Here is a 109,871-nt window from a genome sequence, read left to right on the forward strand (position 1 = left end):
ACCTTTTCCCTACTGCTTTTTTCAACACGAGAATTGGCTTCCAGCTTCATTGTGGCCAAGGTGGAATTTAAAAAAAATCGATCAATAATTTCATAAAGAATGTTACAGAAGTTGCCATATGAAAAATATAATAGAGCAAAATGAAATTAAGTTGATTTATCTGAAATTCTAATCAGCATGGACGAAATTCAATAAAATCGTTTAAAAGGAGAGGGAAATAAAATGAAATAATGTCTCATTAAAATGCTGGAAACCCACTAAGACTCCAGTGGAGTTTTTGGGAGGAAAAGCCACGTTTAATGACTTTGTTTCATATATCCACACTCGTCCACTTTCGTAAATGTCAAACGGTTAATAAGTCTCATTTTTACGTGTTTAATAAGCGTGAAAATAAAAAAAGTCCAGTTTTTATTTTTTAGTGCTTAGGTGGGCAGACGAGCTCACAGCCCACCTGATGTTAAGTGGTTACTGGAGCCCATAGACATCTACAATGTAAATGCGCCACCCACCTTGAGATATAAGTTCTAAGGTCTCAGTATAGCTACAACGGCTGCCCCGCCCTTCAAACCGAAACGCATTACTGCTTCACGGTAGAAATAGGCAGGGCGCTGGTACCTACCCGTGCGGGCTCACACGCGGTCCTAACACCAGAAGTTCTCGCGTCCCCGCGAAAATTTTCATTCTACTTAGCATTTATCTGAAAAGACGACTTGACCGGCTTAGTGGCTATTAAACCTTTTTCATACAAAAGGTGACAGATTACCCTCCTTTCATACTTGAGGCCTGGCTAGTGTAACATTTTAATGTTAGTTCTGTTTATCTATTGTTCTTAATAACGTCTGTGTACCCTTTGGTCCTTAATAAAGCTATTTGCTTACGAACAATATTTGCAAATTATCGTGAAGGCTGGTGTATTATTTCGTTTGTTTTTGTAACAATTAGATTTCTGAAAAAAAATACCTTTAACTTAGATTAGTATGTAAATATGTACATACTTCTACGACGCCACGTCACCCAGCGACGATATTAGGTCGAAATTGTATTGTATTGTGTTATTTTCGGAAATTCGTAAACAGAAGTAATCAGTAGGTTGTAACCTCTGGAGAGGTTCGGACAAGCAGATTGTTATTTGTTTAGGTAGGTCTCGTATGTGTAATATGGCATCATACTACACTGGTTTGGATTTTTTATTATTTTTTATTGCTTATATGGGTGGACAGCCCACCTGGTGTTAAGTGGTTACTGGTGCCCATAGACATCTACAACGTAAATGCGCCACCCAGCTTGAGATATAAGTTCTAAGGTCTCAGTATAGTTACAACGGCTGCCCCGCCCTTCAGACCGAAACGCATTACTGCTTCACGGCAGAAATAGGCAGGGCGGTGGTACCTACCCGCGCGGACTCACAAGAGGTCCTACCACCAGTAGTTATTCGTTCTTATCTCATATGTAATTCCGATACTGAAAAGATGTTGACTTCGAGCCTGTTGATTCATCATCAGAAGTTCACAATCGTCCACTGCTAGACATAGGCCTCTCCTATACGCTCCACTGGGCTCAGTCTTAACCTCTTCTTTGTTCTTGCTGGTCGTCATTCCTAAGTTGTCGCCCGATTTGGTCGGAGAACGTCCCACGTTTGCCGATTTGTGGTCTTCGACTAAGAAATCCTTGGCTCTAAGTAGTCGTTGTGAGTAGACGGTCTACAGCTGTACTATTTCTGTGAGAGTGCTCTGAGGAATTATTCGAGATGATATCATCATCTCGTTTTTACCACCGCACCGCCTGCCACCGGAGTAGAATTCATACGTACTACCTGGAGCCACTGCGTTCATCCACAGTGCGTTTCCAGAGGTATTTTTTGCCACGCACCATCCGGCTATGGAATGAGCTCCCCTCCACGGTTTTTCCCGAGCGCTATGACATGTCCTTCTTCAAACGAGGCTAGTGGAGAATATTAAGCGATAGGCAGCGGCTTGGCTCTACCCCTGACATTGTTGAAGTTCATGGGCGTCCGTAACCAGTCACCATGGTGGGCCGTATGCTCGTCTGGCTATAAGAGCATTAAAAAAAACAGTTATTTGGGTCTCTGCCGAATAACCTCGTTTCAGATTTCATCCTCCATTCCAAACACAGCTTATCCCATAAGTCTACTTGGGGACTGGTTGTAACGTGAGCATCCACGGTTCGGCTGGGCTACGAGAACACTCGACATCATTAGTCGAATACCGCTCAGCCTTGCTGGATTGACCTCATGAAACATTAGATCAACTCCAAAATTCAAACAATCATTCAGTATATTTTACTATTGTTGATAGGACGTCTTGTGAGCGCGAGTGGATAGGTATCAACACCAGTTTTGATGTAAACACGTCACGACTGTTTGACTATACTATTGAGAGTTAGACCTCAATTCTCAAGGTTGTTATCGGTATTCATGTTGTCTTTTTCCCGGGCTTCATTATTCGCGTAATGACGTCTTCTATACCATTGAACACCGGGTGGGTCGTTCACCTGTCTACGAATAAAAAAAAATAGCTTTTTTAATTAAAATTGTTATCTAACGACCGTTACATCCGCAATGTTTAGTACTAAGTACTTATACTAAGCATTGAAAAGTCAGTTTCTTAAAGACTTTGATTTTTACAAAAAGCATTTTGTAGTACCGTTAGAAAGTGAATTCGATCACATTAAAATAAACTATTAATTTAAACTATTTTTTCCTAGAGATGTGGCGGTCACATTACAGTTGACAACATACTTGACAGTTGACAGCCTGAATCTCGCTAGCAACATTTTCAAGATAAGCTCACATATATACGAGTTCTCAATAACAACATCTAGACCGCTTTTCACATATCATTGCGGATCCTTCCGATCCACTAACACTATTATTAGACGCTTTCACCTCTAGCGCTAGGAGCAGGCTTAGAGATCTTGATAACTGTACTCATCGAACTCTGACAAGAGTTCGAAGTGAAAACTAACCCATACATCACCTTGCTGAGTTTCTCGCCCGACCTTCTCAGAGGGTCGCGATTTCGATTCAGTAGTAGATGCATTCACGAAGCAGCTGCCCTTGTGCTAGATCTCCTTCGGAGGCGCTCAGGTAGCTGTTAGCAAATCCCACCCCTCCTAGCTAAGCCCGTGCTCTCGCCTACCTGTCCTGGTGAAACTGGAAAGGCCTCCAGGCCACCACCAGTACTCCTTCTTTCCTAAAAGCAACATCTAGGCCGTCGGTCTACCAGACAATATCACCCGCTCGGTGGAAGATCTTTCCGATATCGTTACGCCTAAAGATATTACTAAAATTAAAACTATAAAAATGTACAGCGAAATAAAAAAAACTATATCTACTAGTTAACCCGGCAGGCTTCGTAGTGCTTAAACCTAAGCTTTTGTATAAAATAAACTTAAATCAAACAAAAGGAATCCGTTCGACGGGCACATCAAAGGAAAAAAAATGTTATTTTTATTTAATTCCGAGTATTCTCATATTTATTTACCTTTTAATCCTTCTCTGGATTTTCACAAATAATTCAAGACCAAATTTGGCCAAATCGGTCCAGCCGTTCTTGAGTTTTAGCGAGACTAATGAACAGCAATTCATTTTTATATAGTTACATGGATATAGAAGATAGAAGATTCACGAACCCATTACGTTAATTCGTTCGTTCAAGCTTAACGCAAAAATTAAATATAAAATTTTCATGATCTATTTAGATAAACATTTTATCTAAATACTTTATCAAAAATTTTCAGTTAAAAACTTAATTTTAGAATTTAAACTGGTTTTTATTTGCATAATTTATTATTCTACGATGACAGGAAAAGGGACTTGAACGTTAAAAGCCCGTATGAAATCGCTGACCAAAAAAAATTTTATTTAAAAAAAAACCTATAATTATGTCATTTCAATTCTCAAACATTTTAATCGAAATTAATGACCTATAATAATCATACAGTCCAGCCAACCAAGAAACGTAGTGAGTTTAGGAAAAAAACAAAAACAAAATAGATTTTTAATTTCACCTAAACATGTTTCGTGAGGTAGAAAGCACATTTCGTTTTAATAAAAATTCCGAGTTGTAGCAACACTGGCTCGAGTAACAGCAAAAACAGTTCCACAGCGAATACTTGATGCTTGACAAATAATTTTATTAATCTTGATACTTAAAGTAATGTACTGGCAAGCGCAGTGTGGGAGGGCCACCCACCAGATAGATCGATGACCTAGTGAAAATCGCTTGTTGAATACACGTGGCAACGGACCGGCCGCACTGGATATCGATTGGAGAGGCCTATCAGCAGTGGACAATGGACAGACTAAGACTATGATGATGAAGATGAAAGAAATGGAATTAGATGCTACTAGATCCTTCGATATTCATTCGACTATTCGGCGATAGATGGCGTTACTCTTGACGGCGTAATAGTATGTATGAGATCCTACAAAGATAATATACATTTAATACATCTTACCGTGTCAGTTTCTTGTTTGGTCTTTATAATGATTTTTTGATGTGAAACATCTATAGCCGCACGTAAAACCGATGTCTGGCGTGGCGACGCATGCCGTGGCGACGCGTCGCCACGCTATATGATGGTATATATATACTGTCTATATATTCTCTCCCACTCGATCCGGCGTTAAGCAATCTCTCTCGCTACACTGAGCTCGGATAACTATAGTGTATACTCCGTAGTGTATACAGTGTTGTTTACTACAGTATAACTTGTGTTTTACTTGAAAACAAATTATTTTTTCGTAATATTTTATTTTATCATTATGACATATTTAGTTCCTATCACAATCTGTTCTTTTCTGCATATTACTTTTACCAAATAATGTCGATATTTCACATCTGCCAGGCGTCCCGTGACGGCTCACTTTTTTTTGACACAAGCTTAAATCAGTAACCCACTTTGACTGTAAATGCGTTGATATACGGCAGAAATACTGAAGCCCCATTGCATTATTGCTGATTTTGGTTTTTTTTCCTACCTATTCTAGTAACCTCTAGGGGTTATATTATATTCGCAGAACGAGTAGGTGAGCTCACGGGTCTCTAACCTGACGACGTTGCTAACATTAGCCCTAGCAAGAGCAATGCTTCGCAGAATCTACCACCGGAGATGATTTTGGTTTGAGGTGACTATTATAGGAAATTTCAAACAATTTTATATCTCAAGTCCACACACTTCGTGGAATTTCACTTCAACAGAATGCAAAACGGTATTTGGTACAAGAAAACTCCATTTTGAGTTGAGTGATTCCCGACGTGACCACAATAGAGGGAAGCCTCTTTAACTTTAAATTTATTGATAACAAGTTATCGCAAATTGTTAATTCTGTTAAGATTCTTTCAAGTCAAGTCAAGTCAAGTCTTTTCAAGTTTAACAGGAATTATTTTAGAATTACTCTAGAGCAATTAACTGCACTTAATTTAAATTCATTATTTCGTCTTGTTTTTGATTTCTCGTTTAAAAGGGGGAAATCAATACGCTTGTTTTGTTTTTTTTTAAATTATTTAAATTTTCAAATACCATTTCTGGATTCCACAGATGTTTTCTGTTAAATAAAGTATCGACATTGCGATATATCAGGTGATATGCATTCTTAAGCCAAGCAGGACTCAAGCTGCTAGAAAATAAAAAAATACGTAAATAGTTTATTTTATAGACAACATTTTTTTTTTTCCACAGGAGAAATTCGCCGGATCCCCACCCGCGCGACAGGTGGGGTATGTGGGAGTTGAACCTCACTAAAAACTCCTGCCGCTCACAACCGGCGCCCTACCTCGGACCGGGCCGAAGCCCAGTCGGGGCTATTGAGACGGCGGGACAGGGTTGACGCAGAGCACATTACATCCATCCCGCCGTCCCACGGACGCCGGACCGGCGGCCGCCAGCGACACGACCACCGGTTCCCTCGTTCAGCGGGCCGAGAGCCCGCCTTGATGGCGCCGCGTTACACCTTCCCCCAGAGCGGTCGGGGGAACGCGGTCTACCATCACCCGGCTTCCTACTGCGGGTGAGTGTTCTTGGCACGCCACCCCACGTCTGGGTCTCTCCCCGCACAAAACGGGTGGGACCCCTAGCTCTTAGGGGGCCAGGTCACGGATACGACCCCGGTCCCGACCCCCTGCTCGGCGGCGGCGGGTTTTTGCGTAGTGAGGAGAGCTTTGCCTCACTCGCCCCGCCGCCTCCTTCTGTGAGATGGTGCACTCGCAGAAGTCGAGCATAGCCTTCCAGGACTCATCACCGCCAAGCATCGATGCCACGGCGCCAGGCAGCGACAAAGCCAACAGTGCATAAATTTTATGTTAATATTTTTAAAAAGAAGACCTATAAAAGTTACCTTTGTAATAAAAACTCCAAAGTGAAATAAAAACACGACAGCAAAATTATTTAATTTTCATTTCAAAAAAAAACACAACAGACAATGTTAAAGTTTAAAAACTTCCAAGTTTTACAAACTAAAGAACATGTTTTCTTTTTTACATCAATTCCTAAGCAATGTCCTGAAAATTTTACGACATAGGAGTGTTACTTTTCACACGCATTTCGAATAAAAACTCCCCGACAATTCATAAGAACATTCATTTTCTTGACGAACACTAAAAAGATGGCCAGTATCTGGAGGAAATGTTTTTCTAAAGAGAAAAATAAGGAAACATCTGAACAGCATGTAAGTTTTACATAAATACATATTTTTATATATTTATCTATTTATTTACTGTAAAATACTTCGAATGAACGTATACTTTTGAGCTGAGGGATTATAAATAATGCTATTACTTTGATACTGCACCGTTCAATCGATATGAGTTCGAATTCTGGAATTTCGAAGTCGTCGTGGCCTAAAGGATAAGACGTCAGATGCGTTTGTGTTGAGAAAGGCACCGATGTTTGAATCCCAGGCGGAGACCAATTTTTCTAATGAAATACGTACTAACCAAATGTTCTCGATTCACTTCCATGGTGAAAAATCAAACCCACAAATTTTAACTTGCGTAATTACTGGTGGCAGGACTTCTTGTGAGTCCGCGGGGGTAGGTACCATCACCCCGCCTCTTTCTGCCGTGAAGCAGTAATGCGTTTCGGTTTGAAGGGTGGGGTAGCCGTTTTAACTATATTTGAGACCTTAGAACTTATATCTCAAGGTGGGTGGCGCATTTACGTTGTAGATGTCTATAGGCTCGCGTAACCATTTAACACCAGAGGAACTGTGAGCTCATCCACCCAACTAAGCAATAAATACAAGGAAAATAATAATAAAAAAATATAGATAGGTATATTTTAAAAGATATTTGAGCAATATACATACTATATGAATAGCTATGCTTCATGCCATTATTCGATTATATGACGCGTTTCAGATTCAAAACCAGCGGGAGAATATGATTGTTTTTATTTTTTTCTGAAAGGAATACTTTCAGGACAGAATTTCATAATACAATCGATAAGTCGATTTCGTGTCCCAATGGTTCATAAATGTACTCATGATGAGTTCGCCTTCCAATTATCTATCTCATCTATTACTTTTATCGTTCTACGCGACAGACATTTCTTTTTATTACAACAAAACATATGTACATATTATATTAATGCGTGAAGCAGAAACTTTATACCCCTTTTTACGAAAATTGCGCGGACGGAGGAGAATGAAATTTCTCACACTTATAGAGAATATAGAGAAGGAGTGCAGAATGTTAATTTTTTTTTTTAATTATGCATAAAAATACATAAAATCAATAAAGAAAACATTACACACACTACCATGTATTTGACACAACACATACACACACATATAATCTCTATTTATTGTCAAACTTTTGTTAATGTTGAAAGCATAGACCTATATAGTAACTTCAGTGGTTGAAAGTCTGTGACCAAATTGAGAATAGATTAATATTATTTGTCGGTAGTGTAGTCTTGGCGAAATCTGTGATTATAGAAGTACAATCGTATTTGCCAATAGCACCTTAACGATGACCAAACTTATAATTTCAATTAATTATAGTCGAATTTCGACTGCAGAGGGACCACTAGTATATATAAATGTTTAAATGAATTTATTGGGATCAGGTGTACAAAGTGGAAGATTACAATGCAACATTCACAATTCCGATGGCCGTGCTCAAATTGGTTGGACTGCGAGTTACGAAAAACGACTCGAAGTACACGAGGTGCGTTCGCGGTCTTCAATAAAAAATTGCTCGCGTCTTTCTTGGTTTCATTTTTCACATACACATATCTAGAATATTAACTTCGTCTGAGGTACGTATCTTATACCTTTAAACGAGCAAATCTTGTATATTAATATATATTATGTAGGTATATAATCTGAATCTCGAAAACGGCTCCAACGATTTTCATAAAATTTAGTATACAGGGGACTTCGGGGGCGATAAATCGATCTAGCTACGATTTATTTTCAAAAAATGTTGTTTTATTTGAGTTTTCAATAATCAACTCTTCCCGGCATCTATTGGCGAATAATAATACTATTTTTCTTAATTGAAGGCAACTAACCGCTTTAAGGACACAACAAGATGGCGTTATAAAAAAATCATCTAGTATTTATTATGACAGGTTTTTTGTTGCCTTCTTCACGGTAGAGCGTTATGTGCCAAAAACTCGAAGTAGCTGGGTTTCAGCTGGTTCGCGGTCTTCAACAAAAAAATCGCTCGCGTTTTTCTTATTTTCATTTTTCACATACACATATCTATAGGCCTATGTCCAGCAGTGGGCAGATAAAGGCTGATGATGATGATGATGATTATGATATCTAGAATGTTAACTTCGTCTGAGGTACGTATATTTATTATGACAAGATTTTTTGTTGTCTACTTCACGGTAGAACGTTATGTGCCAAAAATTCGAAGTTGCTGGGTTTCTCGAACCTGCGCTCATAAGACTCACTTCAACATTCTATTCATTAATATAGTTTTATCTGAGGCTATGAACTTAATAATGAACACTGTATTTTTATTGTTTGCAACAATAAATTAACATCGGAACATTGTTTTTCACAACTGCAGATTTAGCTATTACGTATAAACGATAGTATACTAGTGGCTCTACTATACTATGCTATACTTCGTCTCTTAGAAGCAAAATACCTTTTTTTTTGTTGCTTAGATATGTGGACGAGCTCACAGCCCACCTGGTGTTAAGTGGTTACTAGAGCCCATAGACATCTACAACGTAAATGCGCCACCCACCTTAAGATATAAGTTCTAAGGTCTCAGTATAGTTACAACGGCTGCCCCACCCTTCAAACCGAAACGAATTACTGCTTCACGGCAGAACTAGGCAGGGTGGTGGTACCTACCCGCGCGGACTCACAAGAGGTCCTACCGCCAGTGTTATCTGAGGCTATCAACTTATTAATGAGTGATGATATTGTATGTTATGTATTTTTTTATTGTTTGCAACAATAAATGAACATCGGAACATAGTTTTCATAACTGCAGATTTATTTATTACGTATAAACTAATAAATATAAATAACTAATTAAATATCTCCTAAAACCGATACGATTTTCTTTTCGATATTCATTTCGCGTTTTCCGTATTGAAACAGATTGTTCTGGAACATATTCTATTGGTTCGAATTCGGAAATCTCTTTATTGTGACCTGGCTGGAGCTGATCAACATGGTACAAACGGCTAGTGGGGGCTCCTTTCAGGACGCCGTCGAAATATTTAGGATGATGCCGTGCGTGGGATATCTGCTGCTCGGTAAGAACACATAGTTTGTAAAGAGAATGAACCCAAAGCCGCAATGGAAATAAAACGTTAAAAGCATATGCTGATTTTTTTAATTACTAGTTTTATATTTTACTATTAAATATTTCGTGAACCTGATGTCGTCGTGTCCTATTAGATATTGCTCGGCATACACCTAGCCGCGTTAAAAAGAGAGGTGTCTTATATAATTTTTCAATGTTACATTTTTTTCAGTCTAGCTTGAAACCGCCTTTCAAGAATCGTGTAACTAATTCAACCCCGCAAAATAATTTTCGCAATCACTGATGACAATGATTATTAAAATCCCGCATGGCTAGAGGTTACCATCCTGCCTATTTTTGTCACTAAGGAGAAATGCCTTCAAGTTAGAGGAGTAGGGCATTACACGAAATATCTAAAGATTTAGATCCCATGGCTTACGGTGGGTAGCGACATTTACATTGTGATGCCCATAGGCTCCAATAGTCGTTTCCCATCAGGTGGGCGATGAGCTTGTCCATCTCTCTATTGCCATGAAAAAAAATCATACTGTGCAAGACTTCGCGGATACATAAGACAAATAACCACAAAATCGATCTAGCGCCATCATAATTCAAAGTTTTATTTGACACAACTTAATCACGAACGCATACAGTGCGCACACATACATAGTAAAACGACACACAGCTTCAAGTATCCAAATCGTAATCCCTTCGCAAAAGCGCTGCACTACGACGATAGGAGGAAACATTAGAGGTGACCCGAATTCCGCATTATTATGTATAATGTGGCACTCTGTGACCTGTTGTGACCTCATACGATTTCATTTTTATGCACGTGCTCTCGATTTTGTAACATTTAAAAAGTTATCTAAAAATACACTGCAAAAATAATAATAAATAAATAAAAAGCCCTTTATTCCATGCAATTACATTTTTTTTTTTTAGGATAATTATTTTATATGCGTGCACACTTCTCAGCTAAAGGCCTCCTCCAAAGATTTTCATTTTGTTTTGTCTCTGGCGACATAAATCCAGTGTGGTCCAGCAACTTTTCTAATGTCGTCCTCCCAACGCATGTACGGTCTGCCGACGCGCCGCTTGCCCCGTGGACCGTCCCATGCAGTTACATTAGATGTCCATCTCCCAGCCCCGAGTCGTGCTACGTGGCCAGCCCACTTAAACTTCAATCTTCGAGGATATTTGAGAGCGTCCACTGTTTTGGTTATGCTTCATATCTTTGTATGACGGACGGAAAAATAATAATGAAACTGTAAATAGATCTTAATTTTGACACGATAACCCAAATAAAGAGTGTACCTAATATTTGAGTTAACAAAATATGTATGTGACGGCGTTAACAATATTTCTAATAAACATCACGTGCAACAGGCGTGACTCACACAAGCCGGGTGCGCCGGCCGTGTCGTTCCACTCGTGCAACAGAAGTGACTCATAAGCCAGCTGCGCCGGCTAGTATAAAAAGGCGGTGCGTGCCTTGCGAAAAATCACGTCATCTCGGATCCTCCTGATCCACTAACGGTGCTTTTAGGTACTTCAAGCACCGGTCACCGTTCTCGTCGAACCCGTCGCTTGCGACGAAGGGCTCGACGAGTAAATTAACTCTCAGACACAGCCCACTGAGTTTCTCGCCGGATCTTCTCAGTGGGTCGCGTTTCCGATCCGGTGGTAGATTCTGCGAAGCACGACTCTTGCTAGGGTTCGTGTTAGCAACATCGTCAGGTTTGAGCCCCGTGAGCTCACCTACTAAAGTTAAGGCTACGCTGAAATAGCCGCTAGGGCTATCAGCTTAGGTAGGAAAAAAAAAAAAAAAAAAAAAAATGCGAAAAACATTCGTTGGACTGCGCTTGCCTGGTGCACTTACTATATCCTTGTTACGTTGTGTGATTCAGTGACTGTTGTACGTACTGGTTAAAGTTGGACAAGTGTTAAAGTGAATTGTTAAGATAACATATTGTTGATTAAATCAGGAACCAAAAAGTGACATCGTTTTACTTGGTGTTCAACAAGATAATGTCTACCCTCAAGCTTACATCAGAAGTGAGATCAGGACTCTACTCTCACTGGCGTGACGTGTTTGAACATGTTCGAAGTACAGCAAAAAAAAACATGATGCAGATCAGAATACTAGTAGTGGTACGCCACAAGAGCGTGAATGCAGCATACGTAAGTCGTGTAATAACGTCTCTGTTACCTCGATGGAAGATCTGAGCCACGAAGAAATCGTCACATCTTACGTTCTGGCTCATGTTGCCCAGTTTGACTGTCGACTTCATCACATGGAATTTACTAACGGAAATACAACACGTAACAAACTATTGCAAGAAATTAAGGCAAGTGCAAATCTAAAGTGAAACTTCGATCGCAACGATCGCAATAATGGATCTGTCATGACGAGTGGGTAGTTCCGACACGAATCGTTTTTAAGCCAATGACTACTGCTAGAGTTACATGGCACTAGTACAGTAAACCAGGACATGAGACTGTGAATTGTCGCTGAAATTTTAGAATCTACTCGATTCAATACCAATAACACTACACGTTCGATGACTTCGGGCTCCAGCAAGCAAGCAAACAAGAAAGCAAGCAAGTTTCCGTGGGGAAGAAAAATTGACACATCTGAAGTCGTCGTGACCTGTAAGATAAGACGTCCGGTGCGTTCGTGTCTGGCGATGCGGCGGTGTTCGGGTTCCGCTGGCGGATGCAGGTTTTTCCGGTGAAGTGCGTGCTTGTGCGTGCTTGACAAGTGTTCGCGGTTGGCTTCCTCAGTGTGGGAGTAACATCGTGTAGCCGGAGGTGAGACTTCCGCGGTCGCGGCCCACCCAGTCCCCGAGAACCGGGCAGATCGCCTCGACGGTACGGAGGCCGGCCGACGGGTCCGCCACACGACGAGACCACGCCTCCAGCACGGACTGCCGATATTGGAGCCCCCGCGCTCCGGCTGCACTTGCGCTAGGGCGCGCCGCCTCGTAGGAGACTGTGAGCCTGCAAAACCTGAACAACCTCCTCATCCGTGGGCGCCCGGCTCTCGCCTGCAAGTCGGCTGTTACGTGTGCGGTGATGCGAGCCATGTAGCTTCTGGGTGTTCCATGCGCTACAAGAAGAAAAACGACACTGCTCCAGGTGCTGTGGCAGGTCCAACCAGAGACGTCAACGTGTGTTCCAGAGCTTCAGTGTGTTACAGATAAGTGGTTTTGGCTCCCCCTTTATGTTCCATTCAGGGTCAGAATGTAGTCTTATAAAACAAAGCCATAGTAATTTATTCAATGGTAAGCGGTTTCATGAACAAGTCACCGTAGTCACCCTAGACACGTCCTTACGGATCCATCAGATCCAATAACTCTTGCATTAGATACCTTCATCTCTAACACTAGGAGCAGGCTGAGGAACCCCAGTAATCGTACTCGTCGAACTCGACAAAGAGGTCGACGTGCAACCTAACCCATGCATCAGCCCACTGAGTTTCTCGCCGGATCTTCTCAGTGGGTCGCGATTCCGATCCGGTAGTAGATTCATTCGCGAAGCAATTGCTCTTGAGTTGTTAGGTCTCCTGCGGAGGCGCTCGGGTAGTTGTTAGCAAATCCCACCCCTCTTGGCTGAGCCTTTGCTCGCCCACCCGTCCTGGTGAAGCGGGAAAGGCCTCCGGACCACCAGTAATCTTTCAATCACCTGCAGTTTTGGAAAACGATAGGTATAAGTTGAGACATGTAAATGGTTCTAGTGTACAAAGTTTCCCATGAAAACTTACGCGAAGTACCTCGAGGCCCGTCAGGCCTACTAGAAATTTCTGAAAATTATAGTGACGATGACGTGACGGCGTACACAGATGGGTTAATTAATCTTGTTCATGAAACTGATCTTAATGATGACGACTCTATCACTGACAATAGAAGCGACATTTTTGTCCGCAAATAGCGATACAGCAAACATAGTCTGTGGGTAGTGATACAATGTCTGTAAGCTCAGGCACCTCAGGTGCAGGTGTTGGAAATGTAGAAAACGATGGTCGGTCTCGCACTATTTCTGAAGAAATTCCGTATAAATGTTCTGGTTTAAGAAATGTTTTAACAAACGCTACCGTACACGCAGATTAAAAAAAAAAAAGAAAAAAAAAAAGAGAATTGTATGTGGCTAGAGAGATGTTAATCCGGACTAGCAAAAAAAAAAGAGAAAAAAAAGTGTGAAGTCATTGAAGGGTCTGTCCGGTCCAATGGCTTGGCTATAGGGATTTTCATCCAGATTAGCCACAACAATTAGCTACAGGGATTGCGATCCGGTCTAGCATTATCCGGTCCAGTTCGAAAAACTGAAGGGATAACAATTCCGATTTAAGTTAAAAGGGACATACTTACATACCTGAAGAGATTTAAATGAACTGGCCCAGGTATGTAAGCAGTCAGTATTTATAGCCAGTATAGGATTTTCTGAAGAATTATGCGAACCGAACCGTATTAGATTGTTAATATCATAGACCACGTTTTAAGTTGCATCCGTTAATGTCAGGATGAACGAATACGCTTATTGTCTACAGAACAACCATAAAAAGGCGCACGAGGACGAGCGCATGTCAGTATGGCCGTGACGGCGTTAACAATATTTCTAATAAACATCACGTGCAACAGGCGTGACTCACACAAGCCGGGTGCGCCGGCCGTGTCGTTCCACTCGTGCAACAGAAGTGACTCATAAGCCAGCTGCGCCGGCTAGTATAAAAAGGCGGTGCGTGCCTTGCGAAAAACATTCGTTGGACTGCGCTTGCCTGGTGCACTTACTATATCCTTGTTACGTTGTGTGATTCAGTGACTGTTGTACGTACTGGTTAAAGTTGGACAAGTGTTAAAGTGAATTGTTAAGATAACATATTGTTGATTAAATCAGGAACCAAAAAGTGACATCGTTTTACTTGGTGTTCAACAAGATAATGTCTACCCTCAAGCTTACATATGTATTTCTTCGTTTTCAAATCATAAATGTTTGAAACGGTTTTCATGTTTTGCGTACGATTATAATCCTTACATTTCAATTGAAACTGGGTCTACTTTACATTCCTTTTTTTTTGCCAGCCAAAAAGGCTTTTCATCATTACGTTTGTTATTAAAACTTGTATTATCTAATCAATATTCTTTACGAAACCGACTTGAGTATAATTTTTCAGCTATGGCCAAATCCTACAAGATAGTGTATTATCGTCCGATCTATGAGAATTTGATTTATGAGCTACGGGATATGTGGCCGAAGGGCTGCGTTGCCGACGAAGAACATGCAATCATCTGTACAGCCCTCAAACAACTCAATTATGTCGTGCAGGGTAACAATTACGATTTTTTTACATAATGTTTATTTTAAAATCACAATTTTTTTTCAAAATAATCAATCGTATTTTATGCATTCATCTAAATATAAAGTTGATTTATTTGAATACAATGAAGTCATAAAAAAATGGTGCGCGTGCAACTTGGTGCACGTAAAAGAAGTGAAACTTCTTTTGCGGTGTATAGTATTAACGTATTTAATTAATGATTAGTCAATTTAGTGTGGTGGCATCCAAATATCCCACGACTCCAAACGCAGTAGTCAGGGACGCTAACTATTGCATTAGCGAGTTAGTCGTGGACCGTGGCATCAATGAATAATATTATATCGAGGAGTTAAACTTAACGATTAAAATTAGCATTTAAAGATTATAATTTGGAAATCATAACAAAAAACTTCTTGAACTATTAAAATGGGGTAAACTTAATTGAAGTCAAATTAAAAACATCGAATTGTTCAGACTGATATCAAATAAAGCGGACATTTAATTACAAAGATAATTGTCGCGTATTAAGCGTAATGTCGCTAAAACCAGTTAACCTTTCATCTCTCGATATAGTATTTATTTTATAATATTGTAATGACCCCTCTATATAGTATTTATAATATGGAGCTTATTTAGGTTACTACTGGTGCACAACGCCCTACTAGTAATATTCCTGTCGCCGCCATTCGTGGAGATCATCAAACAGGTCGCTGGTTGGGACGTTCCTCTGATCCTGCCCTTCTTCTACTGGTTTCCCTTCGACCCGTTCCAGCGAATCTACTACGAAACGATTCTTATCTTTCAAACTTGGCACGGTATTAACATTTTCACAGCATCATTTTTAAACTAACTAGACACTAATCTGAAATTACTTTAATACTGTTACGCGCTGGAGTTTGGGATAAATAAATGTTCCACCAAAGTATAACTTAAAATTGTATTAGCAATTAAAACACTTCATAAACTGATGATGATGATGAGACTGACTACGTGCCATCTCTGCAACGCTTTTGTAGTCGATACGACATCCCTAGATTTATCGAGTACATTCTGGGCAAGTCGAGTAGCTTCGATGGGTGTTTCCCCTATTTGACAATAGATGACGTTCTACTTCTCGAGCTTTTTGCTTTGATATTCGTCTCGGCTATTCGGCGATAGATGGAGTTACTCTTACCGACGTAACAATAATATACTAAACATACGCTATTCATGCCATTAAAAAAATATGTCATTCGGTACGTGTACAAAGAACGTTTAGTGCTTAGAAGAGCCTGTATACATCACGACGTTATATCTGACAGCAACGAGGTGCAAGTCTCAACCGTATAACTACTGACCCACCAACAAGCTCAAACACAGGAATACTTCGCTGCAGAAATATACAAGATGATCGTAGCTTTACTGTACGACTACATGTACATCTACTGATGTAGTAGTTTTACTGGTAGTAAGACCTCTTGTGAGTCCGCACGGGCAGGTACCACCACCCCGCCTATTTCTGCTGTGAAGCAGTAATGCGTTTCGGTTTGAAGGGTGGGGCAGCCGCTGTAACTATACTGAGACCTTAGAACTTACATCTCAAGGTGGGTGACGCATTTACGTTGTAGATGTGTATGGGCTTCAGTAGCCACTTAACATCAGGTGGACTGTGAGCTCATCCACCTATCTAAGCAATAAAAAATAAATAAAAAATCTACCATGGTTAATTATGTTTTGGTTTGAAATTCCCTATATTTTTTCTCTGTCATAAAGAATATGTACTCAAAGATAAATTACCGTTGACATTTCCAGGGCTAATTACAATCTGGTTTATGCTGTGCGGAGATTTACTGTTCTGTATATTCTTGAGCCATATTTCGACGCAGTTCGACTTACTGGCAGTGAGGATCAAGAGAATGGTATATGTGCCTGTTGATAAACAGCTAATTGAAGAATACCCTTTGGGTGAGTATCAACGGAGCTAATTAATTGACTAAAGTCAAGCGATCCCTCACGGTGCATTGTAATTGGAACACAGGCGGTCGGAGCTTCTATTATTCTAATTAAAAAACTAAAGTTTCACCATTTTTTCCTGCATTAACCCGCAATCTATAACTATTATACTGAGATCTAAGAACTTATATCTCAAGGTGGGTGACGCATTTACGTTGTAGATGTCTATGGGCTCCAGTAACCACTTAACACCAGGTGGGCTGTGAGCTCGTCCACGCATCAAAGCAATAAATAAATAAAAATTAAAACCTAAATATAGTGTTTGACTTTATGGTCATGAAGTAACGCGCGGGACGTCTTCTAACTTAGCATTAGTTTCTCGGAATCCCCAATGTATTACTATACTACAAGATTAAGTATAAAATTGAGGCATGGAGTCTCAATTATAATATAGAATAACCGCTGTCTCGTCAGCCGTGTGAGGTGGTACCTAACCACGCGGCTTACAAGATGCCCCACCCACCAGTTACTTTATCGTACATGTCATTCGTGGACATGAGCCAAGTGCGTGTTTCATTATGAAAATTAGTAACCGCCTGTAGGATTTGAATAATGGTATGGTCGCATCGCTCGGTATTAGTAGGTGCTAGGACTAGTAGTACCAGGACTACGTAATCACTTAGACCAGTGGTCGGCAAACTTATTAGCCAAAGAGCCAAATATGCAAATTAAAACGCCTTAAAAAATTGAGAGCCAAATCTGTTTGTAAATTTAGTAAACATTTATTATTGCAAATCCAACAAAAGAAGTCGCAAGATATAAAAAAAAGTATTTATCTATTTAAAAGATATTCTCAGTGGGTCGCGTTTCCGATCCGGTCGTAGATTCTGCGAAGCACTGCTCTTGCTAGGGCCATTGTCAGCAACACCTCCGGTTTGAGCCCCGTGAGCTCACCTACACGTCAAGGAGAAGCTGAAATAGTCCCTCAAGACTATCAGCATAGGTAGGGAAAAAAAATCGACAGCCCGACAATCCCGAGACTGATGTATAAATAGATGCCATGGGGACATTTGTGATTCCTACACCTTTTAAAACCTCACCTTCGCTCGGCTTACCTTTTCAGTATTAAGCCTATAAGCGATAAATAATGGAACTGTAGCGAGTTACCAATTACTCGCAGACGACTAACCGTAGCTAGCTCCACATCGTATGACATCTACGTGATAGCTTCTGACGTTTTTGTACCGGCCAATATTATTGTCAATTCGTTTTTGTATATAAGTGCGTGTTGTGATTACTTTCACCCAGTGTGCTTTTTAATATTGACCTGACCAATACAAGTAATAAAAACCTCGCCATGGTTTGTCTTCCGCACTGCTTCACCTCAGATCTGTTTTGAATATTATTTACCAAACGGAAAACTGCAACCTAACTTACATCATAATATTTCGCTATGGGTAAAACTTTTTTTGTTTAAGGGGAATATAGCCGAAATTTCTTGGTAAAAGAAAAGAGTGCTATTGACTCGTACACTGAAAAACAATGGGAAGAAAGATTTCAGAACGAAGTTACTGAAATTGTTCTGCGACACCGGGCTTTAATTAGGTATATTATATTTAGACTAATTAAATTAAACGATTATCGTATTAACACAGAAGTTTAAAATCATAATCAGATGATTATGATTTTAAACTTCCAAAGCAGCCGCAAGCCGATAGTATCAGAATATTTTTGTTTTTTTATCGCATAGATAGGTGGACGAGCTCTCTGCCCGCCTGCTGTGGTCACCGGAGCCCAAACATCATACACGCAAATGCACCTGCCTTGAGATATGAGTTCTAAGGTCTCAGTATAGTTACAACGGCTGCCCCACCCTTCAAACCGAAACACATTACTGCTTCACGGCAGAAATAGGCGGGGCGGTGGTACATACCCATGCGACCTCAAAAGAGGTCCGTCCTGGCACCAGAAAATTTATATCAATTTATTTACTTATTTATATAAAACAAGTACACGTAATTAAGCAGTTACGTAAGGTTGTAAGCCTGGCACGAGATAGACCGACGACCTCTTGAAGATCGCGGGAATTCTCTGGATGCGACAGACCGATCGCTGTGGCGTGGAAGGGAAGGTCTATGGACAGCGGTGGTCGTCTGTGGGCTGTCAGATAGATATATAGGAATGAAGCATAGTGTGTGAGCGGTCGGTTCATTCTTTGTCGGTCATTTCATGTATGTCTTTCAAGAAAGCATTGAAAAGAATGACCACTGCCAGTCACATTCGTCCTCGTTCCATTTCTTTTCTTTTGTCTCTTTTTGAATTACCTGTCAAGTCTCGGTCTTAGTCTATGTCTAGTCGATGTAGGTCGTATGTCCTGTGTTTTTTTTTGTTGTTTAGATGGGTGGACGAGCTCACAGCCCACCTGGTGTTAAGTGATTACTGGAGCCCATAGACATACACAACGTAAATGCGCCACCCACCTTGAGATATAAGTTCTAAGGTCTCAAGTATAGTTACAACGGCTGCCCCACCCTTCAAACCGAAACGCATTACTGCTTCACGGCAGAAATAGGCAGGGCGGTGGTACCTACCCGCGCGGAATCACAACAGGTCCTACCACCAGTAGGTAGTATGTCTAGTCTTTGTAGGTCGTATGCCCCGTCAAAGAGGTTGCACACCACGACGGTGTGTATATGCGACATCTAATGGTAACCTGTGCCAATATTATTTTTCAGATTATCCGGAGACGTCGAGGAGCTATTCAGTTTTGCTTTGCTAGTCAATTTCTTTAATAGCTCTATAATAATTTGTTTCTGTGGATTCTGCTGCGTTGTAAGTGGTAATCTTAGTAATAATAGGTCTAGACTGCAACCTTAACAATCTGATACTACTAACTGTGGATATATTTCATACGAATCTGAAACTTGGTTAAACTGGAAAGTGTGGAACATCAAGAAAAAAATTCAAGTTAATTAGGAATAAATTGAAAATAGAATTTGGCCACTTTTGATAATTCAGTCTTTTGGGGCTTAGTTGTTACCGGAGTTGTAACTTTGGTCGACCATAAACAGTCTTAATTTCAATGCAATAAAGGTCATCTTTCAAGCTTATCCTCAGTATTATGTACTTTAATTGTCTTGTCCTATATTTCTATAAAATCACAATATAAATTTAAAAACAGCAACGACATATTGACACCGAACGTCACTAGAACTAGGATCGAATTTAAATAAATACATAATTTAGATCTTATCACCAGTACTTGACAGTTTAATTTTGTCTAAAGACTCTGTTTTAAGTAAAATCTATAATTACACTAGCGGACCCGACAGACGTAGTCCTGCATACACAAAATGAATGAAATGAATGAATGAATTCATACACAAAAAATAATTCAAGTCGATTCAGCCGTTTAGTTGTAGTATAGATAAATAACCTAGATACCGGCTGCAGCGCTATCTGCCGGGCTGATTTGTGAATCTAAGCCGTCCAGGGCATCATCCAAACATATAAAAACTCATTAAAATCGGTCCAGCCGTTTAGGAGGAGTTCAGTGACATACACACGCACAGAAGAATTTTATTAATAAAGATAATAATTGTGGAATTGCAATAAACTAAAATACTAACGATGGTGACGTTTATATGTAGATCGTTGAAAAATGGAACGAAATGATTTACAAATCGTTCTTGACGACCGCTCTGTCACAAACATGGCTGCTCTGCTGGTACGGGCAAAGACTTCTTGAATCAGTAAGTACTTAATTTTGTTGCTAATGAATCTTATATGGTTATACGTATATCACAATATATAAATAGTATTTGATTTAAACCTAATAAAATAAAGACGAGAACCCGCCGTGGCCTAAAAGATAAGACGCCTGGTGTACTCGTATCGAGCGATGCAACAGTATCGGTGTTCGAATCTCGCAGGCAGATACTAATTTTTCTAATGAATTCTTCTAATGAAATACGTACTTAACTCATGTTCACGAATTACTTCCACGACGAAGGAATAATATCGTGTAATAAAAATCAAATACGCAAATTTCGAATTTACGTAATTACGTAATTGAGACATAAACCTCAAGCCTCCAGGTGAGTGACGGTATTTATGTTTTGATGTCCATATACTTCGGCAACCAACATGTTCCTGAGCTACTCTACCCGCCTAGTGCAATAAAGGAAAACTTGTATTTTTTCTTCCTTTTTTTCCTACCTATGCTGATAGCCTTAAGAGGCTATTTCAGCTTCGCCCTAACATATAAGTGAGCTCACGGGGCTCAAACCGGAGTGTTGCTAACACTGGCCCTAGCAAGAGTAGTGTAGAATCTACCACCGTATCGGAAACGCTACCCACTGAGAAGATCTGGCGAGAAACTCAGTGGGCTGTGTCTGTGGGTTAATTCGCTCGTCGAGCCCTTCGTCGCAAGCGACGGGTTCGACGAGGACCGTGACCGGGTTTTTTCCTCATTTCGAAACAGAGTGAAGGAGTCTCCGATGCGTTATACAACAGTGGCTGGTACAATGTTTCGAAGAAAATAAAAGGTTCCATTCTAATCATGCTTCACAGGTAAATAATGTGATTAACACTTCATTTTATTACATTACACTCTTACATTATTTTGTTTGTTGCTTAGATGAGTGGACGAGCTCACAGCCCACCTCGTGTTAAGCAGTTACTGGACCCCATATACATCTACAATGTAAATGCGCCACCCATCTTGAGATATAAGTTCTAAGGTCTCAAGTATAGTTACAACGGCTGCCCTACCCTTCAAACCGAAACGCATTACTGCTTCACGGCAGAAATAGGCAGGGTGGTGGTACCTACCCGTGCGGACTCACCTAAGGTTCTACCATCAGTAATTACGCAACTTATAATTTTGCAGGTTTGATTTTTATTACACGATGCTATTCCTTCACCGTGGAAGTCAATCGTGACCGCTATAATCGTTGTATCGCCCTCGAAGGCAACTACTTAATATAATTTTGAAAATAAAATCATATTCTAACAAAAAAAAACATTTTTCTATGCTAGCCTACGAACTTTTCAGTCTGTTTATTATTCCTATGGATTCCTTATTCGCTTCTTTTTTTGAGGTTACACCGTAATTATTTTTCGAAACAAATTCTTAATTAAAACAACTTTTTCGGTTTCATCTCGCGTTTATTATTGTTTTTTTTATTATTACATACGTTTGAAATACTTTGCGTGATCTGGGACGACTAGACATAATGAGAATAAGCCGTAAAAATCGTTTTAATTAAACTTTCCATTATTCGAATTTTATATAAAAAAAATTTAAGAAATAAAAATTTTTTTTAAGAAATAAATTAATTTACCTATTTACAATGTTATGGTTACGACTCATTAAAATCAATGAAGTAAAAAATAAACACCTTTTTTCATAGAGCACAAAAAGAAGTCCACGTCACTACGTATGGGTTCTCTGTGATCTCTTTGTCGAGCTATACTACGGTAATTATCGTTTTCTTTGACGACGTATCATCAGACACAGACTCTTTTCTTCATTTAATTATTTTAAAATATATGGTAAAATATTGGTTTTCCAAATACAAAGGAGATAGCTAAGATGATGATACCGGCATCTCGTTTTTACCATCGCACCGCCCGCCACCGGAGTAGAGTTCATCCATACTACCTGGAGCCACTGCGGTCATCCACAGTGCGTTTCCAGAGGTCTTTTTTGCCACGTACCATCCGGCTATGGAATGAGCTCCCCTCCACGGTGTTTCCCGAGCGCTATGACATATCCTTCTTCAAACAAGGCTTGTGGAGAGTATTAAGCGGTAGGCAGCGGCTTGGCTCTGCCCCTGGCATTGCTGAAGTCCATGGGCGACGGTAACCACTCACCATCAGGTGGGCCGTATGCTAGTCTGCCTACAAGGGCAATAAAAAAAAAAAAAGAAAAAAAAGAAAAGAAAAGCTAAAGCGTTCTTTTGCAGTATTGAAAAAAAAACCAGGTTTCTCTTATCGTTTACTTTACAGTATTTTCTCACAAACGTTATGTAACTTGTCTTATCCCCGAGTTTATGGCCCACCGTGTGTTCAATGGTTACCGTAGCCAGCTGTTAACAGAGACAGTACTCTAATATAGATCTACCCTCAAGTAGTAGCTAATTTAGTCTTAAAAACATGAATACTAAAGCTGAGAAAAAAGGTAGCTCGATGGTACGTATTCGTGAATAACAATCGAATTAAGCACGGGTCAGGAGAAAAAAATGCAAACTATATATTTATAGTTGAGCGTAATGAATAACCTATGTAAAAACGTATTTAGCTTACGTAGCTTTTAATAAACGAACCATCAACTTTCTCAATGATGTTATATTGATTTTCTCTTTGTTTCCACTTTCAGATTATCAAAACATCGTGGTCGTATTTTACGCTTTTATTGAATATTTACAAACAGTAAATAATTTCAGCACGAAAGCACAATATTCATAGTTACATTTCAATATATAATTTTCAAAATAAAAATAGATATTTTTTTTATTTCAATATGAGTATTTACTCTGTGTTTTCAAATAATTCAATATCAAATTTGGGTTACCAATAAAAAATACTGAATCCCATAAACATGACGAATTCAATCCCAGGATCACCTTGAGCCAAGAAGTCGACCAATTTCCATGCAATTAAATACATTAAAATTTATACAAGTAAACAACAGTATTGGCCTGTCCGACATAATTTGTAATTTTACAGTTATGTAAGACGTTTCTAAAACATTATTTAAATTGTTTAGGACGTAGGTAAACCTAGTTGAATCACAGTTGAATCTATTGACCTTCCATGATCTTAAAAATGGTGCTATTTTATTTCTGCATTGGGGGCATAACCTCCTACGAGAGGCGCGCGACGTATATGGGACTGGACGGTCCGTAGATATTAAGACAAGACTGCGGGCTCAAGATTGGTATATAAGGCCCTATTAACTTAGAGACTCCCCTGCACACTCGCCGAAGCGTCCGATCCCCCCGTTCGTGAAAGGCTGACGCAGGGCATGGAAGGGTCCCCAGTCCACCCTGCGTACGATCGCCGGGATCCACTCCAGTCTGCGACTCCGACACGACGACCGCACGACAGGATTTCACACTGGTTGGCGGGACAGCTTCCCGGGGCGGAGTTTAGTTGTGACACCTGTTAGTGGGTACATCCCTATTAAGAAGTGTGAGCTGTAGCACAACACTAGTATTTTTTTAATGTCAGTGGTTAGAAGAGTAGGTAGCATAAAAACACTATGGTCTCACGAAAATGTATAACAGTAAAAACAGTAGTGTCTTTAATAAATAATATTAATAAAAGGTTAGTTTCTCTCATCTGAGCATTTCTATATCCTTCAACACCCGGGTTCAGGTCCCCTACTGATCGGTGGACAGCGGCGAATACCGTTTCACTGGGTCTCCCTGTACCCCCGCCAACTTACCCCGTCACTTAGTAAGGTGGTTTAATAATTTGGTTATTCATTAATATATATATAAAATTTGCTCGAACAACAATATTTTCTTTTATTAATTTAACTAAATGTAGTTTTGTTTATTTTAAATGAAAACAACGCCTAAAAACGTAAATAACAGTTTATATTGCGTTTGCGTTTCGATATTTTTGGTCAAAAAATCTATCCAATGATTAATGGATCTCAGATCGCTTTCCTAGGCCGCCCGACCGCTCTCGTTAAATCACAAAGCTTAATACACTTAATGTCACCCAGCGACCTGTATACCTACCTATTTAGTGTTTCTTCAAGTTTAAATGTGTGATAACAGTGGTTTATGATGAATTGTTTAGTTATCTGTGAAAGTGCACAAATTTGGGAAAATAGAACAAAGCCGCTGGACGTAACTTCTCTGGGTCCTCCAAAAAGTCCTCTGGAAAATTTTCAGTAAATGGCTAGGCACCGTTTTACTGATATTATATTTCATTCCATTTCATTTAATTTCACTACTTATTTTTCATAAAAAAGATATATTATATTATAATAAAAGAATAAGCTGTATGGCATAATACTTTTGCCTTTCCAGTTGGATCAATAGAACTACTACTGTCATACAGCTAACAAAACCTTTCATTAAAAATAAGTGAATAAAAGTGCATTAATCTCATTTCATTTTCAACTTGTATAATATTTCTTTAATAACCTCCTCGTTTGTTTATTTTGCTAAAATGCCTAATAAAAAGAACAAGGAAATTGACACAAACAGCGAAAGCGAAAAGGAACAAGATTCAGGCAGCGAAAAAGATTCTGATTTTGATTCAGACGGCAACTATGTCGGTGAAAAAGTAAGCAAAACCATAACCTACAAAACACATGGCTCTTTGTTTCAATTAATCGTGTAATTAAATACAATCAACTAGATTATGTAAAATGGATAAATAAACTTAATGAAAATAAATGAGATTAGTACACAAATACTTTCTTGCAGATGCCCAGTAAACTTACAAATAAACTCAAATCATGTAATCACTATATTAAAGCATATGGCGTATTTTACTGCAGCATGTAACAGCAAAGCGGTTTCCAGTGACAAATGCTTTTCCCCACCCTTTTTCCAAACCAAATTGTGAAATTCAAAATTACTGAAAATTAAATTAAGATCGATGCCTCCAATGAACACTACTATAACTCCAAATTCGTAGGTTTACAAGAGGAGAGTTTAAACGAAAAAAGTTGATAAATATATCTGCAATAATAAAGATTTTATGGTTTTTTCTTGTGTAACTAGTTGATTTACTCTTGCTTCGAACCCCATTAATAATGAATATGTAATACTTTTAAAATAGTGAAGCGATTTGCGTGAAAAACGAAAATTTCAAAATTTTGAGTTAGAGTAGTGTTCATTGGAGGCATCGAGATATTCTTTTGCTATTTTCAGGAGCTACAGGCTGATTTCGAAGGACGTAACCCAGAAGATAGTGACTTCCACGGTATTAAGCAGCTACTGAGGCAACTGTTTCTGAAATCAAATGTTGACCTTGGAGGGCTAGCCCAAATTATTATATGTAAGACTTTTGTGACTTAATACAGAGCTTGTCAAATTACCAGAAAACTCTGTACCTATTCAATTCTAACCAAGAAAAAAAATTGCTTGTAAAATTTTAATTGTACTGGCTATAAAGTTTGAATTGTTTTTAAAAATAGTGAATAATCAATTGGATCATACAATTTATAATTTTACACTACTTTTTTTTGTCAGCACAAAATTACATAGGCAGTGTTGTGAAGCAATGTTTGGATGATGGTCAAGAGGATGACGATGATGAGGACGATGGTAGTGATGGAGTTTTTGGAGTAACTACAGTAGTGAATATTACTAAAAGAAAAGTAAGATTAATACAATGTTTTTATATTAAACATTTCAACTAACTTTAAAAAGTGATATTTACTCCTTAATAAAAGTTAATTTGAAATCAATTAAACAAATTTTTGTTGAGTTCCCAAACTATCAATATGTTTCAACTAAAATACCAATGAATAAAAAACTAACATGGGAAAAAAAACATTGAGAGGTAAAATGCTATTTGGTTTAAGCGACAATTTGCTTAATATGTGACATTTATATATATTTTTTTCCAAAGTTTAATCTCTAAATGGCTCTCCTGTAAAGTTGAAAAATGTCATTTAAACCAAATAGCCTTTCCTTATGTAGTGTACTTCTATTCTTTTGATATGTAAATATTCTTCTCTATATGTAGTGTTCTATCTAATTAATATAGTTCACTGACTATTTCAGAATGAACCCAGTGTGGCACAGATCAGAGAATTGCTTACAAAACTATCTCAGGAGAATGCAGATCCCAGAACCAAAGAATTAATTAAATATATTCTGGCTGATGATTCTCAGCATACTGGCCTAGTTATTAATGAAAGGTAAAAATTTTGGAGTATTCAGAATTTCATTGTTTTTTTTCTATAGACTAGATGATGACCGAGCTTTGCTCTTTTTTTTTTTTTATAATGCCATCTTGTTGTGTATTTAAAGCGGTTAGTTGCCCTCAATTAAGAAAAATAAGTTTGATTATCTGCCAATAGATGTGGGGAATAGTCATAAAGTTGATTATTGAAAACACGAATAAAAAAACATTTTCTGAAAATAAATCGTAGCTAGATCGATTTATCGCCCCCGAAATCCCCTGTATACTAAATTTTATGAAAATCGTTGTAGCCGTTTCCGAGATTCAGATTATATATATACAAGAATTGCTCGTTTAAAGGTATAAGATAAGGTAAGATATTTAATTCCCAAAACTTTTGATTCACTCAAGTGACTGTAACTATGAAGTGTCCCATGTTTTTTAGTTTTGAAAGCCATTACAATTAAGACTATCCTCATGTCCCATGATATAAGTAAGTTGTATATAGTATGATTTATTCTAATGCCTAACTACCTACACTGGGCAACCCACTAGCTTAACTGGCTGTATACAGATATATATGTATAAAATACTTATGTTTTATTTGTGTGAATATCTTATTGTCTCCAGAACTTCTGGAGAAATGGAGAAAATTATAATTGGGACTTTTAAAGTAGAAATGTTTAGTTTTTTTGCTACTTTTAAAAATAATTATTTTCTTTTCCAGAATACTAAACATTCCTGCAGCGATTAGCGTACCATTATTTGCATCACTACAGACTGAACTTGAGAAAGCTCATAGGAAAAATATGCTATACAACTTTAAATACCTTATTTGGATCAGTAAAACTTACACTACTGGAGGTTGGTTAGATTTTTCATTTTAGCACTCAAGACTAGCAACAAATTTTTTTTTATTGCTTAGTTCGGTGGACTAACTCATAGCTAAATCCACACAGCTCAAAACATATTTTTCTCTTTCTTGTTTATATTAATTTTTTGGTATTGAAACTACACATTTTAACTACAGTAAAAGCTCCTTACTGGCGCTTCCCGTTTTTACTATTCACGGATTAAAACAATGCGACTGATTTACTATGTTCGCAGCTAATGATGTTTTTGTTCATAGAACTAATCGGTATATCAGTACATACACATGGATAAAAAGGATTCCAATATGTAGGCATCCAACTGAATATTCTTTGTAAACGTGCTTTTCCATATTCACAGTTTCTCTATTCGCGCAATATTTACGGAACATATACCCCAACTTTAAATGAGATGATAATAATGAGAATTTACTGTATTTCACTTTTTACTTTTATTTACTCATATACTTTATTACTTATCTGAAATAGAGTCATCAGAAGTGCTTTTTGCAAATCAAGAAGAGAAGTCTTTAGTAAGCGAAGCAATTGCTAGTTTTGATGTAGATGTAACCGACCAAGCTGACTTATCACAATGGGATTATGAAGGAGGAGCACTTACTCCTTGTCGAAAGGTAAATTTCAATAATGCTGGATATTTTGTAGATTATTTACAATACGTTCTGGCCTAATAAATAGCACATGCAATAGTTAAGATAATTTATACTCGAAGTTATTAATATTTTAATAATAATGTAAGATGTCTTAAGATGGATGTCAGTATTCAATATGACTCATCTATTTGCATATAAACATATTCTACACTTAAATTATAAACTCCCAAAAGGTTAAAGGCAGTTGAATATTATTGAAATGGAAATACAGTTTTAATAAAACCCGATTTTTGTCTAAATTCGAATCTTTTGTTGCAGATTTTACTATTTGAAGGTATCAAGTTTGGTTATCTCATCGATCTGATGAAGGCAGAAGTTGAAAGCATGTAATGTTTCTTTTCAATGGAATATTATATTCACGCCATGTAATATGTTTGATACATATTTATATTTAAAAAATTAAATTTAAGCCAAACGATTAGTTTTAATTTCTTTTATCATTAATATTTTCTTCTTTTTTGTTTTATCTGGTAATATGTTGTTACTGAAACTATAGGAAAAAGTGAATATGCAAAAACAGCCCGATGTGAAGGTCCCAGTTTCGCTCACCTTAGATCCAATAACACTTGGGTTCTTACTGGTAAAAACGTACAGGATGTTAGTGAAAGAAATGGTTTAATAGGAAATTTAAAGGGCTTGCTTCACTAGTCTCAACCGTAATGAAGCCAGAACACTTAAAAGTTCATAAAGTCCAAAAGTCCACACTTTGTTTGTAGTGTAATTGTTTGATTATAGACATTTAACATATTTAAGTAAAAAAACATAAATAAAAGTCACTTGTATTATAAATTTGTCGATTATATTTGAATTAAAAAAAAAGCAGGTCATTAAACCTTTAACTAAACGTTAAAAACCATTTATCTGAAGATTCTTGTAGAGACACAAGGCGTCTTTCATCATGAAATCTCTCAACGAGCACAATCCTTTCAGAACCTTTTGATTTTGGTCCATCTTCTGTATGTCCGCTTCGGCGAGATTTTTGTCATGTGTCAAATATCCGTTGATGGCTTCGTCCGTGATCCAATGTCCGGGTATCTTCTGCATATTGAACTGAGCCGGGTCGGGGTTCGCCGGCATCGGAGTAAGAGATTTTTCCCATGGTGTTATATATTTCTGCTCTGAATGCAAGCCTTCGATGTACCTGAGTAATGTGCAAATGAAAACGGATACAACGTGTTTCAAGAGTGCGAACAATAACGATGCTTTGTTTTTTTGTTTTACTTTTTTTTGCAATTTTCGTCGCCAAATAATAAAAATTTAATGGAATGGAAATATAGATATGGGTCCGTAGACCGCGCTGACGCCTTCCAGGGTTGTCCTTGACGGGACAGAGTTATCCATTACGATTCTCTAGTCGATGTTTCAGGCATCAGTTTTTGTCATCTTTCATCTATTGTGGTGGTTTCCAGATAATTTATTTCGCCACAAACCTTCCCGCTCTGAAGTGAACTTCCCCCCTTCACGGCTATACCATGTCACTTTTCAACGTCTTAGAAAATTCCTGAGCGGATTAGGCCTTTTTTTTTATTTGCTTAGATGGGTGGACGAGCTCGCAGCCCACCTGGTGTTAAGTGGTTACTGGACATCTACAACGTAAATGCGCCACCCACCTTGAGACATAAGTTCTAAGGTCCAGTATAGTTACAACGGCTGCCCCACCCTTCAAACCGAAACGCATTACTGCTTCTGCTTCACGGCAGAAATAGGCAAAGCGGTGGTACCTACCCGTCCGGACTCACAAGAGGTCCTACCACCAGTAAACAGCGTAACAGTGCTGGTCTTGCAATATCACTTATACTTTAAAATAACTTATTTGATCGGGTCGTAGTCAATACCTGATGTAGGCTTCGGAGTGCGTGACGCGCTGCGCTCTGGGCGGCGCCGTAACGAAGAGGGGGTCGAGGCCGGCGCGGACGGGCGGCGCCGTGGGGATCGTCGTGGACGTGCCCTCCCCCGCGCCGGGGGACGGGGTGTTCCTCGCCATAGGGGACATCCCTGATAGAGACGCTGGAACATACACCACCCCGTATTAGACACGTGCTAATATCGTCGAGCTGTGGTACAACACACGAGAAATAGCTGGAGCTGCCTTTGCTCTACATTGCGGCTATGTCGTAAAATGGGAGGAATCGGGACACTTTTTAAGTTCGACATTGATTTGTATCGTTTTTTTTTTTTTGTAGTTATAATAATAAAAAACTATAGAGATCATAATGGTTCCGGTAGTTTAAATTTTCATTTATAGCACATTAAGAAGATATAGTTTCTTAAAGAATAATCATATAAAGTTACAAACTCATTTGTCCCTCTTCACCCAAGCGTTGGGTGAATCGGGTCGCTTAAGGCGTTAAGTGTTTTTCGCTAGGGCTAGCCCTTTTTTAACATCTTTAATGAGTTACAAAACTTTGATGAATAAATTAAACTATTTAATATCCTTAAACATTGAACTTTTTTTATTTAATTTTATGTTTTGCTTAGATGGGTGGACGAACTCACAACCTACCTGGTGTTAAGTGGTTACTGGAGCCCATAGACATCTACAAAGTAAATGCGCCACCCACCTCGAAATATAAGTTCTAAGGTCTCAAGTATAGTTACAACGGCTGCTCCCACCCTTCAAACCGAAACGCATTACTGCTTCATGGCAGAAATAGGCAGGGCGGTGGTACCTACCCGTGCGGATTTATAAGACGTCCTACCACCAGTTAAGTAAATTATCTGCTTCGGCAAACTAAAAAGAGTGGCTGTTGTACTGTATTCTGACAAAATATAATGGTAGATGGTCTTTTGAGCCTGAACAAGTAGCTAACACCGCCCTGCTTAGTTAGGCCGCGAAGCAATAATGCGTTCCGGTTTGAAGGGTGGGGCAGCCGTTGTACTATAGAACTGGGATCTAGAACTCGTGTCTTAAATTGGGTGGCGGTATTTACGTTGTTGATGTCTATGGGCTCCGGTAACCACTTAACATTAGGTAGACCATGAGCACCTCTACCCACCTAAGCAATAAAAATAAATTTAAAAAAATAACTTAATAATCGACCTACCCCGTAACCATAGACAACCCCCTTATTTTTATAAAACAAAATAAACAAACCGCCACCACCATAACATGCTCAACAAACTCAAAAGCTCTTATAAATAATTTAATAAATGCCATTAAGTCCCTTGTGTAAGTCGATCACCCTCTGCTTTTCTATTCAGCCATAAAAAAAAACTTAAATCATTATGACTATAGTTTTTAATGCAGACATAAAAAAAAAACTTAAAATGATTATGACTAGTCCTCTAAGACTATGTGACAACATAACATTAAGCTATTTGAAACACAAAAGAAAGCAACAACAAAAAATTAGTAAACCAAAAGAAAAGGCGGTACATTTTAGCACGGATTATAAAGTATTTTTTTTAGGTTATGACAGGAAAAATAGTTAATAAAAGCTTTGAGTTGACCTCATTGAGAAGCGTCGGAACAAAAACCGATGATAATGCTCGTTAATTTTTTGGAAATTACAATACAATATTCATATTATATTTATACAATAATTTAGATACGAATGCAGTCCACCAATTTTTTTGTGCTAGCAACACAACTTGGTCAAGTAATTTACATGTTTATGGTTTTTATTATTTATCTATTTTAGTTCGGATTAGTGTCTCGAAGTTTTCAAAACGAATTCAACAGTTTTTTGTAGATATTCAAAATTAAGTGGATGAAGAAATCAAAATGTGACTTATCGTTTTTGGTTCGGGCGCTCTTTACTTACACTGGTGCTACAAATTGAAGTCATTTTCGGGTACACTATATATTTTCTATCTATATATATGTATATAATATCTATTTATTCTATTTTCTTCGTTCGAGGGTCATACAACTAATTAAAACTAATTTTACGGTTTAATCTCGCCTTTATTATTGTCATTAGAGGTTCCGCAGTAGTCGAAATTCGACTATAATTAATTGGAATTGTAAGTTTGTACACTATTATGATTGTATTTTATACTTCTATAACCACAAATTTCGCCAACGCTACTCTATAAAAAATATTAATAAAGACAAACAATATTTAATCTATTCTCAATTTGACCACAGACGTGAAAAACAAAAGTTTGACAATAAATAGTATGCATGCGTGTGTGCGTCAAATACATGGTATGTAGTGTGTGTAATGTTTTCTTTATTGATTTAATGTATCTTTTATGCATTATTTAAAAAAAATATTAGCATTGTGCATTTCTTCTCTATATTCTCTATAAGTGTGGAAAATTTCATACTCCTCCGTCCGCGCAATTTTCGTAAAAAGGGATACAAAGTTTTTGCTTCACTTATTAATATATAGATATCATATTATTCAGCCGGTGAAACCATGAAAATTGTAAAGCATACTAAACGTCGGAAAAGATTTAATGATAGTAAAAAGGCGAGGTAGGTAAAAGTAGTTTTAATTATAACTATTTATTGTTTTCGATTTAATGGTACATGAAGAGAAATAGAAGTGTTTGTTAGTATGCGCTATATACGTTTAGTTCATCTTCTAATACAGGGCTGTCCGGACAAAGGACCGGGACGCACGCTTTAATCAGAAAGTAGTTTTCGATATAAATAGTTTGGAGAGTATTATTCTTTGTCAAAACATTATAATCAACATTTGGTATCATTTATCTTTATTCTTGTAACATTCTATTCTTATGACATCATTTAAAAGTTAAGCTATATTTTACTATTATTGGGGGAATTCCCGGAAAGCATTTGGTTTTTGAAAAAATTTTTTGTGCGCCTCCAGCTTTTGTATTAAATTTCATTAGCCCGCAAAGGTATGTAGTTTGGACAGCCCTGGTCTAATAGTTGTTTACTGTGTGCTTAGTGCGAGTTTTTTAACGTTTTCGACGTAGGAACGTTGTTTTTTTATTGCTTATATAGGTGGACGAGTTCACAGCCCACCTGATGTTAAGTGGTTACTGGAGCCCATAGACATCTACGACGTAAATACGCCACCCACCTTGAGATATCAGTTGTAAGGTCTCAAGTATAGTTACAACGGCTGCCCCGCCATTCGAACCGAAATTACTGCTTCACGGCAGAAATAGGCAAGGTGGTGGTACCTACACGCGCGGACTCACAAGAGGTCCTACCACCAGTTTGCCTATGTTTGCCGCTAGGGGCGCTGTTCTAGCTCCATACAAATCTGAGTTAACTTTTACGCTATCGAGAACGTTAAAAAGCTCGCACTAAGCACACTGTTCGGTTAGTGTGCGTGGAGCGCCGGTCCCGTTTGTTAGTACGTCAGCATGCGAACCTTGGCTATTACTACTGCTATTTGTACCTCCGGGGGACATGACGCCGCTCCGCACCGCCGGCCGCGGCTTCTTCGATGACAGCATGAAATTCCTAAATCAAAAAATTATTAATTTATTATAAGTTTTTTTTTGTAAGCGGTACATATTTGCTTTGTCATCGAAGTTCGACCGTAATCACTGGCATCTAAGATATACTTTCGTTTTACTTGCTTTGTTACTTACAGTTTTTATTGTAAGGTTCATTAAAAAAAAATGTTCCCAAATGTGTTATAGTAAAAAAAAATTGAAAATCTGTTCAAAAATCGAAAGTGAAAACTGATTTTGTTTGTGTAACAGCTTGTCCGTGAGGTCCGGTTTATTTATTCATCTTCATCAAAACATATTGCGCCAGCTTGAACGAAAATGTTCTACGAGACTGACAACTTCTCGGTACATTGCGGGTTCACTGTATAAAATCATAATAATAATAATAACATGATAAATAATGAATCAAAGATAAAAATTTTGGATGATCAAAAGCTTCTGAAGTTTGTGGACGCGATCACGCAAACGCTGCGTTAAGAACGTGAAGCTAAATCTAAGGCCGGACATTGCGGTGGTATATATCGAGGGGTGAAAAGCTAGAAAGGTGCTTTAAGCGACCTTTTAGCAACTTCACAGGGGAGCCATTTAAAGTTTAAAATATCATAATAAAAATTTAGTTGCAGACTATGGGAGAGGCTCACACCGAGCAGTGGAGAGATACAGGCTGATGATGAAGCGAAATGTTGCTTTAACTAAATAGACTTTCGCCTCTCGATATATGTGCGTGTGTGTGTGCATGTGTGTGAGTGCATGTGTGTGTGTGTGTTTGTTTGTTTGTGTGCGCGCGCGCGTGCTCGTGCGTGTGTGCGTGCGTGCGTACCTGGAGCGTTCATGCACGGCCATGAGTCGTCCGTTGCCCTTGTTGACGTGCAGGTCGCGCACGTGTCGCAGCAGGCGCGGCAGGTTGGGGAAGGGCGCCTGCCCCTTGCGCACGCGCGCGCAGTTCCGCCACAGACAGGGGTACTCGCTGAACGAGCCGCGGTAGTGTTGCTGGATGTGCCCCGCTGCGTTCACGCATGTTCCCGGCGGACCACATTGTGGACGTTCATTAACAACGCCGCACTCGGGCCCCGGGGCCGCACCGAATCATCGACAAATTTCGACGACTTCATACGTAATAAATACTACTGTTTTCGTTTGCACGTTAATCGTCGAATATTTGTCGAATGTTTTCAATGCAGTCCCGTATGTTACAAATTACTTTAAACTTTAAATAAATTACGTTGAAGTTGTTTTGATCGACACAAAAAAAGGATTTTGTTATTATATATTGTACTATTTAAAATTTTAACATATCGTCGTTGTAAGCCAAAATCTGCTATGTGCACTTTTCGTATAGTTCACAGCCCTGTCTACCGTATAAGAAAAACTGTTATGTGTCTATAGCTTTAATACTTCATCTATAGCTTTCATTTGATAGAGTTCATAAAAATTCACCTTCATATAAAAATTTCATACGAAAATGTTTTTTTTACTCGTTAATTCAAAATAGAGTTTTTACACATAGCAGATTTTGGTTTGACAACGACGTTATTCTGATTAGGTACTATTAATTAATCTAAACTTTGCTCGTAATAAAATAAAAACTAATTTTTTCTAAGCAAATTTGAGTCGACTATTATCAAAGCCGGCAATGTGACTTTTGGACAATTATTGGTAAATCAGAAAAACGAATTATTGACTTTGTATTCCATTGGTAGTCACAAAACTCTTCCGAACGACATCTTAGATAAATAACAGGTTAACTATTAACCTTTATTTAATGCAGATTTTGAACCGTATTCTTTGAAGGAGACGATTATATTCAAATCAATCTGTATTGACATATCAATAACATTTTTTTGTCCAAATGCACAGATTGCCACCTTTGATAATAGACGACTCATTTATAAAATTTAGCTGCACATTTTTAGAGTTGTGTAGTTGAGTATCACCGTTCCAACGATTTCAACTTGATACTTACGCTCTAGTTTAGGTCTTTTCGGTTCTAGATACGTTCCGATCACTGGCAGCGTTTTAAAGTACGAACAAAAAACACATTAGCAAAAGTCTATCTAGCTCCCATACGAGAACGCAAGTTGAGTCAGAGAATAAAATAAACTTTTAATACTGAATTTAAGACATACAATACAAACAGAGTGAGTAGCATAGAAACAAACAAAAAAAAAAGGGTGCGTGTGCTTATGTAAGAAGTTATACTTCATTTTTATTAAAATTATTTCTTTTTTTTTTTAAATATTCAATGATTAATAATAAATATTTAACGTTAATAATTTAATAATATTTAGTATGAATTATATGAAATAATTTTGTATATGTGTAGAAGTATAACTTCAAAAATTATATCATTTGTTTCGCCTTGTGATGGGAGATCAAAGTCTAAATTACTTCCTATTAATTTTAAAATCCCTTAATTTACTTGACGGAATGACTGTAATGAATAGACATGATATTTCGAGAAGAATCTACTCGAATTTCTTAGAAGTGTTTTTTTTTAAGCCTAAGCACTTTTCAAAGCTTCCAAATGAAATGTGTAAAATGTAAAGATATTTACTGTTTCCTCCGTCGCCGATGCAGTGCTCCATGCAGTCGGTCAGGTCCTCGAACTGACAGTCGCACGTGTCCCAGGCGCATTCGTACGTCATCTCCATTGTTGTCTAAAAATATTAATACATTCACTAAATTAATGTCTATGTTTTCATTAAAGTATATTGCATAACGCTGACCATTTTATGACTGGTTCTTCTTTGACAATCAAGTGTTAAGGTGCGAGCTTGAAAACCTCTACAGTGGTCTGTCTGTTATAAGAATCATGCACGTTCCGGGAGTGTGCTTACTTTTTTTTTTAAGTGAAACTTCTAATGTGACTTCCAACAAGGTTGCGTTAAACGTTTAACTCTGCCATGGAATAGAAAGAGACAGAGCGAGAGTGAATGCGTGTCACTCGAGCGCAAGCGCATAGTATTCCTGTTACAACGAGTAGCGTCCAATATTTTAATGAAGTATTTAAAAATATATATATTTATTTTTCTATCTATAATTTAAAATATATATAATATAAGTGTTGAAGATGACGTATCTTTTATACACAGCCTTCTCTATTACAAGAGCAATCTGATTTAAGGATGAAAACCACATTACTACACATCAAAAAAGAAGTTTCACTTCATTCACGTGCACGGTTTTTTTTTGTTTTTTTTTTAAGACATGGATCACTTGTAGCCCGGGTGCCTTTCCAGTTTCAACAGGGTTGTGTTTACTCAGTACCGCCGATTCGGGGCCAATGTTATAGTCATCGAGATTCGTCATCATTGATATGATCATACCCGATCCTGTGGACCGAATGGTAAACAGTCGACGTCGCCCTAAGCACGTCATTACGGATCCTCCCGATCCAGTAACGGTGCTTTTAGATACTTCAAGTACGGGTCACCGTCCTCGCCGAACCCGTCGCTTGCAACGAAGGGCTCGATGAGTAAATTAACCCATAGACATAGCCCACTGTGAATCTAGAATAACTCCTCGAGGTTTCTAGAATAGGTAGGAAAAAAAGTGTGTGACTGACTATCCCACTACACAGGAGCATACATATGGACAATGTTTAGTAGACGATAGTGGGGATACTACGAAGAGTCGCAAAAAGAGGAGACCGACAACATCTAATGTGTTCTATCTCATTCTCTCGCCGGCTGAATCCTATACATTTATGTGTTTGTGTCTCTATGGACTTATTTTTTCGTTTCATCGAGTTTGAAATCGCAACGATCCTAAAGAAGTTTCACTTCGAAATAGATATGATTGTAGAATGGCATTTCTTGTCGTTAGAGGACGATGCAAAAGGTATTTGGGTCGCTGTTTGGCGGTTGTTTGGGCACTAACGTGTTGCGCCAACTCGCGCATCTCGTCGGCGAGCCTGGCGGCGGTCTCCTCGTTGCAGCGCGCGGCTCGCTCCTCCCAGCTCTGCTTGGTGGCGGCGGGCAGCGAGCGCCACTCGTTGCCCACGATGCGCGATATGTCGCCTGGCGGAATCATTCAAAGCGAGCCTTAGCCCAGACGTACCTTCGTGTTAGGGTTGCGCGACATAATCTTTCTCGTGCCTTCTCTTTCTGCGGTCCGGTTCGGGGGAGCGTAAAAAATTAACGAGAGAAATTATGTCACGGTTCATATTATTAATCGTTTTTTTTTTTCAAAACTACGTAACGAAAAATTGTTTTTAATATACAATGCTATCTACTAAATTTTAAATGCGGCATACATTAATTAGTTCGCGCTAATTTAGAAAAGAAAATTAACCGTCTAGATTAGTTTTTTTTCTTTCTAAATGACCATGACAAGACTTGAAGTATATAACTAAATTTCATATTGGTTAACAACTCGAAACGTAAAATCGTAACAAACAAACAAACAATCTTTAACGTTTACAATTATTTGTCACACGCGAAATCAAAAATAGAACAGTTCCTCCGAATCAAGCACGAATGAAAAATCCTGTATATTTTTATTAATTTTGCTCATTAATTATGCGGAATCACTAAAATTGTATGCGTAGTCCTAATGTATCAACTACACAAGGATCAAGTCAACAAAAAAGTTGTTTAAAAATAAAACAAATCAAGAGCCAATATTAAATTAATTTAACAATATACGTTTTAAGTAAATAATATAATTTAGCAGTGGGTGAGGTATAGCACCAGCCCGTGTGTTATCATAAGGCGACTAATTAGTATTATACGAACATACTGAGGCCGCCTAGGCAGGACGTATTATAAACTCACACGGGCAAGTCTAGTATCGTCATCTTGCCTATTCCAACCATGTAGGGTTATACAATTTAGCCTAAACATAACCTCATGTATTATTATATTTTTTAATGGGTTTTATGACCTGGTAACTAAGACCTTTAGGTCAATTCTTATTTTAATTTTAATGAAAACTTTTTTAATAGAACAATGATATGAAATGAAATGAACTTGATTAATATGAAACATGGCATGAAATGTAATGAGATGAGATGATATGGGATGAAATAATATAATCTCAGTAAAATGGTGGTAATTTACTGAGACTTTTTCAGTGGGCTTTTTGGGAGAACCCCGAGAAGTTACATTCAGCGGCTTTGTTTCATTTTCCCACATTTGAGCACTTTCACAGTTAACCGGTTAATAAACCACCGTTATTACACATTTAAACCCGAAGAAACACTAAACAGATAAAATAAAACGAATCACACAACTTCACTCCTCGCGTTCCCGCCAAAAAGTCATGACATATTAAAATGCTTGGAGACGTTCATTCACATAGTGATGTGCCAAGTCTCTTTTAATCAAATACTCGAATTAAAATAAAACCTTTTTCGATTCGAATATTTCCAGGACAGTGTTAAATGCTTGTCTCACCGAATGTAGCCTCCGGGTTGTTGGCTATGACCGCCTTCCGCACCTCGCTGGAGTACAGTATGTAGCCGGTGACGATCTTTTGCTTCTGTTCCTTCTTCTTCTTCCCGGTGACCGGGGTCGCGGTCTGGCTTGCGATCCGTTCCTGACTGGGCGTTACGCTCAGGGACGGGTTGTAAGGGTTGCTATTGCCACCTGTCAATAGAGAGAAACGTTTTGATGTATGTAATAAAAAAAAAAGACGAACTGTGCTAAATTGAATTTTTTTTATTGCTTAGATGTGTGGACGCGCTCACAGCCCACCTGATGTTAAGTGGTTACCGGAGCCCATAGCCACCTATCTTAAGATGTTAGTTATTAGGGTCTCAGTATAGTTACAACGGCTGCCCCATCCTTCAAACCGAAGCGCATTACTGCTTCACGGCAGAAATAAGCGGGGTGGTGGTACCTACCCATGCGGACTCACAAGACGTCCTGCCACCAGTAAAATTTGGTCGTAGTAATAAAATCATAATATTGTCTACGGTCCTTGACGCGTGTGCAAGTAAGTGTTCAAATGGGACGTGCTGAAGTCAGTGATTTATTTTTGAAAAACGTACGTAACGCCTTAAAAAAAGTAAATCTATATTATTTCAACTAAAAATCATAGATACATGATTTTAAGTGAAAATCTTGAAACACAACGTCTAAAATGATACATAAAAAAACACTATTAGAGAATATTGCCATACCTGCGGTACCACCAATTAGGGTAACCAATTTTTTTTTCCGTTATTAAACAACCTTTCTTATTAAACCTTAGATATTAAACCTTAGATTTTAGAAAGTCAGCCTTAATACTAGCTGTTCTATTAACTCTCAAACGTATGGTATAATTTTTTTTTTATAATTTAATAGACCACTTGTGTCGCACTTTAATAAAAAAATAAGGTTACCTGTTGACAGAGGTGTCGCCGGCGAGGCCAAAGACGAGTCGTCCAACGAATTCTCTAGAATCATTTCGACGTCCTGACTTCCGATCGTCGTGTTGATTAGGTTCGTGAACTGTGGCTTGCAGTCCTTAGCATAAACATTCGTTACATTACTGTTTCCGTACACTTGCTCCCATACCGTAGTAACTATATACATATCGACGCTTGAAAGGCAAACGTGACTAAGCGACAATAACTGTTTTATACATAAATGATAGGTCATAACCATATTCGATGCGCAAAAAATATATATTTCTAGGTCTTTTTTTTATTGCTTAGATTGTCGGACTAGCTCACAGCCCACCTGCTGTTAAGTGTTTACTGGAGCCCATGGACATCTACAACGTAAATGTGCCACCCACCTTGAGATATAAGTTCTAAGATCTCAGTATAGTTACAACGGCTGCTCCACCCTTCAAACCGAAACGCATTACTGCTTCACGGCAGAAATAGGCAGGGTACCTAGGCAGTGGTACCTACCCGCGCGGACTCACAAGAGGTCCTACTATCAGTAATTACGCAAATTATAATTTTGCGGGTTTCAATTTTATTACACGATGTTCGTCGATGTTAATCGTGAACATTTGTTGAGTACATAATTCATTAGAAAAATTGGTACCCGCCAGGGATTCGAACACCGGTGCATCGCTCAGCACAAATGCACCGGACGTCTTATCCCTTAGGCCAGGACGACTTCAAAGGTCTATTAAAATCATTTCAATCCTACAGCTAGATTCGTTAAAATAGATTTTTTTCAGGTATTTCAACTTTAAATTAGTCTACTGTAAAGTCCACGCATTGTCGCTTAGTCACGTTTACCTTTCAAGCGTCGATATACAGTCAATATCTATTATTAATACAGTAAGTATAAAATTTTTTTTAGTTTCCATTGGCCATATGTTTAATTAACGTTAATCTAAAACGAGCACTACATGATACGTCTCTAGTGTGTGAGTGGGCAGCAGTGGACAACGCGATCCCAAGCCGGTGGTAGCAGTTGAACTAAAACTGCGAGGCCTCATCTGGGTGCCCTTGGCAGCTGTTAGCAACCTTGGAAGATTCTTTGGGCTAACAGCTACACTTCCATCCATAAAAACACAGTAACTGTAACTCACCGTAGGATCCATGTGCATGGTTTGATGTTGCGGTTTCTGGGCGAAGGCGGTGGACGCCGACTGCACGTCGTGCGTGGACGCCAGGGCCGGTGGACCCAACGGTTTTGGGAAGAAGTATATCTAAGGGAAACGATAAGTTCTGAGTGAGAATCTGTCAACATCTATTTTTCGTACCGCTAAACGTTAAGGATCCACCCAAAAAAAAAATCCCAGAAATAATGTATATGGCAAAACAACGTTGCCTGGCCAGCTCGTCTTCCTTGCGTCGATAATCCTCAATGCTGAGGGTCGTGGCCTCCTCTAACAACTTTCTCCTGGATTACTCTGCGCCATTCCTGCCTACCCTCGGCTGTATGTGTAGTAGATTAGCTATTTCTGGCGGTAGGACCTCTTGTGAGTCCGCACGGGTAGGTACCACCACCCCGCCTATTTCTGCCGTGAAGCAGTAATGCGTTTCGGTTTGAAGGGCGGGACAGCCGTTGTAACTATACTGAAATTTTAGAACTCACATCTCAAAGTGTGTGTCGGCATTTACGTTGTAGATGTCTATGCTACTATCTGTCCACTGGTCTAAAAAAAAAAAAACTAGTTTTTCTTATAAAAACGTTTCCATGGCAACGGGCGGCGCGTACCTCGTCTACGGTGACGTCCTTGGTGTGCTCGAACTTGCGCAGGCCGGACTTGAGCTTGCGCGCGACGCGGTTCGACTCGTCGTAGATGCTCTCGCACACGTACACGTCGCCTTCCGATATCTCCGTGGGCCGACCTGTCCGACAGTCAATCGCGATTAGTGCTTGCTACCCAAACACCTCGTTGTTTTATCCAGTAATTCGGATAATTTCGCTATATAGATAACGCAGCTAAAAAAATACAAAGGAAAGTAGAACAAAGATTAGTTGATTAACTTTTAAAGGACAATGCCCATTTTCTATGGGCGTTTGCTATTTTTTGCATTAGCTATTTTTTTTAATTTGTTGTTCAAGTCACAGACAACTCTTTCGTTTGTCAGCATGTAGGTTTACTATAAGGCCGTATGGACTAATTTGCCCTTTGTCTATTGGCGAATTTAAAAACTATGGCACTCAGTTTTGGAATGTTATCAAATAAGTAATTTATTTTTTTGTAAAACAATGCCAGGGTGAAAGAAATGTTGATACATAAACTAAACAACATTAAAAAATAAGGCATAGTTTTTCAAGTACAAATAGTTTTGTCACTTTTGGGCATTGTCCTTTTGAGAGGTTATATCAGCGTTACCCTAGCGTGTAGGTGAGCTCTCGGGGCTCAAACCGGAAGTGTTGCTAACACTGGCCCTAGCAAGAGCAGTGCTTCACAGAATCTATCACCGGATCGGAAACGCGACCCACTGAGAAGATCCGGCGAGAAACTCAATGGGCTGTGTCTATGGGTTAGTTTACGCAACGAACCCTTCGAAGAGTTCGACGAGAACGGTGTACGGAGTTGTCGCTGTGTGATGTCCAGCACCACTTCACAATAGGGCGGTCGCAAAAAAATATTTACTGTTGGTGGTAGCTCCTGTTGTAAGTCCGCACGTATAGGTACCACCGTCCTGACTATTTCTACTGCTAGGCAATAAAGTTCAAAATTGTATAATTATTTAATACAAATATTACTTTGGTTACACTGATGAGTAATGGTAAAAATTAACACAAGATATTTTACGTCATCTTGTAAAAATATTTCATTTTCAGATTCGGTCTCATTTTTATGCTTACATTGAAAAACCAATTTACTTTAAGACTACAGAATTTCAGTGTAAAATCTCTGAGATAAATTAAGAATTTTCATTCACTTGCTTGGTATGAATATGAATACCAGACAGTAAGTCTTCAGAAGTAATTATTTCAACAGATAGGACTGGCGTGGGATGTAGGGATTTCTCGTTATAATATCTATATTAACGATTGAATACCAAGTATCAAGTCAAAGTGAAAACACTTACATTTGAGATAATCGTCGTAGTCCAAAACCGAACACTTCCCAACGATGCCCACAAGAGGGCTAGTATCGTGGATTGTTGTCAGAAGTACCTCTTGTTTGTAGAAAGGCTGTAAAAATATAATAATAAATAAATTACAATTTAAATCGCTTTACAAACATACTAGTAAAATTAAATAAATAATTAAAAAAAAAAAATGTCTGCATTAAAATCGTTGGAACCCCAAGTGTTTAATTGGAAATGTTCTGATTACGTACATATATAATATGTATTATATATTCGCTTAAACTCGCCTGTATTACATTTCTTAATAATATAGTTTAACTTGTTTTCCAGTTTTTCAGTTAGTACCTATTTTTAAAATAGTTATTTTGATTTTAATTAATAATTTCTTTTATTTATAAATACTTGTAATTATTTATGCATTACATGTTATATAGTATAGTACTAATAAAAATTGTTTATAGCCCTATTGAAAAATTATACCAGATATAATAATACCCATAGCTGAGATGAATCTAATGGCATCTCATTTGTTAAAATAAATCTAAAAGTTTAGGCTGTAATGTTCACGAATTATAAATACACTACATCCATAGAAAACAAAGCTATAAAAATATATCATCTGTCGACACTTAAATAAAACCAAGCACATGTCTGTATGAAATTTTAGCTATATCAACAGTGCACAGAAAGTAAGAATATAGCAAACCTTATTGATGATATTCAACACCTCCGCCGGGAAGATCAAGAACGGTCCACGGAAATAGCACTTGTTACTGGAAACAAAACATAATAAATGTAATATTGACTTTAAACACTTGAAAAGGAAAGGAAATAGTTACTCTATGTCTACTAATTGAATGACAAAATAAATGATTCGAAAAGAGTCAAAGAAACTTAATATTTCATTTGTATAGATAAGTATTTAAGAAATCCGAAAGAGTGGAAGTATAATATGTAATCGCCTTTAGCAAGAAATCAGTATACAACAGTAAGTATTTTTTATGTTTTGATTACTTATGTAATAGGTTATCTCAGTAGTTCCCAAACACTGGTGGAGCGACACTTATGGGTATCGTCAAATGTTGAAATCGTTAAGTTTGCAATGGAAAAAAAAAGGTTGAGAATCACGTCAGGTTTGAGCTCCGTGAGCTCACCTACCCGCCCGGCGACGCTGATATGGTCTCTCAAGACCATCAGCTTAGGTAGGAAAAAAAATTGATAATCACTACGTTATCCGTTTTACGTAACAATAGCGGTGCAGTTTTAAATAAGCATTCTCATATATATGTGCTCAGTGGGTCGTAAAGCACTGCGGTCTCCTAGGCTGAGCCTAAAACTAGCAGGCAGCTAGAAGTTACTAGCAGGAGGACAGCCCACTGAGTTTCTCGCCGGATCTTCTCAGTGGGTCGCGTTTCCGATCCGGTGGTAGATTCTGCGAAGCACTGCTCTTGCTAGGGTCAGTGTTAGCAACACTTCGGTTTGAGCCGTGAGCTCACCTACACACGTTAGCGTGAAGCTGAAATAACGTCTCAAGGCTATCAGCATGGGTCGTTTTAAGTCGTCGTGGCCTAACGGATAAGACGTCCGATACATTTGTGTTGAGCGATGCACCGGTGTTCGAATCTCTCAGGCGGGCACCAATTTCTCTAATGAAATACGTACTCAACAAATGTTCACAATTGACTTCCACGGTGAAGGAATAACATCGGATAATAAAAATCAAAAACTCGCAAAATTATAATTTGCGTAATTACTGGTGGTAGGACCTCTTAGGAATCCGCGCGGGTAGGTACCACCGCCCTATGCCAACAAAAAAAAAAAGGTAAAAAGCAGGAGGTAAGTAACGTACTCGCCGGTCTCCCAGATGGTGTCGACCTGCGCTATCATCTGCTTCCCGCCGTCCGTGACCACGTACACGTAGTCGCCGGTCTTGATGACGCCCGAGCACACCGTGTTGTACTGCTCGTAGTACGTGTTCTCGTCGTCCGTGCCCAGCGGGTTGTACATCACCACGTCCTGGAAGCGAGCGAAGTTGTTAGTGTTGTTATTCAACTACACGGTAACGCGGTCTTATCTGCGTGAGTTGAGTATACAAGTGTAGGTACTGGTAGTTTTCCAATTACAGAGCATAATGCGACTCAGTGACGCACAATGCCGAATTATGCTGAAGCTTAATTGGAACGTGAATTAGTTTACAAATGCATCAGCAGAGTGCGCTAAGTTAGCACAGTTTTAATTAACATTGATTATTTCTAAGAAACTACGACGAAACGAAAGCCTTACAATTTTTTTCAACATTAAATAATATTACTAACGATAATATAAACAAAATTACGATCAATGCCAACTTAAAGAAAAAACACTTGTCAATTTTCTGTCACTGAGTCGATATCGATTGCGAGTATCACGCGAGAGCAGTACTTTTGAGAGTGCTCGATTGTGCGAAGCGTTGCTGTAGTTGGAACATTCAACGTTGAGCATTATGCCGCATAATGCGCTCTTGTGCTGTAATTGGAAAACTACCGATTAAAGTTAAGAGATATTGCAATTCATGATAAGTGTGTTTGAAATTTGAATGAAAAAAAACACATAAATCATAGAAATTAATGTTTTTGATGTTGCCTTGATATACGTGTATGTCGGAGACGGTCATTAGTTTGGTAGCAAAACGAAACACGGCACGATTCCAGAGAGGTAACAACACGATCACGATGTCGTCGGAACTCTGATTTTTACTGGTACTGGACCTCTTGTGAGTTCGCACGGGTAGGCGCCACCATCCTGCCTATTTCTGCCGTGAAGCAGTAATGCGTTTGGGTTTGAAGGCTGGGGCAGCCGTTGTAACTATACTGAGACCTTAGAACTTACATCTCAAGGTGGGTGGCGCATTTACGTTGTACATGTCTACGGGCTCCAGTAACCACTTAACACCAGGTGGACTGTGAGCTCGTCCACCCATCCAAGCAATAAAAATATATATATAAAAAAACACACCGGCCTCTCCTTTTCTTGCACGTTCTCGAGTACTTCTAGCTCGGCCAGCTCGTCTTTGTGCTTCTCGACGCGCTCGCGGAACACGGAGACGGTCCGCTGCGGCTCTAGCGCCACCTATAGACGCATTTCAATTCATTAAAACTAACACAGGTAAATACTCCAATAAATAAAATCAAACGAATTCAGAATTCAGGTTACCTCTCTGGGAACAATCGACACTTCTTTCTCGGAGCCCTCCCAGGCTCTGATCTTTTTGAACCACCTGTGCTTCGTGCTGTACCGACTCTCGCAGACGTAGACGTCTTTGTCAGCGTAGCCTATACAAAATAAAAAATAAAGATTAGATATTTGTGAGACTTGTTTTCATTACAGACGGGCCATTGTGTTGTGAAGTATTGTGCATATTAATGAACTACGAAATCAGATGTTGGTTCACAAGAGGATCACCTTCAGGTCTAAACTTGAAATATTCCTTCACGTTCATAACGTAGCAAGGTCCCACGACGCGGTCCAGGGGCACAGGTTTGTACACATCCGTTTTGAACACTTCTTGTTGGAGGAACTTTCGGGTTCTGATGTGGAATGTCTCTTGAGGTCTGCACAGTTAAAAAATAGTTTAATTTTGCAGCAAAAATATTAATAGGACTGAAGGAAATCAATAATCGTTTAGTTTGTAAACATTCTTGTAAGATTTATTATAAGTCAAAACAATAGTGCGTTAGTTGTAGCAGTTTGAACAGTGCAAAATGTTTTATTTCTTTCCGTGCATTCAAAAGCAACTTTATGAATTTTCCTTTTTTTTTAAATAGGCACATACCCATTCTTCAAATTAAAGTAATTTTTATTTTAGTACACTATTATTATGATCGTTTTTACCTTGTACATTCATAATGGTTATAAGTATATTATTATTAACGTTTACAAATCCTTACCTAAAGTACATGTTGCAATACAGCATAGTTATACCATCGCTGTTAGTCCAAAGTCTTTCTACTTGAACAATATTGAAGTCTTTATTGCCCTTCTCAGGTTGGATGTACAGGAAATCACCTTTCCTGTACTGAGATTGAAGATTGGTATCACCCGACGGCATGGAGTCATCCGTACTCGATCTAGAGAAAGCAAATATTTTTGTGTCCAGAAGGAATGATGTCACTTATCTCAATTTTTTTTTTTTAATATTCTAATCTTATACAAAGAAAGGGGAAGAGGTCGACCGAAGAAGACATGGATGGAGTGTGTGAATGACGATATGAGAGAGAGAGGAGTGAGTGTTGAGATGACGGCTGATAGAAGAGAATGGAAGAGAAAAATTAGCTGTGCCTACCCCACATAGTGGGATAAGGTGGAGAAAAAGAAGATTCTAATCTTATACATTAGTCTAGTCAACAAGTTCAAAAACGTGTTAAATAGACATAAAGCTCCTAAAAATATGTACGATAGCTCATTGGATGCGGAATGATGTCTACAAAAATGTTTTTTAAGGGCTTATTAGCACATAAAAAATTGCGATTGTTATAAACAAAATAAGATTTTAAAAAAAGGAATTTGGTTTTTCCTTAATAATTTCTAAAATAATGATATTTAAGGAATTTTGAAAAAAGATCCTGAAAGAGGAGGAAATTTCCAATAAAAAAGTCCCAACTCCCGGAATTCTATCTCTATTATTTATAAAAAAAAAATAACGCTGAAAATAGCGCTCCGCGAGGTCGCTACGGCATAGGCGCGCAGTCTAAAAAGCCGGTATATCACCTAAAATATTTTTTTTATAGTATTAAATAACAATTTAAAAATTTGAATAAATTATGGTGTAATCTAAACACTTGAAGGAAAAAAACCTCGGTGAAAAAAAAACTTTACATCGATTTTTCAAAAATTTACACCATTGTTAATTAACTAACTTTTTTCCAATCTCTGTTTTTATAAATTACGGTATAAAAGTTACAATAATTCATCTATAAATTTTTCCCTTCGTGGAGCTCTTATCATTTAAGTACTTAATAAAGTTAAGCAAAAAATTTGTTTTAATCTTTAATCATGAAATTTCAAAAAATATCAAAGAAATCATAATTTTTTATAAACAAATGCTTATAACTGATAAACAATAGTTACAGGATCGATTTTGAATTTATTTTAAAGATAAATAAATCCTTTATAAAAATGACCTGAGTGTCCTTTACCGTATCTCTTATAGTTTAAAAGTTATAACAATTTATAACTTGACAAATTATGTAACGGCTGTAATTTCATTATCATATAATATCTAAAAATGCTGTAAAAAATACAAAATTTTTTTTTCTTTATTTTGTTATGTATGGTTGTTTTTATAATTTTTTGTAGTTTTCGAAAAAAAATATAACGATTAATATTAATTTTTTATAACAAATTGTTAAGTTAATAAACAATGAAATTATTTATAAAAAAATGTATTTCTTTGTTAATCCGCTGAAAAGAGTCAATGATGATTTTTAAGAAAAAAATAATTTCTTAACTAATTATTTAAACAATTGAAATATGAAAAAAACGATTTTAAACAATTAAAACATTTATTTAAGAATTTTTTTTTTTCTAAATCTTTATGTCACCTATAGAATAAGACGGTAATTCTTTTTTTTTTTTAATCCCAAAATAGTCTATTTATTTATAAACAATTTCTTAACAAATAGCGTAAAAATTTTTTTTTAAATGTTAATTAAAACCTATGGTAGATGCAAAAACAGCAATATTAAGATAACACGAAAAAAAAAATTTTTTCATAACATTTTTTAGAAATTAAATTTTTTGTTAATTAAAAAAAATTATAATTATCAAAATAATAAAGATTAAAAATTTTTTTTTGCTTAACTTTATTAAGTACTTAAATGATAAGAGCTCCACGAAGGGAAAAATTTATAGATGAATTATTGTAACTTTTATACCGTAATTTATAAAAACAGAGATTGGAAAAAAGTTAGTTAATTAACAATGGTGTAAATTTTTGAAAAATCGATGTAAAATTTTTTTTTCACCGAGGTTTTTTTCCTTCAAGTGTTTAGATTACACCATAAATTATTCAAATTTTTAAATTGTTATTTAATACTATAAAAAAAATATTTTAGGTGATATACCGGCTTTTTAGACTGCGCGCCTATGCCGTAGCGACCTCGCGGAGCGCTATTTTCAGCGTTATATTTTTTTTATAAATAATAGAGATAGAATTCCGGGAGTTGGGACTTTTTTATTGGAAATTTCCTCCTCTTTCAGGATCTTTTTTCAAAATTCCTTAAATATCATTATTTTAGAAATTATTAAGGAAAAATCAAATTCCTTTTTTTTTAAATCTTATTTTGTTTATAACAATCGCAATTTTTTATGTGCTAATAAAGCCCTTAAAAACATTTTTGTAGACATCATTCCGCATCCAATGAGCTATCGTACATATTTTTAGGAGCTTTATGTCTATTTAACACGTTTTTGAACTTGTTGACTAGACTACATAGTAGCTGACAGAAATGTCTGATTATACAAATAACAATTAAGCATTAAAGCAGTAAATTTTAAAGTATTGTGTTTAATAAGATTATGTGTTTAGGCAATTTAGGTAATATTCTTGTTCACAACAGATATTAAAAATGTTTACCGAATTGTTTTTTTCTAAATTTCTTTTTTCAATTTATTTATTTCATATTTATAATACATTCAAGAACTTAGAACTATATTCATGATTTGCAATAACTGTCATTTATTCTTTTTGAAGGGCAGCACCGACAGATAACCTTATAATTATGTATTACCATAAAATATTACCATATAATACTCTCCAAAATTTATAATTATTTAAAATCGATTATTAATTTATAAGTTTCAATATTTTTTTAGTCTATTATATTACGATAACGACGTGTAGAGCTAGTGCGTAGACGATCGACCCCGAGGACTTTTTGGCAGGAACGCAAGTAGTGAAGTTGTGTATTTTGTTTTATTTTGTCTATTTAGTGGTTTATTAACTGTTTAATATATGTGAAAGTGGACAAATTTAGGAAAATGGAACAAAGCCGCTGGACGTAGCTTCTCGAGATCCTCCAAAAAGCCCGCTGAAAAAATCTCAGTAATAAATAACCATCATTTTACTGCGATTATATTTCATTCCATATCATCTCATCTCATTTAATTTAATTTCTATTATCATTTTTCATAAAAATAAGAATATAAATTAAAATAAGACTTGACTAAAAGGTCTTAGTTACCAGGTCACAAATCTCCTAAAAAAAAACGACCCCGCCCGCTACAGGAACTACTAGGAGTTACCTAGTTTCATCCTCATCGTCGTTCTCTTGCAGCAGCTTGCACTGCTTGATGAGCTCGACGCTGGTGGAGACGGTGTCGCGCGTGAAGGTGAGCGCCGGCGACTGCAGCGTGCCGCGGCACAGCGCGTCCCTCTGCTCTATGTAGTAGCACTGCAGCTCGACTGAGTCTTCGAAAATTTGACTATCTGTACGGGAGAGGCGACGTGCTCTGCGAAAATGTTCAAAAACAGATTTTAGATAGCACAATACCACTGCTTGTTTCTGGCGAAAACAGCCTGCATTCTGATTCATAGTCCGGCGCGGCTGTATATAATGCAGTTTAGATTTCTACTCCATGTGTATAGGTGAGTGACGGTCATGTTGTGATGTCTGTGGACACCGCTATTTTTTTATTGCTTAGATGTGTGGGCGAGCTCACAGCCCACCTGGTGTTAAGTGGTTACTGGAGTCCATAGACATCAACAATGTAAATGCGCTACACACCTTGAGATATATGTTCTAAGGTCTCAGTATAGTTACAACGGCTGCCCCACCCTTCAAACAGAAACGCATTACTGCTTCACGGCAGAAATAGGCAGGGTGGTGGTACCTACCCGTGCGGACTCACAAGAGGTGCTGCCACCAATAAACCAGATTTCTACTTCATGTGTATAGGTTAATGACGGTCATGTTGTGGTATCTATAGACACCGCTGTTCATTTAACAGCAGTACGTTACGAGCGGTGCAGCTTACAGATAAATTAGATTAATTAATACTTTTTTTTTTACTTGATTACCTTTCAAACACAGCAAACATATCTTGCTGGAAATGATCCAGTCTCTTGTACAGCCCTTTGTCAAGTCTTCTCTTGACCAAATCCAGCGATATAGCTCGCATCTTCTCGCCATTGTTTGTTTCGTCGTGTTCCGGTAACTCGGCCATGCTGTCTGAGTAACACCTGAACATTTTCAAAATAGAATTCATTATTACACTGAAATATTACTGAAAATCAATAAAATAAAACAAAAATCAGTGTTCAAGTGACAAATTGAGAAAATATCACTTCAAATTTAATGTTTCAAATAATTCACTAATGTGAAGCATTCACTTAATTTAATTTAGAACTTAGGCAATTTAGAAGATCAGATCAGAATAGAGAAGATTAATCAAAAATATTACAAAAATGATTTGACACATGAAATATATTTTATAATGTACATATACAAAATATTAGTAAAAAAGACAGTATAAATATTATCAAAAGTGTCAAAAATAATTAAGAAGATGTATAAGAAGATCAAGAATAATTAAGATGATGAGTGATTAAATATTCAGCGTACTGAATTTCCTCCCAATCATTTTAGTTTTGTAGTAAATCTGATATAACGATACAAGTTTCCTACCATTAAACATTTGGTTTTAACGACTATTCTCACCTCCCCTCTTCATCTTGATGATTGTATACTGTGGTAAAGAGATTCAATAATAGTTCTTGGACAGCGGCTGGAACGTCGGGCACTGCATCGTCGTCTTGACTGTTGACGGAAATATTTTTGTACATTTATTCAATTTAAGTTTTAATGCTCATATATGTATACAACGTGTTACAAAATACTCCGTAAAAAATATAATTAATTATCAAAGACAAAAATTTTGTTAACCCTAGTAAGCTGTCATGTCAGGGAACAAAATTATTTAACAGAAAAGCCTACATACCTATTTTACTTAATAATTGTCTACTCTAATAATTTTTCTATTTTTCAATCATAAATATTTGCTACCTCAATACAAGGATATCATTATACTCAAGTACTGGCTTAAAAAAATGTCAAGTAGGAAAAAAATGTATGTTTTTCATGTAGGTGCACTCTGCGTAGTTTAATATTATAAATGTAAAAGTGAAAGAAGCCGCTGGCACAGTCTAGTGTCTATATATGAAACGTTATTATGTTACTCCCTTTTATAACTTTGATTTATTCAATTTGGCAGTATAAATTCGACATACCTAGGTACGTTAATCATGAAGCTTACTAATTGCTAAAACTTATAAGACTTTACCTTAACATCTGCTTGGTCTGCAGACAGACTCTGTGCAGTATCAAAGCGTCCTTGTAGATCTGCGAGTCGGGCTCATTGTACTTGCAGGCGTTATCGAACATCAGTATGAAATCCGAAGCCAGCTCGTTAACTGAACTGTAACTGTTGCTCTTCAATTTGTGAGCAATCTTCTCCATGTCTATCGGGTTCTTGATGAGCTCATAATAATCAGGGTACTCAGTTTTACTGGGTAGCTTCATGAAGATCAGGGCCAGCTGGCGGTTGGCTGTAATCACAGAGACCACTTTTTTTAAACGGATGAATGGTGGAACAGGAAGAATTTATTTATTGGCACTTCGCAGCAAGTTGGTGAGTTCGTCTACCTACTTGAAGCACTAAAATTAAATTAAAATTCCGGCAATGGAATGAGCTCCCCTCCACGGTGTTTCCCGAGCGCTATGACATGTCCTTCTTCAAACGAGGCTTGTGGAGATTATTAAGCGGTAGGCAGCGGCTTGGCTCTGCCCCTGGCATTGCTGAAGTCCATGGGCAACGGTAACCACTCACCATCAGGTGGGCCGTGCGCTCGTCTGCCTACAAGGGCAATAAAAAAAGTCGTCGTGGCCTAAAGGATAAGACGTCCGGTGCATTCGTGTGTAGCGATGCACCGGTGTTCGAATCCCGCAGGCGGGTACCAATTTTTCTAATGAAATACGTACTCAACAAATGTTCACGATTGACTTCCACGGTGAAGGAATAACATCGTGTAATAAAAATCAAACCCGCAAAATTAGAATTTGCATAATCACTGGTGGTAGGACCTCTTGGGAGTCCGCACGGGTAGGTACCACCACCCCGCCTATTTCCGCCGTGAAGCAGTAATGCGTTTCGGTTCGAAGGGTGGGGTAGCCGTTGTAACTATACTGAGACCTTAGAACTTATATCTCAAGGTGGGTGGCGCATTTACGTTGTAGATGTCTATGGGCTCCAGTAACCACTTAACATCAGGTGGGCTGTGAGCTCGTCCACCCATCTAAGCAATAAAAAAATAAAAAATAAAAAAAAAATAAACGGTCATCTCACCTTTTGGATCCCTATAGTCCCGGATAGCGTCATACAACGTTCTCAGCTTCTGTTCGAACGGCGACAGTTGCCTCGACCTTGGCTGAGCCTTCAGACTCTTCATGGGCGTCTTTTTCTCGTAATTGCTGTTCAATTCCTTTATCTTTTCGTTCATGACCCGTTCTAGAAGGTTCGCGTCCTCGTATACCATAGAGCCCTCTTCGTTGAAATGGCGGCAGTTTGAGAACATCAAACGGAAGTCCGCTATCATCTCTTCTAGTGAATTATAACGATCGTTCTGTTGGCGATTTGTTTTAATCAGTTTTAATAATAACTCAAAACGTTGAGAACGAGAAAAGGAAGAAAGAGACACTAAAGGAGATAATAGTTTTTCAGAAATCACATAGTGCAGTAACAAGACAGTAAGTTTATTTAACGTAAAGAAAATCCGCGTTTTTGCGTTATCCGCTTAATGGTTCAATTTAGACAATGTGTATTTCTGAGTGTTTTGTTTCTTCTTACACAACATTCAAAACTATTCGTGAATATAAATATCTTGGGGAACAGTGGATAATGTTGGTATAGCTATGGTGACCAACTATTTTTTGTTTAAAAAGAGTACACCTTGCAAGTATTTCATAGGTGACAAATAAAGAAGAAAAAACGATAAAAACTTTATTTTCTTTTAATAATATTATTCTTTGCAGTGGATTTTTTGCTAAATGAGGATTTCTGTCTAATAATGTAGCCACATCCAAACAACTTTGCATATTAAATTTGACTACATGTGCTATAGTATAGCACATGTAGTCGACATACAACGATATCGAAGTCGTCATGGCCTAAAGGATAAGACGTCCAGTGCATTCGTATCCAACGATGCACCGGTGTTCGAATCTCAGGCGGGTACCAATTTTTTTAATGAAATACGTACTTGACAAATGTTCACGATAGACTTCCACGGTGAAGGAATAACATCGTGTAATAAAAATCAATACCGCAAAATTATAATTTGCATAATTACTGGTGGTAGGACCTCTTGTGAATCCGCACGGGTAGGTACCACCATCCTGACTTTTTCTGCGGTGAATCTGTAATGCGTTTCGGTTTGAAGGGCCCCACCCTTGTAACTATAGTCTATAGCCGTTGTGACTATACTGAGACCTTAAACTTATATCTCAAGGTGGGTGGCGCATTTACGTTGTACATGTCTATGGGCTCCAGTAACCACTTAACACCAGGTGCGCTGTGAGCTCGTCTACCCATATAAACAATAAATAATAAAAACGTACCTTAATGTTAGCTTCAATCGTCAGCATATCGATGGGCCGATCGATGACGTTGTAATATTCCGGATACAGTTTCTTGCTGGGCTTTTCCATGAACAGCAGCATCGGCTGGCGGCCGTCGGAGCACGTGAACTCGACCAGCTGCTTGGCCACGTAGTGCAGCTTCTTCTTCAGCGGCATGTTCGGCTTCAGCACGAGCGGCGCGGCGGCGGGCGGCGGGGCGGGCGCGGGCAGCGGGTTGATGCGCGGACGACCTGGACATTTTGTTTACTCACCATTTGAGCAAGCACTACAATTTAACGACATTTCTTTTATTTATCTTTGGAACGAACTTCCTTATGGAACGATGCCGATGGGCACCCTAACCGGGAAAAAACGTTCGTAACGTAATATTTTTTATTAGTAATGCATACAGTGTACGACTTAACTTTGTAATAACGTACAAAAAATAACATATTTTTTTATCATTCATTGACCACGATCTCAGAGCGTTCGTTTGCGCAATACACTTACTCTTATGCAAACAACCGTGAATGAAGTGTACCACAATAAGTTCGCACGTTACCGAATGACCCTGAGTTGTTGCGAAACCTCCAGTTTTATTTTCTTTATACCTCGAATAGAATTTAAAATTAATATTTTTATAATAAGGAACTTCGTTCCTATCCGGTGTCCCACGACACCACACATCGTTTATTTATGTATTTAATTTGAATATGGCTTACCTCTTGGCCGTGGAGTCTGCACTTGAGTTTGATTCTTTACTGAAGACAGGCTTTCATCATCACTCGATGATGACTGAACTATATCCAGGAGTTCTTGGACACGTTGTTGCATTAAGCTTTAAGTAAAATATTTCACTTTTAAATTTCAATGATAATAGCGTGTATCAATTATTACTGTTGGAGGATCTTTTAGTAGTCGGGGAATGGGGCCAGACTACACCCCTGGAGGTAGGTGGAAATCCGCCGGGCAGGAATTTTACTTATTTATATTCTTTGGTTTTTTTTTATTATTGTTGAAAGTCAAACTAGTTATTAGAAAATAATAAAAAAAAAGTTACAAAACAAATTCTCTGAAATTTTTCACAAAACTATGTAAGGAAAAATTACTCCAAGTTTTGTGCGATCTTACATGCATAGTAAATACACAGCCCTCTGAAATAGTTACCAATTTTATTATCATAAGATATTGTATTGCTAACCATACAGTTTTTTTTTAATTTTGAGCATAAGAGTTTCAAGTTTCTTTACTTATTTGCTAAATTCATCTTGATTTTAGAAATGTTCATACAATCTTCTGCCAATTGAGACAGAAAGTGCCGAAATTGTCAAAACAACGAGTACGCTGTCATAAAATCAGACGAACTCTTAATTACTATTATTATATACAAATCACATACCGTTGCAATTTTACAGAGTCCTTATATAGTCTGGAAGTGGGGGCGTTGTACTGTTTGGCGTTCTCAAACATAATATTCATATCACCCGCCACCTCGGACAGAGTACCGTAGCTGCCACGTCGTATTTTGTTTTTGATTTGGTTTAAAGACACAGGGTTCTTTATCTCCTTGTAATAATTAGGGTAGGCGCGACGAGATGGTAATTTCCAAAATGGTTCGGCCATTGGTAACCCTGAAATTAGCATGCAGTATTTTAATTAGGTATGAAGATATATTAAGAAGATATTTAAGTCGTCGTGGCCTAAAGGATAAGACGTCCAGTGCATGCGTATCTAGCGATGCACCGGTGTTCGAATCTCGCAGGCAGGTACCATTTTCTAATGAAATACGTACTTAACAAATGTTCACGATTGACTTCCATGGTGAAGGAATAACATCGTGTAATAAAAATCAAACCCGCAAAATTATAAATTTTGCATAATTACTGGTCATAGGACCTCTTGTGGGTCTCTCAAGGTGGGTAGCGCATTTATGTTGTAGATGTCTATCGGCTCCAGTAACCACTTAACACCAGGTGGGCTGTGAGCTCGTCCACCCACCTAAGCAATAAAAAAGAAAATATATAGATAATGTTTTACTGAAATAATAATTAAATACGCAAAATATTAATACCACTAGGACCAAGATGGTTCTTGACAGTCTCCAACAACTTCCACTGTGGAGAATCTTCATTATCCACTTTATCTTCATCACTTTCAGCGCTATCTTCAGAATGCTATAACAATTTATAGTTATAATTGTTAACGAGCTTTGAACTAAAATCTTAAATTGTACGCAACAAATAAAAAATTAAATATAAAAAAAAAAAAAAAATTTCTTTGCTATTCTACACTTTTCAGTTAAACATTACATTGAAATAAGTTAACTTTTTTGTAGTCATTACTTTGCTACATTGTATATCGTTTTATACATTACTACATTGTATATTGTTAAAGTAAAGCAAACTATACATTTTCGCAAATTAGTAAAAAAGTGGTGAATGGTCGATTAGTTCTTTTGTCGTCTATTTTATATACATATGAGAACGGTCAATTCGTTCCTTGTCGTCTCGTTCGTGTCCGTCTTTTAGGAAGTCAAAAAAAGTACTGGCTTTTTTTTATTTATTGCTTAGATGCTTGGACGAACTCACAGCCCACCTGGTGTTAAGTGGTTACTAGAGCCCATAGACATGTACAACTTAATGCGCTACCCACCTAGAGATATAGGCTCTAAGTTCTCAGTATAGTTACAGCGGTTACCCCACCCTTCAAACCGAAACGCATTACTGCTTCACGGTAGAAATAGGCAGGGTGGTAGTACCTACCCGTGCGGACTCACAAGAGGTCCTACCACCAGTAAAAAAGTGGCACTAGTCACGTACGCTCTTGTTCAATTTCTCTCTTTATATTTTAATTCTTGTCAAGTGTCTGTCTTAGTCTGTGTCTAGTCATTGTAGGTGGTAAGGATCAAGTTCAAATGTTAGTATGGCTGTTATTTTGATTCAATTTCGTCTAAACCTCCACAACTCATATTGAGTTGAATTTAAAAATGAACCAAAGCGACTCGTGTTACCTTGACATAGGCTTCAGTATCGGATCCGGGCGGTTCCATGATGGCCAGAGCCCTACTAGTGGGCACCGGTCCGACTCTAGATGTACGTTTGCTCCGTATGCGTTCCGATGTTTTGGCGGGTCCACTGCGACCGTGCTGCTCGATTTCTTGTCTGCGTACTTGTATTATCTGTGGAAAACAATGTGTCGAGGTTCATTCGCAAAAAAAAAAATTACTGTACCTAGCAACCAATACCTAAAACTGCTGTACCAAAATAAAAAATTAAATATGAAGTCAAGTTATATTTGTCACAAGGGATTGTTTTATTATTGTAAATACAGATCACAGCATTTGGTATTGAATGGATACTGCAGATCATGGAACCACTAAGTTATTAATTGCCACCAATTTTTTTTTTATCTATATTTTATGTGTTAAAATTACCCTATTGTCATATCGACGCTTGCAAGGCAAACGTGACTAAGCGACAATAACTGCTTTGTATATAAATGATAGGCAATAACCGTATTCAATGCACAAAAAAAATATATTTCTAGGTCTATTAAAATCATTTCAATCCTACAGCTAGATTCGTTAAAATATAATTTTTTTCAGGTATTTCTCAGGTATATTTTAAATTAATTTCAACTTTAAATAATTAGTCTACTGTAAAGTTCACGCGTTTTCGCTTGGTCACTTTGCCTTTCAAGCGTCGATATGTAATTCGTTGTTTTGAAAGTTAATTACGTTACAAAGTTGTTATGAATTACTTACGTAAGAAAAGTAAGAGACTTACTTTCTTTAAAGTTTTGGCATCTTTATAAATCTGACTTCCAGGCTCGTTGAACTGACAGGCGTTTCTGACCATGAGTAGGAAGTCTTTTTCTAATTCCCCAATAGTAGTGTATTCTCCGCCTTGAATCTTCTGTGCTATCGTCTTTAGGTCAATAGGCGAATCAATCACATTAAAGTACTCAGGGTAACGCCGCTTCGAAGGTATAAATTGAAATGCTTGGTAAAGTGGGCGTCCATCAATGTTCGCAGTCATAACCTGCGGTAGCAAAGGATAAATTTAAATTTTGGTTAAATGTAGTCTCCTATGTGAATAAGATATTATTTCAGAATAGAAGATAGCCTATCTAACAATACTTTAAATAATATTATGTCAATTTGTTGCTTTCAACATGGAGGAAGGACACACATTCACATTTATAATATAGAGTGTGGATATGGATTTTTCTACTTGTTTTAGTGCTGTCCATAACATCATAAAAATAGTATTGTAAATTTTATTTCCAAAAGAACATAAGCTCAGTATATTGTTTTGAATTCTGTTAAAATTTAAATGAATAAAACCTTACCGCACTGAATAGCTCTTCAAAAACATTGTCTTCTTCATTGTTAGTGGATGTTTCAGACAAATCTTCAGCCACATCTGATCTCCTACTTGATGAACCATTTCGTGATAATTTAGGAGTTTTCATGTCTTCATCTAAAGAAATTAATAAATAGGTTACATCGATATTTTAAATAACAATTTTGTTAAACAATAAATTCCCCTATCTGCCCTGTTGTTGTTTGATAAAAATGTGTTCTCATTTATCAGTAGGAGTTGTTCGCTATAACAAGATGAATATGTAGGTTGTGGTGAATAAAACTATTTCTGTTACCACATTATAACAAATGGTAGACCAACCTAACCTTTACATAACAAATCTCAGTTCACCGAATTACTTGATATAACGAATATTTACTTGTTCCCTTCCTTTTTGTTATATCGAGGTTGTACTATACTTCCTACTCCAAACATTATTAAAACATATACAAATTTAGAAAAAAAATTGCTTTATTAGCTATATTTAAGTTTTATTTTGACGTTTTAGGCAATTATTCCCAAGAAGTAAATAACTTTTATTATACTTATTACTCGCATTATTTTTCACATACCATGTTCCAGTGTTTGTTTAGTATGCAAGAATAACTTCCAAAGGTCAACTGCATCTTTATACTCAACAGTGTCAGGTTTGTAGAATGCTTTGGCATTGTTCACCAGTAGCTCTATATCTGCTGTTAATTCTTCAATGTCTTCATATGTGTCTGTTTTAAGTTTTTGTTGTACCTGAATAATAAGATAATTTTCGTGTAATTATTTACTGGTGGTAGGACCTCTTGTGAGTCCGCGCGGAAAGGTACTACCACCCTGGATATTTCTGCCGTGAAGCAGTAATGCTTTTCGGTTTGAAGGGTGGGGCAGCTGTTGTAATTAACTAAATGTGTAGGTTGTAGTAGTATAAACAGTTAGCGCTACATAAATATACATATATTTGCATATATATGTGCACAAAGTTTTACCTGCATATATCAAATGTGGATAATTAAATAACCAAAATGTCAAATAAAATGCATTTTACAAAAAAACCTTTACTGCTGCTAAAACAAGTGGTCTCTATGACTGAACTTAATAACAACAAAGATATATTATAATGAATAATACTCACTCTAAGTAAATCAATTGGTTGTGATACAACTTCGTAGTACTGAGGTTCCTGTCGTCTCTTTGGAGCCCTTATAAATGAGTCACATAACAGAGTCCCGTCTTCTTTCTTATGAGATCTTATTGTATCATAAAGTTGCTGGCAAATTTCACTCTAAAATAAATGAATTCTTTGAAATAAGTATAAGTTGTAAACTACTGTAATCATTTTGATTACTTGCACAAATAAACAGATTGCTTTGTGGTCAGGATATGAGACACAGCAGTAATCAAGTAAACTAGCATTTAGTCCATCCAGGCACATTATCATTTTTTTTATGTTTACTTACAGCCCACCTAGTATTAAGCAGTTACTGGAGTTCAAATTACATACACTGTCTGGAAGAGATATATTTTAGAGATAGGCTGACTGTCGTTTAATTAAATACATAACTAATCGTTTTTTCTTGTATAAACAGGCAGAGGAAAGTTTAGAATAAAGTGTAAATATAGAGCTATACCAAAATCCCAACCTAACATCTCGGGTTTGTGAATGCCTAAACACTTGGTGGCGACGAGTTTTATTTGTTTCAAAGTTGCCTTACTGGTTATTTTACTCTTTACAATAATATGAAATTAAAATAACAGGTTCAGGTTGTTGAAATGACAAGAAATGGCACCGTGAATTGTGGAATTATAAACATTAAACTTACAGGATCCAACTTTTTCCTCTTCCTGTTCGATGGTGGTGGTCCAGGATTACTTAGTTCATCACTATCGTCACCATCAGCTCGGCTTGCCCCAGAAGACGCTCTGCGTCTCTTGCTCATTTTAGGACAGTAATGCGTTATTTTAACCAAAGTACGATTTCTGAAACAGCATTATTGGTTATTGATTTTAAAATTTTAGATTTACATATCTCGGTATCACTGAAAGTATGTTTAAATTTTTATAAGTTTATTTACATACCATTTCACCGTAAGAATTATTTTTTCATCCATAGATTTTTTCTTTTTATTGAATCCAATAGCCGTTATAGGTACAAAAGGAACACAGACTTAACTATGCTGGTTAAAATAGTTTTGAAAAACTATGGGCACAGTTCCACCATTCAAATAGACCACTTTTTTATCCCATTTTATCTACTTTAAATTCATCCTAATTTAATAATGACTCAAACTATGCAACTTTGTTTAATTTCTCTCAATTTCATTTTTCATAGAACATAATAACAAAAACTAGGCGGTATGGTGTGATACCTTCGCTTTATCAGTTAAAAAAATGAAACTACTATTAGAAAATTAAATAGTCTATTACTTCTAAAGTCCCTGCTCCTATCCCTCTACATTGGAATATCATGGCAACTCGACACTTCAAAATGAAGTTACTCATATCGCCTTTGGCTTACTCGACTCTGGCTAAAATAAGCTTCCGAATGAAGTTTGATCGCCATATTGAAGAAAAAAAAAAAGGTCTATTACTTCTGGACCTTTTGGCGGGAACACGAGGTGTGAAGTTGTGCGATTCGTTTTATTTTGCCTATTTAGTGTTTCTTCAGGTTTAAATGTGTAATAACGGTGGTTTATTAACTGTTTAGAATCTGTGAAAGTGCACAAATGTGGGAAAATGAAACAAAGCCGCTGGACGCAACTTCTCGGAATCCTCCAAAAAGTCCACTGAAAAAATCTTAGTAAATGACAACCATTTTACTGAGATAATATTTCATCTCAATTCATTTCATTCAATTTCATATCAGTTGATTAGTGTCTCAAATTAATCATCTTCATTTCATTTCACTCCATAATATCATTTTTCATAAAAATATGAATAATATAAATTAAAATAAGACTTGACTTAAAGGTCTCAGTTACCAGGTCATAAAATCCCTTAAAAAAAGGTATTTGTAGTCTCTTTTGGCGGGAACGCGAGGAGTGAAGTTGTGTGATTTGTTTTATTTTGTCTATTTAGTGTTTCTTCAGGTTTAAATGTGTAATAATGGTGGTTTATTAACCGTTTAATATCTGTGAAAGTGCAAAAATGTGGGAAAATGAAACAAAGCGCCTGGACGCAACTTCTCGGGATCCTCCAAAAAGTCCACTGAAAAAATCTTAGTAAATGACAACCATTTTACTGAGATAATATTTCATCTCAATTCATTTCATTTAATTTCATCTCAGTTGATTAGTGTCTCAAATTAATCATCTTCATTTCATTTCACTCCATAATATCATTTTTCATAAAAATATGAATAATATAAATTAAAATAAGATTTGACTTAAAGGTCTCAGTTACCAGGTCATAAAATCCCTTAAAAAAAGGTATTTTATAATACTACAAAGAGAGAGACTTTTTGGCGGGAACGCGAGGAGTGAAGTTGTGATTTGTTTTATTTTGTCTATTTAGTGTTTCTTCAGGTTTCCATGTGTAATAACGGTGGTTTATTAACTGTTTAATATCTGTGAAAGTGCACAAATGTGGGAAAATGAAGCAAAGCTGCTGGACGTAACTCCTCGGGTTCCTCCAAAAAGTCCACTGAAAAAATCTTAGTAAATGACAACCATTTTACTGAGATTATATTTCATCCCATATCATCTCATTTCATTTTATTTCATCCCAGTTGATTAATGTCTCAAATTAATCGTCTTCATTTCATTTCACTCCTTAATATCATTTTTCATAAAAATATGAATATAAATTAAAATAAGACATGACTTAAAGATCTTAGTTACCAGGTCATAAAATCCCTTAAAAAAAAGATATGTATGTAGGTACCGTATATACCGCTATTTTTAAATTATTTTAATGTTGATTGGGTATTGATACATTGACGTTAGATCGTCGACGTTTAGATCTATAAAAGTATTCGGTTAAAGTTTGCAGTGATATACGAAACATATGCACTATTATTCAATTTTGGAAGAATACGCGTTCATAGAGGTGTGTAACGTTAATTGTAGGTATGGAAAGGAAAAATTTGCAAAGTAAACTTTTCAAAGTTACTACATAGTTTTTGTTTAAAAATATCTAGATTTAATCAAAGAATTATTCATGATAGTAAAAAATGTATGTACAGAAAACTGAATATTTGTTCAATTTTGTTCCCAATTAATTACAAAGTTAACAACGCCATAAGTACCCTCTTTTTTTATTTCAGAGTTTAGTTCATAATGAGTTCTTCTAAATATTTCAAGAATTATATTTTGTGTGGAATAGTAGATTTTCATTGTCTACTGTGCAAAGAAACTTTTAATTCCATTACAGATGTTGACAAACATTTGAGATGGGAGAAGCACAGGAAGATACTAAAAACCCAAACATATCTGCATAAATTTAAAAAAGACTACATTTCAAAGGTATTTGAGTTTTAAGTTTACATGATAAGATAAAATTTATCTTTAGTGTTTATTGCACACACCATGTATAGCAATAAATAAATTAGTACTGTATTGAGATTTCTTAAATTTATTGTATTTTTTTTTGCAATACCCACTTATTGCTAAGCGGTAAGAACAATCAATGCCAATACGAATTGTACTCTTGACTTGCATCTCTCTTGGTGTTTAAATGTATTGCAGTGGCAAGGTGGGTAATTTGGTAGCAACACATGTAAATATTTTAAATAGAACTAACTTTTGTTAAAATTATAGGTTCCCAATTACTACTATTGTGAAGTCTGTAATTCAACAATAATGGACATTAAAGATATTCCAGACCATATTAATAAAGAAGCACACAGAAATAACAAATTGAATCCTGATATTATAAAAGAAAAACCAAAAGGATACTATGCGATTGGTAGAGTTGTTTTAAAAGATAAAAAAATATCAGAATATATTTGGAATGGAATTGTAAATAACAAATGTGTGATTTGTGATGTTACTTTAGATGATGATATGATCAAACATTGTACATTACCTGACCATATTGTTAAACTGATTGAAACTGAAGTTGATTTTCAAAATGAACAGGGCTATAGGAAGGTAAGCAGAAATAAATGTTTTCGATAAAGAAATTACTGGGATTTTTTTCTAAGAACTTTCTGAATACAAAACAAAAACAAATACAGTTGTAGTTTGTTCTACTTGGGACTCATTGCGAAAAACCTGCAGTGCACTAATCTTCAGCAGTATACAACAATTACGGAGATTAACACTGTAGCCTATTCATAAAAAAATTGTTTGGTTAAAAAATAAATAAAATCAATTAGGTTGTATTATACCATCAGTTTTAGTAACCATAAATTTTATTATTAAAATTTCAATTTGTATTTTGAAGCGTGATTAGTGATTACGCATGGTACATAGTTTTACAAAAATAAGTTTACAATTGATAATTAATATTTATAGGTAAATTTGGAATTTTCTTCCTAGATCATTCAAATCTGTGTGATTAGTGATTACGCATGGTACATAGTTTTACAAAAATAAGTTTACAATTGATAATTAATATTTATAGGTAAATTTGGAATGCTATCATTGTTTCATGTGCAACCAATTATTTAATCCTGAAACATTTTTTGAACACTACTGTTGCAAACCAGAAAAAACTGTTGCAACTGTAACTAATAAGTGTAAAACCACTGGAAGAAAACTATTGAATTTAATAGCCCAAGCAAATAAAGCACCCAGAGTAAAATCAAATTTAGGCGATATTGTTGAAGAGGAATCATCTGTGATGTGTGAAGTTTGCAATGAAGAAATACCTTATGATTTTGAGGTATTCTTTAACCACATGCAGAGACATAATTATGAAGCAAGTCAAATGAACCTTATACAGATAGCTGATACTGAACGGCAGGTAATTGACCACGGAAAACTTAGGTCTGAACTGGCAGCATATGGAAGGGAACATTCTATCAAATTAAATGCAGGTGGTAGCAAAGGATTTTGCGTTCTTTGCAGTGCGTTTTTGTCAGCACACTTAAAAGTATTCAAATCTCACGTTGAGGGTGCAATACATACTGGCCATTTAGAAATAAAAAACCACAAAAGCACAAAAAAATCAGATAATAAGTACCCTACTTTGAACAAATTTATAAAATTTATGCTGTATTACAAAGATTTAAAGTCATTTTACATAAATACGAGCATCAGTGTGAAGAATGACAGTTTTATGCTGATGAACAAGATTGAACATGGTCCTCATTATAAAAAGACCAAATGTTATGCATGTGATGTGTCTATGGCATTGGGTACTGAATACCTACATTGTAGAACAGAAGAGCATAAGAAAAATGTCATGTCTAGTACAGTAATCCTTCATGAAGATAACAATTTTGTAAGAGAGGTAGGTAACTGTTTATATAAATTTCTGAACATATATTTTAGACCTCTAGTCATAGCAAGGAAAGACCCTTATATTATTAATTTCTCTATAATACAATACATAATACAAGTTTTTTGTTCAAAGGTTATAATATTTCTAAATCAAATTGCATGTGCAAAGCATATCCTAAATTAATGTGAAAAAACCTATAACAAAATTTACATTTTAGATCAGACCAAACTTGTATCACTGTGGTTGTTGCAATTTAACATTTCCATTCATAAATATTTTGAAGAGGCACATCACATCTTTTAGTCACCTGGCAAAAATACGAGAATGCAATATTGCCAATCTATTGATAATTTTCCTCAAGAAATATGGAGTCCCTGCATATTCTGAACAACTCGCTATAAGCTCTAATATAGATAATTTATATATTCAAATTATGAAGTCAGTTTATGGAAAACACATCATTTAATACTATTCTAAATTTGATCTTGTTTTCTTGAAGTGTTATTATTAATATTCGATTAAAGTTCAATTCTTATTATTTTGTAAAATAGTAATGAGAAAAGATTCTAGGCCATGGGCATATAGATCATGAAGACTGTAATTGTTTTGATTTATTTTGAAACTGTTGAAGTTAAAGCCTGTAATAGTTTTGTCATAAAGATGCTCATCTTTGATACTAACATACTTTTAAGTGGTTTTAAAAGCCTTGCAATCTGAGTTTTAATTTATATAAGAATATTGTGCGATTAAAGTATTCATAATGGAGGTAGAATTTTTTTAAATAAAGTTTTATAAATATTTTTTTATTTTATTTTACCCATTCAATAAAACAAAGTGTGTTACATATGTAAAAAGATAGGCTCTTATAATTTTGTGATGTTAATTAAAAACAATAATTCATTAACCACTATCTAATTGTTTTAATGTATTTGTATAAATTTCAAACCATCTTGGGTAATGTGATAATAACATTATTAGCTCATCTTCTGATTGGTCATGTAACTCCATCAGATATTTAAGACCAAAGTCTGAATACCTTTCTTGTAATCCACAAGGCAACTTGTTAAGGTCAGTATCTAAAATTATGACTATATGTCTTAAATGCTTGTGATAAAGAGATGAAACTGTAATTAAGCAATTATGTTTAATGTTCAATATAAAGCAATTTATAAATTTAGCTAATTGTAAATTGAAATTTGTCTTCATAAAAACAGAATTCAGAATCCCGTAACATATTTGAAAACAGTGTGGGGATTTTGAACATTTTCTTCCTAGATCATTCAAATCTGTGTCCTCAAATATTTTATCTAAATTGATTGAATTTGATTGTGATATAATTTCATGACATTTATTCAGTAAAATCCTTTCAATTGTGGATTTAATTTTAATGGATATACTGTCTAAAATCCAGTCTTTACTTGAACAATCTTCATTCCACAATTTATTTAGAACTTTTAAATTCTTATCGGTAAGATTCCAGTGTAATATATTCTCATAAATGAATTCTATTTTTGTACTATGTTCATTCAAGTTCATCAGAGCTTGGATCACTTCCATATCAGCATTATCACAGTCGAAAATTGAATTTATACCCATAGATTTCATTTCCTTAATCAAAAAAATATCTAGACGTTTATCAGTTTCTTTTAAATTTTGTAACTTACTTTCTAGGGCTCTTAAGTAAACGTCATTGACTAAATTCATAACATTTTCATCGGTCTTAATATGTTCCTTTGGTTGAACTTGGCATACGTTACGAATGTATGTCAGCAACGAATGTCTCAAATTTTTATTAAAGTTCGAATTATCCCGTGATCCGTTTAAGATATGAACGAAACTCTTGGAAAGTGCTCTCGTCACTGTTTTATCCAATAAAGGATTGTTGTATAGAAGATCCGGGCATACATCACCATTTGTTTTAATCACTTTAATTATTAAATTTGTATTCATTCTGCTATTTTTCATTACATGAATGTTTTAGTTAGTACAAAAGTATGTAGGTAATGCCGCAACTGTTGACATTGTTGACAAATGACAGTGTATATTCTATGATTGATTTCTTTTTTTTAAAGGATTTTATGATCTGGTAACTAAGACTTTTAAGTCATGGCTTATTTTAATTTATATTCTTATTTTTATGGAAAATATGGAGTGAGATGAAATGAAACGAAAATGATTGATTTGAGACATTAATCAACTGAGACGAAATGAGATGATACGGGATGAAATATAATCTCAATAAAATAGTGGTCATTTACTGAGATTTTTTAGTGGACTTTTTGGAGGTCCCGAGAAGTTACGTTCAGCGGCTTTGTTCATTTTCCCATATTTTTCCACTTTCACACATTTAAACCTGAAGAAACACTAAATAGACAAAATAGAACAAATCACACAATTTCACTCCTCGCGTTCCCGCCAAAAAGTCCACAGATTAAAATAAGAGTGCAATATTTTTAACAGATTATACACTATTAAAAAAAAGTTTACAATACATACAACAGGTGAATGAAGTTAGCCCCTCAAAAATTTTTTTTTTCCAATTTTATACTTATTTTCTGTTAATTCGTTTGTTCATCATTTGTTCATGATTGTTCACTGTTAATAATTGTTTGTTCTGCATTTATTTATTTCAAAATAATATTTAAAAATATACCTACAAGTTAGCCCCTCTAATGCATTTTTTTATATTTTTTCATCCTTAATGACTCGTAAATATTCATTTTCGATTGTTCTTATATAAAACACGTTTGTTCTCTTTCGAAATTACTCGTTTTTTGTTTAATTTACTATTTTTATTAGTTGAATAAATGTATGCAAAATATGTGTACTGCGCATGCGTCAACTATAATGCCTAAACTTTCTACGCGGTTTTAATCGTGAAAAAAAAAACAAATATAAATCCTGAAGGAGCAATTAATTGGTATACAGTTTAATTAAAAAAAATACAAAATAAATAAATGAAATAATGTGCATTGGCGTTAAGTTAGACCAAATACATTTTTTCCATCCTCTTACTTATCGTTATGAAAGTATAAAAAAGATAGGGAGTTCACATAGGTAATGTAAACAAATAAGTAAATATGTTCATTATGTATCTTTCAAGAGATAATATAGGTATACATTATAATAAGTTTTTTACACAGTCGAAATTATATTCCTAACATTAGTAAAATAACATTTTAATACGATAGGTAAGAGGATGGAAAAAATGTATTTGGTCTAACTTAACGCCAACGCACATTATTTCATTTATTTATTTTTTAATTTTTTTAATTAAACTGTATACCAATTAATTGCTCCTTCAGGATTTATATTTGTTTTTTTTTCACGATTAAAACCGCGTAGAAAGTTTAGGCATTATAGTTGACGCATGCGCAGTACACATATTTTGCATACATTTATTCAACTAATAAAAATAGTAAATTAAACAAAAAACGAGTAATTTCGAAAGAGAACAAACGTGTTTTATATAAGAACAATCGAAAATGAATATTTACGAGTCATTAAGGATGAAAAAATATAAAAAATTGCATTAGAGGGGCTAACTTGTAAGTATATTTTTAAATATTCTTTTTAAATAAATAAATGCAGAACAAACAATTACTAACAGTGAACAATCATGAACAAATGATGAACAAACGAATTAATAGAAAATAAGTATAAAATAGGAAAAAAAAATTTTTTTGAGGGGCTAACTTCATTCACCTACATACAACGCAAATAATAAAAAAGGTATGTAAATGGAATGTATTTAAGTGTATAATCTATGGAATGTATTTATGAACTTGCTTAAGCGTAATTGATGAAATGTTAAAGTAGGAATTTACAGACACTTCAATGAATTTCTTGCAAGAATCCGAAATACGATGTAGGTACTAAGGCAGTTTTACGTTGCTAAAAGTTTTACATTGGAAAAAAAGTTTACATTATTACGCGTTTATATCTAAATAATGCAAAGTTGTTAATAAATGATTTAGCAAAACCATTGTAACAGTTTCTGATTGTACTTTTCTAGTTTTTATTTCATTTTTTAATGGCCATTCATCATTTTCATTCTTCTAGTAATCTCAAACCGAGAATTTTCTGGTAAATAATGAAAATTGCCAGACCATAGACTTTTTGAAATTAACCGAAAACTGAAACTGAATATGAAAGCATATGTCATGATCTTTGTTCAGTTTCCCTGCTTGTCCACTTTTAGAAGCACTAAGCGGCCAACAAGCCGTTTAATAGACATTTTGATGACTCACGAGGACTGCAATGTCGCTGTGATGTCTCTAACGACTCGAAGGTGAATCACTCAACACTCACGTAATATTTTTGTGATACGATGCTATTCGTATTTGGTGACTGCACAAGTACACATGTTATGTACGTTTTCGAATACACTTGTTGATCATGTATCCATATATTATAATAATTACAAAAAGGGTTAGTATCTCCCATAACGTTATCTAACCACAGTCCTGCAGTGGCCTAGAATGGCACTTTTCAATCTCTTCTAGCCAATATAATAATAGGCGACTAAGGGACTTGCCAGAGAATAGACTTCATCGTTCTTTGAGTAATGCGATCGTTAACCGGTATTGACTAGTGGTAGGGCGTATTGTCAGCCTGCACGAGTAGGCACCACCATCTTGTCTGCCGCAATGCAGTCTAGAACCGGTTTGAAGGATCTGAGAGCTGTCATACATGACCTCATGGCTCAGGATGGGTGGCGACATTTACGTTGCGATGTCTACGGCCTCCGGTACCACTACAGATCAAACGTCCCATGAGTTCATTCACTCATCTGCACAATAAATAAATAAAACATTAGAACATGAACTATCAGCCAAATAGGTTTTATAAACAATGCCTCGTGCTTCCATCTGACTCAACAAAAAACCCATTGAGTTTCTCGCCAAATGTTTTCAATGCAAAGTCTATCAGACTGAGTCCCATGAGCTAGCCTATTATCTCGGTGTAGGTAGGAAAAAAAACCTACAAAACATGTGCTACTTAAATTGTCTTGGAAAGCACTAATTATGTATTTCAGAGACACCCATACTACGCGCACTATGACATCAATTTCTCGACGCTTTCAAGTAATCAAATAACACAAGTATTGTTTTAAAAAAAATCACGATAAAGTAATAAAAATACAGTACCGAAACAAAAACACATTCAAGTGCACGAACAATAATGATACGTTTGCCTAATACGGTGAAAGTTGGATGAATAAAATCGTGTTTATAAATCTAAAAAATGAGATCACTCATCAGTATGTGTAATGGAAGTTTCGGATATCTTAATTAGCATGAATTCACACCGTTACGTCTTTTAGGTGTATGATGAAAAAAGTGTTGAAGCGAGTGCATCGGTGCTTATTAATAGTGGGTTCTGTAGTATCAGCACTATCAGTCACAGAAAAGAAATTCTGAATGGTGGGCACAGGCTTGGTATTGCCAGTGTCTAACTAACAGTAGGCCTTAATTTCTTTTGCCTTCAATGCTGTTTATAATATCCACTACATACAAATTATGCACTACCTGCCTTAAATCTTTAAATTTAAATCTGTAAGAAGTAAAAGATTGGCGGGAATACGATAAGTGAAGTGAGTTGGTTTAATTTTGTTAATTTAATGCTTCTTGAGATTTAAGCGCGCAATCATAGTTAACATGGCCTTTTAACTGCTTAATAACTGTGAAAATTTACAAGAATGGGTAAACGAAACACAGTTGTTAGATTTACCTAACCGGGTTCTTTCAATACGAAGAGTAGGTAGTACTATTTGTAAATTTGTTTTTTGTTTTTAATACAATACTACCATACAATACTACAATATACAGTACTCCATACTACCTGGAGCCACTACGATCATCCACAGTGCGTTTCCAGAGATCTTTTTTGCCACGTACCATCCGGCTATGGAATGAGCTCCCCTCCACGGTGTTTCCCGAGCGCTATGACATGTCCTTCTTCAAACGAGGCTCGTGGAGAGTATTAAGCGGTAGGCAGCGGCTTGGCTCTGCCCCTGGCATTGCTGAAGTCCATGGGCGACGGTAACCACTCACCATCAGGTGGGCCGTATGCTCGTCTGCCTACAAGGGCTTTAAAAAAAAAAGTGGTCGTGGCCTAAAGTATAAGGCGCCTGATGTGCTATGCCGGTGCTCAAATCCCGCAGGCAATTTTTTTCAATGAGTATTTCTAATAGTTTTTAAGAATTTATGAAGATAGGTTTTTTTCTATTCGCCGGCAGATGCCAGCACATCCATTAGTAGCTTGTAATAGGATTTTTCTTCAAGTTACGCAAGTAGGAGACAGCATTATTTAATTATAATGAGACTGAATCATAAAGATGAAACTCAAGTTAAACAATCTACTTACTAGGCCTGTTGTGTGCTATTTCTGTGTGCATTTTTAACTATTCGAAGGCTGTTACCGCCACATCCGAATTTCGATACTCGTTAACGAATCACGGGAAGTTGTTGAAAATAGTTAAATGCTGTTGAAACATTGTTGATTAAATAAATAAACGAGTGATGAAGTCATAATTTACTTTTTTTCTATAAAAATCACACGTTTAAAATAAGGAACCCTAAAACACAACTCGTCTTAATAATTCATATCGCTGTTTCTCGAACGTTATTTTTGAGAGGCTGTATCTGTGGGGCCCGTTTAATAAATTACCATCGGGACCTCACATACAGGGCCCTAAATACTTGGTCGAAGTTACGCGTAAGCTCCGCCCGGGAGTGAGATGTAATATACATTTGTCTCTTTCGCTCACCAGTTGATGTGTTGATTGCAATAAGTTTAATAGCTTTTAAACATGGTAGCGAATGTTTATTTAAAATACGTTATAAAAGTGTGGTGTTGTTTGTGACGCTTTTAAGGTACCGATAATATTAACAACAAAAATATTAAAGGGTGTGTTTAGATGTTTATGCAAGTTTTTATTTTTATATTATTTTATTAGCGTCCCACCTGCTACAGGAGCAGATTTGACCACTGCTACCTAGAATTGCTGTATTCATCCACAGGGAATTAAAAGGCGTTATGTTTAGAATTATTATCAGGCTCTTGAAAGAGCTCCATCCACTTCTCGGGGTTTCTTAAGCGCTATAAAATTAAGTAGAAGTGACAGACCTGTAGGAGGCGGTTTTTCGTTGTACCCAGGATTGCTAACGTAGAGCCGCCCAGGGGACCAATTGTTAACAGGTGTACAGATGTAACTATAAACTTCACCACTATCATTGGTGGTAATACAAAAATTAATAATCTTAATTAACTAAAAATTAATTGTACCTATTATTACCTTCAAAGTAACGTCATTTGAGTTGAATATAAAAAATATGTTACAAGCGAATCGCTATTTGGTGCGAAAAGCTGTTGGGCTTAAGCGACATTTTGCAAAATGAGAGCAGAGCCATTTAAAGTATAAAATTAGGAAAAAATACCATGAAAAAAATTTCATCAGCTAGGTATTTGAATGTGGTAAACATAATTGACATTCAATTAAAAACATCGAAACATATAAATAAAAATCAATTTGATTTGTGCATTTATTTAAGTTTTCATCTACGAATAAATAGACTTATTATTTACTCGTAGGTTTTCATATGAATTATCATAATTCATTGTCGAGTATGTGCTATGATTATGTGAATTGTAGGTAATCGTCGTTCGCGCGTTAATCTTTCGGTAATGTTGTACGTTATGCGCTATCAAACAAAAGAATTGGGCGCGATGGACGAAAGCGTGCGAAAGGTTAGTGTCGTGAATGCGTGATCGTTAGGACGTGGCTGAACTCAGTGGGGGGCTCTTTCGTTAACTCACCGTCAACCGTGGTTAATAATCGCAATACGTAAAAAATAAGGTGAACGAGAAACACACATTTCTATTATTGGTCAAGCTCCTTTTAAAACACATGGATTTTTTGCAAGTAAATTAGACAGTCCTTGTGTGTGGAGACGGGATAAAGCCGACGGTCTAATGGAGTCAACAGAAAGAAGTCATTGATAATCTCGAAGTACTCATGGACGCTTTGGAAGCTTCTGTAGCGACAGTAATGAATATTTCCGAAAAAAAAGAGCCATATTGTTATTGTTGTTGTCCCCTTTTAATATTCAAGTTGCGTGTGTGGGCCCGTAGATGAAAAATGAATTTGTACTTTTTAAAATTAACGCTTTTACATTTTTCTTGCTTGAAATGCGTGAGATAAACTCACGGCCCACTGAGTTTCTCGCCGGATCTTCTCAGTGGGTCGCGTTTCCGATCCGGTGGTAGATTCTGCGAAGCACTGCCTTTGCTAGGGCCAGTGATAGCAACACTTCGGCTTGAGCCCCGTGAGCTCACCTACACGCCAAGGAGAAGCTGAAATAGCCTCTAAAAAACTCACGGTTTTTTATAAATCAGTACAGGACCCTGTTGAAACTAAGGGAAGACCCCCATTCAGATTAAGATGTGTAGTCGGATTGTCAATTGGTTGGATTATATTTAATATCTGTAGTAAAACTATTTCTTTTCAAAAATCCTTTCCATGTCGACGACGTTTTATTGGTGGTAGGACCTCTTGTGAGTCCGCATGAGTAGGTACCACCGCCCTGCCTATTTCTGCCGTGAAGCAGTAATGCGTTTCGGTTTGAAGGGTGGGGTAGCCGTTGTAACTATACTGAGACCTTAGAACTTACCTATATCTCAAGGTGGGTGGCGCATTTACGTTGTAGATGTCTATGGGCTCCAGTAACCACTTAACACCAGGTGGGCTGTGAGCTCGTCCACCCATCTAAGCAATAAAAAAAAAATACGTTCAAATATAGCAAAAAATTCTTAGGAGCCAATACACATGATTTTCTTCTAAGTAGTTACGTATGTAGCACGTGTTCTGGTGGGAGCTATCGTGAGCACTCTCCTACGTGGATGGTTTTACCGTACTGGCCATTTTTACTGCGAAGCAGTCATGCGTTCTGCTTTGAAGGATGAGGCAGCTGTTAGATGATATAATTGAGATTACAACCTCATGTCAGATGGTGGGTAGTGGTATTCAAGCCGCGGTTTCGATCGACGAAGTACGCCTCTGTATTCAATTAGGAAACCCAATAATCATCGATGCGCTTGACTCAAGTGTCGTGACGTGATTTATTGAGATGAGCAACACCATTGCTTACGTCGAAAAGAGCTAAGCAGTGACAGTTTAAAAAAAATCCTTTTATTTCAAATTGTATGTAATGGTGGCTGGTGTCAAGGTAACTTGTTGGTGGATTGGCCAAGTAATCTCTACTATTAATTCCAAATAGAAAGTTTTGTGCAATATTATTTATTTTAATCAAAGTTAAGCATCAATCACCATCATCATCATCATCAGCCACGCCATACAGACCAGTCCTGCGTAGCCCACGTCCAACGTATTCCCGCGACCTTTAGCAAGGCGTGGTGGTATAATCATGGTCCTCCCATTATAGCTCCAATATTAGCGCGCAATCGAAATATAACCACCCTGCATACTTGTACCCTGTAGAAGTGGCCCTTCTCTGTTTGAAAAGTAGGATAACTGTTAATCGATATGAATATAAATAACTAGTCAGGTCATAAGTATTGTCACACAGTAAAAACTTTTCTTTTAGAATGCTGGCCACAAAAAAGTTTATTGAATTCGAATTTCGAATTGTTCATGAAAATAAAAGTGTATACTTTTAGAATTTTACTCATTTTTAAATATGGAGTGGACGCTTAAAGAAGACCGTGTTGCAGTTATTGCGTTGCATCGTTGCGGTTACGCGCCAATTCAAATTTTTAACATACTGAAAAATTTGAATATAACCAAAAGATTCGTTTATCGTACCATCAAACGATACAATGAAGAATCTAGTGTAGATGACAGATCAAGAAGTGGTCGCCCTCGGTCTGTTAGGACTCCAGCAGTGATAAAAGCTGTGAAGGCGCGAATTCAAAGAAATCCCAAACGTAAGCAGAAACTGTTGGCCCTTCAGATGGGGTTAAGCAGAACCACGGTGAAAAGGGTGTTAAATAAAGACTTAGGGCTTCGGGCATATCGAAGAAAAACAGGACATCGTTTGAATGCTCGTCTAATGGACCTGAGACTGAAGAGATGCCGCGCTTTGTTGAAGCGATACGCGGGAAAAAATACCGGGAAATTCATTTTTCGGATGAAAAATTTTTTACGGTAGAAGAGAGCTACAACAAACAAAATGATAAGGTGTACGCACACAGTAGTGAAGAAGCGAGCAACCGTATTCCGCGTGTCAAACGTGGTCATTTTCCATCCTCGCTCATGGTATGGTTGGGAGTTTCTTATTGGGGCTTAACAGAGGTACATTTTTGTGAGAAAGGTGTAAAAACGAATGCAGTTGTGTATCAAAATACAGTCCTGACGAACCTTGTGGAACCTGTTTCTCATACCATGTTCAATAACAGGCACTGGGTATTCCAACAAGATTCGGCGCCAGCTCATAGAGCGAAGAGCACACAAGGCTGGCTGGCGGCGCGTGAAATCGACTTCATCCGGCACGAAGACTTGGAGGAACTTGGACTTGGCAAAACTTGGAGGAACAGGCGTGCTCAAAGCCTCATCCCAATTTGGAGTCACTCAAGACATCCTTGATTAAGGCAGCCGCCGATATTGACATGGACCTCGTTCGTGCTGCGATAGACGACTGGCCGCGCAGATTGAAGGCCTGTATTCAAAATCACGGTGGTCATTTTGAATAAACTTTAGTGTCATAAGAATCTATGTTTTGTTAAGGTCATTTTGGTATATGAATGGTTAAATAATGAATAAACTTGTTTCAATTATTTTACATTAAACATGTGACAGAATTTATGACCTGACTAGGTATAACTGCGAGTTCAATTATCGTGAATAAACAACACGAGGTGTTGTTAGTACGGCAGCGAGCGACAGGGGGGGGGGGGTCATTTCCCGAAAAAACTCGGCAGTCGAACTTCACAAACTATGAGTTTGGGAGTTTGTCATCATCAATTCACCTTTAATTATAACGAAAAATCTAAGGTTATGGTTTTCATATATATTTTTTTATAATTGAAGGATTACTGGTGGCCCGGAGGCCTTTCCAGTTTCACCAGGATAGGTGGGCGAGCAAAGGCTCAGCCAGGAGGGGTGGGATTTGCTAACAGCTACCCGAGCGTCTCCGAAGGAGACCTAACAGCTCAAGAGCAGCTGCTTCGCGAATGAATCTACTACCGGATCGGAATCGCGACCCGCTGAGAAGATCCGGCGAGAAACTCAGCGAGCTGATTCATGGGTTAGGTTGCACGGCGAACTCTTTGTCGAGTTCGACGAGTACGGTTACCGAGGTCCCTAAGCCTGCTCCTAGTGTTAGAGCTGAAGGCGTCTAATGCAAAGGTTATTGGATCTGATGGATCCGTAAGGACGTGTCTAGGGCGTCGACGGTGACTGGCTCCTGCGTGATCAGGATTCGGGGAGTAGTCAGCGGCGGCAACGATAAGGCGATTATCATGACGGGTTTTAATATTACGCCTGCCTGCCTGCAATCAAACATGAAAATTGACGAGAAAGGCTTCTTCTTTGCCTTCAAATAAAAATCTGAAATTTGTGACTTTATGTTTCAAAATGAGTGACGGCATTCACGTTATGACGATCTTCGGTTACCACTCGTCTGTATATCTATAGAAATTCAATCAAAATTTATACTTAAGTAAAATATTTGTATTAAGTCAATCACTTTGAAATGTTTCAAGGCAACAGAGAAAGCCCTGAAAAATTAATATTTGAATAGACCACCGTGTGTGGTGAAAGGCACGGTGTGTGGCCACCACACTACAAACGTGGTAACGCCAGTAATCGCGTCGGAACAATCATCGATTATTTCTCCTGAGTATCAACATCATTGAACATCGATACGTGTCTGTGGGTTATCGATACTTCAAATGTTTTGGAGAATCGATTGTTTGTGATTATAATTTTTATTTTTTTAAAGCGTTAAATAGGTATTTATTGTAAGGGTATTAATAATTGAATTTTTTAGAGTAGAATATGCTTTTTTATACACCAGAAAAACAAAGGAATGCCTTTTGTTTTATCTTGGTATATTATGGTGCTTGGTAAAGGAAAGATGGGCGTCGTATTGCCTAAAAACATCTTAAGAGGATAAAGAAGTAAGAAAACCGTTTTGTTGTAGCTTTCATCGCTTAAGTAGTCGTGGCTTAAAGGAGAATATTCCCGGTGAGGTCGTATCGAGCGATGAGATTGTCCATAAGCTACCAATGAATCACTGAGTAGTCTGATTATTACCGGAAAAAATTTGTTATATTTAATAATATTTTTAATGCAAAATAAAATAATTTGATTTATTTTCTTACCTGATCGCCAGTGGCCTAAGACTATTCCAGCTACTAATGGACCGCTAGGCATTTTAAATGATTGATCTAGTAACCCAGTCAAGACAAGGGTATCCCTCCCTGAAAATCATGGCATAATAAACATAATGTATTTTACTTTTTGCAATGTTGAAGATGGGCAATGCTGACTCGAAATCAAGGTGATAATATTAAATGTCTTTCATTAAATACATAATTTTATTTATTTACTACTAACATCCTCAAGGAAACCTTGGCTAAGTCTGATGAAGTATTCATAGCAAGCATCAGAGTTCTTACGAGTTTATTTTTATAATAAATAAATTGTTGGAATATATTGGGCAAACGAGTGGCCTGTTTGATGGTTAATGCATAGAGCCAGTAAAAACAAAAACTTAGAACAAGAGATCGATGTTTCCGATATAAGCTCTATAACTCTGTGATGTTTGTAACAGAGAGTCGATAAATACTTTTTACTGGTGGTAGGACCTCTTGTGAGTCCGCACGGGTAGGTACCACTACCCTACCTATTTCTGCCGTGAAGCAGTAATGCGTTTCGGCTTGAAGTGTGGGCCAGCCGTTGTAACTATACTGAGACCCTTAGAACTTATATCTCAAGGTGGGTGGCGCATTTACGTTGTAGATGTCTATGGGCTCCAGTAACCACTTAACACCAGGTGGGCTGTGAGCTCGTCCACCCATCTAAGCAAAAAAAAAAAAAAAACTTATTCTGCAAAATTTCCTCTTAAATACAACTATATTACACGTGACGTCTTTCAGGTGAAAATAAATTAATCAATATTGTATGTACAATGAAACAAAAATATTGCGCACAAATGTCATCATGTTGGAGTTTTTGGCGGGAACGCGAGGCGCGAAGCTGTGTGTGTTTGTTTTATTAATTTGGTGTATCTACAGGTTTCAATGTTTAATAATGGTGGTTTATTAACTGTTTAGCATCTTTGAAAGTGCATAGATGTGGGAAAATTAAATAAAGTCGCTGGATATTGCTTCTCGAGTCTTCCAAAAACGTCCTTTGAAACAGTCTCAATAAATAGCCACCATTTTACTGACACGTTATTTCATCCCATTCCATTTCGTTTCATATGATTTTTCATATGATAATATGATGTTCTTATATTTAATAATTGGAAGATTTTTAAAAACTCGACATTAACAGCAACGACATTGCATGAAGACAATTATTGCCATATTTAAATTAATGCCATAATTAAAAATTAGAAGAACAAAATGACAGCATACATTGTGATTATATTTAATTGATGATTATTGTGAGAATATTAGAAGTTGTTAGATTCAGGTAGGTACATAGTTCAGCGATTTAATATGGAAAACATTTTCGTCACATAAAAATAACTTGAATAGCATTATTTTTAGTGTGATTACAAATTGACAATTACAAATTGTCAAATTGCCAATATGGCAGCTAAGATTGAATAACGACAAATAAACAATGATAAATGTGTTATAAATAAAAATACGATGAGTACATAAATGTATTGTTATGATTAAAACTGTATTTACGGTTTAGTCTCGCTTTTTTTTTGGTAATTAAATTGTGTTATTTCAGTTTTCGATTATTGAGAATATTCAAAACATCTAAAATAATATTATATATTATTATAATAATTATAATAAAAACGCATGATTAAACCGTAAAAATAGTTTTAATCGTGTCTACCTACGGCTTACGAAAAGCGAAGAACTTACGTATTAGTAGTATGTTACTTGCGATTTTAAACGAAGAGGAACAGATTAATCAACCCTTAAACGTCATTATTATTTATCTTTTTTATTTATTTATTGCATTGATGTGTGGACGAGCTCACAGCCCACCTGGTGTTAAGTGGTTACTGGAGCCCATAGACATCTACAACGTAAATGCGCCACACACCTTGAGATATAGTTCTGAGGTCTCAGTATAGTCACAACGGCTGCCCCACCCTTCAAACCGAAACGCATTACTGCTTCACGGCAGAAATAGGCGGGGCGGTGGTACCTACCCGTGCGAACTCACAAGAGGTCCTACCCCCAGTTATCGTCTTTTTAATAAGCCACCAATCAAGAAGCACTTTCTTACGTCTACTTATTACCCAACAAGCGACCACTAAGATTACAAAGAAGTTAATTTTCCTCATACACGTACGTACCTATCAGTTATTTGTCTAAAAATTTTGCGGTTCACGTGCGTTAATAATTTCATCTCAATAATTGAACGGTTCGAGTTTGAAGTCGTAATGACTACTTCGTGTGCGGTGTAAAGGTGCGCTCTCATTGTTTCGTTGGATATTGCGATGGGAAAATCGATGATAGTAGTATTGACGTGCTATCCGTAGAGCCCTTTGTGGTTTCGGTTTTAAGGGTGGGATAGTCGTTACTATTACAATTTAGACATCGCCTCAGATCTTAAAATAAGTGATGGCATTCAAGTTGTAACGGCACCGGGTGGGCCTAGGAGTGCAAACTAAACTAAGCGATGTTTGAAAAACATCGATGTATCGTTCATAAAGATCGATGTTTCACTTTTGAAAATATCGATATCCTAACATCGATGTTTTTATGAGCAATGTTGCATCCCTAAGTGAGTCATGAACTCGTCCACCCAACTAGAGCAATAGCACATAATGATGAGGTCAGCCGTCACATGGAGTCAAACCGGAACAAATGACTACTTCAGCTGAAACTAATACCGGCTTTCTTAAGTTTCTCGTCTCTCTCTCAAGGCCTGGCTTAAGGACCGGTAAGACATACAAGAAGACCGCATGTAAGTGCCATAGATGAGTCTTGAAGCAGAGAAACCCCTCGAAATACCCAGCGGTGTTTGTTGGTAGTCTATAATTGTGATATATTAATGATTACCACCAATCCGAACAAAAAGACACGCTTTATTATAGCTGATACATACACCACTGTGCACTACGCCTTTGCTAATGGACGTTCCACATGATACGCGACAAATTTAAATATTAGTGCAATTGTTTACGTGCTTTAGCGTTAACCTATAATAAAGAACGATTTGCATCTTATCATTAAGGCTTTAGAGTCCAGTATGGTTCAAAAACCACAAGTCTAGATTCCGTTTGACAGTAATGACTGCGTATTTGTTTGTCCAACGTTATTTTGAAGAACTAAACTAAAAGATGAATGTTGTTTCTGTGATATAGCTTAGCCGTCGAGTCGCAGTATGAAATTCCGGTCAGCTCTTACGGCTCACGGGCAATATGAAGGTACTTACGGTGTACGCGATCAATGACTTTTAAAAATTACAAAATTACACCTTTATCTTACGAGGGACGAGCACGCAATACGATTTATTCTTAAAACAAATAACGTCAGAATAGTGAGTAACTCTATCGTGCCAGATTTTTATTTTTTATTTTTTTTACTGAATGGTTGGATGGACGAGCTCACAGCCCACCGGATATTAAGTGGTTACTGGAGCCCACATCTACAACGAAAATGCTGCCACCCACCTTGAGATATGAGCTCTAACGTCTCAGTATAGTTACAACGGCTGCCCCACCCTTCATTCAAACCGAAACGGATTACTGCTTCACGGCAGAAATAGGCAGGGCGGTGGTACCTATCCATGCGGACTCACAAGAGGTCCTACCACCAGTAATTACGCAAGTTATAATTTTGCGGGTTTGATTTTTATTACACCATGTTATTTCTTCACCGTGAAAATCAATCGTAAACCTTTGTTGTTTGAGTAGGTATTTCATTAGAAAAATTGGTACCCGCCAGCGGGTTTCGAACCCCGATGTATCGCTTGATACGAATGCACCGGAAGTTTTATCCTTTAGGCCGCGATGACTTCGTACATTAAACCTCTGGCCCATGGCCACAACCCACTAAACTCCTCGTTGGAAATTCTCATCTGGTGATAGATTCAGCAAAGCACTGCTCTTCCTAGGGCAGATAGTAAATTCTTTCAGGCTATTACCGGACTCACCAGTCAAGGAGAAGACCTAGAGTCTACCGACATATAGGTAGATATAATCGTCTTGAATTTCGATCCCAAAGATACAAGTCACTGATTTTCTCGCCGGATCTTCTCAGTGGATCGCGATTCCGATCCGATGTTTTATTAAGCAAAGCACTGCTCTTGCTAGGGCTAGTGTTAGTAAATTATCACAGGCTAAGCCCGTGAGCTCACCTACCTACACGTCCGCAAGAAACTGGAATAGCACCTTAGGCTACCAGCGAATGGTTGGGAAAAAAATATGAATTTCGATTATATAAACATTTGTCATTTACGTTTTTGACATCGAACTGAATATGGTTCATCCCTACCGGAAACGATTATCGTTTTTCTATTTTCTTTATTGCCCTTGTAGGTAGACGAGCACACGGCTCACCTGATGGTAAGCGGTTACCGTCGCCCATGGACTTCAGCAATGCCAGGGGCAGAGCCAAGCCGCTGCCTGCCGCGAAAGGTAGCTATGTCCCGTCTACATTTTCTGTCGCGAAGCATACGATATACGTAGGTTTGAAAGGTGGAACATAAATGTATTCAACTACGACCTCATGTTTCGAGTAGTCCAGCCGCATTCATCGAGGTAACCGAAGTCAATGCCAAGCTTAATATCATTTGTACCGTGAGCGTATTTATGTAGCGAAATATATATATTTTTGGTATATACCTGATTGGATTTTTTTTTATTGCTTAGATGGTTGGACGAGCTCACAGCCCACCTGGTGTTAAGTGGTTATTGGAGCCCATAGACATCTACAACGTAAATGCGCCACCCACCTTGAGACATAAGTTCTAAGGTCTCAGCATAGTTGGATGGATAAAGGCGGATATTTAGGAAAATAGCTTCACCCAGAAGCATGCCGAATATTGAACAAAGTGAAGGAGTTGAAGTAGAAAAGCGGACCCTGGCATTTGACCGGGAAAACATTACGAAGAAGAAGAGGAAGTTTGTTATGTTATGTTTCGTTCCATATTTTTTTGACTTGTTAACGTCTTTTAAATCGATGACCACCGACTGCGGGTGCGAAAAAGTGTCACGTTCAGCCTGAGCGTGCAAACGAGAGCCTGGAACAAGCGATAGAGAGGCACGATCAGCTCAAGCGTTGACTTGTGACACATTTATAACGTGACTTTTTTTCCTCCCTATGCTGATAGCCTTGAGAGGCTATATCAGCTTCTCCTTAACGTGTAGGTGAGCTCACGGGGCTCAAACCGGGTGTGATGCTAACACTGGCCCTAGCAAGAGCAGTGCTTCGCAGAATCTACCACCGGATCGGAATCGCGACCCACTGACAAGATCCGGCGAGAAACTCAGTGGGCTGTGTTTATGGGTTAATTTAGACGGGGAGAGTGATCGGTGCTTGTGGTACCTAAAAGCACTGTTAATGGATCGGGAGGATCCGTAATGACGTGTTTAGGGCGACGTCGACTGTTTACCATTCGGTCTACAGGATCGGGTATGTAATTGCCAGCGGCCACGACAAGAGTGTTTTCATGTCGGGCTGCCTTTTTAAAGACGTGACGTCAGAGCTAGCAGTTTGAATAGTTCTGCTACTGACGTTATCACGTAAACATATCATCCGTAAACCAATTTTACAGACAACCATTGTTTTTCTTCTCTACCTATTCGCTGGTAACCTAAGAGGCTATCCTAGCTACGCCAGGACGGGTCCGATCCGATCTCAAATATCGAATCTCTATATATAAAAATGAATTGCTGTTCGTTAGTCTCGCTAAAACTCGAGAACGGCAGGACGGATTTGGCTAATTTAGGTCTTGAATTATTTGTGGATGTCCAGAGAAGGTTTAAAAGGTAGATAAATATAAAAATGCTCGGAATTAAATAAAAATAACAATTTTGTTTTTCCTTTTATACAAAAGCTTAGGTCTTTTATTTATCGATTGAGGCAGTACGAAGCTTGCCGGGTCAGCTAGTACCTACCTAATATTTAACGTCTGTACCTAGTCAATCATGTAATAACCGAGATCATCGCTCGAAACTAAATCAATCACGAATACCATAATACCGGAATGACCTAATCCACTCAGCGTCCCGTGGGGTCCTCATTTACTATCGTAATAAAACCTCTTTTTGACACATCCGTGGCAAAATCCCTAACTGATACCAGTCTTTACTATGCTAAGGTGTTAAGAAAACTGAACACGTTCCAATGGAAAATCGTCTTTATATATGTTAGTATAGAGTTTAAATCGTTTTGACTTTTAAAACTCGTTTATTAGACTACAAAGGCGCCGCTCGGCGTGTCGGTGCTTTTGAAGCGGCGGTCTGTAATTACGTAAGAGCAAGTTCAGAAATGCATCGCTTCGGATAACGTTTGCGGCAGGATTCCTAGGGTTTACATTAGACGGAATTGTTACTTAAATTTTTATGTAATGTGGAAATGGCTTCTGTTTGGCTTTTAGGTTTATTTTTAAACGGCAAATCTAATGGTGAGTTTCACGGGATATTTATTTTCAGGTCGGTTGTAATTTGATTGTTCTAGAGATAAATTTGTTTTATATGCTGAGTGTACATACGAACAATATTACATACGAACTGTATATTCAAATACCTCAACTTCAAAGTGGATGGATAATTTAATTGTTACCATTTCAAACCTTAAGCCTAAGTACAAAGAGGCTAATTGTCAACGAGCAAAAGCAGGGCACTAAAAATCCGTCAGCTTCCTAAATACGAAACGTTTTGCAATCAGACGTTTCCGCTCTTAATTAAAAACCATTGTCATTAGCGTGTGACGAATTAAGTACAGGGCGGCGGGGAGCGGGGCGGGGCGGTGGGCGTGGCTTATAAACTTCAAACACGCCGCCGCGGTACCTCGAAGGGAATGCTCATTGACGAGCGAGCGAGACCGACGGCGCCGCGGTACAACCGCGCTCGAGTTCGAGCGAGACGGACTATCTAAATGTGTTTGTAGTAGTAATCCGTATGAACGGGTTGATTGAAGATTGCTCGAATGGCGGCTAGAGATGTGATGTTGTCGATAGAATTAAGATAAGCGAGCTTATAATTTTTTAGCAGGGGGAGAGGTCTCCTGAAATCGTTAATGTTAATTTTAGTTTTATTATGTTATAAAGTTTTGGCTTAGTGTTAAAGTAATGCATAATTTAATGGCACATTCGTGTTTTATGTGCTTTAAATTACTATGTAATTTAAACGGTAATCGCGTGAAATAAATTTTATAAAATTATTATACTTAACTATATATAATAATTCATGAACACGCTTCGCATTAGATACTTGTTAATGTACATATTAAGTGATATACTGGTAGAGTGTATTTTGGTAGACTAACGCACGGTCAAATCAAAATTTCCACCTCAAGATTGAGATTGATTGAGTCATATTATTTTTATTACATAAATGGACACCAATGATCGTTTGGGGTTCAAATGAATTTATCTATCTATTAATTTATAATCATTAAAACCATTATGTCTTCAGTAAATAAAAAGAAATACTGTTCAATATTAAATATAGGTACTTTGAATGCTGTAAACAATACGGATTTGATGTAAATGTTTCCAGTCAAGTGAACTTAGAAATATTTTAATAAGAACGAAATGAAATATTTCTAATTCATGTAAAGTTTTCGCTTGCTTTTATCGTATACTGCATAGCTTTAATTTAAATTTCTTGCTCGATGGCATTCCTAATTTGCGCATTCAAATATCAAAAGTACAGATTAAACCATTTACATTTAATTTGATGCTAGAAATTTTTTAACTACACTGTTCAGATTTAAACAAAATCGTCTACATCATGTAGAAACATGTTGGAGTCATTTACCGACAACCACAAAAATTGTTAATAAATTATGAATCGATGTCGTTAACCAGCATCTTGTATGGCGACATCACTAGCTATAAATCTGAGCCGCTAAAGAAGCTTACGTCACTGACGTATTGTTTATAAATCAGAGACCGCCTTAGATGAGATCTCAAGCCGGTGCTACACGACAGAATTAAATTGTCTCGGTTAATTATGTACGTGTTCAATTAAAAACGCACTTTGTGATCGAATCGTATTGTATTTAAGGATATTGAAAGTCTACGAATACTAGTTGAATCTACAATTGTAGTTGGCTGGAGAAATGATGATTTTAAGAAAAAACTAAAATAATATTTTTAGTGTTTCAAGATTTTCATCGTTGTTTGAAACATTCGATTGATATTACAGTCACAATTTAGTTAAGTTATTACTTTTTAAGGTAACGTTAAGTTTTAACAAGACTTAGATTTCCAGTTTTTTAATTTAAATTTTTAACTAAGTAGGTAGCACCACAAAACGGTAAGATCACTATATAAAATATAGGTAGACGTTCTTTTTTATTTATTTGGTTGTCATAAAAACTTTGGCTTGTATACCCAGTAGAAGAAAAGTTAACCTGGCTGAGCTTTTGCTCGCCCACCTGTCCTGGTGAAACTGGAAAAGCCTCAGGGCCACCAGTAATCCTTCAACCATAAAAAGAAGGAAATTTTCTAGTAGATATATCTAGTGTCAATGTTAAAGTACGTAGTTTAAAAACAAACAAAAAAACACCTATCTAACAATAATTCCTCCTCTTTTGTTATCCTGTTGACACTGGTCCAGGACATGGGGCGAAATTATAAAATCATTAAGTATGTCATCGGACCTTGTGGTGTATGCAAATTGTTAAGTTAATAGGTCGTCTAAAGATTGCGTAAAAAGGAATTTTCTTAGGAAATTCAGGGCCAAATACTTACTATACATTCTTTTGTTTCAGGTTTGAACACGTCAGGGAATGTAAATAAAGTGCATATTGATCTACTTCTGAAAGAACTGTCGATACCGTAATTGTACCCTAATGAGGCGAGTGATCGAGCCCCAAGCACCCAAAAATGAAAGAGGATAGATAGATTTTTCTGTTCCTAAGATCCTACCCGCAACCTTGGGCCATTTTAATGGCGCTTGCAATCTTTTGCGATACATATATCCTAATAGTTCTAAAGTATATTACCGCGAACATTTAAAATAATTTTATTATGAAATGTGGTTATGTTTCGGTATGTAGAGCATAATATTGCATTTAAAAAAAATACTTTTTTATTATCCTTGTAGGTAGACGAGCAACCGGCCACCTGAGTGGTTATCGTCACCCATGGACTTCAGCAATGCCAGCGACAGAGCTAAGCCGCTACATAACTTAATTATTATTTTATAAAATTTTGGCCACAAAATATAATTTTACTGGTGGTAGGACCTCTTGTGAGTCCGCGCGGGTAGGTACCACCACCCTGCCTATTTCTGACGTGAAGCAGTAATGCGTTTCGGTTTGAAGGGTGGGGCAGCCGTTGCAACTGTACTGAGATCTTATAACTTATATCTCAAGGTGGGTGGCGCATTTACGTTGTAGATGTCCATGAGCTCGAGTAACCACTTAACACCAGGTTGGCTGTGAGTTCGTCCACCCATCTAATCATTAAAAAAAAAACCAGTCAACGTATTTTTAAGTTTTTCTAAACCTTTTAGAACTTAAGTGTTATACGAATAATTAAAAAAATTACTGCCCAATTAAATGCCCACACCATTCTCGTGTTATTTGGTATAAAAAAAATCCTAATCTACTAATTCGATAATTGCGCCATTAAATCGAATTATTTTTGACATGTTCACTTCGGAGAGAAGCTACCTACCTCATTTAAAGAAATATAATACGGATCTGAGCTCAATCAACTAGACCCCTCGTTTTTGAGTATCATTTGAGAATTGTTTGTAAAATGTGAAGTGACATGAAGACCAGAGGTCTCACGTAAAAGTGGTCATGCTGACTCACGGTAGTCACTCCGATACTATGGCAGATCTCTTTAGAAGTTTTCTCACGATCGCGAAATTGATAATGTATCATAATTCTTGAAGTAAATTACTTCTCACGGTTTGGACGAATGAGTTTGTTTATTTCGTCTTTTTACTTATCATTTTGTTTCGTAAATATGTATAAATATTTTTAGTAAACCGTATATAATGTGTAACTATTACGTATAGTGGTTGAGTTACTATAATAATAATAATAATTTATTTATTAACCTTGAAAACATTTACACATAAGAGTTTGCTAAAAACTCTCCACACTAGGCACTGCCTGTCTCGTGGAGAGTTTTTTTTTTTTTACAGGAGTATCTATTATTATTATTATTATTATTATTATTTACTTGTGAAAAATGATAAATAGCTTAATGAGAGAGAGAGAGAGAGAGAGAGAGAAAGAGAGTATTCTTTATTGTACACCAAAAAAACAAATAAACAGTGCGATACATTAAATACAAAAAAGTACAATTGGCGGTCTTATCGCTAAGTGCGATCTCTTCCAGACAACCATCAGGTGGACAAGAATCATCTGGAAACGAACTACGCTCGGTGTACCAATCCAGTGAAATACATATACACATACATACATATATCCGTAAATATGCATACATTAATACACAATGTATTATAATATAATAATAATTATTAAAAAATTATTAGATTACAATTAAAAAAAAAAAAAGCTTTTTATCATAATATTTAATGTCTAATTTACGATAGTTTCGTAATGAGGTCCGAAATACTTTCTTTATATATATATTTTTATTGTCTTTGTAGGCAGACGAGCATACGGCCCACCTGATGGTAGGTGGTCACCGTCGCTCATGGACGTCAGCAATGCCAGGGGCAGAGTCAAGCCGCTGCCTACCATAAAGTACTCTCCGCAAGCCTCGTTTGAAGAAGGACATGTCATAGCGCTCGGAAAACACCGTGGAGGGGAGTTCATTCCAAAGCCGGATGGTATGTGGCAAAAAAGATCTTTGGAAACGCACTGTCGATGAACGCAGCAGTATATTTCTGCTGCGCCTTATAAATTTGTACACGACTACTCAAAAGGAAAGGTAAAGTTTTCAGAATTCAATTTGTGTGGGTGTCTTTATTTCCACATAACTTTTAAATGCCTAAACACATTTAAATGTAAGAAGTACAATTAAAATCGTTATATCATCTAGAGTGTGACTACATGTGATATTGTTTTGGTAGGATCGTCTTATATTGACTACTAGCGACCCGCCCTAGCTTCGCTTCGGAAACTGTAATTTATTATTGATTTCTCCACTATTTAATGGATGTTATTATACATATAAACTTTCTTCTTCAATCACTCTATCTATTAAAAAAAAACAGCATCAAAATCGTTGCGTAGTTTTAAAGATTTAAGCATACATAGGGACAGATATAGGGACAGTGAAAGCGACTTTGTTTTATACTATATAGTGATTTCTGATAACACGATTTCAAATGGCACATTCAAAACAAAAATAGAATAATGGTTTTTTTTTCAGTTTTCGCCAACCGTAGACATTATTAAAACTACTATTACGGTTTAATCTTTTTTTTTTTTAATGCTTAGATGAGTGGACGATCTCACAGCCCACCTCGTGTTAAGTGGTTACTGGAGCCCATAGACATCTACGACGTAAATGCGCCACCCACCTTGAGATATAAGTTCTAAGATCTCAGTATAGTTACAACGGCTGCCCCACCCTTCAAACCGAAACGCATTACTGCTTCACGGCAGAAATAGGCAGGGTGGTGGTACCTACCCGCGTGGACTCACAAGAGGTCCCACCAGTAATGGTACCATCAGTAATGATCATGCTTATTGTTTTCATTTTTAATCTCATCAAGGACCGATGACAATACAATAATTTTGTAAATCCGCTCGAGTATCGTGACCAGTATAAAAGGACTAAAAACATAATTGTTAGTTTGGTTTGCTAATTAATCGTGTTTTTGTTTTTAAACTTCATATCGACGCTTGAAAGGCAAACGTGACTAAGCGACAATAACTGCTTTATACTTAAATGATAGGCAATAACCATATTCGTGTGCAAAAAAATATATATTTCTAGGTCTATTAAAATCATTTCAATCCTACAGCTAGATTCGTTAAAATAGATTTTTTTCAGGTATTTCGACTTTAAATTAGTCTACTGTAAAGTTCACGCATTGTCGCTTAAGCCTTGTTCGGACTAGGCGAGTATTTTAGTCGAGTACCGAGTAATTTAGTGGTTAAACTACTCGCTACTCGTCACGAAAAAATAGAACAAAATGGATTGACTTGACTAAATTATTTACTAACCTACTCGACTAAGTTTTTGGTGCTCAGACACATTTAGCTACTAAATTACTCGGTACTCGACTAAAATACTCGCCTAGTCCGAACAAGGCTTTAGTCACGTTTGCCTTTCAAGCGTCGATATATTTTTGTTGTTGAAGTAGGTAACGCGTTAGATCTTTTCGAACAACACGCATAACCCTTCGTGTAAACTTGAAAACAATAACTTAATACGTCATAGGTGCTGTTGGTGAATTTTAATTTCCATAGTATGCACGCGTGATGTGATTAATTGTTTAAAGCAATTATGATATTACAATGCTTTACTTAATAGGCGCGTCGACGCACCTGTTCTATCGTTAATGGCTCGTGAATGTGTTGTTATTTACTTAAAAATTAATTTAAATTTGTCTGTTATGTAATAAGTGCGTGTGGTGGAACGAATACTTATAGTAAGTCGATCAAAGGCGGACAAATATATTATTGTGGTTGAGTAAATGACTTCATGGCCAATCTAATTTGTTAATTTGGAGCCAATAGATATTACGACGTTAATGCCACTGCCCGTTTGGGATGCCAAGTGGTAGTCGAAGTCGTCGTCGCCAAAAAGGATAAGACCTCCAGTGCGGTCAGTCTGCTATCGCCTGCATCCAAGGTGACCTTGCGACTTTCACCAGGTCGTCGATTTATCTGATAGGTGGCCGTCGCACACAGCGCTTGTCAGTACGTGATCTCCACTCAAGGATCTTTCTGCCCCATCGGTCGTCAGATCTTCGCGCTATGTGATTCGCCCACTTTAGCTTGCTAATCCTTGGAATTCATTAGATAGCGGCGGTCAAAAAGAACGCTGATCGTGACAGAAAGATACAGGGTCGTGCAGGCGTTGAAAATACCAGCATTACCGACGTAAAATTCTATATACCTACATATACTCGTATGCAATATTTGGAAACTGCAAAGGTTTTGATGTTAGGCAGCTGCTTGCCTCAGCCTCCGTTCATCGCTGACGTCCATGAGCGACGGTAACCACTGACCATCAGGTGGGCCGTTTGCTCATCTGCCTACAAGGGCAATAAAACAAAATGGTATATGCAAACCTATCTTGAAAATATCGTTAGCGCGCTTCAGGCGTTTGTCTAATATCTTCTATTCTATTTTTGTTACTTCACTTCAATATAAAAGAGCGTACCTACGATATACCTTTTCATCAGACCGGTAATTAGTGATCGTTTATATCTTCGCCTCTGTCAAAACTTTGTCGCTACAATTGAAAACAATCTGGAATACTCCATAATTGCCGTCCCTGTGATTAATTCGCTTCATGTGAGCTATTTCAATGTCAAATTCGGGTTCTTCGGGGCTGTGAATCAAACGATTTTTCTCTTTGATAAAGGTTAGACGGACGGAAAATGTGCTTTTGTCATTAATTATACACGGTTATCTGTTTAGTTTTAATAACAATGCTTCGCTTGGAACGACCGGTCAGTCTTAATATGACCATTGTGATTGATGACTTAACGATGTTTTTTGTTAATTTTTCATTTGCTCGTAAGACCTTCTTGTTAGCTCCGCGTTGCATAAATTAGCTAGCAACTTAGCTCCATAATTGGCTGCTTTGTCTGAAGAATGATGATTCTGGAGAAGTACTGGTAATTTCTTGTGTATCAGGTTAAAATGGTCTACATCTATACTAATATTATAAAGCTGAAGAGTTTGTTTGTTTGAACATGCTAATTTCAGGAACTACTGGTCTGATTTGAAAAAATCTTTCAGTGATAACCCATTTGTTGAGAAAGGCTATAAGCTATATAACATCACGGTAAGGCCAATACAAGTGGAGCACCAATAAAGAATGTTTCAAAATAGGGGTTTAAATAGCTCCTGAACATTCTATAATTCAAAAATATTTTCACTTTCTACGTAAATGAAGTGGGGGTAAAATTTAGCGTTATGCCAAAGTAACTTCCACGCGGACGGAGCCGCGGGTTAAAGCTAGTATATTTATATAATTACTAATCTCGACTGATTTATCAATGTAGAGCCTAAACGGCTAGAAATACAAACATAAAAATTTGAGTAGTGATGCCTTTTGTATTATAAGCAAATACAATAAGGATTTTTTGAAATTTCACCCCTAGGGGGAAAAATGGACTGAAAGACACGAACTCCATAATTTTAGTAAAAGGGTACGAAATTTTATATCTGCTTCCAGGTTGAAATGTTGTTAAAATTATAGCCCTAAAAGGATTAATTAGCGGTTAAAAATGAAGGTATAGGTGAATTTATAAATAATTTTTTTTAATATAAATGTAAAAAATATATAATATAATATATTTCAAATTATGCATATTATATATAATTACTATAATACACTTTAAGCGAAGCCGGGACGGGTCGCTTATTAACTTTCAATAAATAGGAAATAGATAAGTTGAAAAGCTTAATTAATACCTTAATGAGTCAACATGTTCAGTAGGTACTATAGTATTTTATGGAGATTCTTTTTTCTTTTTCTATCTATTTTATTAACCTTGAAGGATTATACTAGATTCGCCAGGCGAGAAGATGAGCTTAAGGGGCTCTAACCTGTGGACGTTGCTAACACTGGCCCTAGCAAGAGCAGTGCTTCGCAGAATCTACCACCGGATCGGAAACGCGACCCACTTAGAATATTCGGCGAGAAACTCAGTGGGCTGTGTCTATGGGTTAATTCACTCGCCGAACCCGGTTCGACGATAACGGTGATCGGGAAAAATATTCTAGCTTAATAGTAACCTCGCAGTTTTCGTGCTAATCTAGACCAAACAGAAAAAAAAAACGGTGAAATAACCTACACGATTGATTAAAAGAAGTTTTTTCCTTTCCAAACTGCTCAAGAAAATTATACCACTAATGATTTTTTTCGCAAACACCTTTATCCTGCTATCCGACAATAAAGCTATTGAATGCTTTATCAAAGCGCAGATCTGTTAAAACACGGACGCGTCAGTGAAAGGGTTGTCCAAATTATCCCTAACAATGGGATCGCCGGCGAAGATGTGTAATTTTATTTTATTTTGATCTTTCCCCATTCGAATGCACGTATTGTTATTGATTGTGGGTACTAAGAATTCTAACGCCTAATTGTTTTGTGATAAATGCGGCAGAAGTTGTATATAGCTAGAAAACGGACTACGTTTTTAATTTAATTTTAAACTAATCTGTTTTTTTTTGTTTTTTTTTTTTTTTGTTTTTTTTTTTTATATTTTGCTCTTGCAAGCAGGCAATGGACTGAGTCCTTACAGCCTCGTCTTTCGTAAAATTAGCCTTAAGTTTTTCCTAATCTGTTTTAATGTGAAATGTGAAAACCCGAGTGTCAAATATCAGACGTTTAGTGGTGCTTTTGATGATGATAATGACACATGAAATGGAATAATGGAAGAATGCGGTTAGAACGAGTTGAGATATTTGACGAAAAGATACTGTAGATATTGAAAAAAAAAACCAGTTAGATCAAAGTATAATTTATTATAATAGTTTTTTTTGCTTTATTTACCAGTACTATTTAAATAGGTTTTCCCACTGTTTTAGGTGAACTAACAGACAAAAGAAGAAGGAATACTCTTTTAATACAATGTATCTTAATGAAATGTAAGCTCGAAATCTGTATAATGGTAGTTAGATATTAGATTACCTAATTCTTTTTTTGTTGTTCACATGGATGGACGAGCTCACGGCTCAACCGGAGTTAAGTGGTTCGCGGAGCCAACAGCCATCAGCAACGTAAATACACGGCTCACCCTGTGTTAAGTGGTTACAGGAGCCATCAAAAATATAAATACCGTCGCCCAGCTTGAGACGAGAGTTTTAAGTCTCAGCTGCCCCACCCTTCAAATTGAAACGCAATACTGCTTCACGGCAGGAGTATTCATGGTGGTGGTATCTACCTGTGACGGCCCCAACACTAGTAAATTCAAGGAATTTCTTTCCTAACACCAAAATCTCCTATTCCTATATGAGTGTATTGGATATAATAATGAATAAGGTTTCTTTTATTGCTTAGATTAGTTGGACGAGCTCACGGCCTACCTTCATTCATTTTATTCCTTCCTTCAGTTATTCCTTCACTGTGGAAGTCAATCGTGAACACTTGTTAAGTACTACGTATTTCATTAGAAAAATTGGTACCCGCCTGGGGGATTCGAACACCGGTGCATCGCGACATACGAATGCACTAGACGTCTTATCCTTTAGGCCAAGACGACTTCTTCGTTGCTTTCGGTGACAATGAGTACAAGAATTAATTATTTATTTAGATACTTAAATTATTGAAGAACTGTGCTGATGTAAAGAAGAAAACATCGCATTAACTCATACCCATAGTTTAATAACTAATTAAGTACCCATATCAAACGAATATAACCGAATCATTTAATTACATTCAATGGTCGACATTTTTATAAGAGCAAGTAATCGCTATTAAGGTCTTGTCAATTTATATTGTCTCGTAAGTAATTCCACATTCCCGGCCCGATTGTGAGGCGTTATAATGACAGGAGAATGACGTATGGATTTGTCGCTTACGGCATTTGGAGGCGCGCGCCGGCGGCCACATCAAAGAGGTGGGCTCCTTTGATGTTGCCGTAGTGCCGCGACCTTAGTGATGGGAAGTTTATCGTTTGGATTTGTGAATTATTTAGTCGATAAAATAAAAAATAAAAATTAAGAACAGCTGGGATAATTTTTATGGGTTTAAATATTTTGAAACATTGACGTGAACTATTGAAGGGAAAATTTAAATTCAATGATTTTCATGGGGTTTTTGGAGTTTACTCCTTAAGAATCGATTTACATATATAGGCCCGGGGTATGAAAATTATGGGGACCAAAATCGTACTAGCATGTCACACGAAATGCGTTATGCGCCTGATTGGCTCCTGATTGCGTGATGCGTGCGCGCGCCAATCAGGAGCCAACGCGCGGCCGCGTTATCGCAGGTGACGCCGGGCTGCTGCGCCGGCAGTCCGCCACAAAGCCTCGTACTGATCGCGCGTTTCTCTCATTATTGTATTTTCATATATTTGTTAGTCGTTTGTTTTGTGTCTCGTTAATTTGTTAATAATCTGTAGTGTATCGTGTTGTCGTAATATAGAACTATTTCTCGTATTGTTTCGTTTAATTTTTTATGTCCAGTAAACTCCAGTCGTGCGTCGGAGCGGACACACACACTTTTTTTTTTTTCTTGACTACCACTAAATGGCATTTATAAGTTGGTTTTACTACTCCAAAATTGGATTCCGTTATCAGTATCACAATAGTATTCTGATCACGAATTAATACGATTTGAATCATACCCACTGATGTCCTTCTCTGAATTTTTGAATAGAATTTTATTTCACGAAGGCTTTCGTAATATTTTCTGGTTAATATTTATCTCAAAGCTTCCTACTTACTTGGGCTCGTTGGTGCGGTCAGTGACCCTGATTATTATGCAACAGCTCTGGGCTCTAGGTTGACGTCACTAATGTAATATAATATCGAGGTGTGAATGTGTGAATGTGTCGCGTGTGTAAATGTAAATGTGAATCGAATGTGAATGTCATTGGTTTAAGCGACATTTTTGCAACTTTACAGGAAAGCGAGCTATTTAAAGTTTAAAATTTGGAAAAAATATTATAATAGAAAAACTTCTTCAGATATTTGAATGGCGTAAACTTAATTGAAATTCAATTAAAAACATCGTATTGTTGAAGCTAACACCAAAAAAACTTTGATCTTAAAAAAATTTACGTCTATATTGCAGAAGAAATTCTAAACGCGAAGCCATTCTAAGTGGCACTTTTAAATTTCTCAAACAAGTACATTATTTGCGAATGCTTATAAAATATTCCGACATATTGCTAAAAAAATTATAATTCTTCCTACCATAATTATGTTATTATATCGGCGGGAGAAAGTGGAAACGTCGTAACTTGCATTCTGGGCTAAACGACTTCGTACCTTATCATAAAACACATATGGCTCTAGTACAAAATTGGTATTTTCAAGTTCCGCTTTCTTCCTTCGAATTATGCTTATTATATAAGCTAATACTAAAATTCCCGATATCGATAAGCCGCCCGCCTCACCACACCGCAAGGTAATAAAACGAATGAGGCACGTATTTTGACGTGGAGCGGCGCTTCTGGTCTCCCGTCCTGTTCTAACGTATAGCTCTGTCCCACGCACCCACCAAGGTGTCTGAAAAGCTATTATGGCGTTACAGTACGGCTGTGCTTCGCTATAAATTATAGTGCTATAGTGCCCATTCTTTTGGACACATGGTCAGAATGCACTGAATGTAGCGAATTTTGTATTTAGTCTATGCTCGGTGTGCTGCACGATCTGTTTCCAGTGCACTGTACTGTAGTTCAGGAAAATACTCTAAAAGATTCTAATAACGTAATTTATGGTTGAAAATGATCTAGAAAGTTCATCATGAGCCATTTTACGATCCAGTTTTCCAGATAGCGAACAGTATTAGTTTACTGTTGGTATGGCGTGTTGTAAGCCCAGTATGTACGACCATTCGGCCTATTTGTGCCGCGAAGCATCAATGCCCTTCCGATTGAGACTTCTCATGTCCAATTTAGGCAATAGGGCAACGCAAAGTCGCCGTCACCCGAACCTGGTGGTAGGACCTCTTGTGTAGGTATCACCATCCCGCCTATTTCTACCGTGAAGCAGTAATCCATTTCGGTTTGAAGGGTGGGGCAGCCGTTGTAACTATACTGAGACCTTAGAACTTATCTCTCTACAAAACTTGTATAAGCCCCGTCATGACGTATGCAAGCGTAGTGTTCGCTCACTCAGCCCGCACCCACTTGAAATCCCTTCAGGTTATTCAATCCCGATTCTGCAGGATAGCCGTCGGAGCGCCTTGGTTCCTTAGGAACGTGGATCTCCACGATGACCTGGAGCTCGATTCAGTTAGTAAGTATCTGCAGTCGGCATCGCTGCGCCATTTTGAGAAGGCGGCACGACATGGGAACCCTCTCATCGTAGCCGCTGGAAATTACATACCCGACCCAGTAGACCGAATGGTAAACCGTCGACGTCGCCCAAAGCACGTCATTACGGATCCTCCTGATCCATTAACGGTGCTCTTAGGCACCACAAGCACCGGTCACCGTCGTCGTCGAACCCGTCGCTTGCGACGAAGGGCTCGACGAGCGAACTAACCCATAGACACAGCCCACTGAGTTTCTCGCCGGATCTTCTCAGTGGGTCGCGTTTCCGATCCGGTGGTAGATTCTGCGAAGCACTGCTCTTGCTAGGGTCAGTGTTAGCAACTCTCCGGTTGAGCCCCGCGAGCTCACCTACAAACGTTAGGGTGAAGCTGAAATAGCCTCTCAAGGCTATCAGCATAGGTAGGAAAAAAAAAAAAAAAAAAAAAAAAAGAACTTATATCTCAAGGTGGGTGGCGCATTTACGTCGTAGATGTCTATGGGCTCCAGTAACAGCTTAACACCAGGTGGGCTGGGAGCTCGTCCACCCACCTAAGCAATAAAAAAACATGTCTTGACGGATCCTCCGGATCCACTTTCGATGCTTTCATATTCTTCAAGCACCGGTCATCGTCCTTGTCGAGCTCGTCGATTATGACGAAGAGTTCGACGAGCGAATTAATCCATAGACACAGCCCACTGAGTTTTTCGCCAGATCTTCTCAGTATGTCGCGTTTCCGATAAGGTGGTAAATTCTGCGGAACACTGCTCTTGCTAGGGCCAGTGTTACAACACTCCGGCTTGAGCCTCGTGAGCTCACCTACACGTTAGGGTGAAGCTGAAATAGCCTCTCAAGGCTATCAGCATAGGTAGGAAAAAAATCTGTACTGTAACTATAAGCTCCTACCAACTAAAATCTGTAAACTCAATGCTGACAATAATGGCTTGCTAGAAGCCGATTGCCCTAACGAAATAAAGTAGAACCGAAAAGAAATTTACAATTATATTTGTTGAATAACAGACGGCGACTCACACAATAAAAGAGTATGCACCTACTGACCAACTGAATTACTCAACCCGATATGCATGCTTCAAATTGAAGGATCTTCTCGTCTTGTTTATTCAAAAAGTTAGTGTTATATTCATAGTATATACTTGGCATTCGCATTCCGTCCCGCTCGCACTTCATTAGGACAGATTTCAGATGTCGAAAATCAGCTATTGTCAATCGGAAAAGCAATGGTAGTAAATGATACGATGAAGAAGTCAGGCGTTATATAGTCATGTTATATATTTGAGACTTCGACCTCATGTCTCATGGTAGGTCGACATTCGCGTTATTATGTCTGTGGGCTCTAGTGTAACATAACATAAGGTAGTGAGATTTGTGCCTGCCTAGTTTCCACCTTTGCCAACCCTAGTCATTAAGGCAGCCGTCTGTGACATAATACCGAGCGGCGCTACATTAGAATTTTGTGTTTCAAGTGTTATTTCTTTATCATGATTCTCTTAGTTTCCCCTCCCTAATCGGAGCTCATATACTGGTCCGAGTGTTGCTGGAATAGCCCAATAGACTACTAGAAAATAGGGGAATGAAGTCGGTCGCTATTGCAATCATGCGCAGACGCGAAGGTGAGCTTACGGGCTCAATCTGATTGAACTTGCCAACACTAGCCCTAGCAAGAGCAGTGCTTCGTTGAATCTACCACCCAATTGGAATCTTGAATATACTAAGACTAAGACTACTGAAAAATGGGGCGAGAAACTCAGTAGGTTGTGTTTATGCGAATGACTCTCATTTTTAAACACATAAGTAGGTAGGTACTAAGTATCTTAAAAAAATAAGTTCGGTAACTATTTTTGCGGTAACGTCATGCGGTAACGCTTTAACATCAGATGGACGGTGAGCTCATTCGCTAGTGCCAAGAAACATGACAGGACAGGGTGACTCATTAGACTAAATTCGTGCTCTCATCGAAAACAAAACTATAACTTCGTTCTTTAGCGTAACAGAAAAAAGGTCAATAAATTCGAAAAGATCTCGGGGTCTTTGTCGGCGGCTCCCCGTCATAAAAATGACCATTAGGTGTCCTATTAACGCCTATTTCGACATAATTAGCTCCTAAAACGGCCACGAGTTATATAATTGTTTGTGTTTTATGTGTGTATTAATATTTGGGGGTGCATCTGGTGTGTGAAAAAATTCTAGGCGGTTTCGTTGATTTTTTCTGTTTTTTTTTAACCTACCTATGCTGATAGCCTTGAGAGGCTATTTCAGCTTCACCCTAACGTGTAGGTGAGCTCACGGGGCTCAAGCCAGAGTGGTGCTAACACTGGCCCTAGCAAGAGCAGTGCTTCGCAGAATCTACCACCGGATCGGAAACGCGACCCACTGAGAAGAAGATCCAGCGAGAAACTCAGTGGGCTGTGTCTATGGGTTAATTCGCTCGTCGAGCCCTTCGTCGAAGCGGCGAGTTCGACGAGGACGGTGACCGGTGCTTGTGGTACCTAAAAGCACCTTTAATGGATCGGGAGGATCCGTAATGACGTGTTTTGGGCTACGTCGACTGTTTACCATTCGGTCTACAGGATCGGGTATGGTTTTTTGTATTGGAAGTGGGGTTATATCAATTAAGTGTAGTTTTACTGGTGGCAAGACGCATTGTGAGCCCACATAGGTCCACCAACCACCGTCCTGTTTATTTCTGCTTCAATTACGTTCTCATGAGTGAGAGAGCTGCCTATAATTCTGTTCGATTAATTTGAGCTGCGGCTCTCGCGCTGCGATGTCTATGGATCGACTGAACAGCGGTGGACCAAATACCTGTTTTCTTGCCAAACTAAAATAATAATAAAATCGCTTTTTTTTTTAATTCGAAAGTGCTAGCTAGATAGCATCAGTTTTCTTTCCAGAGCTAACCAAGATAATATTTGTGTGACGATTATGTTCGTTTGTGTTTTTACTGGGTGCTCAACATTTATGTATATTTTATACGTGAAGTAAGTCTAATAGCCTACTGCTTCCTATAATACTTGAAAACTTAGTTTGGAGTTAGTATTGTTTCCGCTCAAATAGTTATTATTATATTTATTTAAAAACAAAATCATCTTGTGTACCTATGTTTAAACATTTAATTAGCGGACAGTTGTTTTTCGTTTCTTATACCTTTAAAGAATCGAATGCCTGATATAGTGTTAGCTTTGTACCAGTGCTGTATCTAGTCTTCAAAATAACAAAACATTCATAATTTATTTAATTGTAAATCGTTCGATTTTCTTAATGCAGCTTAGAAAGTAGCGTAGGTACGGTACACTTGTCGTTGAATGTAAAGTCGTCTTTGGACATCAGCATAGCTAAGTTGCTGTCTACCAATGAGGGTTCTCCTAAAACCTCGTATTTAACCGAGGACATTAGGCCTGGGAAAGACTGAGTAAGAGTTCATTCCAGATCCGGATAGTGCGGGGCAGCAATTATATCGCATTGTGGTATAGTTTAGTGGTTTCAGGTCGTTGGGAAAATACCTCTACGATGATGGTTTGTTGTGAAACAAGATGGTAGGATCATTTCTAACGATTTGGAGCATAGAGACTTTGGATTTACGTTATAGAGTACAGACATAACCAAACATTGTTGATATACCTATTAATGGTTGAATATGTAGTAAAGTTAAGGCATTATGAAAACTCAAAGTAAGGATTTATTAATCAAATTCAAAGTAAGGATATATTAATCCTTGCTTTGAGTTTCTATTGAATAGTATTTGATTTTTCAATTAAGCTAAGCAAATGTTACGCCGCCTTGGGTCCTGGAGGCGGAGGCGCTCGCCGCTGACTATCAGTGGCGGGCTGACCTTCGTGCCCGGGGCATGGCACGTCTCAGCCCCAGTGTGGTCAGAGCGCGGAGGGCCCAATCTCGGCGGTCCGTGCTGGAGTCATGGTCCAGACGGCTGGCCGATCCTTCGGCTGGTCGTAGGACCGTCGAGGCGATTCGCCCGGTTCTTGTGAACTGGGTGAATCGTGACAGAGGACGCCTCACTTTCCGGCTCACGCAGGTGCTCACTGGGCATGGTTGCTTCGGTGAGTTCCTGCACCGGATCGGAGCCGAGCCGACGGCAGAGTGCCACCATTGTGGTTGCGACTTGGACACGGCGGAGCACACGCTCGTTGCCTGCCCCGCATGGGAGGGGTGGCGCCGTGTCCTCGTCGCAAAAATAGGAAACGACTTGTCGTTGCCGAGTGTTGTGGCATCGATGCTCGGCGACGACGAGTCGTGGAAGGCGATGCTCGACTTCTGCGAGTGCACCATCTCGCAGAAGGAGGCGGCGGGGCGCGTGAGAGACGCACAGGCCCGCCGCCGTCGAGCGGGGGCCAGGGAGGCGGATCTCGCCCAAGCCCTGGCCCTCTAAGTGTTTCGGGTCTCCCTCACATGTCGGCCTGGGGACCGACGAAGGGGGCCTAAGAAGACGACGTGCAAGCTGCTCTGCACGCGTTTTATGCATGAGCATCCGGGTGATGGAAGGCCGGCTATCCTCAACCCACGCTGGTTCTGACCCAGCGGGGTATTCCGTAGGATAGACCATTCTAACCGGCGCCATCTAGGCGGGCTTCGGATAGCCTGCCGACCGAGAGGGCTGGTGGTCGTGGCGCCGACGACCGCCAGTCCGGCGTCCCGAGGGAGAGGGTGATGGGAGAGATGTGCTCCGCACTAAACGCTTCACTTTCCCCCCCCTTGCCTTTTCATGAGTTTTGTCTCATGCGAGGTTTGGACGTTGGTTGTTGAGAGACAGGAGGTTTTAGTCGGTTCGACTCCGACATGCCCCGCCCTCCATCCCCAGTGAAGGGCGGAAGTCCGGCGACTTCCTCCTGACAAAAAAAAAAAAAGAAGCAAATGTTACCGTGATTCGGTCAGTGGGAAAGGAAAAAAGTGGAAGGATTTAAAGAAACAATTATACCAAAATTTATTAAAAAATATTGACGGTAGCTAACGCAATATTCAAAAGTTGACTGATAACAGCTTAATCGTCTATTACTGAGAATACCGTCAGTACCTATTCGAAAAGTCAAAAATTAAATAATAACAACAATAAATTAGATATTAAACTGTAAAAAATCTATTAAATATGTCTGCAATACTCGAAAAACGAAGGAACACATTTTGTTACCAAACTTTATTTACTTTCAGATAAAACCAAGAATATACTTGTATGAAATATTATACAATAACTTAGCTTATTTTAAGTTAAGCTTTGCCTAAAGTTAATGTAAAACTTGCCTACTTATCTGTCACAAGCCGTTATTTTTCATTCAGTTCACTAATTGGAATGTTGTAAATATTACGAACAAGTGTGGGTGTTAAGTCTAAGTTTATGTTCGTAAAATTGCTAATTGGGAGTTTCTACACAAATAAAGTCTAGAACAGAGTTCCCCAAACTTTTTTGTGTCATAGACCCCTTGCCATGTTTTCCGTGTTGGGTAGACCCCCTACTTACCTGATATTGATTTCCTGTAAATTTTTAACTGTAGTAAAGTTTAGTGTTACAAACTTAAAGTAAAAACACATGTTAATTTATACATTTATTAATTGAATTTAAATTAAAACTACTCAAAATATTTTTTTATCTGTTATGTAAAATATACGTAACATAAGATAAACATAAAATAAACTATAAATAAAATAACATAAGCAATAAGTCAAAATTTTTAGCGAGAACGATGAACCTGTTGCTTTAATAATAAATTATGAACATTTGGCGTCAATTTTGTAAGGGTTAATCTTAAATCTCCTCGGCTAATGATGTCTTGATATTATAAGATAGTATGATGTAAGTAAATAGGTACTATCAGTGTATGTGTTGAGATCCACTATCGTGGACCCCCACTTTTTTTTTCGCTGACGTAGACCCCTTGCAGGTTGTCATAGATCCCTAGGGGTCGATATAGACCACTTTGGGAATCACTGGTCTAGAAGATTCTATGGGTCTGTTTCTACACAAATAACGTCTGGATGATTAGAAGAGACTGAGCGAGTTATGAGGACTGAGTTTGTAGTGGCGTATTGAATGGGATACACAATGAGTGGTGACCATCGCTTGTCATGTTTGCCTATTGCAGATGGTACATTTCAATTGATTACTCGTTTACTACTGAGAAAAACAATACAAATTATTGACCTAAAATTATAATCGGAACTGACGGAAGGAAAAATATCGTGTAAGCAAATCTATCAAAAATGCAATTTTGCGTAACATTTATACAAAATTACAAACAATACGAAGCTGAGTCTGTCTGTAAAATAAGCAAATTTAAAAGTAGTAGATACGACTAAACAAACCAAATTCCATATACAATTTAAAAAAAAAAACTTGCGACAAACATGGTTTATATTCACGAATTAATAACAACACTAATTAGTATTTTGAAATGTATTAAGTGACATTAATTGAATAATAAAACATACAAGTTACATCAAATCGTCGTGCGTCCTTCAGAATTTTCATACTGAACAAAAATATGTGATTGCGTAATCACTTCAACCATCAAATAGGTGACCCGGAGCATTACTTTAAAACCAAGTAGATTTCGTCTACAGGAACACAGATAATAAAACGTTCTTCTATGATTTATAGTCTATATCAAAGGAGTCTTCTGTCAGTTATTAATTTCATACAAATATCATAATCTAGTCTTTGAACATCATCGTTTGTTATTTCGTAACGTAATCATTCCGACGTGGACACAACGCAGTGATGCAGTTTACGAGTCATAAAACTATAGGTGTGGGCTTCGGTTCTTTGATAACGATTGCGTAATTAAACATCCTTCCTGTAAAGTTTGTTGTAAAATAATTAAAATAAAATTTATCATGTTAAAGTTAAGGCAATTTTCGGATTGCCAAATAGCAACACTGTTGCTACCACAGCAATGTCAGTAGTGGGGTCGTGACATAATAAAAAAAGGTGGTAGTCTGAAAAAACGGGACAGACAGCAGTGTATTCGGTAGTGAGAGGATGTCTAAAGATTGTACAAGTGGAGTTACAAATAAAGCAATACAGAATTGAGTAAACTACTACAATCTGTGTATTATTTCCTGACTGTTGGAAGCGGAGTCCTACATTCCTGTGATGTTTGATGTACCGTCGAAGCGTAGAACGCAATAGATACTGCATTGTTTATTCTTCTTGTCCTTGGACTTTTGACAAAGCGGTCATCACTTCACATCACTACTTTGCGTTGTTTTGTGTTTGTTTTTTTTTCCTACCTAAGCTGAGAGACTTGAGAAGCTATATCAGCGTAGCCTTAACTAGTAGGTGAGCTCACGGGGCTCAAACCTGATGACGTTGCTAACACGAACCCTAACAAGACCGTGCTTCGCAGAATCTACCACCGGATCGGAAACGCGACCCACTGAGAAGATCCGGCGAGAAACTCAGTGGGCTGTGTCTGAGGGTTAATTTACTCGTCGAGCCCTTCGTCGCAAGCGATGGGTTCGACGAGGACGATGACCGGTGCTTGAGGTACCTAGAAGCACCGTTAGTGGATCGGGAGGGTCCGAAATGACTTGGGTGTTTTGAAGCAGTAATGCTGTTCGGTTCGAAGGGTGGGGAGCCGTTTTAACTTTAACCTTAGAAATCACATGTAAAGGTGGGTGGCGGCATTTACGTTGCAGATGTCTATGGACTCCAGTAACCACCATAACAGGTGGGCTGTGAGCTCGTCTACATATCTAAGCAATAAAAATAAAATAAAAAAGCTACAAGTTGAGTTTTTTTTTGTATTTATCAAGAGATTCCGTTTGAACACAAAAATACAGTTGCAACAAAAGATCTGTTAAAGTTTAGTCATTAAAGAATTCTTACTGGTCGTAGGCCGTCTTGTGAGCGCGCAGGTATCAGTACCCTGGATATTTCTCCCAGGAAGATGTAATGCGTTCCAGTTTGAGGATGAGACGGTAGCTATACTATACAATTGCCACAGCTGTAATTCTGGTCTTCTATACCCTCAGACACAGCCCATTGAGTTTCTCGCCGGATTTCTCAGTAGGTCGCGTTTCCGATCCAGTGGTAGATTCTGCGAAGCACGGCTCTTGCTAGGGTTCGTGTTAGCGACGTCGTCAGGTTTGAGCCCCGTGAGCTCACCTACTAGTCAAGGTTACGCTGAAATAGCCTCTCAAGGCTCTCAGCTTAGGTAGGAAAAAAAAGGTTTTTTTTTTGTTATTGCTTTGATGTTTGGACGAGCTCACAGCCCACCAGATATTAAGTGGTTGGTTACTGGAGCCCATAGACATCTACAACGTAAATGCGCCACCCACCTTGAGATATAAGTTCTAAGGTCTCAGTATAGTTACAACGGCTGCCCCACCCTTCAAACCGAAACGCATTGCTGCTTCACGGCAGAAATAGGCGGGGCGGTGGTACCTACCCGTGCGGACTCACAAGAGGTCCTACCACCAGTAAAAGAGGTCCTACCACCAGTAAAGAGGTCCTACCACCAGTAAAGAGGTCCCATGTCTTATTTTAATTTATATTCTTATTTTTATGAAAAAATAGCGACCCGCCCTCGCTTCGCTTCGGAAACATTAAAACACACATGAATCCAAAAAAAAAAATAAAAAAAAAATAAAAAAAAGTAGCCTATGTTCATCAGGGACAATGTCGGCTTCTAATGGAAAAATAATTTTTCAAATCGGTCCAGTAGTTTCGGAGCCTATTCGAAACAAACAAACAAACAAATCTTTCCTCTTTATAATATTAGTATAGATGATAGTATGGAGTGAAATAAAATGAATTGAAGATGATTAATTTGAGACAGTAATCAACTGGGATGAAATAAAACGAAATGAGATGAGATGATATGGGATGAAATATAATCTCAGTAAAATGGTGGTCATTTACTGAAATTTTTTCAGTGGAATTTTTTGAGGATCTTAAGAAATTACGTCCAGCGACTTTGTTTCATTTTCCCACATTTGTACACTTTCACAGATATTAAATAGTTAATAAACCACCGTTATTACACATTTAAAAATGAAGAAACACTAAATAGACAAAATAAAACAAATCACACAACATCGCCAAAAAGTCATCCTGCCCATTAATACAGAAGAGAAACGGACGCCATTTTCTCCATTTAAAAATGGAAATGTCCCAGTAAAACCTTTTTATGTATAAGTTTTAAAATTGAATAAAACAATGTGACAAATCGTATTAGATATCATTATAGAGCACCGAAACATCCAGTTGGATATTTCATCAAAAAATTTGATTTAATCTCGAGTATTAAACAGTTTTTAATATTCAAATTAAAGCTAACGTTAAATAGATCCAAATAATGTTATTATCGGATTATATTTTACCAACATACATCGTTCGTGTGCATAAGCTTTACGGAAACGGGATAAGGTTTAGTTTGCTGTAATATTTTTTTCCGGAAGGGTTGGTTGAATAAATCTGTCGCATGAAAGACGGCGTCTTGTCGATCAAAGGAACCATGCCTCATTAGTACTTATCCCACGAATCAATTGCTATGGCCAGTTTTATTACTAATTTTAGGACCGTTCACACTGGCACGTTGTTTTAGGGATTTTTAAAGTATGATGATACCTTTCGTTCTCATTTAGGATTTTTAGTAGGAATTGAATTATATAATTTTCAGAGTTTTATTAGGGGGTCTAGATTTTTTGAACTCATTTAAGTTACAAATCGTTCATCAAAAGAATCCTTGTTTTTTGCTTGCCAAGGTCTGCTGCTGAAGAGATGATGTTGAAAATCATAATGTTTTCAATCTTATACTAGTTCTATCTATTTTTATTGCGAAGCGGCAATGCATGTTATCTTAATGCATCATAATCACATCATAAAAACGATTTGGATAGACCGTGTGAAAAAGAATTTTCGTGATTACGGTGTGAGTACAGAGATGTCGTATGATGGGTCTGAATGGAAAAAGAGGATAGGTATACTGCGTCGACCCCACAAAATACGATATAGGCAAGAAGAAAAGAAGGAACGTCTAAATAAATGTGTCTAAATAATTTTAATACATTACAAAACATTTGCCTAGTTCTTCATTCCCGATCCTGCGGACAGAATGGTCAGAGTCGACGTCGCCCCAAACACGTCATTTCGGATCCTCTTGATCCACTAACGGTGCTTCAAGGTACCTCAAGCACCGGTCATTGTCCTCGTCGAACCCGTCGCTTGCGATGAAGGGCTCGATGATTAAATTAACCCTCAGACACAGCCCAGTGAGTTTCTCGCCGGATCTTCTCAGTGGGTCGCGTTTCCGATCCGGTGGTAGATTCTGCGAAGCACAGCTCTTGCTAGGGTTCGTGTTAGCAACGTCATCAGCTTTGAGCCCCGTGAGCTCACCTACTAGTTAAGTTGACGCTGATATAGCCTCTCAAGGCTCTCAGCTTAGGTAGAAAAAAAAGCCTAGTTCTTATCGTGTCGGATCGATGTCGAATCCTGATCGGAGTCGTCACGTCGGTATATGATCAGACTACAATATTCGAGAGGTGTAGGATTAAGCACGCGTCGGTGTAACTCACAAGTCAGTTTTTACAAACGAGACACGAGAACAATGGCGGTGCCTTTGAGTGCATTTTGATTCTTGTTAGATATATTTTAGTTGACAGACTCAGTTGAGCGAGTGATGTTGAATGTAATGTTTTTTTTTTTTTTTTGTAATATTATGTTCATATATAGAAGAGATTTTTGGTAAGCAATGAATTAAAAAGCGTGTTAAATTGTTTTTGTTATTTAAAATTTTTGTTTGGTGTGTTTCTTTTGTTGAGTAGCTACATCATTGCGTTCGTCGCGGAAGCTAGAGCCTTTGAGTGCATTTTGATTCTTGTTAGATATATATATATATATTTTTTTTTTTTTTTTTTTATTGCTTAGATGAGTGGACGAGCTCACAGCCCACCTGGTGTTAAGTGGTTACTGGAGCCCATAGACATCTACGACGTAAATGCGCCACCCACCTTGAGATATAAGTTCTAAGGTCTCAGTATAGTTACAACGGCTACCCCACCCTTCAAACCGAAACGCATTACTGCTTCACGGCAGAAATAGGCGGGGTGGTGGTACCTACCCGTGCGGACTCACAAGAGGTCCTACCACCAGTAAGTATTTTAGTTGACAGACTCAGCTGAGCGAGTGATGTTGAATGTAATGTTTTTTTTTTGTAAATATTATGTTCATATATAGAAGAGATTTTTGGTAAGCAATGAATTAAAAAGCGTGTTAAATTGTTTTTGTTATTTAAAATTTTTGTTTGCTGTGTTTCTATTGTTGAGTATGTACCTCATATCATTGCGTTCGTCGCGGAAGCTAGAGATAGTGATGGCACCAAAATCAGTTTTTCGGATTATTCATAGAAAAAATAACAAGAAGTCATCGGTCAATCATCAAAATCGCTGTAGTGGTTTTGCGTGATTTTAGAACGAACAGAGAAATTCGAAAAGTCCGTCTTTGACTGATGTTTTCAAATAGACAAACTCTCATTAGGTATTAATAGTTTAGTACAAAATGCAGCTTGACGTTTATCAATAGAAGTAAATACCTACGTCTACGCTCGGGCAAATAATAAGTCGGTCTGGGGAAGTGATGTTAAATTTTTTTTTGTCCGAAAATATGTAGATAAATAAATAATTTGGAAAACAATTAAAAAAGGCGCCAAAGTCATGATAGAGTGAAAAATCCACAGATAACATAAAAAGTGAGCAAATGCATTTCGTTTCACGCTGTGCATATCTTGAACATCTGCTTAATGTTTAAAGACCCGAGTCACATCTTCATCACTTCTAGGCGTGCACACGACGCACAACACACAGGTTTCGTAAGGCTAGTTTCATAATCACTATAAATGCGCTCGCTAATCGTCCCATAAACGCCCATTTATAACATAATTGTACCTTAATATACCCACACACGGCGACACGGACGCTTCATTAATGTCCATTGTGCGATTTCTCTACACTTCTCAATCGTTATTGTTGGGGCGTCGAGTTTTTCGACAATGTGCACAGTTTTTTTTCTCTTTTTTTTTTTTGCGAACCGACTTTGAATCTCAATTCGTCTTTATTAGGGGCGTTTCAGGTTTAATATTTGAAATTAATGATTATTTTGTGGATGATTGTTTTAAGGTTGGTAATATAACGTTTTATGAGATATTTGTATTAGGGGTATCTCTGAGCGAAGCTTTAGTGAAGTCTGACAGCCTGCTTATTTGCATCTCAACGTATAAAAAAAACGGTATAATATAAATTTCACCTATTTTGCTCTAGATGGTAAGACAAGTACATGATCCGTCTGGTGTTAAGACTTTTTCTTCGTATGAACGTCGATTCCAAAGACCTTCTTTGACACGAGGTGTAAGTCAAATTTGTATTGCATAAAGAAAACCTCACCCTTCAAAGTGGAATATCAGACTGCTTTGCAGCAGAAATAGTCACAATAACGCTACCTACCCCTGCAGGGAGATAAGATTATGCGCATTACTGTGTTTTTTTTAAACCAATCAAAGTATTGTTATAATTAATGGACACGACTTTTCGATAATAATATTTAGCAGCTGTGTGTATTGAACTGCGGTCCTTACCACAGTTGCTTCGATATTCAGTACGCAACGATGGGTTCTTCTTGAATGTTATTATATAAAAATACCATTAAATAATAATGTTAGTTTGTTTCGCCAGTTTTTCTCAAGACTGTAACACTTCTTGGATCTAGTAACAAACTTTATTTTGACTTGAAGGGCTTATAAAGTTTATTTTGAAGTCGTCGTGGCTTAAAGGATAAGACGCTGGGTGTACTC

At 37.5% G+C, this 109,871-nt stretch overlaps 4 protein-coding genes across 17 annotated transcripts; 3 read left to right on the forward strand and 1 right to left on the reverse strand.

Moving 5' to 3' along the window:
* Positions 1 to 8,103: 8,103 nt before the first annotated feature.
* On the forward strand, positions 8,104 to 23,490 carry LOC101738822 (odorant receptor 85b). Its single transcript, XM_021352497.3, is given in 12 exon segments — positions 8,104 to 8,189; positions 9,590 to 9,747; positions 14,911 to 15,063; positions 15,691 to 15,702; positions 15,705 to 15,869; positions 16,846 to 16,998; positions 18,465 to 18,591; positions 19,722 to 19,818; positions 20,637 to 20,738; positions 21,470 to 21,558; positions 22,401 to 22,467; positions 23,369 to 23,490. Coding segments are annotated over 12 exon segments (1,239 nt in total). The 5' UTR covers positions 8,104 to 8,130; the 3' UTR covers positions 23,426 to 23,490.
* Positions 23,491 to 24,715: 1,225 nt separating this feature from the next.
* LOC101738953 (protein BCCIP homolog) lies at positions 24,716 to 28,820 on the forward strand. The gene is made up of 7 exons (XM_038020596.2): positions 24,716 to 25,293; positions 25,887 to 26,013; positions 26,208 to 26,335; positions 26,745 to 26,881; positions 27,593 to 27,729; positions 28,224 to 28,366; positions 28,664 to 28,820. Exons 1-7 carry the CDS (start codon positions 25,177 to 25,179, stop codon positions 28,733 to 28,735), a joined length of 861 nt encoding a protein of 286 aa, XP_037876524.1. The 5' UTR covers positions 24,716 to 25,176; the 3' UTR covers positions 28,736 to 28,820.
* A 362-nt stretch (positions 28,821 to 29,182) lies between these two features.
* On the reverse strand, positions 29,183 to 61,570 carry LOC101739097 (protein polybromo-1). 7 transcript variants are annotated; one of them, XM_038020593.2, is made up of 34 exons: positions 61,312 to 61,570; positions 61,056 to 61,212; positions 60,368 to 60,517; positions 59,817 to 59,988; positions 59,231 to 59,361; positions 58,666 to 58,920; positions 57,891 to 58,058; positions 56,952 to 57,054; positions 56,280 to 56,511; positions 55,603 to 55,718; positions 54,881 to 55,131; positions 53,610 to 53,886; positions 52,548 to 52,812; positions 51,926 to 52,024; positions 51,286 to 51,447; positions 50,511 to 50,717; positions 47,156 to 47,335; positions 46,671 to 46,819; positions 46,422 to 46,540; positions 46,224 to 46,337; positions 45,079 to 45,245; positions 43,936 to 44,002; positions 43,227 to 43,332; positions 41,896 to 42,029; positions 41,264 to 41,383; positions 40,113 to 40,236; positions 39,181 to 39,372; positions 37,664 to 37,803; positions 36,339 to 36,441; positions 35,748 to 35,789; positions 34,605 to 34,788; positions 33,727 to 33,791; positions 30,241 to 30,412; positions 29,183 to 29,546 (listed from the first exon to the last, which is right to left on the reverse strand). In XM_038020593.2, the coding sequence occupies exons 2-34, from the start codon at positions 61,170 to 61,172 to the stop codon at positions 29,252 to 29,254; spliced, it is 5,178 nt and encodes a 1,725-aa protein (XP_037876521.1). In that variant the 5' UTR covers positions 61,173 to 61,212; positions 61,312 to 61,570; the 3' UTR covers positions 29,183 to 29,251. The 7 variants fall into 7 exon arrangements, with proteins under 7 accessions (XP_037876521.1, XP_037876519.1, XP_062532297.1 ...); XM_038020591.2 differs by having other exon boundaries at positions 33,700 to 33,791; XM_062676313.1 differs by lacking the exon at positions 35,748 to 35,789.
* A 1,519-nt stretch (positions 61,571 to 63,089) lies between these two features.
* On the forward strand, positions 63,090 to 66,417 carry LOC101742999 (uncharacterized). Of its 8 annotated transcripts, none has more exons than XM_012696263.4 (5): positions 63,090 to 63,279; positions 63,497 to 63,695; positions 63,990 to 64,322; positions 64,798 to 65,628; positions 65,837 to 66,417. In XM_012696263.4, the coding sequence occupies exons 2-5, from the start codon at positions 63,510 to 63,512 to the stop codon at positions 66,083 to 66,085; spliced, it is 1,599 nt and encodes a 532-aa protein (XP_012551717.1). In that variant the 5' UTR covers positions 63,090 to 63,279; positions 63,497 to 63,509; the 3' UTR covers positions 66,086 to 66,417. The 8 variants fall into 8 exon arrangements, with proteins under 8 accessions (XP_012551717.1, XP_037876595.1, XP_037876594.1 ...); XM_038020667.2 differs by having other exon boundaries at positions 63,108 to 63,405; XM_038020666.2 differs by having other exon boundaries at positions 63,108 to 63,299.
* Positions 66,418 to 109,871: the final 43,454 nt, after the last annotated feature.

This window comes from Bombyx mori, chromosome 26, assembly GCF_030269925.1.
Source record: "Bombyx mori chromosome 26, ASM3026992v2".
NCBI lineage: Eukaryota > Metazoa > Arthropoda > Insecta > Lepidoptera > Bombycidae > Bombyx > Bombyx mori.

Coding starts and splice junctions, on each gene's coding strand:
- LOC101738953 (XM_038020596.2), top strand. CDS start 25,177: ATGCCTAATAAAAAGAACAAGGAAATTGACACAAACAGCGAAAGCGAA. Junction 27,730..28,223: donor TAAAACTTACACTACTGGAG/GTTGGTTAGATT, acceptor TATCTGAAATAG/AGTCATCAGAAGTGCTTTTT. Junction 28,367..28,663: donor CACTTACTCCTTGTCGAAAG/GTAAATTTCAAT, acceptor CTTTTGTTGCAG/ATTTTACTATTTGAAGGTAT.
- LOC101739097 (XM_038020591.2), bottom strand. CDS start 61,172: ATGAGCAAGAGACGCAGAGCGTCTTCTGGGGCAAGCCGAGCTGATGGT. Junction 44,003..45,078: donor ACCATCTGGGAGACCGGCGA/GTACGTTACTTA, acceptor TTTTGTTTCCAG/TAACAAGTGCTATTTCCGTG. Junction 34,789..35,747: donor GAAAAGACCTAAACTAGAGC/GTAAGTATCAAG, acceptor GCGTGAACGCAG/CGGGGCACATCCAGCAACAC.
- LOC101742999 (XM_012696263.4), top strand. CDS start 63,510: ATGAGTTCTTCTAAATATTTCAAGAATTATATTTTGTGTGGAATAGTA. Junction 63,696..63,989: donor AAAAAGACTACATTTCAAAG/GTATTTGAGTTT, acceptor TTAAAATTATAG/GTTCCCAATTACTACTATTG. Junction 65,629..65,836: donor ATAACAATTTTGTAAGAGAG/GTAGGTAACTGT, acceptor TTTACATTTTAG/ATCAGACCAAACTTGTATCA.